Source organism: Asterias rubens, chromosome 15, assembly GCF_902459465.1.
Source record: "Asterias rubens chromosome 15, eAstRub1.3, whole genome shotgun sequence".
In the NCBI taxonomy this organism is placed as follows: domain Eukaryota; kingdom Metazoa; phylum Echinodermata; class Asteroidea; order Forcipulatida; family Asteriidae; genus Asterias; species Asterias rubens.
In genome coordinates this window covers 12,605,325-12,734,041 of record NC_047076.1, presented here as the reverse complement: position 1 = coordinate 12,734,041, position 128,717 = coordinate 12,605,325, and the positions used below count along the sequence as shown (strand labels likewise).

The 128,717-nt window shown below is 38.9% G+C and overlaps 4 protein-coding genes, 1 long non-coding RNA gene and 1 other non-coding gene across 7 annotated transcripts; 3 read left to right on the top strand and 3 right to left on the bottom strand.

Annotated features, from left to right (window-relative positions):
* Positions 1-45,442: 45,442 nt before the first annotated feature.
* Positions 45,443-45,515, bottom strand: Trnan-guu. Its single transcript has one exon. It is a non-coding gene; the product is annotated as a tRNA-Asn (tRNA).
* Positions 45,516-46,299: 784 nt separating this feature from the next.
* On the bottom strand, positions 46,300-60,785 carry LOC117300285. The gene is made up of 6 exons (XM_033784019.1): positions 60,671-60,785; positions 56,740-56,818; positions 54,482-55,431; positions 49,386-50,381; positions 48,847-48,982; positions 46,300-48,530 (listed from the first exon to the last, which is right to left on the bottom strand). The coding sequence occupies exons 3-6, from the start codon at positions 55,407-55,409 to the stop codon at positions 47,363-47,365; spliced, it is 3,228 nt and encodes a 1,075-aa protein (XP_033639910.1). The 5' UTR covers positions 55,410-55,431; positions 56,740-56,818; positions 60,671-60,785; the 3' UTR covers positions 46,300-47,362.
* A 2,542-nt stretch (positions 60,786-63,327) lies between these two features.
* Positions 63,328-72,105, top strand: LOC117300303 (stonustoxin subunit beta-like). Its single transcript, XM_033784041.1, has 4 exons — positions 63,328-63,501; positions 67,594-67,675; positions 69,231-69,299; positions 69,861-72,105. Coding segments are annotated over exons 3-4 (2,121 nt in total). The 5' UTR covers positions 63,328-63,501; positions 67,594-67,675; positions 69,231-69,297; the 3' UTR covers positions 71,980-72,105.
* Positions 72,106-81,594: 9,489 nt separating this feature from the next.
* LOC117300383 (squamous cell carcinoma antigen recognized by T-cells 3-like) lies at positions 81,595-88,860 on the top strand. The gene is made up of 9 exons (XM_033784163.1): positions 81,595-81,610; positions 81,960-82,072; positions 82,655-82,813; positions 83,554-83,692; positions 84,174-84,302; positions 85,490-85,608; positions 86,259-86,348; positions 86,879-86,962; positions 88,395-88,860. The coding sequence occupies exons 2-6, from the start codon at positions 81,992-81,994 to the stop codon at positions 85,525-85,527; spliced, it is 546 nt and encodes a 181-aa protein (XP_033640054.1). The 5' UTR covers positions 81,595-81,610; positions 81,960-81,991; the 3' UTR covers positions 85,528-85,608; positions 86,259-86,348; positions 86,879-86,962; positions 88,395-88,860.
* Positions 88,861-97,074: 8,214 nt separating this feature from the next.
* Positions 97,075-119,728, top strand: LOC117300161. 2 transcript variants are annotated; one of them, XR_004520147.1, is made up of 6 exons: positions 97,075-97,159; positions 99,932-100,058; positions 115,925-116,030; positions 118,477-118,603; positions 119,018-119,128; positions 119,499-119,728. It is a non-coding gene; the product is annotated as an uncharacterized LOC117300161 (long non-coding RNA). The 2 variants fall into 2 exon arrangements; XR_004520148.1 differs by lacking the exons at positions 97,075-97,159; positions 99,932-100,058 and adding an exon at positions 112,044-112,150.
* LOC117300160 (cholesterol 24-hydroxylase-like) lies at positions 100,075-101,690 on the bottom strand. The gene is made up of 3 exons (XM_033783881.1): positions 101,449-101,690; positions 100,735-100,801; positions 100,075-100,276 (listed from the first exon to the last, which is right to left on the bottom strand). The coding sequence occupies exons 1-3, from the start codon at positions 101,523-101,525 to the stop codon at positions 100,133-100,135; spliced, it is 288 nt and encodes a 95-aa protein (XP_033639772.1). The 5' UTR covers positions 101,526-101,690; the 3' UTR covers positions 100,075-100,132.
* Positions 119,729-128,717: the final 8,989 nt, after the last annotated feature.

Here is a 128,717-nt window from a genome sequence, read left to right as displayed (position 1 = left end):
GTCAACCAGTAACGGTATTGCGGTATTGAACGTGTAAACGTTATTAAAGCATTCCTTTACTTGCCATTTTTGTTTTACCCTTTACTAAACATTTTACAATTTTAACTATAATATGTTGACTGTTCTGAAAAAGTGGGGTCTAACGAAATCTCTATTTTGGATGACGTCATCCGAACATAAATGTAAAGATTAACCTGTTCGGAGTTGAAAATAAAATTGCGTTGCGTAAGAGCTCGCATGGTCCCCTAAATGCAACTGCGCTCGGTGTTGAGCTCGTTGATTCATCAAATGCTTCTGCATAACCAGGGTATGGGTACATGCAGTGTTCACACTGCACCATTAAACCGAGGAGCCTTGAGGCTCTAATGGGGCTGCACAGCTATGCTTCATCATCACCTGCTATCGAATCTCAACCGGAAACACATAATATTAAGCAATTATATTTTTTACCTTGCGGACAGGTATATTCCGAATGGTAAATTGAGCGGTTGCAAAGTTATTTGTACATATTTTGTTGGGGTTTGCTATTCGTGACTTGTTTTACTCATTTCTCAAACTACAGCACCTCAGCAAGCAATATTTTAAGGGAAGCTTTCTACCATCATTATCTTCAAACTGTGCGAGTTTAATGTAAATTTGTGGAAATTGTGCTATATGTCATCCCAAAAAGAATACCTCAGACCCTTCAAGATTGCGCGCTCTTTGCCGCAAAACCACAGCAAGCCGCAAAACTTCCACAATACCAAAATTATACGAAATTGCAGCCCTTGAAAAGACCCCCATTATAGCAACGCACCGTTTTCACCGATAATTAGTTCCTAGTTCAATCCGTTTTTAATCGGAGTGATCATACAGATTTCTCGGATGAAAATCTGTCTTCATAATAGCTTTCATCGCGGGGAATATCTCCCAAGATGAGTTTTTAATTAGGCCACCAACGAGTCCACGCTTTCCGATCCAATATTTTGGCTGAAGTTAATCGAAGGACCGCGCAGGAGATGCTACACGGGGGGTACAGCCCCACGGAGAATAATCGCTCTCTAATGTGAATGAACTCAAAAGTCTGAGTTTGCACTAGAAAATTATGTAAAAAATATATATATAAACATCGTTAGGCATCGAGTAAGGACCTTGGTCTATGATTGGGGTAGCTATCGAATACTGGTTGGATACCTCATCAGAAGTTTTCTTTTTGCGCCTATAGGAACAAAACTTATGATGTTAATGTGCGAGAAAACGTGTGACTGATTGAATGACCTTGCACGACAACACTTAATGCACGTTTTTCACAAGTTGTTCTTAAGACGTGTACACTTGCAAAAGCAGAACAACAACAACAACAACAACAACGACAAAGACAAAGACTAAGACAACGTCAACGACAACAAAAACAACAACACCAACAACACAAGAGTAACATCGGGAACAGCAGCAGCTACAACAACTGCTACTACTTTACTTCTACAAGACCAACATCACTACCACCGACAACATCAACAGATTTATTTCAATTGTAGGACTTTCTAGAGTTTGTTATGGGTCTAAACATGGAGGAACAAACAATGAACAAACAAACAAACAAACAAACAAACAAACAAACAAACAAACAAACAAACAAACAAACAAACAAACAAACAAACAAACAAACAAACAAACAAACAAACAAACAAACAAACAAACAAACAAACAAACAAACAAACAAACAAACAAACAAACAAACAAACAAACAAACAAACAAACAAACAAACAAACAAACAAACAAACAAACAAACAAACTAACAAACAAACAAACAAACTAACAAACAAACAAACTAAGACCAGCGAAGGAGCCCATATTCCCGTAACCAGCGTAACAAAGTTTTTAATACCGGCCAAGCACACATTTAGCAATTTTCTAAACTTAAAAATATTTTTCAAAACTAAAAGGTGGTTGTTTTGTTTTCAACATGTACATCTATCTTTAGTAAGTATAATGCGTGTTCAGGATTCTTATTAAAAATACAAGCTATTTAAAAATTGAGTATGCCAAAGATGTTAAATGAGTTGATGTATTTTGACACATGGCTTCATTTCACGCACCAAGTGCTACCACGAGGTTAGAGCTATACGCAGATGTCAACAGCCGGTTAGAGAAAAATTATTCCCTTCGTAAATTGCTGTCGGTCAGACCGTTTGATACAGCTATGAATTAATTATGATGCGGTGTGTCTGTATGCTAAGAAGGCCAAGGTTGGGTGTTGCCCTCAAGTATAAAAAATAACAACAAATAGAAGACAGCAAACACGGAAACACGCTAAACAAAGACGGCACTAATGATTTCAACACTCTTCAGTTCGTAAGTGTGGTATGGTGGCACGCTAACTTCACACATGCTGGCTCTTAAGGTTGCCACACAGCCCATTCGGGATGCGCTGTGATTTGTTCATGAGGATTGATATTGAGACAAAGTGTCAACATATTTAGAGTTACTTTACACATTTGTTTGGCAAAGTCTAATATCCCCAGTAAAGACACTTTTCTATAATGACTACTAGTGGCTGTGAACGATCGCTTCATGGTTGGATCGCACAAAGTGATAATATTTTATTTTAAACAAAAGTGCACGCGTGTACGCGCTGCGCTAAACTATCGGCCAATGATTGCCTTCCACGCGTGCACGTTTTTTTTCCAAAGATGGCGGCCAATGACGCCATGTGCAATCCAATTATTAGTTACCAGGAAAATGTTGTGCTTAGCTTTTTGAAAGACCTTTACGACTCTTTGGATTATGTGCCATCGGTTAGCATTTTCAAAGTGAACATATCGGATTCCATAGCTAACTGGTTAAACTACTAGAGGCAATGGATACACAGTCAAAAGAATAGTCTATGTTGTTATTTTAAGTATAAGTTTTCCCTAGAAGGTTTAATGGAGTTATATTTAAGTGCCGATCCATTCGCAGGATTTCGTCTTGATGCTGTGTAACTGTGTTCTCGCGGAATCAAAGTGACGACTAGTATTATCCCGTTAGATCCTGGTGTCGGTGACGGGTAAAACGAGTTAATGCGCGGGTAATCTCATCAAAGTTCGCACGTACAGCTTTTTAAAAGGGGGAAATTTATAACAAGATTTTTACGGGATTTCCGCCATTGCAATTCAACACTGTATCGTGTTTTTGTTTCGCGAACGAAGTGGAAGACTGCGTTTATGCACAGCAAAAACCAAATTTTGGTTTATGTCAATTTTATGGACAGTTTTAATACACTGATTAACAATTATCAGTGTCGCTGTGTCAATGATTATTAAGTGCGTGGAGTTTGTCGAATACAAGATCTCCGTTTATATAGGAGTAAAAGCAATCGAACGTTTCCAAAAATCAAAGGTATACTTTCACTTTAAAGGCACTGGACACTATTGGTATTTACTCAAAATAATTTTTAGCATTAAAACTTATACTTGGTAGGGAGCGATGGAAAACCTTTGATAGTATAAAACATTGTGAGAAATGGCTCCCTCTGAAGTAACGTAATTTTGAGAAGGACAATTTCTCACTAAAATATTTGAATTACAGGCAGCTAAAAACCCAAACTTGTCCGACAAAGGTGATTTTTTCTTCCATGATTTATCAACTTCGACGACCAATCGAGTTTAAAATATTCACAATGTTCACAGGTTTGTTATTTTGTGCATATGTTAGTATACCAAGTGAGTTGACAACTGCCAAAGGTATACTTTCCCTTTAAAGACAGTGTATGGACACTATTGGTAATTGTCAAAGCCTAGTCTTCACAGTTGGTGTATCTCAACATATGCATAAAATAACAAACCTGGGAAAATTTGAGCTCAATCGGTCGTCGAATTTGCGAGATAAAATGAAAGACAAAAAAAACACCCTTGTCACACGAAGTTGAGTGCTTTCTGATGCTTGATTTCGAGACCTCAAATTCTGAACTTGAGGTCTCGATATCAAATTCGTGGAAAATTACTTCTTTCTCGAAAGATACGTCACTTCAGAGGGAGCTGTTTTCTCACAATGTGTTATACCATCAACCTCTCCCCATTAATTGCAATAAAGACAGGTTTTATGATGATAATTATTTTAAGTAATTACCAATAGTGTCCACTGCCTTTAATACGATTGAAATCTTATGACCCAAGTCTATAGAGGATAAACTAATGACGTTATTGCCCACACAGCTGATGCCTGCTCTATATATCAGGGTGTAAATTGACCGTGACCAAGCGGTTGTGTTGTTTTGGCGGGAAGCTGTTACCAACCTGATGATGGCAATAATACGGGAGCAGATGCCGATATTGCCTTATTAATTATTCACGCCAGCATGAAAGGCTTTTTGCCGACCATTAAATTCACCGTGAATTCAAGCTAAATATATTTGTTTGAGAAAGTTTAGTTAATGGCCCGACGTTTCGACCCCATCAGAGTCTTTCTCGAAGGGCTTTCTCGACATTTTTTGAGGTACAGATGTGAAAAGAAAACTTTTCATTCTGGTTAAAACTTAGTATACAAAGACGCGAAATTGAATGCGATATATAAGGCGTATTAGCCTACATTGTGATCAAAACCCATTATGAGTTAGATAGGACCCAATTTTATAGAGCTGCTAAGCAGAATATTATTGCTTACAGTTGAAACTGTTAACTGTAAATAATAACTATAAATGACGGTTATCTGCTATTGTGGACGCAATATTTTGTTCCCCACACCTGGAATGCACTCACCAATGAGGGAATCTGACTCTCATATTATACGAACAATCAATAAGTGTTTCAAACATAATCTGTACCCAACCTAGCGTGCTGCGTTCTTGATGTAGTGGCGCTTAACAAATGCCTTATATGTATGTATGTAATAAAAGAAGAAGAAGACAAAATGGGAACTGACAAAATTATACAAGTGATGTACATATTGAGACATTGTTGCCCACCCCCCCCCCCTCCCTTTCTCTCTCCACCTCTCTGTAAATGTGTCTCCACTCAGAAAAATACATTTCCTGGACAATGTTTCCTGTTCAACAGCTTAATGACATTATAAGACCCAGTTTCAAGAGACCCAAGGACATTGATCAGAAACCGGGTTGTTTTATTTGACCCAAATTCTAGTCGTAGGAGTCTGACTTGGCGATTCAAAGTAATTGCTAAATTATTTCAGTCACGTTCTTTTTCTGATGATGGGGAGTACCGCAGGCAAAGCAATACAGCTTTATGATCAATGCAACTTCTCTCGCTGTGAATAGTGTATTTACTTTTTTGTGATTCGGCAAACGCATATATTGGTGTGTTAGTTAATATTACAATCGTTGCTATTTTTTCAAGAACAATAATCCATGCATTGGATGCATTCGTGCGTTCTGGCAGAATATAATGATAGGATGAAATCTTGATTGGTTCTATTTCATTGAAATAGAAATAAAAAGCAAGATTTTACCAAGGGAATTCTGTGTAGTGCACGAAAGAATATTGCATTTTTTTTTTTTTTTACACATCAAATTTATAATTTGATATTTTGTGATAGCTAGAGCATTTGTTATACATCAGCATTTGTTATAGCTATTAATCTTGGAGTACTTCACAGACATAATAATGCGGCTATTGGTTATGGTACAGAATTGTCCCGATATCTGATATAGTGTAGCTATATTTTGTTTGGTGTTATATAGAGTTTGTTATAGCGCATCTATTTTTATGGAATGTTTCTCATTGTTGCGCTATTTCTTATAGCAGAGCATTTGGTATATACGTGTAATGGAAGCGAATATATAGTTTTCACATCTTTCCAACGTATTTTTAATTACCAAACATACACACAAGTATTGTTTCTCTTTAGGAATCAATATTTTGAACGCCGAAGAGTATGTTGAATACGAGATTTAAAAAAACACACGTGATAATGGTCTATCAATTATGAAATAAGCAGTCCTTCACACGAGAGCATCAGATTAACGAGAACTCACGAGACTTCCACATCAAAACACTTGAACTCGGGGTAATTATCACTTACCCCTGATACCATCCTGCTAGTCTCCGTACGTGTCGTGAGTAAGAAAGATACCCTTCCGTGAATCAAATCAAACAATGGAGAGCCACTTCAAGGAAAATCCCCTTCAGACTCGACACGGAGACGACAGGCTGAAGTAGCCACTCATATGTGATGCGCCTGTTTCTATACATGACAAAAACGTAGATGGGCTGAGTAGAGTTGGGTGTTGTTCATTTTGAGAGAGCTTGCTCCATTATGGCGTGATTACCCTCTCTTATCCATCAAGTCGAGAATTCTTCCCCGAGATGGAGGGAGGACGCAACCACTAGACTTCCGCTCCCCGTGAACAAAATAAAACACTCAAACCCTGTTTTGTTCAATTACGTTAGCCACTCAACAGAAGTTTCTTCATTACACCAACCTCACTCGCCTACCAACATCACTTGCCTACCAAAACAACCCACAACAACAAACAAACAATGCGCGCTAGCTTTCTAAAGACAACGGCATGTATTGTTCTTCTCCGAGCATGAGCATTATACACAAACATCGTGTTGTGTTACGTCAACAAAAACAACAATACTGAAAATCGTCACAGTGGTATGGTGGTTACACTGCATGACCTGCAACCGTAGTGTTGTGGGTTTGAATTCTGCCGACTTATCTGCTGACTTTGTGTTCAAGCAATGTTTGCATGAGAGAGATTGGCTACTGCCAGATTGGTGTTAAAATCTCATTGAGTTCGCCCAAATAAACAAAGAAATAAACAAAAACCCAACACCCAACAAAACAACAAACAGCGAAGCAGAGCATCTCGTCGGCCAATTGAGTATGCCATCGTAAATTCAATACATAATTGATATTACTTATTATATACCAACCCAAACACCTTTTTTTGAGAAAGTATACCAATTTAAAAACACATGTTGTATAAAATACACAACGACACATTTACAGTTGTGAATCTTTGCCGTTATCTTACAAGGCGTGGGCCAGGTTTAGTCAATTTACTTGTTTACCCTATTAAACTGAAAAATCCCTAATAAATAGAAAAGTACCATCAACCAACCAAGATTGTACTTTGTCCTGGTGCAAACTGCAGGCGTTATTAAATTCAGATTCCATAATCAAATTTGAATTATCATAGCTTCTGTAGAATCCAGGTTATCATTCCTTTCAGTCGTAAATCAACAAAACATCGGATTTTATTGAGATAGTTTCTAGGTCACGACTGAAAGGCGCCTATTTGGAACTGGTTCATTGTACTACAATACAAGGACATTTAAAAATTGAATTTGACCAACAAAATTTCAAAAACCCCTCCGAACAGTGACACAAAATTACAAGTTTCAACTTATGTTGCTTTTCCTCCCACGTGCTCTAATAATTGCTTTCGACGGTTTTAAATTTAAATTTTTTGAGTTATTTTTTTGAAAGCCTTGACAAATTTGTGTGCGTGTTTCGTCTTGAAAGCAAAATCGTGCATGAATTCATCTAGATTTGCCAGCTTGGGATTAATGTACAGTACACGTTACACATGACGCCGTCACACGCAAAGTTATCGCGTGTTGTCTGAACTTGTCAGTTAAATAACCACACTGTGCTGGTCAATTAAGAACATGATTTCAGGCATGCCATGCTGTCAATTTAAACGGATAACTGTGACCGTGTCCTCCACAAAACATAAAAAGTTCATGTAATATGTGACGTTTATCAATGTACAACTTTACCCATACCTTTTCCATTATGCCAAACACTCACGTGCGATATGCACTTGTCGCCTTGGCAGCCATCTTTGATGAGGTATTATTGGCTGAGAGTCGTGCGCAGCGCGTGCACTTTTACATTGTTTTTCATCAAAGATGGCGGCAATGACGCCATGTGCAATCCGTATGTGGTAACTTAAACTCTTATCGTAGTGAAGACTATACATCGTTATAAAATTACAAGCACCTTTTACACAGATAGGCTAAAAAAAAAATTCTTCGACACTAGTGCTATAACATATCATCTCTTAAAAATGTCAATAATATCTAAAAGAATGCGTAGCAAGTAAACTCAAAACCTATTCAGCTGCCGTGCACTATCCTATTGAAACAAACGTTGAAAAATGTTTTCACGTTATATAGGGTTTCTCCAATATTAACTTTAACGGCAGAGGACAGTTCATGCAAGACATACGGTTTACAGCATGCACTAGTTACAATTATGTTTTTCCACCCAGTCAACGAGCATGCCTTGAAATTAACAATCTTGAATCCGTTTCAAGAGTTTAGTTTTTTAACTCAATCTTTCTCATCACATCCTCCGAGCATTGAATATTGTTCATGCTTTCTCAGTTAAATATATTGTGGACAGTTATTGCTAAACAAAACATCATTACAACGACACTAAAGACTGATGTGCAAGTCTTGCGAGTATTAGAACATTGGGGCCCGTTAAAGTGCCCGAGTTTGTTTCCATCACGCGTTAAAAAACAACTACGTGGGACCATTGTGTGGACCAAACAGACAAACGTAAAAAAAAAGTCACACAAAAATGTAAGTATTTAATCTTGAGGATCAAATGAAATGAGAAAGTATTACAACTGCCTGCCAGCTATGCAATCAACCAATGTTGCTGTACAATCCATTTGGGAAATCATTCCATTTTTGTCATACATCTATCACAGAGTATTTCCAGGTGCTACATTGTGAAGTATTGAACATCCATCACAATCGGCAACTACACTTATACCACAAGGAGTTTTCCTCGCAAAAACATAAAACCAGTACGGGCCCAACTTTAAGGGAATATTAGTTTAGGAAACAAACAAAAAACAAAAACATTAACAAATATACAAATAATGACGACAGATTCTACAGACGAAAACAATCAGTTTCCTTTATAGGTTTTATTTTAACTCATAATAAAACATTTGATCATATATCAGAAGTCTTTTATGCTGATTTTACTTTCTTTTCCTCTCTTTGTCCAAACACTACACTTGTACACGCACTGTATAATTGATCTAAAACACATATCTTGCGGGTATATTGGGACTTAATCGCTCGATATTCTGAGTTTGGTATATACTTTCAGCATAGTACAGTATATATGTATTAGTTCAAGCCATGATACTGTTTTTCTATAAAAACTAGGCTACTTTATTATTTATTTCGAGCCTTTTCTCCGAGAATATGGTTGGATAGGGCCATAATATTTGTGTTATATTTTCTCCGGCGCAGATTTAAAAAAAAGTGTGTTCTTTAAAGTTAATCAAAGAGCACAAGAAAAATCAGTTGAAAATAAATGAGTAAAATCAATATATCCATAAAAAGGGTCTAAATAATACAAAACTAATGCATGTTCAAAGGGAAAGGATCCGTTCTGAGAAATCAGTTCAATTTCAAAACGAAACATGTCTCTTTATACATCAAATTATCAATGTTCCATTCCATTAATAACAAAATTACAGATTTCATGAATAACGCGTGAAAAGAAGAGTCGCAAATAATGTATAGTGTAACGTGTGCAAGTGTAACATGAGAAATGGGTTCTATAACATTCACCGTGTGGACGTTCTTCCCAAATAGGACTTTAACTGCGGCAACAGAAGTGAACATCAGTTATTTGCCTTGGATTCAGAAATCAGAACAAATATACAGTGTTGCACGCAGCGATGTAAGGGTAAACCAAATAACATTGAAAATCACATATATACATGGAGAAAATTCTATAACGCGAGCCTGTATAATGAGGCCACCACGTAATGCCGGTTACTGAACATAATGTATATTATTGCATTGGGATCATAATTATCACCTTTATATTATAAATGGTATATTGCTCCTTCATTTCAATACATAATTAACACACGCTTGCATGCTTCGCTTACTTTTCTTGACAGCTCACAAGCTTACGGTCTTATTGAAATGAACTTCCTTAAAAACATACAATTTGTTTGATTTTGGAAGCAAGCCTTTTAGAGGTAGGGTGGACGTGATAGGAGTGTACTGTTTAATTTGGTTCTGAACACACAAATTTACCCAAACCTAATAGTGTTGTAGCATTGTGTCCGCCATATCTCAAGCAGACTTATGGCGGTTTTGTTTATCATACTCTAACGCGTGCACACGTGAATATTCTATGATTCTTGAAAATAATATTTTATCCTTCTAACTATACATAATTACTATCTTTCTCCAGAAGACGATCAGAGCATACTGATCGAAACGTCGAGTTGAAACCAATGGTTCTTTTCCGAACCACCCCAACTCATTAGAGATAGTCATTACACGGTTTTACCGCAAACATTTCCATAATATAATTATTTTCCTTTATAAGTTTGATTGTGAGGTTAGAGCAGTAACCACAGCATGTTACTAATATTGGCTCTTTGTGATATTTAAATAGTCTGTAAAGGCTTAATGGACACCATTAAGTTAATATATTAGATAGGGTTTTCCAGGGTTGAATGTGAAATTATAAAAACAATGCTTGCACAAAGACCCAGAATGCTGTGACATTCTTATACGTGGGTTGTGTTTATTGAACACCACAGGACGGGAAACTGTAAGATATTTATTCTTAAAAAAAAAATAATAATAATCCGTGAAGTTTAACTGTAACGTGAGTCATATGGGTTGGTTAACACATCAGAGCTGTATCGCACACAATGTAACTAATATTTCCGGCAAACCATCGGTAACGCCCACACGATAGATTCTCGCTCAATCATCATAAAATGACAAATTAATATCATTGTGGACAAAGGTATGCCTGAAACTCAACGTGACCTGTGGGCCTAGAACCGTAAACAAAAAATCGCTGGATTTCTTGATTAAACCATTATAATAATCAAAGACAAAACCAAATTAATAGGCGCGTTGGTTGATAGATAAAACAACGAAGGTTGTAGTAGCATTTGAAAATTAACTAATTATCAATAATAAAAAAATGCGTGGCTTTCACATCATCAAGTACTTCATCCTTTATAAAGCTATCGTTGTTGTTGTTACGAAAGCTCATGGAGTTTTTTTTTTAAACATAATTAATAGATGGTAAATTTGCATCGGGGATAAAGAACATTAATTTTGATAATACCCTTACAATGTAATAAGTAAGTCTTTTTGTGCAACACCTTCCTCGTTGTGACTAAAAAGTCAAACTATAGTTCTTCAACCGGTTTTCTTCCATATTTCTTGTATTTCACATTCGGTGCAATTGAATAGGCAGACGTGTGTATTTAAAAAAAACATGAATTATTACAATGGTATGTGTCCAGGGTTAGTGTTCACATAAAATATTCGGTGCATTCGAGAGGGGAATATACAGGTGGCCAATGCATTTATTCATGTACACGGATACATTTTGTCACTCTGGTAAATAGTTTATGTATTTGCCCACGGGTCCCTCGCGATCAATTTTGTAATAAAGCCGACAGGGAGATCACCATAAGGCTGCTGTCCGTCCACCCTCAAATAAAATCAAATATCAAATTATACAATCGCAGAAGCGCTCCAACCGAAAAACAATCAAATAAACAGCTTTTTATTTTATATCAAAATATAAAGATATATAACGATATATATATATTATATCCTAAGTGGGTGGTGTTTCAAGCCTTTGCACGGTGTGGAAAATAAGATAAGTATTTACTAATAAATAGTCAACTTGCGGGTACAGCAATGTATACAATTACTTTTGGAGGAGTGATGCTCTTAAAAGAACCCGTTTGGTAGCCACAGTGTTGTTTCACTACAACGCAATCAGTAATCATCAGCTGGAAATTGTTCCATGATTTATTTATTTGTTTATTATTTGTATGCCAAACTTTGTTAACGATTCTTAAGGAATTTGTTTTCTCTGAAGGAGTGCAAATTATTCATCAGCAGATCTTGCCTTACGGTACGATCTTAATTAGAGAGCTTAAAACAAACAAAAGGCAAGATGTGTTGAAGAAAGTTCATTATGTTTAATTCTTGTCAATCCAAAAATTAAAACCCAAATAAATAACTTATAGTGTCAAAGTTGGGCAGGTAAACATCACAACTTTTCTATTGTTCCTGTTCGATTCGAAAGCAAAGTTATTATTTAATGCAGGGTGTACTTTGGGTACTTTTTACTCTACAAGTTAATGACTATAAAGTAACGCCTCACTTGGTAAAACGCAATGGAGAGCTGTTTATATCCCCCCAAAACATCGTAAGAAGCGAACCCCTTTCATATTATGTAGAGAACTTTTGCCCACAACATTTTAAAGAACCTTCATAAATAGAGCCCATCCCATGCACCTGAAAGCACATATTTTTATGCAAAAAGAGTTGTTTCTTTTCCGTTTGTTTTTGTATAACTTTTGTTATTTTACTGACTGTGTTGGGGTTTTTTTCTTTCAATTTTTATGACCAATTAAGCTCAGATTTTCACATTGGTTTTGTGTACATGAATATTTTGGGATACACCAAGTGGGGATACTGTTCTTTGCATTTACCAAAAGTAAACCCTTTTCTGTTTTTATCAAGAAATGCACAGACGTATCTAAAATGGACGGCACCCATTAGTGCGGGTATCGTCCGCAAAATGACTACTCACACAACAACAATATTTACAAGTCCACAAATTCTTTAAGCTGCACAAAAATAGTTAGGGTTATTTATATAGTTTTATCTCGAAAGCCCTGGTTACTGCGATTGATCTTTAGACGAATTCTTGCAAATGATTTTCCCAACCACTCTACAACTCGTTAAGAGTAGGATCCCAAGCACAACGGCCAGCACGACCGCTTTAATCACTGCGAAAGAAGATAACGGGAAGGCATCGTTGCTTCGCACATGTCCATCCTCGTCCCCAGTAGTCATTGGAAAGCTCATCGTCGAAGCAGTTTCATTTGTGAGAGTGAAGTTCTCCGGATAGTCCGGGGTCGTGGTTGATGAAAGTATGTAGTCCAGAAGTCCGGATGATGGTGAGGACCGGACTGTAGGCTCAGGGTCCACCGGGAGATCGCGGCGGTGGAGCCGCGTCAATCTCCGTAAAAACCCGTCCATCGTTGATCTTCGTAACCTTGCTTTTAGTTTATTGCTGCTACTTCAAAATCCCTCCATGCAACTCCACTGTGACAATTGAAAAGCACTGGGATTCTTGCAGACTTCTTTCCTTAATCTGGACTCACTGTGGCGACAACTGTCTGGTTGTTCTGCAGAATATTATGATGGAGTTGAATATGTCAAGTGTTCTGTAATTACACTGAGCGAGGAAAGCCACTGACGTTTGCTGTGTGTAAACTGAAGCCGGATTTATTTTAGGCAGTCTTGCTCTCAGAATATATCAACTCATTACTGACAACGTTGCTTTAAGAAAAAATACACTTGAGAAAAGCCAAACTGCATGGTCAAAACAAAATGTATACATGAGAGAGCACACGTTACAATGCTTTCCTCTTTTTACAATCAGTGGAAATGTTTTCTCACGAAGTTGTTCCTCCTTGAAAAGTGTGTACAAACTGCACTGCAGTGCCAAATTAATGTATACATGAGAAAACACACGCTACAATAACACAATGCTGTCCTTTTTGACAGAACACAATTAGTCAAAATGTTTTCTCACGAAGTTGTTCCTCTGGCGGGCGAGAAATCTCTTGTGGCGTTAGTTTGTATTCATCATGTTATTTCTGCTGCCGAATTGAAAGCGCCGTTTGCCTAAGCAATTCTCACCTGAGACGTGAATGTCACTAACAAGATTGGCGTATCTACTTCAAACAAATTCGGGATCCGTTTGTGTGTAAGTTAATGCACCCGGTCAAGGTAAGTGAAAAGAACAGCGAGAAGCGTCCACTCGAACAAATTCGCCTTGAGAAAATTCCAATCAGTCAAGACTCGTACTCGTCGATGAGTTAAATCCGTCAACAAAACAAAAGCTCGGCCTCATCTGTTCCCTTAGTGAACAACGTACATTGATTAGAATTAGTCTAGCTGGGGGAACCCGCGTGGTATCCCTGGTTGAGCTGGTGATGTTTAGTGGGGTGGTTCGTGTCTATCTCTTTCTCCTACTTGGATGAAAAAAACATGCGTCAGGATTGTCGGCTACGGGTTGTCTAGAAAATGAGCATGAAAATTGGCTTGTTTACGGCTCGCTTATCCCGGGGACGAAGAGCAGAATAATTGGCAGGCCTGTCGTGGCATCAGTGTTGGCAGTCCTCCACTCGGCACAATGATGTGGATGTGTAGCATCAGTAGTCGTTGCTCAGTGTGTAGTATAGTTGTAGGTGTAGCATGTAGCAGCGTCTACGTCGGAGATTACAATACTTGTGGCCTAGCCTCAATGCAGTTCAGCACTGCGCAGCAATCGTACACACAACACTCGGGCAGGGCTCCGCAATTGAGCGAGATTATAGGTTGCCGTACAACGAAAGCAAAGCGCGGACAGCAGCTGTGTGCTATACCCGCAGGCCACTCAATTCAAAAGCCATGTAGACCTTCTCATACCTTTTGAACTAAAAGACATTTTTCAGATGTATTCTTGATTTTGCGTTTAATCACTGTGCCGCAGACACACAATAATATGCAGTTCGGGTGGACAAAATACCATCCGCTCTATATGCACAGCCTGTGTATTGCAAACACAAGCATATCAAGCATATACAACATAAAGGTCAGTCAGTTTTCTGAAAGTAAGTTAGGTCGACATCTCAGTGTGATGTGCAGTGCAACTGCAGGTGACGATGTCAGGAGAAATATCTCAGAGGTTGATCGCAGGCATTCAGACTTAGTTCGTACACACTGGACGCTCACCTGCTCGGGTACATGCGGTGTAGGTATCGGCAGCTGAAAGAAACACGGCTGACCGACTGCTGTGCTTAGATCAGACAACTAACCGTCTATATGTACTACTAGGTTTTCTAAAAACTGACGTTGCGTTCAGCGATTCCAGACGACGGATGACGAAAACGGCATGGTCGGGTGCTGCGATCGATACTATAAAAATACAGCCCCGTGATCAAAACTGCGTTGAAATATTGCCGCGCATACTTTTGCGGTGACCGGTACGGGGTGCAGCCAATCACAGCGGGCGTTATAAACCGCACGCGGTTGCATTAAAGTTGCGAAGTGTACTGGTCGGACTGGTACTGGTATCCACAACCAATGAATAATTGGATACGATTTGATTGGATAAACGTGGACAGGCGTAAGCTTACCAATCACAACACAGGTATGGAAAGCTTACTTTCTTCGCTCGTCTGCATGCACTGCCACATAATTATGTTCCGACATCTACATGTACTTGCATGCAATGAATGTTGGTGCAGAAGTTGCCTGCGTATCTCTAAAAGTAAAATGAATGTAGGTTAAAGGCGACTATGGACGGGGATCGACCTAGGCTAGAGTCCACTCTCTCTGGCGTTACTCACGAGCCTCGAAGTGTGATGTGACGTCAGATGTTCAGGCAACTCGGACTTGTGTGTTAATGTATCGGGAGAAATGCTGACGAGTTCAATTCGATATAGGCCTCTACCGCAAGGAGCTAGCCCATACATTGGCAAACGTCCGCAAGTGTTGCTTTAATGCAGTCACACATGCGGAGAGCATTTTGCACATCCTGTCCTCAGAACATGCCTGGCTGGCCATGGCGTCATACTAGCGTGCATGCAGTGACGGAAACATTATGTTATATCAATTGAGATGTGTGCATGATAGGCCCCCTATCTCTTGTTTTGGTGTCAGCAGTATAGAGTGACAGAAATTCAAATAGGAAGAAACTACAAAAATGAATAGTAAACTTGCAGGTACAACCATAAGTAAATCTCTAGTGTGGGAGGGCTGGCTCTAAAAAGAGTCAGTGTGGTCTCTTTCGAACTCGCATGTCAAACAATTGAAAAAAAGGCAGGATCTCTGGAAAGAGTTTCACCAAAAAAGATCACTCGTTCGTTGAAATAAAACTTGATTATTGTGCATAAGAATTGATCAACAAACAAGTTAACTTCAAGCATTCCCTCCTTTGAATCCATGTGTGGAGACATCTTTTGTTTTTCCATTGTCACTGTACTGAAGATATCCCCATAGACTTTGTACACACAATTCCTTGTGGGGAACCCCGGTCTTTAGAATTTCCCAATGAGGTCCTTTTATTTTCCCTTTTTGTTTTGACCTTGGTCTCCAGAAGGTACCGAACATGAGAGCAACAAAATTGAATTTGTTTGTAAAGATGTATTTAGAAATCAAACAGTAAATATTCTGTGTTTCATTCAGTGTGCTGTGTAGCAGCAAGTCCAGGCTATGTGGCTCTTTTGTAAACATATTTATAATGTCGCAGGTTACGTAGTCTGTGACAGCAAAATACATGTAATGCAATACGTTTACTTGCGGGAATGCACACATGAAGTGCTATTATCGCTTTTAAACTACTCGAGAACGTCGATGTCCGGGGTAAAGGGATGAATCTTAACAGCAGGAGTGCAGTTACTTTCTTGACACTTTTACGGGTGGGCTGTTTCCTTGAGACTGAAAAGCGTATCGGCTTACATTTAAAGATACATCATCATTAACTCAGGCAAAACTGTAAATTCTACAGTTATGCTGACTATATTTGATGCAGATAAGGCGGTAAAATCGTAAATGCTTGAAAAATTCAAGTTATGTCCCTTCAGAGAAATCATTCTTACTACACTTGTACACTTCTCTTGTTTATCAATATTATAATGTTATTGAAGATCAAACCAAAAAGATGGCTGATACCAACAGTAATTCGAACAGAGTTATTTAAAAAGATACAAGTGTAAAATTCTTAACAAACAAACATTAAGCCAACCTCGTTCTCTAAATAAAACAGGCAAGTCAACCTCGTTCAACGACTCACTGATTCTGTGCCACATACTACAAAATCAAACCAACCTATATCGCCAACAGGACCGACGGTTTAATTCGCACTTTAAGACAAACTCAGAATTGCTGAGAAAAAACGTGACTGAACCAAACCATTCGATTATTCGTGATGTCTTCTACTCTTCTAGCTCATGGGTTATTATATTCTGTATTGGCACCCTCGAGCATCATTCATAACTAAGATTTGGATGTGTGATGATGCCCAGTCATTCATGTAGACTGTAATTAGACTTCCCTCAAGCTGTTAACGACAATGTCCAAGAAGAGGAACAAAATATTAGGCTAACAGCCTCCACCGTTTAATCACGGTGGTTTGGTTTTCAGACGTCCGTGCCAAATCTTACCGAGCCAATATTTGCAGAGCTGCATAAAACTGATTGGGAAATGTTAAACTTTAGCTAGCCATTGAATCAAAGTATTCGTTGGTTTTATGTATACGGGAAAAGTCACGTACAATCCCAGAGAATGATGACTATTACGACAAAATGCCAACGGTACGTTTACATAATTCCTTTTCACTTTAAACTTTGACGTAACCTTATATTTAACCGCACCTCGAGTTGGTTTTGGGGAGATTTGTTATAAAACTCTCTTCTACTCGATAATAACTGCAAGGCAGAAATCATATAAATTTCCACAAATCTCGCTGCGTATCCAACCAGAAGTTCCAAGTAAAAGTAAAATTCTTCACAATGGAAATTACTGTTAGTTTCTTGGAAGTATCTGCATTTGCCAGCATCCATAATAGCATCCTTTAGCGTTGTTGTGCAATTTAAATATTATTAATACTGTGTTATTGTATCTTCTTACTTCTTTCGTATAGTTTTATTTTGAATACCGATATCTCAGTTGTATTTGTTAATGACCTGATTAAATATATCTCGATTCCTGTCCAAACCAAAAATTCAAGGTTATATATTTGTTTGGTAAGGAAAGCGGTATTCATTGGTTTTGACGTTAATATTTAGCATATTTCATATATCTGTAATTATATTCTCCCACTATACAAATCAATCTTTGACCTAGTGTTTATTTTTACAAAACTGCATGTCTAGTTATGAATGGTTCCGTTTCCCTGGGGATCAATCTTTAATTGTTCCAGATAAACTGCTCAGGGGATACTGTTGGTTCGAGCGAATACTGCAAAGGGCTCTTCAGTGGGTCGCCATAAGATACTCTTAGGCAACGTGACATGTATACAGGGACTATCGACCAGAATTCTGTGTTGCAAACAACGTAGCGGTCAAATACTCACATTTCATAAAGGGGGATCATTCTGCAATAAGTATTGGCAAAAATGCCCCAATTATAAGTGATTTTCTGTTCATAAGCTCAAGGAATAGAGTAAGACTCTAAGAGTCGTAAAAGACACTTTGGCAACGTGACATGTATACATGGACTACAGATTACTGTGTTGCAAACAAATACTCACATTTGATTAAAGGGGGAAATTATTCATCAGTATTGACAAAGACGCCCCAATTATATCAGCGTTGTTGTTCATCTACTTTTCTGTTAAATTTTTCACAGGTTTGTTATTTTATGCATAATGCTGGAACAAACCGAGTGAGGATACTGGTCCTGATCAAATACCAAATGTGTTCAGTGCCTTTAAGAAAAATTATTATGAATACTATTGCCGTAATCACTACGTGCATGTAGTCGCGGTAGGCATTCGCCTATGTAAGACGTTTCAGTGCAAGATGGTTCGGCAACGATCGACCGTTGATTTTCATTTTTTTGTTCTTCAGAACAGCAATGTCTTTAGGCAATAAGCAGATGGTTGTGACTATTAGGAAGCATATATTTGTGTCGCCAGTGGATAAAATTTTTACAGGGGCTTGATAGTAAACTTGTGTATACATAGAGTGTCAAAAATGTCATATTAGATATTTTGGTATATCATACTACTGTTACACAGATTGGAGTCTTATCGCACGTCCGCCAGTAACGTGCTCAAGGCGCTTGGACAAAAGAAAAACACTTTTTTTTGATAGAAGGTTTTGAAGTTTGTATGAATGGAACCGAATTATGTAGCACTTAATAAGGGTCTGAATGTTAAGAGGTTAATTTGTTATTGTGTTTTAATAGAAAAATGTAATTCATTATGAGGAATAGGTTACATATACACCGGGAAGTCAAATTAAATTTATGTTTTCAGAAACAAAGTGTTATGGTACTCTACAAATGCGGTTTGTTATTCGTTTCCCCAGGTATATCGTACATGACGACTATTCCAAGCTGATCGAGGCTTCTATAAATTATAGAAAGTAATTAATGCACATTCGAAGTGCAGTATTCAGTGTACTTCATGTCCCAATGTTTACATCAAACATGGAGATTGCATGGCAGATCATACTGACAAACATAAACACAACGACAAGTATCTATAAAGCTTCGTTAAATAAAGTACAGTAACTTTAGCCCTATATGGGGGGGGGGGGGTTTCTCGAAACGTACAGAACTATAACCAGGGATGTGTGTGTTGACGAACTAAACTAGCGTATACGTAAAAGAAAAACGGTTCACAATCGACCACGGTTCGGGGTCCAAGGGGGCCTGGACCTTTTTAAGATCAGGGCCGAAAAGTGATGGTTCAACTCAGATTTCGCGCCAACTCGACCCTCTCCTGGGCCAGTCTGACTTAGATTTCGGGTCATTCTGATCTGTAAAGGGGTCAGTTCAAGGGGAACCAGTTCCGGGTCAATATTCTGACCCGGAAGTTTTAAGAGTGTCTGATGGTCAGATTTTGTAAGTGAAAAATAATTTTAAAAAATGATTTTATTATTTTGTTAAATTGTTATTTTTACTTTCTTCAAAAAAGCTGTCGGGTGGGGTCTGCCTTGTCCCCGGCAGTGAGCTGAAGATGATTCATAAATCTACAAACAAGTTCTTTAGCTTCCACAATAAAATATTACTCCTCACACATGCGACGTCTTCGTGTGTATAAAGAATACGCACTCTGTCAAGGTTCATCGTTCATTTTCTGTAAAAGAACATAATCCTAAGAAATCTGAAGACCAAAGCTTTCAATCAACGCAAAGGTCACCGTTTATATTTTCAATTAAAACTAATCTTGCATTGAATGAACGTTCCTACTTAAATGACAATTTTAAGTGTAATGCCATCGAATCTGTCCACGTCGGCCGTATAAACACAATATCTTTGCTTGATAAAAATGATTTGGGCCGCCAGGGAGAACAGTTCATTGGCATTTGATGGGGCTACCCTTGGTACAAAAAAAGACAAAAATCGATAGGCAAATAAATAAAGTTTGAATGTTGATTTTGACCCTTCGAAAACTTGGGTGTCAAACTTGCACATTTAAATTTAAAATTAAAATCAAAAACTAAACCAAGGTCTGTTGAAATATTACCACATTATCTGCTATTAAATGTATCCAATGGTGTTTATTCTCTCCTGGGTATCTTATAGTATATTGCAACACCCATGGTTTCAAAATCAACCCCCAGTTTTTTGCAGTAACCAACGTTATAAAACATACGAATGTAGACCTATGAAAATTTACTCTGAGTCACAAGGGCTTAAAAATAAATACAAATACAAATAATTGTCACCATGTGTCACATGGTTCAGATCAATCCAAATGTTCACACCCAATTCCCACTATCTCGAGACGGTCATAGCAAGTCACCTAAACAACAGTCTTCAGTTATTATTACACCACCTTTAAAGCCAACCGCAATTTTTAGGTTTAATCCTCACTCGAATGGGAGAAGGGCTGACGTGTGTTGCACCCGGAACCCCCAGGTTAAGAAGTCTTTATGCATGGATGTGACACACTTAAAGTAAGAGCACTCTTATGTAGCATAATAACATTAATGCAAGCTAGAGAAAAAAAAGAACCTTTCCCTGTATGGTTTGTAAAGTGTCTAATTCATCAGTTTAAAGAAGTTTTATTTTCCTTTTTCCCTAGGACCCGAATCTGAAAATTAAACATAGCCTGCACTTCTATTAGACTTACTTTGCTATTATTGCATGTTTCTTGTTGTTTTGATGCGAGCTGAGAAAATAACATTTTCCTCTATACAACTTGTCATTTGTCTATTTCATTAAAAAACCAACTTTAATCACAATGTGTGTATATAATTGCCAAAAAGAGTTTGTTCTTAGAGAACTGTCTTTCTTAATTCTGCTACCGCGGAGCAGAATTGTTCGGGGGTTCGGGAGACTTCTCAGTTCTGAAAAGAACTGTCCTGCTTTTTTAACTATAACCCGGGCGGACGGTACATACATAGACTGGGACTAGTACTTTAGGTTATAGGACCGTGATAACTGCACTACCGCGGAGTCAGTTCTTAAATTCGTCTCAACGTTTCGACTAGCTTGCTACTCGTCATCGTCAGGAGCTTTAACAATGTTTCAACTTTCCCCCTTTCCCAGCACTCGAATTATTATGCGTACTCAAAACCCTTCGACAGGCTTATAACTGCACTTGTGGCAGCCGTCATAAAGCGTTTAATATTTCCATTGTAATCTGCAGATCAGGAATGCATTTCATCATTTATAATTAATGTTGTTATAGACATTAGCAGTTCGTTAAATAGGTGGTGTTAATAGACTGTCAAAACAACATTACATCTATGCAAGTCCCAATTGATTTTAAAGTCCTGATCCCGAAGCCTTTACAAATGATATTGCATCTTATAATATTTCATCTGGGACAACGTGATATGTCAACACGTGGTATTTAAGCGGTATCAAAGCAATATCAACCGCAATAGCAGTTAAAGGAACAGAGTGACACTAAACAAACATATATCTTCCAACCTGTATTCACCACAAAAGAGGAAATTACAAACTTTCAATGATTTGGTATAGTGTTTTTAAATGTTGAGTTAATATGAGAAGAAATCAGCTGAATAGGAGAAATCGTTAACATGTTAGCATCCAAAGAGAATCTGTTTATCAAAAAGACTGCTTAAGTGATGACCACAAACGAGCACAACAGAAAATTATCATCACCAAAGCATCTTCCTTGTCTTTAAACAACGTTGTGCAGCAGGGCATTATTATTGACTTTTTCAACATCTCCAGTAAAAACATTTCCCCATCACTGGCTCCAGCAAACATGTTTGATCTTTACTTGACATTATATTTCCTCCCAGGAGCAACATCAAATCCAGCTGTGTCTGAAATGGCCTCTCGAGGCTAAAGTTTCCAAAACCCACTTACGACAGCCAGCCCTCAGAGCACTCTGAAAATGATGAGTATCCCTTAACCCGAGACAATGATCGAGGGTATTGAAGCTATCTAAAGAGATCTCGAATTGGAACATCCCATTATCCTGTGACGAAGTAGCGATCAATCCATCCTTGTATGTTTCTCTCTCTCTAGAATACACCTGTCATAGGTTCCCGAGGTTCATTCAATAATACGGATATAAAGCGGACTTAACGAGTGGAGTACACCCAGCAGTTAAAATTAACAGCTTTTAGAAAAGTAGTCTTTCCTTGAGATGGAAGTCCTAGTTGATTTGCACTTCCGTTCAAGGAACACACATGTAGTGGAGGACTATTAATGGTTATCTTATACACAACTGAAGTTGTAAACAGACTTACCTTATGAGTTTTAGTTTATCGAGCGTTCATTAAAGGCAGTGGACACTATCGGTGTTGTCAAAGACTAGCCTTCACAGTTGGTGTATCTCAACATATGCATAAAATGTTAAACTGTGAAAATTTGAGCTCAATCGGTCATCGAACTTGCGAGATAATAATGAAAGAAAAAATACCCTTGTCACACGAAGTTGTGTGCGTTTCGATAGTTGATTTCAAGACCTCAAAATCTAATTCTGAGGTCTCGAAATCAAATTCGTGGAAATTACTTCTTTCTCGAAAACTACGGCACTTAAGAGGGAGCCATTTCTTACAATGTTTTATACCATCAACCTCTCCCCATTACTCGTAAACAAGAAAGGTTTTACGCCAATAATTATTTTGAGTAATTACCAATAGTGTCCACTGCCTTTAAAGGCTGTTCATCTTGAGCTGGACGTCCTTGCTAATTTGCCATTCCGGCCAAGGAAAATGGCTGTGGCGAAAAAAAACAATGACAGTAAAACTATTCATTGTTTATCTTATAAAAACAACATAAGTTGTACGGAATTTTACTCTGACAGAAATAGTAGAGAACTAATCATTGATGACCGCAGCACCTAATCACGGTACAGCTTAAGTTGTACAGGACCAGTGAAGCCGATGATTACCGTGTACCCCATCGAAGCATGAAGTTGAGTTTATTTCCATAACTTTTCATTTACACACATTAAACCAAAGCCAGACAGCTCAAGCAGACATTATTGTTCACATTCACAAGAAAGACAGGCGAACATTCACAAAACAGCGTGTGACTCATCAATTTAACGTTGTTTTTCCAATAGAGCGAATTTACATCAACGCGCTTAAACTTTTACAGATTATGTCTTTTTATCTTGCGCAAAAAAAAAAAGAAGTCTTCACTAGTCCTGTACATGCTTCTGAGTTTAAGATCGAAATTATTCTTAAACTTGTCATATTATTTTGGTTGACGTTTTATCTTGAGGGATCCGTTTATCCTTCAGTCACAAATCCTTCATGGTATTTGTTTCCATCACGACGAAATTAAGTCCACGTTATTTTGCTAAAAGAATGAGTTTATTACTTCGACGAAATTCTCGATGGATTTTGTTTTGTAAGTCGCATCTGTGTATGCTTCTGGTTTTATGACAAAATACTCGGAGACTTGTCATATTAAGTTGGTTTACGTTTCATCCAAAGGGAAGCATTGATCCATTTAAGTTGAAAATCCTTCATGTTTTGTGTTTTTATCACGGTGAAATGTATCAGCCCGTGTCATGGATTAGAAATAAAGATGTCAGATAAGCTGAAATTAATCTTTCAAGTTTACGGATGATACCGCTGTTTGAATAATCACTCTGATGTTTTGTAAGGCGATATTTATAAATATGGGGGAGGATTACAAATCTTGAGTCTGCTTCAAAGATGAAAGAAAGATGATCCATTCAACCGTTCATGCACGGAATAAGCCATTTTGTGTTATTTATAACGTTCCCATGCAGACTCTTGTTTTAACAACACGCCAAAATGTCCCCTTCTTATTTCCTTTCGAAGAAACTGCTTGCTGGGTCTAAAATAAATGTAACAGCTTTATGAAACAGTTTGTATCTTCTCACAAAGTATCATTGTCTTGTTGGTAATTGTCAAAGACCAGTCTTTTTACTTGGTGTATCTCAAATGATATGCATACAATACAAAAACTGTGAAATTTTAACTCAATATAGGTCGTCAAAGCAAGTTGCGAAATAACTATGGAAGAAAAACCCACCCTTTTCGCACAAGTTGTGCTTTCAGATGTTTGATTTCGAGACCTCATCCATTAAGCCTCGAAATCAATTCAAATGTTTTAGTGGAACATTACTTCTGTTACGAAAACTACTTTGCTTCAGAGGGAGCCGTTTCTCACAATGTTTTATACTATCAACAACTCTCCATTGATCGTCAACAAGTAGGTTGTTAGGCTAAAAGTTTTTTTGCTGAGTAACTACCAAAAGTGTCCAGTGTCTTTAAGAAGCATTCTTGTAAGCGGTATCAAGGACAGATCAGGACAGATCCGGGATCAGTGAAACGACGACCCAATTACTAAAAGGGATGTCAATTGAATTAAGGGTTAAGTCTTTACCCAAGAATTCGAATTAGCTCACAAGATGCCGTTAGGAACATCTAAGACTTATACATCATGTTGTGACTTTAATGGAATGGATTCAAAACCTATTTCTGGGTCAAATCGTATTCTGATGGATCTAATTTGAAGACGAGCCGACATGGATTATTACATTCAGTTTTTTCTCGGTTGAATATTTCGAAGGTAGAATATAAAATAAAAAAATCCGGCGGCGCAAGATTTTCTTGTAATTCAAATCTGAAGAAGGTAAAAGCTTTGATGGATGTCAGGAGACGGGTTCAACGATGCTTTCATAATAGTTGCTCAGAACCCAAATGAAAATTCCCGTGAGGATAAGGGTCCCCTATAATTAAAACCAATCCGCCCAAACCCTTCTAAAAGGTGTCCCCGTGAAATCCGTGAGCCAAACCCGGCCTCATTAGACCGTCTAGCGCCTCGTGGGATCGGCGGAGCCAAGACCTGGTTACATGGCAGGTGTCATCTTCAACACCGACCACGCACGAACAGGTCCGGGTTCGAGGCTAGGCAAAGGGAAATCGAACAGCATCGAGAAAAAATTGTTATTGACAAGCAAGCCAGGGATGAACATTTCCACCGCGGAAACCGCTTCAAAAAGTTAGCATTAGATCACCGGTTGTATTTCGCTGACACCCGGAGCGTGAAACCGGAACGCGGCTGCTCAAACAGCAATGAGTCCCGGTTTGATTAAGAAGGACCCGGTTGGCCTTTAGAAAAATTCATAATGTTGGATGAGCGGGGATTACAAAACCCACACGCGATGGAAAATTAATTGCGGAGGATCTTTTTTAGAAAATTGAAATTCTCATCCTCGTCTTGAAAAAAAGTATCTTCTCTCAAAGAAGATCCCGCGCGACCGTCTTAGTTTGGTTAGTCTAACTTTTCTTTTGATCATGCCACTTGTTGGGCCTTCGATGAGCCTTTTCGCTCGACAAAACTGTAAGCCTGTTTGCTGGACAAACGTTAAGCTAAAGATAAATGAGTGCAAAATGGGCACACTCACAGGTATATCGCGAATTATTAACTGGTTAGTTAATTTCAAATGACCCTTAAAATTTTGACTTGCATTTATCATTAGCAGTTTCTACCTTCACAGAGATTAACTGTTTGCTTTCTTTAAGCTATAACACCTTGAGGCCCGTTTCTTACTTCCTTTAAATGCGAATGCGAAGCAAATTTTAACGAATAATTCGTATCAGTTGAATTGTGCTCGACCGCTCATTCGCTGCGCAAAATTGCCATGTTACGTCCAAATTCGTTTAGAATTCGCATTCGCAGAAAACACGATCCTGCGTTGTTTTAACAATATCTCGAAACATTCAAACTATTTCGTGACAAGGAATCACTACGTTCACATAGAAGAAGACCATGTTTGTTTTCTTTAAGCACCTAGGTATAAGGGCGGGCAAGGACCAACAACCTTAAACCGTAATAACTTTAACAATTTGTACGATCACAGAGGTAAATTGTTTGCTTTCTTCAAGCATCCTAGTACAGGGCAAGGACAAACAACAAAACCGTAGCTTGAACACAATTACACTGTGCGGCAGTGCAAAACCTGCGTGTTATCTCTAACAATATCTCAATGAACTTGAACGAAGCTCCGAGATATGGCTGAAATTTTATCCGACTTCCCTAGCCGTGGGCTACCGGGAAAGCGATACTTGCAATTGATTCAGGGACGAAATCTGCATCTGACCGGGGTGCTTGATTTGACGAACATTGACGCACGGTGTTTTGCTGCGAACGCTTTTCAGAAAAAAAAAAAAAAAGTTCACAGATTTACAAATAACTTACAGGGTTTACAGAAGGCAATGGTGAAAGACTTCTCTTGCAATATTATTCCATGAAATGCTTTACTTTTTGAGAAAACAGCAAAACAATATAACGAGAATTACGGATTTATTTTAAACACATGTCACGACACGGCGAAACGCTCGGAAACAAGGGTGGGTTTTTCCGTTGTTTTCTCCCGACTCCGATGACCGATTAAGCCTAAATTTTCAAAGGTTTGTTATTTGATATAGAAGTTGTGGTACACAAAGTGTTGGCCTTGGACAACACTGTTTACCGAAAGGGGCCAATGGCTTTAAAGGGACATCGCATTTCAATTTTGCCGTGTGGATATTGCTTGCTGCATGAACACTATTCTTTACACGAAACATAAGCTCCCGCAGCCATGGGAAATTATTGACAATGAGTGCTTTTGCAATATTGTTAGATACATTTATAAATTCACCTATAGGTTAGATCTCATCTTCTGTTGTTTGCAAGAAAACAGTAGTGGTATCTTTTTTACTTAAAGGCAGTGGACACTATTGGTAATTGTCAAAGACTAGCCTTCACAGTTGGTGTATCTCAACATATGCATAAAATAACAAACCTGTGAAAATTTGAGCTCAATCGGTCTTTGAAGTTGCAAGATAACATTGAAAGAAGAAAAAAACTTGTCATTCGAAGCTGTGTGCGTTTAGATGGTTGATTTCGAGACCTCAAGTTCTAAATTCGAGGTCTCGAAATCAAATTTGTAGAAAATTACTTCTTTCTCAAAACTATGGCACTTCAGAGGGAGCCGTTTCTAACAATGATTTATACCATCAACCTCTCCCCATTACTCTTCACCAAGAAAGGTTTTATGCAAATAATCATTTTGAGTAATTACCAATAGTGTCCACTGCCTTCAATACAAGTTCTTCATATGGTTTCGTTTGTTACAATATTGCTGGTTTTGACTTGTTTTCAATTTTTATTTCATCTGCCCCACCCATAAGCTTTTGTTTTAATTCTACATACCAAGTGTGGCCCTAAGAACAAAAAAACTCCACAAAATGTAAGAGTTAAACACCATATTGACTACAACGCACGTGTACACAGTGTTATTTTCCTTTAATGTACGGAATGTCCACATAGTGCCTGCAACATCGAGCTGTCTGTGTGTAAAGGGTAGATGCCGTTGTTTACAAGCACAATTTTCTCGACTTGCTCAAGTTTTTCTCAGATGATTTGATCAATAATGTGAAAGATAGTGTGATAAGTTCATAATTTCACATATTATTGTTTGCGAGAACAAAAGATTGAAGTGGTATTTGCTCTGGGTTGTTTTTTTGTTCGGTTCGTTTTTTCAAACTGGCCACCCCCGCGCTTTGGGGGTTAAGGTTGTTTTAAGCTTGGATGCAAACACGCAATCGCTTTGATCGATTTGGTTCGATAACTGCCAAAACAGCACAAAGTCTTCAAGATGGGCACTCGTCTCCATGCTTCCATCGATGGGAATTCAAATCGTCTGGTGTACTTTCAAGTTATCGACTCAGGACAAAAACAATAATGCGCGAAGGGCAGACTTTTAGGCGCGTATACCTGTACTGCCTGATTCATAATGGAACGAGTACACCTACGGCAAAGTCAAATCTACATCTAAGCTTTCACAAACCAACCTCGAGTGTACACAACTGTCATTTCATCGTAAGACTCTTACTCTTGGGGGCGCCCTTTTTATAACCAAAAACATACCCCCCCCCCCCCCCCCCCAACACACACACAACCCATAATACAAACAAAAAATATGTTGTGGTTATTTTTAACCTGTTTGTTGTTGCATTCGATTGTATTGTCTCCTTTTTACGACTTGTTGTTTAGGAACCATTTTTAAATAGGATTTGAAACTTTACATTGTAAAAATGTAACTAAGAGAGGTTTGTGGTAACACCATGTGAACATCTCTTTTGACCAAGTGTTGGTTCTCATAATAACCGGTGGTTAACGACTCAACATTTCGATCAGTATGCTCGGGAGAAGACCATTTTGTTTTTTATCTAAACTATTTTCATTATACAAGAACACACTGCTGTGACTATCTTACTCTGGACTTTTTTCCTCACATACTATGATGTTAAAGATACCCAACGGCCACTACGGGAATATGTACACGGCAACATAACGAGACTATAATATCCCACGATTGATTCTGGCCGCTAGCAGGCGACATGATATTCTCTCTTTTGATATATCTTTGGTCCTCCAGTATGCTTTGCCTGGCGCCCTAAGGCTTCGCGGCTGCATTGATTATCGCTCGGTGTTTGGATATCAGCATGGAAAGGATTGTGACCACAGTGCGGCGGCAACATTTCTACCTCAATAATGAACATATCTCAATGAACAATACATACACTTAAGGTACAATGTGTTAATGAATGGCTAATACGTTGAAAGTTCCACAGTGGAGTAAACATTTGAAACGGCCCTTTTATTTGCAAGAAGTAAAGAGGTATTGTGTTTAAAAAAAAAATGTCACTTCATGGTATTTGGTCATACTTGTAACGTAGAAATAAAGGTTGCACGGATTAAGTGTCATTTTACGTCAATGAGATTTTTAAACTGCTGGCTTTACACTCATGAACTCATTCTTCTCATTTGAAATTGAATGGCCCACATTATCTTGCAGCTGCGAAATTTTGGTAATGCCAAACTGTCAAAAATGAATAACTCCTTTGACTGATGAATGGTTGCGCGATAGCCCATTTATTTTCAAAGGAAATTGAATGCGACATGAAGGTGTTAAAAGGATTGAGTTTTTGTTCAAATTGACAGGGTTATTATATTAGTTAGCATCAGATTTCGTGTTGATACACGGTAGACTTTGAAGGAAAATTACAGAACTTAGTTTTGGCCAGTCAACATATTTTGGGGGAGTTTAAGCACTTTATGTTATCCAACATCCATAATCTGACAAACCTGTAGAAGTTCGAGATAATGAAAAACCGATTATACAGTCATCTTGCATGACATCGGTTTGAAACTTTTTCTCTTTTAATAAAACGCTTACTGAGCGATAAACTCCAAGCGGGAAATGAGTCTTTTTATTTCTCATCAAATATGACATTTCAGAAAGAAATATTTCAAGGGAAATTTTCTACCGTCATTATCATTAAACCGTCTATAAGTTTTATGTAAATCTGTGGTCTTAGACGAGTTCTTTTTCTATTTTCTTTACCATTTCTGTAATGTTCCTTAAAACAACATATCAACTATAAAGATATGCCTTTCTGTGATGGCTGCGGCACTTTTATTGCAGGCTTACGATTCCTGATCGTATAGCCCCTAGGCCCACGCACAATACTCTAAGAGCGGTTGTGCTCGACGTTACCCAAACACTACATCCCTATTCACTTGCTTCTCATAGACTACTCCATGCATGCAGCGAGATAACAACTTCAAGCAATGCTTTTGTTCAAGACTCACCACTTAACCCGTAGGTGGTTGTGTTTTCCCCGAAGTTAACATTTTTAACATGCTATTTCGAATAACAGTCCCGTCTGACATCGGGAGCGAGAAGACAACTTTACGACTTTCAGTCAAGATGAAATCCTCACAAAATCGAGAATTCTTTTCAAAACTTCTTTATAATATTCAAAATAAAAACTACTCGATGTTAACTGCCTTGAAACCTTTGCAAAAGCAATGCCGAATCTTTTCTCAGAATAAATACTTTTGCATAAAAACATTATTTAAATGAGAGTTAAAAACAATCGCTATGACAGCAACTGTTTGGACATTTATTTCGCATAAACTATCATGATCCCCGTTCCCTTTAATATACTGGTACAAGATCATTCCTCTGGTATCACAAAAAAGTGGCATAAGGTAGCTCATGTAAAAAAAAAAAAAAAAAAACTGACTACAGGCTGGCGTCTTCGTTGTTTTCCACACTGACCTGTACGTGTAATTGCTATGTAGGTTCCAATCTCATAAATTTGATTACGATAATTGCACGATATATTAATTATTTCTTAGCAAAGCAAAGGTCAGCTGGTAAACAAAAATGGATAAGCCGTTATGTAGTGTTCCACTTTCCAATGAAGACAAGATCTGATTTCATGTTTCGAGGCCTAACGTTAATAGAAGTTTTCCCTTTGCAACCAAAATTTCCCTCTTTTCACCCACGGTTCTTTAGTCGGCTGGAATCTAATCTTTTAAATTGGCACGGCATAGTCGGCACTGCATCTGTAGGCAAGCATTACTCGGCTCCGCAATCATAAGTGGTATAGGGTAGAAGTCGAGCACGATCAAAGAATCAAGTATAGAGAACTGGGACAAGTAGGTTATTTATATGGGTAAAACTATAAGAGGTAAAGTTGAAGAGAAAGTATATGCTCTTAAATTCTGTGCGAAATACCAAGAAAAACAAAGAAGAGACTTTCATCATGGCACAGCCATCTTGTTGTTTTTTTTCCCATTCATCTCAATGTTATTAAACCGAGGGTGGGAAAAAATAGTCTGGTTCTTTTTTTTGTGCAATGAATATTTGCATCCATTGCTGATAACGGATACAGGGAACTTGACCACCATGGTGACAGCATGATAAAGGTATATATCCATGTTTTCCAGATGACGATCAAACAAGCACTAAGATTTATAAGCGTTGTTTATTTCTGTTAAAGGAACAAGTTGCCTTGGATCGGACGAGTTGGTCTTTTAAAAGCGTTTGAAACCGTTTTTTATGAAATACATATGGTTAGAAAGATGTTGTAAAAGTAGAAAATAATGATCCACACAAGTATCACTCGAAATTGCACGGTTTTCCTTTTACGTCGCGAACTATCACGGTCGGCCATTTATGGGAGTCAAAATTTTGACTCTCATAAATGGCCGACCGTGTTAGGCGACAGGGTAAAAAGAAAACCACGCAATTTCGAGGCATATTTGTGTAGATCATTGTATTCTACTTTTACAATATCTTTCTAACCATATACATTTTACAACAAACGATTACAGAACGCTTTTCAAAGACCAACTCGACCGATCCAAGGCAACGTGTTCATTTAACTGTTTCAAGCGTAGTTAGGATCTAGGAGCACATTTCAAAATGAGAAAATAGAACTAGCTATTAATGCAAACTGCCTATAACAACCATAAGGACCTATGGTCTACAAATATCGAAGATCGACAATGACCTGACGTGTCGACACTCCAGTTGAGCCTTTCTTTGTCATTAACAACTACAACTACAAGTTATTACATGTTCGCCATAAAGACGGAAGACGGGTAGAGTATGTTCAAATCGTCGAGACCAAACCGGCTCTTTTCAGAGCCAGCACTCACTCAGAAGATAATTACATGGTTATTCGCAAGTTTACTATTAGTTTATTATCATCGTCCGCACCTTGCAACGACTTCTACGCCTTGCACACCGGGTTGATATGTGAGCATTACAAGTCTTTATTATTACTCAATAAAACTTCAAACATCACTTACCTAGTTGTAAACAATATTGTTGTTGTTTCAAGTAAACTCTACGATATTGTATTTTGATAATCATTTATGTTGATCTTATTTTGACATTAAATGGTGCGGCTGATGGTTCTTTGACTACTGAGATTGTGCTCGCATAATTGCTAGAACTACCGTACATCAAGCATTCGCTAAACGCATTATTCCATCAAGATTGTTTTTAAAATCAAATTACTTTTCCTTGGGCACGTTTTTGTTATCTTGAACCTGCAAACGAACTTTCCTTCACGATTTGATTGAAGTAAGCATTAAACTATCTTGTCTTGAAAAGTAAAACAAATTGAAGTATATTGCTAGAATCAACCAATGAATCTTATTTTACCGTGGGGCTCTTTTTCTGTTATCAGATGATGTTCCATGCTGCTTTGATCCTTCCAATACATGAATGGACAATTATGGATCTTTGGGTGTATATCTACGAAATCAATCGACACAGACTCGCTGATTCTCATTTCCCGTTGGCACCTTTTTCGATATCATCTTACTGTTTAAACCATGCCGAATAATATCTGAATCTGAATTATATAGTCGGCAAACCATCCTAGTGGAAACATCACATAAACTTCGATAACTTAGTTTGGTTTACACGTCACCATAAAGTAAATGTTACTCAAAAGCTTACATTATACAGATAGTGCTCCAGCCACCAAGGGGACTTTACTTTCATATTATTATAGGCCTATTAGCTTTCGATCCAACCGGACCTTCTTCTGAGGCATAAACAAGTACAAACAAATACAAATCCATTTATAGCAAAAAGAGTCGCAAAGGATTTAGGGAAGGTATCAAGAAGAAAAAAACGTGAAAATTTAGCCATCAATGTTACCAATTTATAAACAATTAGAATTATATCCATGCCTTTAAATAACTGAACATAAAGCCGAGGAGAATTGTTTTTACAACAGAGATATCCGAAATTGTTTTAAAGGAATCTTTCACGTTGAGAATCAACTGCCGGTATTGGAAGTGATCACGTGTGCTTTCACATTCACAGTTTCCCTTTATCAAGATTATCCTGAAGTCTAATATTGACCAAGTTTTTGAATATGTTAGTTATTCCCAAATTGGCATCCCGTACTGCTTTAATACAGTGCATGCCTCCGTCTCACAGTACACAGGCCAAGTTATTCTTCTCAAGTTGCACTGATACAATGATTTGCGTCTCTTCGCCCCCTGGGCACAATTTTCCACTCAAGTTAAGAGAGGGTTCCCATCCGAGAAGTTGGCTGTCTTTTAATATTAAGTTTACTTTATTTACATGCCCGCTATTGGTTTTCTCATTACGCAGCCAAAATTCCAATCCATGTCTTTTTCCCAAAAGTACTTTCGACGGCGTGTGTGGCATAAATAAATTGAGAACGAGTCGCCATGCATACGTGATAAACGAACCGAAACAAACAAAAAAGAGCGAGTGCCGAACTGAACGGGTTTATGGATTAAAGCGTCTGGGTGGAGAGTGTGGAGCTTTGTGATTGCAACCTGGGAACGATCTCATCAGAGCTGGGGATGGTTCTTAAAAGAACCAAGGTGGTGGACCTTTTGGTAATATTTGGGAGAAATTGGGTAATGCTAGGTGCCCGTTTACCAAATAATGATCGACAAGCTTGGAATACTCACCAACGTAAATCTAATCTTTAAAACACGTTTAAACAAGTATTTGATTGATGCAAAGATTAGAAACCATATCTTTGTTTCTGCCCTTCATTCAAACAAAAATTAAATAAACCTTTTTTTCAAATACTGTTTTTTAGACAGCTTATGTCTGAAGACCAAGAAATCTCCTCAACCTAGTTCTTGGTTCCATCCTTGGTTATTCATCAAGTTTTCAAAATTCGCCAATAAAAAGTGTGTGATGCAGACTTATCCGAGTGTGTGCTAATTCACATAAGCCAAGCCTCGTTTGCACCCGGCCAAATATTAAATGAGTTATGAAACCACCCGAGCGTACCATCACCCATCCCTTAATGGCCATAATGGGTCACCAACGCACAAACCGAAATGATGCAGAAGTTTTTTCCAGTACTTAATGAAGACTAGAGATTATTATTTTATGTGGTGGTAGGGGTGTGTGTAGGCTTGATCGAGTGTGAGTCTAGGCGCCGCCACGTGCCGAGCCGAAACGCCGTGGGGCAATCGTTGGGGGGTTACCAACCGAAGTCCAAATCGGTCTTCACCAAGAGGCGAGAGTCGTCATGGTTTGAGAGAAGGAAAGATGATGATGAAATGTTATTAGACGGTGATGTCTTGGAGGCATGTTGGAACATGCAGAGAGATTGAATCATGATTGCCGCCTCACCAACCCCTAGGCAGGCAGATTGGCGGGGCCGTGGGTAAACTCATTATACACAGACCCCCTTCCCCAACACCATCACGAATTCGCCATAGACATTAAGGCACAGCCGTCGATTTCACCAAACTCTTCATAACTTTGGATTAATCTTAGGATTTACAACGAGTTAAGGTCCGTATCCATAGACGTTATAAGACGCATTGAACACATCCTAGGACGAGTTACTCGTCCTAACTCATGTCGAGATAGAGTTTCGTGAAATCGACTGCAGGATTTGTTACCTGCGAACCAACGAAGGTAATCTAAAACAAAATGTATGTCAACAACACTTCAATGAGAATTTTTGGGAATGTTGTTTTGCCAAAAGCATTTCAAAAGAATCTTTTCAGTACAAAGATAATTAATCTCAGAAAAAGATAGTATAACGGCCAATCCACTTGTGGCTAATGCAGCTTGTATCTGCAAGAGTACATACACTGGATATATCTTGGGAAACAAAGTCTAAACCATTACGTCTTTCCGTTCCGAATCAATCTTGGGAAACAAAGCCTAAACCATTACGTCTTTCTGTTCCGAATCAATCTTGGGAACCAAAGCATAAACCATTTCGTCTGTCCGTTCCGTTCCGTTCCGTTCCGAATCAATCTTGGGAACAAAAGCCTAAACCATTACGTCTTTCCGTTCCGAATCAGTCTTGGGAACCAAAGCCTAAACCATTTCGTCTGTCCGTTCCGGTCCGGTCCGAATCAATCTTGGGAACCAAAGCCTAAACCATTTCGTCTTTCCGTTCCGAATTAGGCTTGGAAACCAAAGCCTAAACCATTTTATGTCTTTCCGTTCCGAATCAATCTTGGGAACCAAAGCATAAACCATTACGTTTTCCCGTTCCGAATCAATCCCGGGAACCTAAAACGATTAGGCCGACGTCGTTTCGTTCAAACCTCGTCTAAATTACCGGAATGGTTGCATGATACGTGCTGCCCTCAGCTAACATTATTTGAAGAAGGGATAAGGGCCTCAACAAATTACATCACTTAAAAACTTTATGGCTAACCTTGTCTAACAATTTTATGTTTCAATCAATTGAACATGGAAGCGGAGGTATAGCGACTTACTGAATGTGTAACCGGTACTGCATTCGTCCATGTACCATTACTTCACTATTTGTATAAACATTCATCTCCAATCATGCTCAATTCAAATTCAAATTCAAATCAGCTTACAAAAAAAAGTACTTTACTTTCAAAACCGATATAACCTCATCACTTCAGTACTGAGCTACCTCAGCGGTCTTATTTGACAATACATCCTTCTCCAATCCAAATGTAAGTGTTTATACGACAATATAACCTTTAAATCAAATTGTGGGGACGAGGTTAATCAGTAATATTTTGTCTTGCAGCTAGCAATCAGTTATCACAGACTGTTGATCGGTAGTTGGTTTGTGTCCGTCTGTACAACAATCTATTTTGATTTGAGCTTCACTGGGACTTGGCACGAATTCAGACTTTATTACTTAAAGGTGTTATATACCGGATTGGTGAGGACAAAAACATCGTTGTTTAGATTTATTGTTTCGGGTACCTCTGCATCGAAGTCATAAGTTGCATGATTTTGCTTGGTTAAGCCCGATGATACTGTAAAAACAGTGGTTTCAAACAAGTTTCATTCGTTTGAAGTGTCAAAAGGGTCCTCAACTCTCATAAGACAACGAGAACTTAAAATGTCATCCGAACATTTTTCAAATAGCAAAACCGTAACTTCCAACACATTATTTGCCACTAATGTGTTCTAACACCATTTACAACATTTATTGGCTTCCGATTTGCCGGCCAAGCCTTTCGGTGAATTTAACTATACAACTTTAAACCTTGATATTACACAAAGTGAATGCACCTTTACGTAACTCTAAAGTTTCCCCCAACTGTTCTTTGATTGTTTGTTCTTCTTCACGTCCACCTATAGACAGGTTTTCATCACGCACAGTGCATTTGTGACAGGCTTGACGTTCATCAGTGGTTTATATTAACGCCAGTCCGAATTGTCAATATCCACACTCCTTGCCACGTCAGTTTGTGTTAAGTGTTATAAATATGTTGCGAATGAAAACACTATAAACCTGTTCTGCCACGTCTCAAACGAAGGGAATTTTGGTGCCATGGCGAGTGCAAAATTTCACGCGAGAAGAGGCTCTCTGATATCCCTTCAGTGATATGACAGTAGGTTGATGACTTTGATAAGTTAAAGGCACTGGACACGATGGTTGTCAAAGACCAGTCTTCTCACTCGGTGTATCCCAACATAGGCATAAAATAAAAAATCTGTGAAAATTTTGACTCAATTGGTCATTGCATTTGCAAGATCTTAATGAGAGAAAAAACACCCTTTTGCATTACTTTGTGTGCTTACAGCAGATGTACAACAAAAGGCTCCAGCTGGAATATTTTATTGTTCGAGTGAGAAATTGTAACTCTTTCTCAAAAACTACTTTTCTTCAAGGGTAGCCGTTTCTAGCAATGTCTTATACTCTCAATAGTTTTCCACTGCTCGTTACAAAGAAAGTCTTCTTTTTTAAGTAAATACCAAGACTGTCCAGTGCCTTTAACCAGAGAAATAAATATGAATTTTGATAAGGCTTACCTTTTTTTCAGAAGCTGTCTTTCCGTTTGTAAAGCTTTCATGTTCCAGAATCTTTCTTCTGAATGGGATATGTTTTGCCTGTGGGTAAAATGAAATAACAAAACCTGTGTAAATGATTTCTTAAAAACTTGCACAATGATCATAAGATGTCTCTGAGGGTACATTTTGCATGAGCCTCTTTTATGATTTGCATGAACCTCTCAATCAGAGAAAGACAAAAATAGTGTCTTCACACACTATCAGAAAATAGCAATAAGGTGAAACTGGGATTCGGTTAGGCCGGTAGTCGAATACAGCTAGCACTTTATTGCAGGGAAATAAATAATGTCCGTACAGACTCTCTAGATTAATAGACAGGTCCGTTGTTTTTTGCTTCTTGCATCATAGTACACCCACATCCGAGCGATGGAAGGTACCAGTGGTCTCTCCACATCTCTCACTTTTTATTTGTATAACGAAGGATGGCTGCGAGCGAGCGGCATCACACGGGCATAATATCAATTACTTCCTGTGCACTCGAGGACATTTGGAGCAAATTGAGGCGCAGAACCTTGTCTATATTGTACTAAAATAGCGCGACTTATTGTGTTTGTTCAAGAGCAACCAGCAAACAGTGCAGCATATTCGGTTGTCATTCTGTCCCCGTCACTGTCTGTCTTCCTTGTACGTCTTAAAGGCACTGAACACTATTACTCAAAATAACTGTTAGCATAAAAACCTCCTTGATATTAACGAGCTGAAGTAACGGGGTAGTTTTTGAGGGGAGGTATTTTCTCACTTAAATGTTAAAACAAACTTCAGTGAAGCCATTTATTATAGGCATCTGAAAGTACACCGATTTGTGCAACACGGTTGTTTCTTCCACTATTTTCTTGCAACTTGATGACCAATTGAGTCACACTTTGTACAGGTTTTTATGTTTATAGTCATGAACATTTACCAAAGGTATCACTGCCTTTAACCTGTGTCTACGGTTACTATATTTGTGTGTGTACTCTGTCTGTGTCATCGGCGCATTGTGACGAGGGAATGGTAAATTAATTTAAAAATGTCGGCGAAGGAGTAAATCAAAATGATTACAAAGGGCATAGGAAATTTGTGAAAAGCGAACATTTAAAAGCCAACACTGAGTCAAGGATTTGAGATAGCTGTGTTGTTCACCCCCATACTAGGTATAAAGATTCATACATTTATTTTTTAGATTCACGTACACGCCCTACTAACAAACATTTTTCACGAGACGAACACTGGCCATACGTTTGTCTGGTTCGAGTCCCGGTCGTGACACGGGTGTCCTTTAAGTCAAAACACTTATCCACTATTATTACTGCGTCCTTCGGATTGGACGTAAAGACGTTGGTCCCGTATGTTGTTGTTATTCACGTAAAAGGAACCCAGGTCACTCCCGTAAAAAGAAGGAGATCGCCCGGTCTTCCTGGTCTGATCGACAGCATATTGCGCCACAGCACCTTATAAACCATTGGGCATGTCTCATACTTCAAAACGTACCACCACATAAGCTACCTTGAGGAAAAAACACTGAGCATTTTAATACGCCCCAAGGGGTGTGATTAGGCGTAATACACGAACCCAGCATCATTAGTACGCCTCAATTCGAATTTTCAACTCTGATTGTTTGTATGTACGTACGCCTACCAATCGACTTTAACAAACTAGAAAGCTCCAGTTCCAGGCGTCTTCGTACGACCTTATAAACAAGTCTGCAGTATAGCCCTAATAATGGGTTTTTAACGGTGAACCGGCGCTGGTAAAAACCTTGCCACTGGAGTAATTTAAATCATGTAAGCCTATTGATAAGGTATTCGCCAACCGGAAGGTGGAAACGCGCCCGTTCACAATTTACACAAACGAATACGGACTTAATTGCAGTAATTGTCCATTGGAGTGCAACTCTTACATGAAATATACATGGTAAGAGCGTAAGTGTGCGTGTGGGCTGCACAGCTGATACCAATATAGGACCTAGATCAATGTTTGAAGGCTCGATTCGGAGTAAATAGGTTTCCAAAGTATCGTCAACATTCAACTGAAAATACAGGGGTGTTCTTGAATTGATTAGTACAAGTAAATATATTACAAAAAGAAGATATCAAAGTATAACCAGGATATAGTGCAAAATGTCATCACATAATCACCATAATTTTAACCGGCTGCACAGCCCCCCCCCCCCCCTCACACAAAAACCACAGCCTAGGAATAGCACTCGCTGGGCCTAGGATGCACTCTGTGCGCACTCAATCGGAAAATCATCCACCGTCGACGAGAACGATCCACGACCCACGAGGGACGGTAGCTGAACCCTGTCCTAGCGTCGTGCCCCGAGGGCTCTCGCGACCCGATTCTCGGCTGGTATTACATTATTTTGTTCCTGGACGGCGACGTATTGAATGATACCATGGTTCTGATCATCGTTAATTTGTTGCTCTCTTGATTAATCACAATGTTTTCACGGTCCAGCGAGCGAGCAGCCCGGAGAAGAAAATATTTTTGACTTTGATTTTATTTCTGGCGCTTCTCATTTTAGGCATATTATGTTTTATGTTAATGAATATTTTTTTGCAGAATGAATTAACTCTAACTAATGAAAATTATGTAATATCATTTTGCCACTGCATGAATTCATGGAAAATTTACTTACATTGACAACTCTGTATACATTGAACATTGAGTATTTATTTTTTTATGATTTTTTTTAAATACAAACCTTTATTTATTGATTATAGACAGACAACTTCCGTTGATATGTGTTTTGTTTTATTGTTTGTTTGTAGTTGTTGTTAAGGCGATGTTAGATCGTTTTATGTCAGAGATCGTAGTTTTATAGATGCCAAATCGAGCAACTCAAAACTGCCGATTACATCTTATTTTTAGTCTTCCATCAGGTAGCGTTTATATAATCACAATCTCCACATCTAAAAAACATCCTTTGCCTTTTAACCTCGTGTATCAACAATAATATACAAGCGGGTGGGAAAATCTCCCCAGGATTTATTAATATCGAATAATGACATGACCCAGAACAGCAAAATTGCTACTAGCGGTCACTCCACGCGTCCGAGAAAAAAATCACGTCCACGATCTTCGCTTGACCAAAATCTGGACCAAATGCCCGCAATCGCAAGCCCGGAATCAATGAACATCACCACTGAACAGTGCGAGTTCTTAAAGGCACTGGACACGTTTGGTAATTGTCAAAGACCAGGGCCCAATTTCATAGAGCTGCTAAGCACAAAAATTTGCTTAGCATGAAATTTCTTCCTTGATGAAAACAGGATTACCAACCACTTTTCCATGTGATTTTCAGGATAAACAAAGAACAGCTGAATAGCAGGAACAAGCAATATGCAACAAATGAAAGTTTGGTTGGTGATCCTGTTTTTAACAAGGAAGAAATTTCATGCTAAGCAAATGTGTGTGCTCAGCAGCTCTATGAAATTGGGCCCAGGGCACAATGTCGTTGAGCTGCTAAGCACGAAAATTTGCTTAGCATGACATTTCTTCCTTCATAATATAAGATTACCAACCAAATTCTCAAATGTTGCGTATTGCTTGTGACTGGTAATCAGCTATTATTTGCATATCCTGAAAGAATCATGGAAATTTGGTTGGTAATCCCGTTTTCATGGAAGAAATTTCATGCTGAGCAGATTTTCGTGCTTATCAGCTCTATGAAATAGGGCCCAGTACTCTGACTTGATGAATCCCGACATAATGCATAAAAATAACAATTCTGTAAACATTTGGGGTATAATAATTATTGAGGCTTCAGATGCATAAATAAAAGACTTCAACTGAAGTATTTTATAACTTGTTTGAGTGAACTTCTTTCTCGAAAACTATACGTTACTTCAGAGGGAGCCTTTCTCAATGTGTTTACTTTGTAATGCTAACAATTGTGTTTTATGCTGACCAATAGTGTCCAGTGCACTGGCTGTACCAGATCACCAGTGAGCAATCACTATTCTCAGCACCATGAAGATGTCGCCCCAGGAGAATGTTCAGCCAAAGCCCAGATCGGTCTCAGTGGTTCCGTCTTCCCCCGGGTAGGACTTTTTCCCTCTAAACTTTAAAGTTACAATCCACACAAATTTCCAGATTTCTTTTTAAGGATTCCCTTTATTGGATCGATTCAAGGAAACAAAACACCATTTAAAATCAATAACACAGCAGTGCCGATTTTGATGGGCAGAAAAATACATTGCCTCCTTTTTTTACTTTCAATCATACCATGATGACAGCATCAGCTTGCACGGTGGATTTTGCTCTGATCATCGTGCCGGCTAGATGACCATTGATAATTGATTGGACATACCCTTCTTGAATAATTATAGGCACTTTGTTTTTGCGGGCGGCAAACACTCTTCAGCAAGTCACCCCCACCCTCTTTTCAAGTTCACTCAAAATTACCTTCACCCGAATACCGAAAAGTGAGAGATGCATTTACCTAGTTAATTTTGTTATGAATCTATAAAGACAAGTTTCACAATGGACACTTGGTTTTAAAATGACTAAAAGTTTTAAAAGTTCGTGTCAAAACAAAAGTGTTTAAAGACGAAAGGGTGTTTTAAGTGCAGAGAAAGACTGATTCAGAAGACTATGCTACACATACACGGTTTTTGGCACTGCCTTGTATTATATCAATCGCTGTGACACTTTTCTACTGCGCGAAAAATGGCTGAGTGGTCTCAGTGCCGACTGTAGAGGGCGCCGTACGATCATGATCAGTGTGCAACTAGATGCCAACAAGGAATAGGACACATCTCAGCTGAAGTTCCCGCCAGTCTTAAATACAATATTCTTTGATCTCCGTCTTGCACATGAATATGAGGCTGTCTATGTTTCTCGTTGCAGTTCTTGATGACAAAGTTTCTTTTGTCGAATCACTGGGAGCAACTTCTATTTATATTACAGACACCTGTCTCTTTCTTGCAAAAATATTGCCAAGAAGCAAAACCAAATTAGTTTTACTTGATTGGCTGCCCTGAAAACAAGTTTGCTGTAACATATCGCTCCCACGTCCTGAGGGGGCCATCTGGGAACGAGTCAGTGTATTTTGGATCGAATGAAATTTCTCCATCTTTTGTTTCGCTCTATCTCACATAGATCATGTGCACCCTCTACGGCAGTTTTTTGGTAATTCGTCAACTTCCCTGTGTTGTAGGTAACTACACAATCAGGCCTTGGGGGCGCTATTACAAACAATCTACATGTATTCTCATCACCCTTTGGGCACGCTAAACCGATCGTACGATTTATAATGAGTCACAAATGCATGGAGGGCGCTATCACGCTAGTGTTACCCGATTTCCGCTTTTTAAAGCCAATACGTCCTACCCTAAACACCATTCCATCCTTTTTTTATTTTATTTACTATAATATATAGTCCCCATGAATGATTGGGCTATCAAATTTACAAACATTTGCCCAAACGTGAGAAGTTGGAGGATTCAAAAGAGGGCCCTTTGTTCAAGGTCCGTCATAAATGGAGGTTGGGGCTGTATTGGGGGGGGGGGGGGGGGGGGGGGGTAGGGGAGGGGGTGTAAATAGGGGGACACACATTTTCCGAGGGGGGGGGGGGGGGGAGGAGAGACCAGATTTACAGTCTCAAGACCATACAGTGCTTTGTAAAAACACCCCTTTTCACAGGAAGCGTGTAAAACCAGTCATCTGCATGTAGTGACTTATAGTAATACTGTATTGTTTCCTCAAGAAAATGGGCTTGCTATTGCCCCCCCCCCCCCTCTCAACCCAATCCCCAGTGGTAAAAAACAAAGGACCTGATTGACCCTCTGGTTCAGTAACAGCACTGTTGATCTTTGTTACCGGTGAGCCCTGTTAAAGACACTGGACACGTTTGGTCATTACTCAAATTAGTTACCAAACTTATTTTTAAAAGAGGTAATTTCTCCCACTCAAATATTAAGACTACTGGCCAGAATCCTTATATTCCTATCTGAAAGCACACTATTTTGTACGAGGGTGTTTCTCTTTCAACATGTTCTTGCAACTACAATGACCAAATCAGTCCAAACTTTCACAGGTTTGTTATTTTAAGCATTTGTTGGGATACACCAAGTGAGAATACTTGTCTTTGACAATTACCAGTGTTCAGTGCCTTTAAAGAAGTATGTTGATCAGTTTAGCATATTTCAAGTTTCAGGCATGCAACTGTAACTTCACAAAAGAAGAAACTACAAAATTTAAATATTTTTGTATAGTATTACATGTACTTTTCAATTTTGAATGGTAAAACTGACGCTTAAAAAGAGGGAAAGCTGCATGCCTGAAGTTTATGTGGACATTAATCAGACACAATGACAAAGCCTGTATCTTCATGAACTTGTTGAGCACACAATCTACAATCTATACAGGAATGGTCTTAAATCTCGTCAACGTATTTTAAGCCGGTTATAATAATTAAGCACGAAAGTGGCTTAGCAAAGACACATTGTTGCTAAGCAGAAACAAGTTACCAGCCAAAACTCCTCGTTATGTACACTGTTCGACTTGGTTCCCTGCCGATTATGCTTAGCAGAGAAACTTGCTAGACACAATTTCATATTGGGCCCTGCTATAAAGAATGTGTGCTTAACAACATCATGATCGGTGCTTAGTTAAATACAAATAGAACAAATTTTTATTAACAATGAAAATAACAAATTTATTTAACAATAATTGAAACGTCTTGTACGGCGTCGTTCAAACCGTTACAACAACAGACAATGAACTTCAACAATACATCCCTCGTTGGGAAAAACAATCCACTTTATCGCTTAGAATTAAGCCTACCTTGATTCATCAAACTTGCTTGACATTTTGGTGCATTTGGCAAGCCGCCAATTTAGTTCGTGGTTAGATAACCAATGACAGTGGTGACAAATCTGTTGATATAGAGAAATGATACACTATTTCGATTAAATAACATGAAATCCTTTGGTCATGGGCAAATTGATTTTCAAAAGAGACAAGAAAGTTTAATACTAAATATCAGTAGGCCTCCATATAAGTCAACAGTAACCTATCAAATGCAATGTGTCAATATGCAATTTAGTTCATGTAATGATTCCTACACAACAGTGGGCTACATATTAAGAGCATGGAATGCACAAAATGATGTGATCTCTGGACACCATTTTAGTAAGCAACTCTTTTGATGCAACATTCGACCAGTAAATAACTGTGTATGTAGCTGCATTATATGCATATAGGCCAATACAAGCATGTACTCAAATGCAGTTTTCATTCATCCCAATGCTCAACAAATAACTAAACTGGTGAAGGTGCAATTTTGCCACAATTCCATATTTCATAACTAAATTGTAACTAACTTTTTGCACACAGATACAAAATACAAATAACGAAAATGCCTTTAACTTTTTTGCCATTCCAGGAATTGGGAAAAGATTTGCGAAAGGCAGTGTTAATCGTTACTAGTAACAATAGACCATTATCATGCTGCCATCTTGGTCACATTCCCCGTATTGAATAACAATAATGAATGCTAATTATCATTATGCAAATAGGAACCAGACTACTTTGTTCTTCCAGCCTCTTCCAGATGTCTGCACCATGATAAAGGTCTTCAGTGGCCACTTATCCAAAAAAGGTGAATAGCAGTGCGGCCCTGTTTCTTTTACACATTAGTTTTACATGCTATTTTATGTTATTACATGTCATTACAGAGGGCTTTTGAATATGGAACAATTACAAGTAAATTTTCATTAGAATGTTCGCACAGGCTTTTTTAAAATCCACTTTTGTATAATGTAATCGCCATTGTTTTAACAGTTAATAGTTCGCACCAATGGATCTTAAGAGCAGTGGGGCTATTATCATCATCGATCATGTGATTATGATTTGCAGATGAAAAAAAATGCAGATAAAACATTAATTTGGGTTTTCTAATAAAAGCGTTATGTACAATGCAATAGTCGGTTTTTATTTTGATTCTACTTTTTTGTGACTGATACACTTAATAGAATCTGAAGCCGATTTTTTTACTTATTTTAGTTTACTCAGTTAACGTTTTTCACCACATATAAATTGTGAAAAAAAAATGCCGATAATTTGTTACCGAGCCCAACAAACAATGAGCCTGTAATTGGCCTTTGTATCTAACAACTATAAACTTATCAAAATATCTCTACCGTATTCTACTAAAAAATGAATTTAACAAAAATGCTTACGTGGTAGCAGGGCCTGACTATTTTTTCAAACATGTACATGTATACAGTTGTCACAAGGATAATGACTTTCATTGAGAATTCGATTAATATTCAGTGATACAAATAAAACTTCTTCTTTTTTTAATTTTGAAAAGAACTTCCAAAAGTGTCATATGCATGTGCAGTTTATGCGAAAGATCTTAAACAACAATTAAGGTCGCTTGTGATATTTGTTTGCAATTTACACGCTTATATGAATTAAGTCTCAAACTGTTAAGTTCACATGCATATCATGTATTACATTTGCATGTGCCATAGACTTATGGTCGAGTTACATTTATTTGTACCATTCATTGTTGGACTGCCTTTCAGTAAATTCTGAGTTTGATGTCTGAAGGTTTTGTAATGTAAGTTTATCAATATAAACCACAAGGGAAACTGACTGGGTAAATTTGTAAATGATTTTTGGGGTTGAACAAAGAATTGACTAGAGTGGGATTCGAACCAACGACCTCTGGATTAACGTGCCAGCGCTCTACCAACTGAGCTATCTAGCCCTATATTGGCGGTGTCCCTATTTTGTCAATATCTTTTGTTCGGGGGTACCAGTCAGAAGCCATACAACCGTTAACTGCCGTGTAGCCAGGGATCACACCCAAATTACAATACAACCTGGGAAGCGGCAGCTAGGGGATCACCTTAAGGGGATGCGACTTTTTGTTTCAGATATCAATAAAAATACAAGTTTATAACAAAGATTAATGTAAGTTTATAACAAAGATTAGGTCCACAAAATTTACATGTGATAATACAAAAGAACATGTCACCTCAAGCAAAGTTCATAAAACTGAAAGTCAAACATAAACGCAACTTTTAATGTAGCGACATAATGCAGAATACATGTGTTCACAAAAAAATCTTCAGTAAAACGAAAAGTTACAAATGAAGGGTGATTCGTCACTGAAAGGTTTTCTCCACTTTATTTTCCACACGTCACATGAAAGTAAGATAATCTTTTGTCTGAATTGATAAACAATGTTATATTTTAAAATGATTCTGTTGCCTGTGTTTTGAGTGAGCCGGATTTTTGTCCTTTAGGAACACGTTGCCTTGGATCGATCTTGGTGGTCTTTGAAAAGCGTTTGTAACTGTTTTTAATAAAATGCATATGAGTAGAAAGAGATTGTAAAAGTAGAAAACAATGATCCACACAAACGCCTCGAAATTGCTCGGTTTTCCTTTTACCTCAGCGTATAAGACAATCAGCCATTTATGGGAGCGAGTCAAATTTTTGACTCCCATAAATGGCCGACCATGCTAGTTCCCTAAGTGAAAGGAAAACCAAGCAATTTCGAGGTATTCTACATGTACTTCTAAAACATCTTTCCCACCATATGCATTTTGTAACGATCGGTTATAAACGGTTTTTATCTCGTCCTATCCAAGGCAACGTGTTCCTTTATTAAGCAGACATTTTTAACAGGAATTTTGTGAAATACACAGTTAAGTGGAATATGGTCAACTCCTTTCTATGGTACATATTAAAAACAAATTACAACAAATCTGAGTAAATACAAAGCTACCAAATACAACTAATTAATTAATATTGAATGAACAAAAAATATACAAATACATGTACTGAAAAAGTTAATGGCTCAATCATTCTTCCAAGAACGTTGTCACTCATTTGCTGTTTTTGTTTGTTGGTGTGTTTTTTGAGAAGTATTGAAAACAATTGAAGCATTTTTTTTTTTTACAAAATGCGCTTAGGACCAAATGAGTTCAGATGGCAACACAAACTATTCAAAATGGCACAGTTGTGAATAGGGCCTAAAACAAACCATTACAAGTTAACTGGTGTTTTCCCAAGTGCAGAAACCGAAAGATCAACAAAAACTTAATAAGAACATGTATTTGGGTTAGTAAAAAAAACTTTTTAAGACTAAACTAGTTTTTGTATGGAATGCAGATATAGCCAAGTAGCGTCAAAGAGTGAACAGCAACGGTGATCACAGTGATAAAATCCACAAATATCCTTCTCAAAGCATTAAAGGGACACGTTGCCTTGAATTGGTCGCGTTGGTCCATGAATAGCGTTTGAAACTGGTTTTTCAAAGTAATGTTTCATAAGTAGAATATATCAATCCACAAAAATTTGCCTCAAAATTGCGTGGTTTTCCTTTTACTTTGAGAACTAACATTGTCAGCCAATTTTTTGAGTAAAAAACTCCACAAACAAGTAATGGCGTGCCATACATGTATATGGAAAATCATGCAATTACAAGCCATTTTTGAGTGGATCGTTATATTCTACTTTCAAAACATCTTTCTGACCATATGCATAGACCAACTTGCCCGATGCAAGGCAACGTGTCCCTATAATGATAGCATTTTGCTCAACAGCTTAACGACCCAACCCAGTGTGGATGTTATGTGACACAATTGGATAGGTCAGTATAGAGGTTGGCAGGGGCAGGGATGGCTGGGTGGTCATAACAGAGGATATGGACACCGGCTGAAACTCCTGCTGCAGAGACACAGACACTGGTATGGTCTGCATATCAGGGGCAATCAAAGTAGCCTGAGACCTGTCGCCAAGTCCACCCTCCTGCTGACCAATAAGATTGATTGCTGTGACACCTGAAGCACCTTGTGAACCGGCATTCTTCTGGATAACAGCAACACTTCCCTGTGAGAGAAGGGGTACACCTGTCGCAGTAGAGCGAACCAGGTGTGTCTCAGCTTGCAGAATAGCATTGGTTGTATTTTCAACCTTTGATGCCCGCAAGCGTGCATTCTGCTCAAGCAAGACCTCATTCGCTGCGGTCAGATCAGAGATTTGCTTGCGCATTGCCTCAACCTTGCGCAGCAAGACCTGATTTTCATCCTCCAAATCTCTGGTGTCACGACTTGCGCTTCGCATCCTCTCACGGATTGCGCTCCTCGCTCCGTAGTGATCATCAGCAGAACGCCCGGTCTCGAAATCAAGATAGCCAAAACGACTTTCAAACGGAGGCCTGCGACGTATGCGGTCAAACTCAAAATCGCCATAAGGGTCATAGAAAGCACGCATGCGTCGACGATCCTCATAGTCAACATCCCCACGGCTCATGTGGCGGAACTTACACTTGCTTCCTCTGTTACACTCGCCTTTTTGGTAATCTCTGCAAACGGGAACATCATCATTTCCGCTCCGCAGCTCCTCACCACCTACCCCGTAACCGCGAGACACCTTTTCTTCAAGATGGGGTGGAAGCTTCCCTGTTTCTTTGTAATAGTCTTCCTCAGCACGGGAGCAGTGCAGGAAACGACAATTACCTCGGACACATTCCCTATTCTGGAAATCATGGCAAAAAGCATACCTCTGATGGCTATTGCCTCCGCCTCTTGATTCACTTCCCTCGGCATCCTCTGGATGCTTAAACTTGCAACTTTTCCCACGATTACAAACATTACGCAAGAAATCACGACACACATCATCACCATAATCTTTTCCTTCAGAAGACATCTTGAATGGTTTTAAAAATACCCACACACAAAAAAAGCCTGCAGGAAACCTGTTAAGTAAATGTTAATAGTTCAAGAAATACCAGCAATAGCGTCAACCTAATGCACAGCAATGTTTTTTTTTTGTCAATTGTTTATAGGCAGCTTGAGCAGTGCTATCTTAATGTACTGTTACATAACCTTGTGGGTTGGGAGTCCGCAAGGGTAGTGCTTCCGCAAGAGAAGTGCTTCGGCAAGGATGTGCTGAACCCGCAGCAGTGGCAGCTGCACCTTTAAAAGCTGCTTGCAACTTCCTGCTGCTGCTTGCACAGCTGGCATCAACTGTCTAGTGGCTAGGGTAAAAGCTGGCGCCTACACTGCAGTGTGCCGACTGCTGATTACTGCCCGGCTGCTGATGTTGCTGGCCCACGACCGGCGCTCAGTGCATGCGTATGTCTACCGGCAGCCTCTATGCAAAAGTTGTTACTGCAAAGTTGTTGCTGCGGAGTGGTTGCTGCGGAGTGGCCTGTCCAAAAATCTGTTTCAATTGAAAAAAAATGAAGGAAATCCTGTTAGAGCTTTTTGCCTAGCACATGATACAGCTTAACATTGTTAACAAGTCTAGCATGTTTGACTCCTTAGCATAGAATCTGTACAGCACATAAATGCTTGTGATGAACATGTACATGTAAATCGTTCAAATTTACAGCCATGGATGTTAAGATACAAACATAGCCTATGCAACAGTCTTCACTTTATCCAACAACAAATAACAAAAGGAATCTTAACAGTGACAATTAAGTTTCATACACCTGTCCAAATCATCATCTGTTTCCATGTCAAATTCTAAATGTCAAAGTTGGGTTAACTACATGCGATCTACTTTTCCACTAGCGTCAACATTTTCCCCTTTTGACTCCATTAACAAAACTAGTTCCAGCTTGACTGCTGGGGATAGGAAGAGGAGTTAAGTGAAGATCTAAATTGGTCTGCGAGGGGTTGTTGAACTGGTGGTGGCTGGCTGTGTGTGATTGTCGGTGGCCGGGACTGGGCTTCCTGCAGTAGTCTTCTTAAACGCTGGTTCTCTTCAACAACTACTTTGTTGTCACCAAACAGGTCAGTCATTTGAGTGGTCAATTGGGATTTCATGCCACTCAATGCGTTAACTTCTTCCTCAAGTTTATCTCTTGATTTCATGAGGTCTGTGATCAGTTCTTGGTCTCTTTGGTGAAACTCCTTGTGATCGTCAAGCTGCCTCTGTAAGAGCTTATTGTCTTTCCACAAGTCGTTTAACTCGTTGCGGAGATCTTTAGCCACCTTTCTCAACTTCTTTATGCGCCTCTCATGGTCTGCAGCAACTGGAGATTCTTCTCTGCGACTTTGACCACTTGTTGAATGGAGTGGACTCCTGCTCCGTTCACGCTGATTGCGAGACCTCTCATTTCTATCCTGAGGTCTTGAATCGGTTCTCAAGTTGTCATCACTTCTCTTCGTGTCACCATCAAAGTTCTCATCATCACTGCTGTACTGAACCAAACCACTGTCATCTTTACGAGGTCTTTTGTGCTGCACCCAACGGTGGTCTCTATACCTCTCAGGGATTATTTTATCCCGAACGTAGGCTCTATGCTCTGTTTTAGTGAAATGAAACAATTGACATTGACTATCATCGCATATACCCCCCTCTTTGATTCCGCGGTAGTTACAACAGATTCTCGCCAGCAGAGACAACCCTTTAACTCTTTCTGGGTGGTCAAACCTACATTTGTCTTTGTATATGCACTTGTTTCCAAGGAATGGAAGACAAACCCACAAAATCTTCTTGTCCATCAAGTCTCTGCGGTGCTCAAACTTGCATCTGCTTCCACTGAAACACTCGCTCGTCAAGAAGAAACGACAAATGCCTTGATCAATGTAATCATCATCAGTCAGGTAGGCTGCCATTTTGAATCAGTTTTAATTGTTTCAACGAGTACGACTTTATGTTTTGCTTCTGCTGTCTTTTTAAATCACGTCGTCAGTTCTGTAGGAAGTTTTTTTTTGCGGCATATTTCCCTTCAAGTGTTTATAGTGCGAACAGAGTTAAACTACATGAACTTGTTCACATAACAGGAAACACTAGATACAGTTTAGGAAAACTGAAGTGCATTAATGAAGTGTTGCTAGAAGAAAAATTGAGCAACCTTATGCTTAGGAGAACGGGATTCCTTGGGACTTCTGCTGTTCCAGAAACAGCTACCAGGAACAACTTGATCAGCTTAGCGTCAGTCAACACCAGCCAGTCCAGACACTTTTCTGCTGATTCACAACTTTTAATTTTCAACCACGACCTGAATTAAAAACAAATAACAAAGAAAAAATTATCAAAACATCACAGGAAGGCGGTTTGCAATTGTTTAGCTTTCATCTTAGATGAAAAAACTGAAAATGTAAACGCCGGTCACATTTGACATTTTTCTGCGACAGAAATGCAACACAACTGGCTAAAAATTATTACATTTTACAACTTTATGTATTGATGTAAGAAAAACAGGGCAAACACGATTTGCAAGTTGCCAAAAATACATTTTAAGCAATTCTTTGTGAATTAGACTTAAAATTACAAAGTAGTGTGAAAGTTATTTCATTATTGAGAATGATCATTCAAAATGCAAGAAATGGGGATTATAAAAACATGTTAATTACATTCTTACCAAGAGACGTTTCATGAGACGTTTCTACACTTTTTTCTTGTTTACTTTTTAACTCTTTTTTTTGCTTGTTTCTTTATTTCTTTTTCTGCTTCTTTTACGTCAAGACTTCCTGGAAAGACACTTTAGGGGTCTTCAATTCTTGATGTTTAACTTTTTAACATCACTTCTTTTCCATTTTGACTTGCTTCTTTCTTTTCATTCTGGATTTCTATCTTTTAGCTTGCTTTCTTCTATTGCTTCTCGGTGCTTATAAAGAACTTGAAAACTCTTCTAAATTTAAACACTTAAAATGGTCATCCCCTTGTGACAATCATAAAAATTGTTTGGGGTTACACTGCATACATGTATGTAGCACTCTTCCAGTACACTAAGACAGCCCCGGGGAACAAATATCATCCCTTTTCACACTTATTTGGCTTTTCCCTTGATCTACCCCCAAAAGTAGCCACCCCCTGCTCATGAGTAGGGGTCAACCTATAACCCTGGGGCATTCTTGACACATGCAATGGGGAACATGTGAAAGAGCACAACAGTAACCCCCAGGACCTCCCCAAGGTTGTATTCCAAGGGAGTAAGAGATACAATCGTGTGAAAAGGGCGTACTACAATGCATGTATATTTTGTATATACATGTAGCTGCATTTTATGATGAGTCCTGCATTTATTCACATCAAAACAGATTTCATCGTGTACAGGGGTGTTTAAATGTCAAATGGTGAAAGCAAACATGGAAAACAAACATAGCTTCCTTCAAAACCTTGGCGGTGATTACAGAATGTACACACACAAATCGTATTCATGTACTGCTTGTACTATTCATTTTTCACCATCAAAAGATTTATAACACCAAATTTACTTTTGTTAAAACTTCGAACTGAAAAATTTATTTCAAAGGGCAATAGAAGGAAACCATTGACCGCTTTGTACCAGTCTTTATTTTGGGAACCCCTTCAACAACACGAACACTAACACCCAGAGAATACAGGTACAGATACATACATGTATAGTTACATGCGTGTACTGTACAGTGTTCATGCACAGTGTTGTTACTAAATGCTTCAGGTAGACAAAAAATGCAAAAAACACAATTTTGTTTTCTTTCTATTAAGAACAAATCTTTAATACAATAAGCAACCACTTGCAGTCAAATAACAACAACATTAACCACTCAGTTCATGGAACAACCTAATAAATTGATAAAAGGTTAAATAATCTCAGCTGAACTTACAACTTTAAATCAAATCGCTGCAATGTACAACCCACAGGTCATGTACAGGTGATGTAAATCTGAATAAAAAGCAAAATGCTTTAAGGAAAATTGAAGTTTGATGCATCCTAAAATGAAGTCCGACAAAACATGCTCAGAATTCATGTTTCAACTTTCACAAACTGACTTTCAATGCATAATTGGATGATCCGCTGTAATTTATTTGATAATTAGTACTTAGTTTTAGACCGAACTGTTTGTACTCAACTCATGTACATGTATATGTTCATTATGCAAGTGCATGCTCACAGCTGTAAAAAATTCACTGAAAAAAAAACACACAGAGTATTATACTGTACATGTACATTGACTTTATTGATTAAGAAGCGTGTTCAAAATTTAATATTTAAGTTCATTGTGCTCTAATTCTAGCATTAAAGGAACACATTGCCTTGGATCGGTCGAAATGGTCTTTAAAAAGCGTTTGAAACCGTTTGTTACGAATTACAAATGATTAGATAGATAATTTAAAAGTAGAATATAACGATCCACACAAACATGCCTCGAAATTGCACAGTTTTCCTTATACGCCGCAAAGAAATACGTTCGGCCATTTATGGGAGTCAACATTTTGACTCCCATAAATGGCAGATCGTGTTAGTGCGCGACGTAAAAGGAAAACCGTGCAATTTCGAGTGATACTTGTGTGGATTATTATATTCTTCTTTAAAAATATCTTTCTAACCATATGTATTTCATAACAAACGGTTTCAACTGCTTTTAAAAGACCAACTCGTCCGATCCAAGGCAACGTGTTCCTTTAAAGCAGCGCTTGCAATCAGCAACTATAACTCAAAATAGTCAGTCACAACTACATGTACATGAAACTTGTTTGGGATGAATACTATTAAGTTTAGTGTTAATCTGTAGCCCAAAGGATAATTTCTTGAAAATATTCCGTCCCGAACTCCACAAGATCTACGGAAACTCAACTATGTACATTAACTTGTTTTAACACTTTTATAAAGTCAACACATTTTTACAAAATTCTACACTGACAGACTATTTGCTTCACACACACAATGGAGGCTTACATTATAGTTTCAGCTTTTACAGACAAAAACAAAAAAACAAAAGCATATGTAAGTTGTCAATTATGAACACAAAAATCTTCAAAAAGTCTTGCGTGGGATCTTTGTTCGGATGTTTTGTGGTGTTTGATTTTATGAATTTTTTTAAGGCGGGTGTAATTTTTCCCCCGTTTCGTTTTGTTCCTGTGATTGTTTTGTTCCGTGTGACTAGGGCGTTTTCTTCTTTCATTATTATCTCGCAACTTTGATGACCGACAAAGCTAAAATTTTCACAGGTTAGTTATTTTATGCATATGTTGAGGTACACCAACTGTGAAGGCTAGTCTTTGACAATTACCAATAGTGTCCACTGCCTATAAGTCTTTCTCAACTGAAGAAAAAGAAAAATGATTCACTTGGCCTTTTGGCTCACAATTTTTTGTGTACGGCTACAAATGTTTCTATGGGACATACCATACACCATTACCAAAGCATGATTTAGATTACAATGGCATCAAGCTGTAGCCAAAGTTGTACCGGTAGCTATAAATTTGGACTAGGCTTATCATACTACACAGGATTGTCTAACAAGCCCCCGGTGTGCATAATAGTACTGACTTTGAAGTGATCAATGCCTTTGTAGGATAATTCTTGTCCGCTTCATACAGCAGTTCAGAGTGAAGTGATGGATTAAAAAAAATCAAATATAAGTATGAAAAGTAAGTTGTTTAATGGAAAAATTTACTGTTATAAAAAGCTTTGACAAAAATGTTTTGTACTTGTTTCATGTACTGCACTCGTTATTGAGGTTGCTGTTACTTTTGACTTAATGGTTTAGAATTTGTACCAAGTTTGTTTGTCTTTCTAATAGATGCACCTAACGGAACGAGTCTGAACAAACAACAAGCAACATCGACTTAGACATTAAAACAAACACATAACCCAGTTAAAGGGAATATGAGTATCAGAAAGCGCTTTCCTCTGCACATGCCATTTTAAAACTTAATAAGCCAGTCCCAAGTTCTGAAAAAAGTGTACATAAACTCGGAAGTTCTTGAGGTTCTCTTAGTAGTCGTATCGATCGGAGGCACGACCCTCATATGGTGTTGGATGTTCTGGATTATAAGCAGCCAGGCGGTCGGCGTCGTAACCAGGAGCCCTAGGTCTTGGTGGGGGGCCCTCAGCCAGTGCAGCAGCAGCAGCTCGTGAAGGTACAGCACCTGGGGGTCGGTCTCTAAGGTAGCTGTCGAGTGATGGGACGTCTGCAGCTGCTTCAGGGCGACGTGGAGGAGCTCTCAGAGCATCAGGGTTTTGAGCTCGCAGACGTCTGTTCTCGTCAAGAAGGACTTTGTTGTCATCGGTAAGATCCAGAACCTGGCGATGAATACGGCTGAGTTTATGCCGCAGGACGACGTTTTCATCTTCGAGATCGTGGACCATGCTCACCAGACTGCGCATCCTCTCCCGCTCCTCTCGAGGTGGGGGGTGGAACTCATCACGGCTATCCCAGGACGGCATCGGCCGCTTCCGAGGGGGCCCTCCTCCAAGACGGTCTGCGTCCGTGTGGAGAAACTTACACTTTGGGCGGAAGCATTTCCCATTCAGGAAATCTTTGCAGACTTTATTGCCGCTGGTGTTCCTGACCATGTCTTCAAGGCCAGGAGGGAGCTTTCCCGTTTCCTTGTAATATTCTTCTTCTTCAGAGGAGCAGTGGAGGTAGGAGCAATCTTGACTTCTGCACCTACCGTTCTGGAAATTGTGGCAGAACTTGACTGCCTTGGAGGTTCCCTTTTGTCCAGCAGGATGCTCGTAGATGCATCGGGAGCCTCGATCGCACTCATTTCTCAAGAAGTCACGACAGACCCCACTTTTCATATCACCGGCAGCACCACCCTCACCCTCTTTAGGGCTCACATGGCTAAACTTGCATGAGCTGCCACGATTGCATTCTCCCCTCAGGAACTCCCGACAAACTCCTCCTCCATTTCTTTCCATGACAGACACTTGGGACAGAAACCTGAAAAGAGGATACAAACGAAATTATATAAACACAATGTCAGTGAATCATTTCCCTTGTTTAGCATATATTATGAAACTGATACACAATATTTATCAGTTGCTAATTAAAAATCATCATTTGCTACTCAATATTGAAGGGACACTTTGCCTTTGATCGGTCGAGTTGGTCCCTGAAAAGCATTTGAAACCGTTTGTGATGAAATGCATGGTTAGAAAGATGTTTTAAAAGTAGATTAAAATGGTCCACACAAACATTCTTTTAAATTGCCTGGTTTTTCGTTTACTTTGTGAACTAACATTGTCTCCACAAAATGGCTTGCCTTGTTAGTTCACGATGTACAGGGAAACCATGGAACTTCGTGGAATATTTGAGGGGATTGTTTTATTCTACCTTGTAAACATCTTTCTAACCATGTGCATTTCAAAACAAAAAATTATCAACGCTTTTCATGGCCCAACGCCAATCCCAAGGCACTGGTCCCTTTAAGATTCAGTGTGTAAAAGAAACATTCAGTCCATAATGTGAGGACATTAGACACCTTACTAATTCAGTGTATTTGAAATACATGTACATTTTGTGGGCCTGCTGTGTATTCTTTAATAACACTTTGCTGCAATAAATCGTGATGTGTAAGTTGCTGTGTGTCCATCAGGGCCAAATTTTATGGCTCTGCTTACTGTAAGCAATGAATCAACAAACAGGGAATTCAAGCAGGAATCTTTTGCTTGAGAGCGTGCATACTCCAAGTTACTAGGCATTCTTCGCTTACACAGCTGCTGCAGAAACTTGGTGCATGTTCGTAATCACAGATTTTGGCGATAAACAGAGCCCTGAAATTTAGCCCTGATCATGATTTGGCATTGCGTACATGTTCATGTAAAGTTGTACACCACGGCTCAATAAATATAAATTGGTTAAAGAATGCAATGTCATCATGGACAGAGCACTCAAGCATGCGACTGTACATGGCATTATAAACTGTCACCCAGTTAGTGAATTTGTGCACACTTCCTGAAAATTAAATCTATGGTGAGCGAGGGCGCTTATCATAATTTCAAGTACAGCCACAGGAGTTTATTTCTCATAAAACTTAAGCTGAGTTCGTACATCTCTCGACTGCAAATGTGATATGAACTGTTTTCGCTGCGAATGTACCGCCGGAGTTGAGCACAAGTCAACTGATGGATTCGCAGGAAATATGAACCAGGCTTTACCGACAAGGTACATGATGGCACACACTGAATATGTGCAACTACATTTAACAATTTACCACATACATGTAGATGTTCAAAATAAGAAACTCACTTTGCTTTTAGGTTTTTGCCACCTCTCTTCTCTTCAGGACCTGGCTTGCGTCTTCTTTAACCCAACAAAATTTGAAGACCTGTTTATCAAAAGATAAAAAAATTGTATTACTAAAATGACATTCTGCTTGCATTGTTTATTTGCATCATTACAAAAAATTAGATGCATCTCTAAAAAATAATAATAACAAAAACCAGGCAAGACATTTGACCCCCGAGAAGGAAAAGTAAACGTCTTTGGGGGGTAAAAGGGCCGACTTTATAATAAAGGGCTGTAACGACATTTCAGTACATTTTACAGACAGAAATTAAAGGGAGAATATCAAGCCTGATCAACCCTACATGTACATGCAAAAAAACAAAAAATATCCAAGTAGGACACTAACTGCAGCACCTTTAAGAGCACCTGCAAAAATTTTTTTTATCACTACTCTGCTTCAAAGTGACTAATAAACCCCCTGGAAATATAGAATTTAATGAAAAACATCCCTCAACTTGATAATTGAATCTTGGGTTCCAAAATCAACTTTACATTTGTTCATCAAACCCATACTTTATTCACAAAATGTGAACAGTTGTTGTGGCTCTTACCTCTAATCTATCAGATGTTGCCAACTACCAATCAACTTAGAGCAGTCTCCAGAACTCATGACTTTGCCACAGAAACCAGCGAGCAGTAAGCGCATTTGCGACGTTGCAGGACGAAGCGCAAGCAAACTCGCAAAACTACTCCGCTTGAATGGTGCGTTATAATGCTAAAGCCAGCGACCAGTAAGAACATTTTGCAATGTTGCAGGGCGAAGTGCAAGCAAGTTCACAAAATTACCCTGCTTGAATGGTGCATCGTAATCCTGCAATTGTACAGCACGCTAAAAGATCAAGATAACAGGCGGCTACAGATGTTTGCTGTTCATTGCACATGTCAGAAATGTTACTCGCTTGTACTGAATAAAAATGTCACATCGGAAATTCACACAGGCATGACTTTCTATCACGTTTTACCCTAGGTATTTCATTTTACCGCAGTTTTTATATTTTGTTACTATTCATTTTTTAATTTTTTTTATATGCGTTTTTTGTTTAAATCAACGCCTATGGTAACAGCTCGCTCTGCTTCAAAGCATGTCATGCTAAGCTTACCCACTCATAAGGGAAAAGACATATCCCATACCATTTGAATCTTGTCGCCAAGCAAACATTTACGGGCACTTCCCTGAAACGGAAAACCATTGGTCCTAGATTTAAAGGGGCAGGAGTAATTTCACTCGTGATGGGGAAAATGATCTTAATTTGGGGCAAATATAACTTATCGCCAAAATAGAGTGTCAACCAAGCATCAGGGTTTCAATGGTTGCGCCGCACTACACTGCTTGCCGCCGCAACCAGCTTTAAACATGGTGTGTCAACTGCACTCGCGCTTTCCCGGCCCACTGCTGCGACATACTGCTGCAAATTATCTGCCGCAAGCAATTAGTTTCTCGCTGTAATCATGGTTTCATGAAAACTGGGACAGCACATATTGTTAACTTACTTGTATACACTCTAGTACAACAGGAAAAATTTTGGTTTAACTACAAGCCAGCCAACTTCTTGACAACAATTTATCGCTTAATTTCAGGCCTAATACTTCACGAAAGCAACCAAGGCGAATGCCCCCATGCCCATTGGTGGACAATAGCCTTTGTGCCCTTTTAAACTTTTAAACTTTCTTGATGACCTTACCAAGGAGAAAATGCCTTGGTACCCATTCCCTCTAAAAACAAAGGAAAAGGCTTGTCACTGAGTTTTAAAACTCATCAAAAAGGCTTTAAAACAATTCCATTGCTTGTTGTAGTGTCAATTTATCAATTGCCATTTATAACATTTAAGGAAGCTTCAATACAGCTGCATCAATAAACCGCTTTCAAACACATTCTACTGTAAAGATCCATTGCATTGATGCACACGGCACATCCTGAGTCGCTATTTCACCCGAGTCGCTATTTCACCTGAGTCGCTATATAATATATTATATTTTGACACTGACTCATCGTCAGAAGAGAGACTTGGTGCATCCATCCCTCCAAACCCCCCCCCCCCCCCCCCCCCCTGGCCTGGAAAAATAATCAATATAACTTGAAAAAGTAAATTGGAATGGATGGTGATAAGGAAAACCTAAAATTAAATATCCGCAAAATCATGTTCATTATCAGTTCGGCCAATCAAACTTTTGATTAGAATAAAAAAAAGGGCAACATTTATTTGTAAATCATAGGGGATGTTTATAAAAATAAATCACTGAAACAAAGAATGTTTTAATGACTTCACTGTATTATCAATTATTATAAACAAATATGTGTGTTTTTACTTGCTTAACACCTTTTTTTTTTATTTAACAATAGACCTTATGCACATGACGTCATTTCAGTACGGCGCCCCCGCATTGAGGTCAAAAGGAGGTTGTTCATTGGTCAATCTATGTGCGTTTCAATTGTTTCGTCACCGTTTGACCTCAAAGATGGCGGCTGGATGACGTCAATGCATAAGGTCTATTTCAAGTTTTATTTAGGGCCTACCGTACCACCGTTCACATATTCACAAACAACTTGCAGGGTTTACAGAAGGTAATGGTAAAAGACTTCTCTTGAAATATTATTCCATGAAATACTTTACTTTTTGAGAAAACATTTAAACAATTATCAATTCTCGACAATGAGAATTACAGATTCATAGTAAACACTAGCCCCACTTGTGTGGCCAAGGATAGCTGAATCCTTAGCCACACGTCCACCCCATTTCCTCATGCAGCTAAGGAATACAAAAATTCTCGCGAGCGCTATCTACGAGCCACACGGCATTATAAACCGGCTGAATGTGTTCACCTAACTCTTAGCTCGCTTTGTGTTTATTGAAAAGTGAAACAAATAAAATTTTGCGCGCTCGTGCTATGTAGTTCACAAAAAATACCCAACCTTAATTCACATAAAACAGCTGTTGATTTGTATTCACGCCCTCACGGGCCCACAGCACGGCAGGCCGATGACGTCATGCTGATTTGCATATTCCAAGATGGCGGCGCCGTGCACGATTCGATGAAATTAGAGTCGGCAAAAGGTAGCAAAGTTATCATTAAAAATTTCTTTTTAAAATTTTGTTTGTATCACTTTTCAATACACACAAAGCAAGCTAAGACTAAGAGTTATGTGAACACATTCAGCCGATTTATAATGCCGGGTGGCTCATAGATAAGGCTTCAGAATTGTTGTATTCCTTAGCTGCATGAGGAAATGGGGTGGACGTGTGGCTAAGGATTCAGCTATCCTTGGCCACACAAGTGGGGCTAAGTAAACACCTGCCTGACACGCCGAAACGTGCAGAAACAAAGGTGGGTTTTTCCCGTTATTTTCTCCCGACTCCGATGACCGATTGAGCCTAAATTTTCACAGGTTTGTTATTTTATATACAGTCAACCCCAAACATCATATATAAGTTTTGATACACGAACGAAGTTTGGGTCTTTGTTTTTTGAATAATACTGTTTACCGAAAGTGGCCAATTCCAATGGCTTTTTTAATGGTACAATGTGCTGCTGCCTGTTTATTATTATTAATTCCATTCGTTTAGCTGTTTAAAAAGTCGGATGCTTTAATTCTGATAATCGTACGACCATGGTAAACTCATGTAAAGTGGTGCTGGAAATACAAATAGACCGAGCCAAGATTTCCACATGAACTGGCTTGCGGGCGAGTTGACTTTTAAACCGCCTTGCCCTTTGTACTGCATGCTGCATAACAATACACACGAGCAATGCGGCCGACTCCCATGCGACTCGGGGTTTTTTTCCCAAGAAAGAAAGATAATTCTGAATAACAATTTCAAACAAATGTTTACGTTTTCTCACACCAGTTTATGCTATAATGTTACAAGGATACACAAATAGGTAAAATGCAAACCTTTCTCCTCTATTTACGCACTTTTGCAGTCTTTTTCTCGCTCAGGAATCCGCAACGTAACCCCACGCCGTTGAGAAAAATGGCGTCGGATAGCTAAAAATGCTGCTAACGGTGCCCTGACTTCTTGCCCTGTCAGGGCGTTTAATACGGCAGTGGGCCCAGACTATATCCCATTCTAATGCACAACCGGGGGACGCACTCCCGTAAGAAAACGTGTCACGAATCAAAACCTGTATTGGGCAGATGGGCAGCCTTCGATTGCTGCTAACAAAAAAAGTTTCTATTATTTTTTTATTACGCCTCTTGAAAAACCGTCATCTTGTAAACTATCTTTCCGGTTACTTGAAACATAACAACTGTGCCCTTCTCGCCATTGTCCATTAATTATAGACCTGATCGCACCCCCTTTGGACGTGTTAAAAAAAAACTCACCCTAGTCCCGGGTTTTCATTTTGATTCAATGTTTTATTATAACGTATACAAATTAGGTGCATGCTAATTGTCATTTTGGAGAAATTTGTATTATATTATAGTTTTCAATGAATATGTTTTGTCTTCTTATAAATGAAGAAGTCATATGTCTTACTTGAGTTGTTTTCGTCTGTCGCGCGGTTACACGCATGACAAAGAACGCTCACGAGCGATGACTCCAAGGAAACTAGTCAATATTATTACTATCTATACGGGCAGAAATATGGATGTTTTCTAGCCATCTGTACACACATCGGAATAGTCCTTTGATAATATAAGGCTAATCGGCATCTTACTTACGAGACAAACTGCAGCAGAAATTGGTTTGAGCCAGTAGAGTGCTTATCATGAGAACATTAATTCTACATGGATAAACATGTCAGCCGGATCTGTCAATCGGACATATTATTACTTAAGAACTGTAAATACCATTCGAAAAACCTTTATCACATATGAACTGCTGCTACTATAACAAAATCTAAACAACATGATCACATTATTGCAGGAACTTCACTGGCTTCCCATTCGACAACGAATTCAATTCAAAATTCTACTTATTGCATTTAAAACTCAGATCGGCTGAACTCGGTCTTATATTGCAAATCGTCTTGTACCTTACGTCCCCTCTCGCACTCTTCGTTCTTCGCTAAGTCCCCTTTAACTATTTGGAGAACTTCCTCATCGTTTATGGCGATCGTGCCTTTTCCGCTTGGTGCTCCTAAACTTTGGAACGCCTTATTCCTAATAACATCAGATGCTGTAGTTCTCTTCCATTGTTTAAAAACTTGCTGAAAACTCATTTATTTAAATCCTCATACACTTAGTTCGTTACATGACTTGACAGTAGATTATTCATTGTGATTTTTTTTTATTATATTCTATTATTATTTCTTTTTTGTTGCACCCTCATTCCACAGGCTGTTTCCCACGTGGGGGACAGGATCTCGCCGGTAGACAGATTTGAACACCGGTAAGTCTCATCTCCCTGAGCCTCAAGTTGGGTAAATCGCACCGTATGATGGCGCGCTGTGACAACTAGTCTAGGAACCTAGACTATGTGACAACCTGTATGGGCACCCACCCACAGCCACAGACACAACGTTCCACAGCGCTCCAAAAACAGATGTTCAATCTCTACCCTCCTCCCGGCCCAGGCACCCGTGGTATGGGTGAAGGAAGCAAATAAGAGTTAATTAGTGTTTTGCTGCAAGATAAGGCACAATTAAGAGTCGCGACCGGGACTCGAACAAACTTTGAATCAAGTCATAATCTCTGTCCTTACTCTATGATTATACATACCATCCGCCAAGGAGTGATAGGACAGTCTCCAAGAGTGTACCTGGGGAGCACAATGCGCAAAGAAAGGAGTTTTATAGATTTGATATTGGGTGGGTTATAACTACCCGTGATAGACCCCGATATGTCCCTGTCGTCCGCTTTGACGTCATTCCAGGGGTTCACCTGGGCTGGGTCAGCCCAAAGTTAGTGCCCTGCTTGTGGAACGAGTCACCGTTTGGGGCTGGCCCGAGGTGCATAACGTCACCACGCGAGGGCCATCATTATATCGTTCGATTAGCTCTTGTCAAGGGCTCACCCAAATGAGCACCTCGGGGTCGACCATACGGGTCGACAAAGGGAAGCTAATCGAACCCACCCCTTGTCAGGGGCTCACCCGAATGAGCACTGCAGGGTCGCACGGAAGCTAATCGAACCCAGCCAAAGTGTTTCGGGGTGGGGGAAAGATTACCTTAGTCCGGGGGTACGTCCATGACAAACTTTGTTCAATTTACTACCCTGCGCGTCCGGGCTTCCGCGAATGCAGAGAAAGCAATTTCCATGGTGTATGGTCGTGTACAAATACTAGAAGCAAACCACTACCTCTTTAAATAGAATACAACAACTGGAATGCGGATGTATAGTGTTAACAAATAAGTTATTGATAGAAACCTAACTACATCAGCCTAAAACTCTATTAGTAATAATAATGAATAGTTATTCAATAGTCTCAAAGTGCTTTTGGAAAGTGAAAGTGAAAGGGGGAAAAACAGAACAGTTGCATACAAAATTTACAGACAATACATAAAAGAACTGCAAAAATGCATACGATGAAAAATACACGTTATTTGACAGAAACATTATCACGACCCATACAAAATTTGGCGAAAGGCCATTCATGTTTGTAAGTTTGTATAAAAATAAGACTTCAACCAATCAGCTCATCAGCATATACGGTCCGTCAGGTGGTGACAAAATGAAATAAAACCCCAGAAAAACGAAGTGACGAGATTAGTTTGCGGGGAGTACTTCTAGTCATGTACCCAACACTTGGAGTTCTAAGGTTGTTTTCTCTAATCAGAAAGGTACGTGACATGGTGACTAATTATTTTGTTAACAAAACTCAGAGCACACTGTTCGAAACGTAGAATTGAAACAAACGGATTCTGTTCATAACCACCACAACTCATTAATTTGTACTAAAAACAATTGTTAGCATCGAAACTTTCTTGGAAACGAGAAATGGAAGGCTGTTGATAGTATAAAACATTGTGAGAAACAGTTCTCGTGGAAGTGATTCAGAAAGGGAAGTTCTTTATAAAAAAAAAAAAAAAAAAAAAAAAAAAAAAAAAAAAAAAAAAAAAAAAGGATTCAGGCCTGAAGTCTATTAATATTTTGTAAAAAGGCATCCGAAAGCATACATTTTGTGCAACAAGTGTGTTTTATTTTTTTATCGCAACTTTGAATTAAAATAAAAACATCACTATCTCGTATAGGACTAGTCCAAGGTTAGGACTGTAGTCCCAACTCTCTGGTGAAATTAACCAAAGTGCATCCTTTTTTTGACTGAGCGCCTGACAGCAGCCACTCAAATCAGCTCTGTGTTTGTTTGCTAATTTCTTAGTATATTGCTCAATTTGTGTTTTTATTCTTATACAACTGGATTTGTTACTACACCTGGAATCTACAGGACTTTTTCTGTGTATCCTGGAGTCATCTGAATTGTGAAAATAGTGTTTTTCTGTTGGAAATTTTCACTGTCTCAGCTGAGAATTCTGGTGTATAAAGCTTACACACACTTAGGTGGCTGCATCCTGTGCAGTCATCCACCTAGTCCATGGACATTGTTCGCCCATCTGGGGACAATGGAGGTAAGTATCCTTTTCATTCTTTCTCTGCTTGCTAGACCATTGTACTGTACTGACTCATCTGTGGTCAGCTTTGTTCCATCAGCATCAATTGTGTCTGGTGCTTGCATCCTGCCAAAGACACATCTAGGCCTCATCCACCATCGAAGATATCTGAAATGCCCTGTTTCTTACTATGACAACTCCCCAGCCACTTTTCATTTGGAAATTGTGATTTTTGGTGACATTGCTGTAAATCCCGGCCCTGAAGGTGTAAATAACTCAAACTCAGCAGAAGCTAGTCCAAACTCTGCAAATTCCTACTCGCGGAACAAGCTTCTAAGTCTCCGCTATGCCCCATCCACACGTGCTACAACTCTGCTGCCTTCCTGTATATTGTCATTACAGAACCTTGGCCTTTTTGTAAATCCCAGCACTGTTTACCGACCTACACATCGTGGTAAAAAAGCTGGTCGCCGTAGAACTGTTCATAAACCCTCTGTACCCGAAGTTACACTCCCTTCTGTTCCAGTACCAGTGACTACAGCCAAATCTCAACTCAGCCTTTGTGTTCTAAACACACAGTCCATCTGTAACAAGTATGACGATTTTACTGATTTTGTTCTGCAAAAAGATCTGGACCTTGTTGCCGTTTCAGAAACATGGCTGAGACCAGACGACAACTTAACATGTCGTCAATGTACGCCTGCTGGCTACTACTTTCATCACATCCCAAGACCTCAAAAGACTGGTGGAGGAGTTGCAATACTGTACAGATCTACTTTATCTGTCTCTGTGAAAAGTAATGACGTCCAGTACACAACTTTTGAATCTCTTCATGCTGAAGTTTCCGGAAACTCTAAATCTGTTCGACTTGTCATTGTATACAGACCTGAAAGGGATTCAAACGGCCAACATGTGACTTTCTCAAGTTTTCTAAGGGAGTTTGAGAATTTGATTTTGGAATATCTGCTTCATCCATCGGAAATCATTATCACCGGCGACTTTAACATTCATGTTGATGACGTCCACAACACAAATGCAAACCAGTTTAAGCATCTACTTCAAGCTTTTGGTCTTACCCAGCATATCAAGGAGCCAACTCATCGTCTCGGTCATTGCTTGGATCTTGTCATAACTCGTGAAATCTCCCCACCAATTGCCTCAAACTTTATTATTCTACCTGGATTATCTGACCATTATGCAGTCATGTGTAACTTGAGTCTGTGCAAGCCCAAAGTCCCAACCGTCACTATAAAGAGCCGACAATGGAAACATGTGAATTCTCCCGAAGTGTTCCACGACATAGGCACTCATTTAGCAAATCTAGAAGTTGATCATGACTGCTTGGATTCCTATGTCAGCCAATATGAGAGTACAGTCAGTGACATCTTGGATAAATACGCACCTTGGAAAACGAGATCAGTCAAGGTCCGAACTGAAGTCTCCTGGTTCAATGATGATATTCGTACAGCGAGAAAGATCTGTCGTCAACTGGAGCGGAAGTGGCGGAAAAATGGCAAATTGGCAACACAACGACAAGAATATCGCAACCAATGTAAAGTAGTTAGGAATTTGATCAACCAGGCAAAGATCATCCATTATTCATCTCAAGTACAAGAATCCTCAGGAGATCAAAAGAAGCTCTTCAAGATAATTGGTAAGTTGTTGCTCAAACCCAAAACCCCTGTCCTTCCATCCACCTACAATAACCAGGACTTAGCAAACGAGTTCCAGAAATTCTTTGTCACCAAGATTTCAGACATCCGCTCATCATTTTCATCAGTCCCTTACAACGTGCCGCAGACATTGCCACATCTTCAACCAGAGTGTAGACTATCTGTGTTTGAGCCTGCCACTGTTGCTGAGATTCAAAGGGTTATTATGAAATCTCCTTCAAAATCCTGTGAGCTGGATCCAGTATCAACATCCATGATAAAGCAAAACATTGATATATTTGTACCCTACATCACTAAGCTTGTAAACGAATCTCTCAGTTCCGGTTGTTTCCCAGATAGCCTCAAAGTTTCCTACATCAGGCCGCTCATTAAGAAACCAAACCTGGACAAGGAGATATTTAAAAACTACAGACCGGTTGCAAACTTAAAATATCTTGGAAAAGTCATCGAACGAGTAGTGTCATCACGTATTTCTGATCACATTCATACTTTCAACCTGTCCGACGTGTTCCAGTCAGCATACAAGCCTTTCCATGGGACCGAGGCTGCACTAGTCCGTGTGAGCAACGATATTCTCTCTTCTATGGACAATGGTAACCTTACAGCACTAGTCCTGCTAGACTTGAGTGCTGCTTTTGACACTGTTGATCATAACATCCTTCTCTCTCGGCTCCAGAATCACCTTGGCATAGAGGACACAGCCCTAGCATGGTGCAAATCGTATCTCCACAATAGAACTCAGCATGTATGTATTGGCACTGCGATATCCGACCCTGTTGTTTTGAACTACTCTGTGCCACAGGGGTCGGTACTCGGCCCGCAGTGGTTTACACTGTACACTTTACCGATTCGTGACATCATCCTCAAATTTAATCTGAATTACCATGTGTACGCAGACGACACTCAGCTATACATCACGTTTAAATCTTCTCAAGAAAACGCCAATGCATCTATTGCAAGACTTGAGAAATGCATCCAAGAGATTCGACGTTGGACACAACAAAACTTCCTGAAGTTAAATGATGATAAGACAGAGTTCCTTTTATTTGGGTCACGTCAACAGTTAACCAAGATTTCCCGACTTCAACGGCTCCAAAATACTGCTGCCCGCATTGTGACACTGTCTAGAAAATCCTGTTCTATCACCCCCATTCTGAAACAACTACACTGGCTCCCTATCTCTCAACGAATCATCTTCAAGCTGATGCTCATTGTCCACAAAGCTCTAAATGGCAAGGCTCCCCACTATATTTCTGAACTGCTTCAAGTTTACACTCCATCAAGGAATCTTCGATCAAGTTCCATGCTTCTCCTCATTGAACCCAAGTCTCGACACTCATGGGGTGACAGGTCTTTTTCTTCAGCCGCGCCACGCATCTGGAACTCTCTACCACTTAATCTTCGATCTTGTGTTTGTACCGCAAAATTCAAGTCTCTTCTCAAAACTTATCTTATGTCACAGGTTTTCAATGACTAATTTTGTTGTGTCTGTTTTTCTTTGTGTTTTGTTTTTGTTTTTTTTGTTTTTGGTTTTACTGCGCCTTGAACACCCAGCAGGGTGGATATGTGCGCATTACAAGTCTTATTATTATTATTATTAAAGTTTGCTCAGCTTCAAATTCAAAGTGTTTCGATTTTAATTCCGTTTCAGCTTGACTTGGAAAATTTGCTGATCGGCTATCAACGTGTGGAGACACTTAAAACATTTTCTGGACAAACCATCTTGGTCAAACGTAAGTATAGCCTACATAACTCAAAAGCATTTGCTTATCTTTTTTCCTACATAATGTCACATTATTATTTATTATTGTGAACTAAACTGGATCAAGTTTTCACTTGTACAAGTTACTATACGTAGGTTCTCTAGGCAACATCATCACATTATGTATATTGATTGATGTTGACATGAAATAATGTAACTGAAATGATGAATGCTCGTCTTAATAAAGCTTTGGTAAACTCTCTAGCTGCATTTTAATGTGCTTTTCTGTGCAGTGTAGGTTTAAGTATCAACAGTACCTTTGGTATTTTAGTAGAATTTCTGTTTGGTCACTTACAAACAAATAACGACAGACAATGTTATTTTAATAGGGATATTAATTAACCTGTCTCTAGCTATCGGGCACTCTCGGTGGTCTAGTTGGTGACACTGCTGTAATTGCAAGGGTCGTAGGTTCGAATCCAACCCGAGTAATACCTGTGTCTTTGTTGACAGAACTCGCGAACTCACGTCGGTGTATATGGGTAAAAACCGAAATAAATGTTCTTTATCGTTTAAACTACCTTTTTATTGTATTTACTGCCAAATTGTACATTTAAAGGCAGTGGACACTATTGGTAATTGTCAAAGACAAGCCTTCACAGTTGGTGTATCTCAACATATGCATAAAATAACAAACCTGTGAAAATTTGAGCTCAATCGGTCATTAAAGTTGCAAGATAATAATGAAAGAAGAAAACACCCTTGTCACACGAAGTTGTGTACGTTTAGATGGTTGATTTCGAGACCTCAAGTTCTAAACTTGAGGTCTCGAAATCAAATTCGTTGAAAATTACTTCTTTCTCCAAAACTATGGCACTTCAGAGGGAGCTGTTTCTCACAATGTTTTATACCACCAACCTCTCCCCATTACTTGTCAACAAGAAAGGTTTATATGCGAATAATTATTTTGAGTAATTACCAATAGTGTCCACTGCCTTTAATACCACAATTCAGTGTTTATAAGAGTAACTATAAATATACAATATTAATAGTAAACTCGCGGGTACAACCATGGGTAAAAACTCTTTTGTTTACTATACTATTAATATTTTTATTTATAGCTGCTCTTATTCTCCACACCATGCAAATCTTCAAACACAATTCAGTGTTTATAGTTTCTTTTAGTCAATATTGCTCAATTTAATCAATATTAATGAAATAAATAAACCATTACTAATCCTGGATATTAACATTTACAACAGTAATATTTTTTGAGTCGAATTGCCCTTGACGGTTAGAAACGTTACGTTACACAAGTCCGAACTGCGCGTTGGATCGTAACTGGTGAATAGTAACGTAATGGTACCAACCCTGGATTGGCCAAGTTGAATCACATATTTTATGGTGGATAGTAACATTATGTTACACTAGTTTCATTTGCGTTTGATGGTATAACATAGGCCTTTACACGCTTTGTTGACTGCAGATTTACATAATAATAATTGTTAAATTGCATGTCAGTTCAAGGGCACTGTTGGTGTTTTTATGCGAAGAGTTTTTATTTTGGTCTTTTTATTTTGTTTTAGGTTGAATTTGTTCGAAGGCAAAGGCTTCCATGCGCAATCGAGACAGTGACATCAGCATTGCAGAACAATGTAATTATTAAAACCATTTATCAAACTATTCTTTAGGTCTTTCTTTCTTTCAAACGACAATGCGTTCGAAACAAAAATTGAAAAGTTATGGCTCCATTTTTCATCATTTATTCGGAGAAACGGAAGCGTGATCGAAATAATTGTGAAGCCAGCAACTCCTATAGGCTGATTTGAAGAAAACAACTTAGTCCTTCGATTGGTTAATCACTGACCACGTGGTCTGCTTGTATTCTTCTTAAAATGTCTTTATAATCTTTGATGCGAGTCTTCGAGACAGGGTGAACAGCTCACATGGTATTTTGAAACTTATGTGTGTTTTTGTGGAGTTTTTTTTTTTTGCTATCTTTTAAAAGATGTATACAGGTCCAAAAGTGCCTTAGTAAATAATAAAACTAGCTCTTCGCCAGAGATTTGTTTAATTTTTTTATATAAGGTTTGGGTACTTTTTGTTGGACACAAAACACAATCTCCACAGATTTACATTAAACTACACACTTTTAAGATAATATAGTAGAAAGCTTCCCTTAAAACATCCCTTTCTGAATTATTTATTCTGAATAGGTTCACAGACAAGATGTGGTCGTACATCTCAGGATCAAAAACGGAAGACAGTGACAAAGAGATTTCCATGTCTACACTTGGACGGAACATGGAAGTCGGCATGCTGTACGATTGCTGCACGGACCGTCCAATATTAGGGGAGTTTCCCTGGAGTAGAGAGGAGCTGAAAGTAGCCGAATTAAGTGAACCCTCAACAAGCTTAGTCTTTATCATGGAGGACGAAGCAAATGATACTAAAAAGGTGAATTATTTTGAAGCAGATGCTTCCCTTCAGGCTAGCATTTTATCAGGACTTGTTACTTTGGGCGGCGCAGCTAAATACTTAAATGACAGCACCAAAATGTCAAATTTGCGCAGGCGTGTTGTGACGTTGCACTACGAGATAACCACCAAACAAACAAAAATATCAATCACAGATTTAACGTCACCTAATGTGCGCAACCCCAATGCAACACACGTAGTAACAAGTGTTACTTATGGTGTCACTGTGTTCCTTGTCTTTTATGAGGAATCTGCAATCACGAAAGACAGCCATAAAAACAATCTCAGTTTGAAGGCAAATTTGAAAGTTGCAATCGCTGAGGGAATTGGAAACGAGGCGTCTGTAGAGAGTGCCAAAAATGAGAGAGCAAATTTAGCCGATAGGCAGTTCGGCTGTACGCTGTACGGGGATTTCACTTCAGAACTTCATCCATCAAATTATAAGCAGGCTTTAAAGTTCTGTCGCGAGCTGCCTAAACTATGCGAAACAAATCCAGTTTCAGTTCGGGTAACTGTCACTCCCCTATCTTTTTTCCAGGGCAAACACACTTCAGTCTTCAAAGAAATTGATCATAACTTGTTGTCAGAATTCGTTAACAACATGAGTGAGCTTGAACGGATGAGTGAAAAATGCCAAACCCTTATGCAGCACACGGCATGCGAACAATTCCCGAGTTACAGCAAGCTCATTCATAAGTACTATCAGCAGATCGTTTGGTTCACAGAAACATTCAAAAAAAGCGTGGCGCGAATCCTTCCTGAAATCAGACGCAGCGGTGATGACAAAACACTGCAAGATGTAGTTACGAGCAAGTCTCCGTTTACGTATGATTTATTGAATTGTTGGATAAACTGCAGAGAGAAAGAGTTACGGGATTTGGAAGGTTTGCTGGAAAACCTACCAGGAATAAAGGTCATTGAAACACTGGAGGAGTTTAAGTATGCAATAAATGACCCCGAGAAAGAAAACGTAGTATGCTTTGCACTCCCTCCTATCCTTTCTACAGCAGAAACATACCTCAATACACTCAAGAGTTACAGGAAAAACCCTTGTCATGTCGATCACAACTCGCAAGACAATACTGATCATGTCGATCACAACTTAATTGACAATACTGATCATGTCGATCACTTGCAAGACAATAATGATCAAGTCGATAACGAATCGCTAGATAGTACTGATCATGTCGATCACAACTTGCAAGACAATAATGATCAAGTCGATAACGAATCGCTAGATAGTACTGATCAGGTCTATTACGACTCAAATGACAATACTGATCATGATGTCGATTCACTTTTGCAAGGTAATACTGATCAAGTCGACAACAACTTCCAAGACAAAGGTTTTGGTTGGTTCGCATTGGATTTCAAAAGAAACGCTTTCGGGTTTTATAATGAAAACCGCGGAGTACAAAATAATAAAACATCTTTCGTGGTCACAAGCTTCAAACACAAGGACGTTGAGACACACAAGAATGGATCTGTCTTATTGTTTAGCGGTGGGAAATGCAAGACAGAGCACTTTACACCACCAGGGGGACCAGTGATTTTAAACTATGGGGCTAAGGGGGAGTACTTCAAATTCTCTCTGTCTTGGGAAAACGCTGAACCATCAGAATACAAAATAAAAGGATACAAAGTAACATACACAAGTACATCCTCCAATGAAGGTGAGACCAAAGAAGAACAATATGGGGAAGAATTCACAACAAAGACAAGACACACCATTTATGGTTTATCAAGAAACACAACCTATGAGTTCCAAGTGTTCACCGTTTATCCAGCTTGGACTAGCATGGGGAGTGAAAAACTCTTGTACTCAACAAAGAGCAATTTGGTGTGCACTGTGATGTAATTAAGGGGCCCAATCGGAACAATCAAACAACCCTTCTCAACTGAGATGAAAAACACACTTAAAGGCAGTGGACACTATTGGTAATTGTCAAAGACTAGCCTTCACATTTTGGTGTATCTCAACATATGCATACAATAACAAACCTGTGAAAATTTGAGCTCAATCGCTCGTCGAAGTTGGGAGATAATAATGAAAGAAAAATTATCCTTGTCACACTAGGTTGTGTGCGTTTAGATGGTTGATTTCGAGACCTCAAGTTCTAAATCTGAGGTCTCGAAATCAAATTCGTGGAAAATTAATTCTTTCTCGAAAACTATGGCACTTCAGAGGGAGCCGTTTCTCACAATGCTTTATACCATCAACCTCTCCCCATTACTTGTTACCAAGAAAGGTTTTCTGCCAATAATTATTTTGAGTAATTACCAATAGTGTCCACTGCCTTTGATAAAAATCTATGGCAGGTTCAGGGCTCAATAATATAACAAAAAGGGTAATGATTTAAAGAACAAATTGATTCAATGGATTAAGCCAGAAATTTCTCAGATCGCACCACATAGCATCGAGAATCAAAACAAATCCGGGGACCTTGGGCGGGCCTGGACCCCAATGCCGTTAGGGGAACGCGCTGCACGTGCTCGCCCATCAGTCTTTGACAAAACCAGCTACTTACAGTTATTATGTATTATGTAAAGATTTATACAGTGTCATTATGTGTATAATGGGTAGTGCGTTATAGGTTTGCTTTATTTGCGATAGAAAATCATTTGTAGTGTAAACACTCATTGGTGCAACTGATTGGTGTATGTGTATAATAGAGTATAATGTTTGTACATTGTATAATATTGTAAATAAGTCTTCTTATGTCATCATTGAAATGGCCCACATGGTTATGGGGAAATGTGGGCAACCCCAAATGGGAAAAATATGCAGTGTCCCATTAATTGTGCATTGTGTGGGAAAATTGTGGGGTTCCCAAAATGGACAGAATATGCAATTTCCTATTTCCTACAGTTGCCACATGATGTTTTGTTCATGTATCATGGAATTTGAATTTGATCAAAGACAGTGAACACATATTGGTAATTACTCAAAACATCATTAGCATAAAACCTTACTTGGTAACAAGTAATGGGGAGGGGTTGTGTAAAACGTTGTGAGAAACGGCTCCCTCTGAAGTGGAGTACTTTTCGAGAAAGGAGTAATTTTCCGCGAATTTTGAGGTCTCGAATTCAAGCATTTGAAGGCACACAACTTAGTGTGACAAGGGTGTTTTTTTCTTTCATTATTATCTCGCAACTTCGATGACCGAAGTTATTTAATGCATTTATGTTGAGATACACCACGTGAGAAGACTGGCCTTTGACAATTACCAATAGGGTCCGGTGTCTTTAAATGAGTTTAAATAACTGTAAGTGTTGTCAGGAAAGTAGATTGCCAATAATAAATTATGGGGAAACCTTATGTTTTTTCATGTGACATAGAATGTTTGTAAATTGTGTTGAAATAATGTACAATTTGAAGTATTGTAATGGAATGAAAGTTTAGATTGCCTCTATGGCTATGGGAACAACATTATGTACAATGGAATTTGAGTCAAATCGTTAATATTGTAAGTCTTGTAAAAGCGCATGACAGAAGATTGCCTATGGGTAAGGACAACATTACGTTTTTTAGTGTTTCATGGAATTTGTGTTTTAAATAATTGTCAAGTCTTGTGGCGAATGAAAGTATTGTGAACAAAACTGGTTTTCCCCTTATGAATTCCCCTTGCCTGGCCCAATGTGGGTAATGAAAGATATAGAAACCCTTTAGTGTGTGCAATGATGCGTACTTTATTCATGAACAATATTTTGTCAATTTTTTTGTATTTTTTCGCAGTAGACCCTATACCTACATGACTTTCATGCTGTGTGAACATGCCTTTATAACAACGTCCGCATTCTTAAGCGTTTTATGAATAACCCGGACCTTTATTGTGTGGAATATTTTAGGGAATTTTTTATAGGGAAAAAGTTGTTTACATTTCACCATTATTATTCATGTGAAATATCTTAATCTCGCCGGAACAACATTCAGCACCTTTATAATGATTCTTCGTGAACCATTTTGAGGTTCGATTTTAGTAAACCGACTCGTATAATAAATCTATATATTTTTACAAAAGTATTTTAAGATTCCGTGTTGCATACTGTGGAGTCTGTGTACATCTTTGTTCTGTAAAAACCATCCCCTAATAATCATGTAAACAACACAGTGTAAAGTTGTGTCGAGGAAATAATCAATAATAATAATAACAATTCTTATATCGCGCATTTCACAATAACCGTATCAATGCGCTTTACATTAGTGCCCAGGTCATAGGGCCAATAACATGTCTTTTATTGTTACTCAGCTCCCTTAGAAAGAAAAAAGAACAAAAAGTGTTTAAAAGTCCCAACTTTATGTGGGCTTCTTTTGATATCCCCGCACCATTGAAGTGGAAATAGTCAATATTAATGCGCAAAGCCCAAGCAATGTCAGATTTGATACAGTATTTCGTAAGAGTGGAGGGGGGGGGGGGGGGGGTAGATTGCTGATTCAATAAAGCCGGTGTGGCAGGAAATTCTGCCCGGAGATTCGGTCCCCCATTGTACAAACTTCCTCTGATAGCGCCCTCTTTTGAACCATCCTCCTCGCTCAATCCCATGGTATGTGCGTTCGTTTAGCTGCCCTGGGTCTACCCTGGTGTGTGGCGTTTTTTTTTTCCAGAACGAACGTGGGTAATTATCTGCACACGTTTGTCCTGGAAAGACAAAACGCCACACGACGGGGTCGACCCAGGGAAGCTAAACGAACGCACCCATAGTTTCCCATTATAGGAGACAGAATCTCCGGTGGACAGAATTCCCTGGGACACCGGTGATAGGAGACTCGCCGGAGATTATACACTGGTCTCTATCAGCCCCCATATGGCGAATTATGTATAAACTTCTTCTGGATAGCGCCCTCTTTTGAATCGTATCCCTTCAGCCAGGCCTACATAATCTCTGGCGGACAAATTCTCCAGGGACCCCGGTGTGGCAGGAGATCAGTTCTAATAGCGCCCTCTTTTGAATCATCTTACATCCTACATCAGCACATGGGGAAAGAATTTCCTAAGGGCCTTGTTCAATTGGACATTATTGCATATGTAATAATGTCCACTTGACAGTTTTGCATATGTAATCGTGTCCGCCTGGACGCTACTGCATCTGCAATTGTGACCCAAAATCATTGCTCAATCTAAACAAGTTAAGCACCATTGGATGGACAATTTCAAGGGCTTTCCTCTCGTACAAAAATTTGGGACATTTAATGAATGATACACACGGCATGTGGTGATTATTGGAGAAAACAAATATATGCGTTGAAAAAAAAAGCCCGGACTTATAAAAACTTTCAGCTATGCTTTTGAATCATTCTGGAACTAAAAACGATAGAGAGACGCAGTTTGTACCTGCGCATCCTGGCATGTCCCTAAATTCAAATGTCAAAGTTTTAGAGCGGCTTCCAGACTTCTTGATACCGAAAATTAAAAGTATGCGGCTGTGCTCCGAAACGAACTCAACAAGCCTCCCTACGGGATTTTTGTGCACAGAGAATATCAAAAGTACAACGGGTCAATTTCACCCAAAATCATTGCCCAATCTAAACAAGTTTAGCACCAATGGATGGACAATTTCAAGGGCTTTCCTCTCGTACAAAAATTAGGGCTATGGGGATTTTCAAAGCGACGCTAGAGGCCAGGGAGTAGACCCGACACACCCCATAAATTTGGGACATTTAATGCATGAAACACACGGCATGTGGTGATTATTGGAGAAAACAAATATATGCCTTGAAACAAAAAGCCCGGAATGATAAAAAACTTTCAGCTATGCTTTTGAATCATTCTGGAACTAAAAACGATAGAGAGACGCAGTTTGTACTTGCGTCATCCTGGCATGTCCCTGAATTCAAATTTCAAAGTTTTAGAGCGCCTTCCAGACTTCTTGATACCGAAAATTAAAAGTAGGCGGCTGTGCTCCGAAACGAACTCAACAAGCCTCCCTACGGGATTTTTGTGCACAGAGAATATCAAAAGTACAACGGGTCAATTTCACCCAAAATCATTGCCCAATCTAAACAAGTTTAGCACCAATGGACGGACAATTTCAAGGGCTTTCCTCTCGTACAAAAATTAGGGCTATGGGGATTTTCAAAGCGACGCTAGAGGCCAGGGAGTAGACCCGACACACCCAATAAATTTGGGACATTTAATGCATGAAACACACGGCATGTGGTGATTATTAGAGAAAACAAATAATATAGGCCTATGCCTTGAAAAAAAAGCCCGGACTTATAAAAACTTTCAGCTATGCTTTTGAATCATTCTGGAACTAAAAACGATAGAGAGACGCAGTTTGTACTTGCGTCATCCTGGCATGTCCCTGAATTCAAATTTCAAAGTTTTAGAGCGGCTTCCAGACTTCTTGATACTGAAAATTAAAAATAGGCGGCTGGGCTCCGAAACGAACTCAACAAGCCTCCCTACGGGATTTTTTTGCACAGAGAAAATCAAAAGTACAACGGGTCAATTTCACCCAAAATCATTGCCAAATCTAAACAAGTTTAGCACCAATGGATGGACAATTTCAAGGGCTTTCCTCTCGTACAAAAATTAGGGCTATGGGGATTTTCAAAGCGACGCTAGAGGCCAGGGAGTAGACCCGACACACCCCATAAATTTGGGACATTTAATGCATGAAACACACGGCATGTGGTGATTATTGGAGAAAACAAATATAGGCCTATGCCTTGAAAAAAAAGCCCGGACTTATAAAAACTTTCAGCTATGCTTTTGAATCATTCTGGAACTAAAAACGATAGATAGACGCAGTTTGTACTTGCGTCATCCTGGCATGTCCCTGAATTCAAATTTCAAAGTTTTAGAGCGGCTTCCAGACTTCTTGATACTGAAAATTAAAAGTAGGCGGCTGGGCTCCGAAACGAACTCAACAAGCCTCCCTACGGGATTTTTTTGCACAGAGAAAATCAAAAGTACAACGGGTCAATTTCACCCAAAATCATTGCCAAATCTAAACAAGTTTAGCACCAATGGATGGACAATTTCAAGGGCTTTCCTCTCGTACAAAAATCAGGGCTATGGGGATTTTCAAAGCGACGCTAGAGGCCAGGGAGTAGACCCGACACACCCCATAAATTTGGGACATTTAATGCATGAAACACGCGGCATGTGGTGATTATTGGAGAAAACAAATAATATATGCCTTGAAAAAAAAGCCCGGACTTATAAAAACTTTCAGCTATGCTTTTGAATCATTCTGGAACTAAAAACGATAGAGAGACGCAGTTTGTTCTTGCGTCATCCTGGCATGTCCCTGAATTCAGATTTCAAAGTTTTAGGGCGGCTTCCAGAATTCTTGATGCCGAAAATGACAAGTAGGCAGCTGTTCTCCGAAACGAACTCAACAAGCCTCACTACGGGATTTTTGTGCACAAAGAAAATCAAAAGTTCGACGGATACATTTGACCCCAAATCATTGCTCAATGTAAACAAGTTTAGCACCATTAGAAGGACATTTTCAAGGGCTTTCCTCTCGTACTAAACTTAGTGCTTTGGTGATTTTCAAAGCGAGGCTAGAGGTCAGGGAGTGGAACCGACACACCCCAAGATTTAGGCAATTTAATGCATGATACACACGGCACGTGGTGAACATTGGAGAACAAATATATATTCATTGGAAAAAAAGCCCGGACTTATAAAAACCTTCAGCTATACTCTCGATTCATTCTGGAACTATAAAATGCTAGAGAAACAGTATTTGTACCTGAATCATCCTGGCATGTCCCTGCATACAAATTTCAAAATTTAGGGCGGCTTCCAGAGTTCTTAATACCGAAAATGACAAGTAGGGAGCTGCGCTCCGAAACAAACTCAACAAGCCTCACTACGGGATTTTTGTGCACACAGAAAATCAAAGGTTCGACGGATAAATTTGACCCCAAATCATTGCTCAATCTAAACAAGTTTAGCACCATTAGAAGGACATTTTCAATGGCTTTCCTCTCGTACAAAACTTAGTGCTCTGGTGATTTTCAAAGCGAGGCTAGAGGCTAGGGAGGGGAATCGACACCCCCCCCCCAAAAAAAAAAAAAAAATTGTGGTCATTTAATGCATGATACATACGGCACGTGGCGAACAATAATATGGAGAAAAATTATTATATTATTCGTTGAAAAAAAAGCCAGGACGTATTAAATCTTCAGCTATACTCTTGATTCATTCTGAAACTAAAAATTTTAGAGAGACAGAGTTTGTACCTGAATCATCCTGGCATGTCCCTGCATCTGAAGTTCAAAGTTTTAGGGCTGCTACCAGACTTCTTGATACCGAAAAATGACGGCTGTGCTCCGAAACGAACTCAACAAGCCTCCCTGTGCACAGAGTTGTCGGAAAGAAAATCAAAAGTTACAACAGGTCAAATCAACCCCACATCATTGCTCAATCTAAACAAGCTTAGCACCATTGGATGGATATTTTCAAGGGCTTTCCTCTGTATAAAACTTAGTGCTACGAGAGTTTTCAAGGCGAAGCCAGCGGCCATGGAGTGCACCCGACACCCCCAACCCCGCCCCCCCCCAAAAAAAAGGGCCATTATGCAACTTACATGGGTCCAACACTAGGCGCATGGTGATAAATGGAAACAAATATATTTTCACATAAACAAAAACCCGGACTTTTCACCGACCTCTTAACGCTTAATCTTAACAAGTTATGCGCGGTCGGATTGCCACTTTCAACGGCTTTCTTCTCGAATAAAACTAGTAATGTTATGACTAGGCCAGGAAGCGTAACTGCTACCCCCAGCCCCAGCCCCGAATTAATCTTTCAGCCAAACTCTTAAATGGAACTAAACATGATTGAGAGACGCAGTTTGTACCCGAGTCATCCTTGCATGTCCCTACATCTCTGAATTCTCAAAGTTTTGGGGCTTCTTGATAGCGCAAACAACAACGCAGGTATGCTCAGAAACGATCTCAACAAGCCTCCCTTGTTGGAATGTTGTGCACAGAGCTGTCGGACAGGGAAACACAATTTTAAACGGGTTAATTCGTTTCCAGTTTAATGCTCAATCTAAACAATTTTACCACCATCGATTGCCATTTTCAATGGCTTTTCAGGGCGGGGCCAGCGCCCAGGAAGTGGACCTGCTACCCCTCCAAAATGTGTGTATTGTGTATAGGGGCCACACACACCTCGCGTGAAAATAAACAAAAGCCGAACTCGTCAATAACTCGTGGACCTAAACATGCTACAGAGACGCAGTTTGTATTCCGGGCATAATATCGCTCTGCGTCCCAATTTTTAGGGCGGCTAAAGCATTTTCATACCGGAATGGGTAGGTGGGAACGCTCAAAACAATGCGCAACAGCATCCGGGGAGGCCCCAACGCAATTTTTTTCCGCACAAAGCTGTTTTTGTGCACAAAGCTGTCGAAGAAGATAAGATTACAGAATTATTATGACCAATCTAAACAACTCTAGTGTTAAAGAGTGAAAAAACACTCTGTCACGGAGCCATATATGAAGGACAACTCTTTTTCAACACTTTTTGTTTTTAATCAATCTGGAAGATTGCGTCAACTCAAATCCAACACTAATCGTCATCGTCTCTCCTTCTTACCCAGTGCAATTTCTTTCCAAGTCATCCTTAGTTTACTTTCTGTTTTTATGTCTACTTTAATTCCGATGTATTTCAAAAACAATTTATTTTGTGCAATGTGATATTTTTATTCTATTGTTGCTGTTTGAATGTCTACGGTTAATGTATTTGTGTGCTATTTTTAACAACTGTATTTTAATGTGCAAATCGAGAAAGTGATTTTCATGCTGGGCATGACGAATACAAATCTAATCTAATCTAATCTAATCTAATCTAAAAGAGTGACATAACCACCACTCTTTTTGAAGAGCCATATGAGGGACAGCTCGAAATGTAAAGAGACCATGGTGTTTTTCACTCTTTTACATTAAAAGAGAAGATCTTGGGATCTTCAAAGGCCTTTTTCGCGTACAAAATAATAATAAAAATTCTCGGCGGGGCCGGCCAGCGGCCAGGAGGTGGACCTAAAACTACTACCCTAAAATTGATGCACTGGATATAGGCATGGGGCCACACAAAGCGCATGGACATTAAACAAACCAACGAAAATTTGCTTTCAAAATAACTGCACCGAACTCTTCAATAACTGTGGAACGAAAAATGTAGGGCGGCTTCGGCACTTCTTCATACCGAAAATGACTTTTGGTTTATAGTCGTCTTTGATACCCAATACAATGATTTGCTGAAACAGCGCCCATAGTGTCACAAACTTCCGTCATTATAGCATACGATTGCTAGTTAGAGGGTGTAATAGCAAACTTTTTTATATGTAAGGGGGAATTGTGCGTGGCTGATGCAAAGAAAATAACCGTAGTCAAATCAAATCTAGTCTAGTCTCGGGAGGCCGAAGTGGTATTAACGGTGTTATGAAAGGGCGCCCTCCACATTTGAGAATCAGCCAATTGGTTACAAGTAACAATGGCGGCGGAAAGCGGCAGCAGTTTGTTCGGATTCATCCGACTGGTCTAGTGGCAGCAGTGATGATGAAGCGGATAGTAGGCTTTCCCAACTGGTCAATGAGAAGGGCAAAGAGAGTGAGGATAGTGATTCCACGTCTCTTGATCACACAGAGCTGGACATTTTTGCCGATGGTTTTGAGGTAAATTGGTTAGACTTTAGATAGAGTTCAAGTTCAACTGTTCAAGTTCAACAACACCCACCGTACCTGCCCACCATTCCCATTGTCATGTTATTATTTGTTGATGGTCAAACCATGAGTTGATGGACATGATGGAGGAAGAAATAGAAACTTACTTCTAGAAACTATGATGAGTCTTAAAAGAGCCTGGTTGGCACTGGACTTAATTCCCTTATTAATTTGGGCAGACTAACCGCGCCATAGCCCAATATGGGTAACTTACCCTTTTCAAAGTCCAGTGCAAACACTAAAACAGCACGGGTAACCTGCCTGACCAGCTGACAGTGACAGGCTGACCATGGCTTAACCACGCCGCGCGATCAGTTTAATCGAGCCAAAGGTGCCCAGGAAGATTATTGACCGAGCGAGTGCCATGGAAGATTGACCGAGTCAGTTTAACCGAGCCAGAAAGTCCAGTGCGGACGTGACAACTCATTTAAATCTCCAACCATCCGTCCGTGACCCTAAGAAGCTCACATGCTTTGTCATGGAAGAATAAAATGTTCATTATTATCAAACTATTTGATGTAGCAAAAATAAGGAATGCAAGTATTCAGCTGAAAAACATGGTTTCCCATCTACACAGGTTTAGGCCCCTATACTACGTTTGACTCATTCGGAAGTTGCGATCAAAAGTTTTAATATGACGGCGATTTGTACAGCAGTAAAAGGCAAATGCAGTCAATAAACCTAGCCGAGTATTGGTCCCTTTTTGTCTGGTTCCGGCACCACTTTGTTTGGATTTAATCGAACCCCATATCACTACACTACAGATGGGATCAACAGAGTTTAATGCTTGAATGATAAGAGTAATAACAGTAACTTTAAAAGTCAAATACTATTTTATAAAGGCTACAAAATAGTAGTTGCAATGACCCTAGTTAGTACTATAAATCAATCATAAAAGGTGTAATATTTATCAATGATTTATTGATTTGTTTTGTAGATAAGTAAAGATGTCAACGATTATGATGCCCATATTCTGCAGACTTTTCCTACTGCACAACTGTTGCCGAGAAAAAACAAGTTACCAACAAAAGGGTCATTGGTTGAGACTGTTTCTTGGTACTTTTAGATTTTAAGACCTTATCATTTAAAATCACCCATTAATCTTGTGCTTTGTCTTGAACTATGTTGGAATGGATCGTTTTCTTTCAGACATAAGGGATACATGGAGTGAGTACGAGTCCATGTTGGGAAAACCTCCAACACAGATTTCTAAAGGAATCTTAGCTCAACTTGATAAGTACAGACCGTATGAGCAGAAACTGGTAAGTCCTATTGATGATAAGGCAGCCCCTATCTAGTTTTGTTTCCTGTACCCATATGCAAGTAGACCGTTTTGCCAAACTAGCCTCCATTTGGTTACATTGATTTCAGTGGGACAAGGGAAGCAGGGTGTACAGTTGCAGGACACTAGTTGGAGAACAGCAAAGAAATACTTTGGCTGATTTTGCATTGAGCAACCTTGACATTTTGTTTAGTTCTGCATTGAACTTGGTGCTCTTTGAAGTGTAACATTTGCCTTTAGGGAGGAAGGGAAACATTGAGCCACATAACTTCTACAATTCGTTACGGAGACTGGCTTTCGCCAAAACTGCTCCTCCTTTGTGGAATAAGCTCCCTGTCTCACTTTGCAAAACAACATCACTCAACAACTTCAAGAGGGAACTAAAAACACACTTGTTCAATTAGACTACATTGGGTTTTAATTAAGTACTATTATGTTTATTCTTAAATTTCAATTATATATTGTTTTCTTATTGTGTAGGCGCCTTTATCGGATGTGAGCATTATCAATCCATATTATTCTTAAATGTATACAATAACCTGATATTTGATTATGTGATTAGTTGAAGACAACTCCTCCAAGTTCTGAAGACTACAGAGCCTACCTAGATTACGAGAAGGCATCTAAGGGTCACCCTGCCCGTGTACAATGCTTGTATGAGAGAGCCGTACTAGATCACTGTCTGCAAGAACAACTTTGGCTAGACTACACTGACTATGTTGTAAGTCAATATATATAAACTGGGTTTTGTACAAAGAAACATTTACTAGAGCAGTACTTGGGGGTGTAAACCTGTGACCTCTGGACTAACAGGTCCACACTCTCAACACCAACTAGCCAAATCTTGACAGTCTGTAGGTGTGACACTGCAGGTTTTTTTGATATATGCAAGTTGCCAGACACACAAGGCCTGAAAGTCACGTCAAGGTGTAGGCTACAAATCAACTACTTTTCTAGAAGTCATTGCCACCTACTCCCGGGGCACCCCCTTTACAGTCAATACGGATGTAGGCTAAGGTATCATTTATCAGAAGCCCGGATGGTAGAGCAGAAAGCACTACCTCCCTTACTTTCTGAAGCAACCATGGTTAAATGTCTTGCTTAAGGACACAAGTGTCAGACCAGGACTGGAACCCACACTCTGCTGATCAGAAACACCAGAGCTTGAATCCGGTGCTCTTAACTGCTAGGCCATGACACGCCACAAGTGCATTGCATTACGGGGGAGTGGGGTATACATGTAGATGGATCTAAATATGATAATAATAGTACTAAATAGTTTCATATACAGTGCTTTCAAAGCCAAAGGAACTCTCAATATGCTGTGTATAAGTTACAACGTAGAGGCATTTTGCTAAGTCCTAATTCTAAATGTGTTTAGTGAACTCCCAAAACAATTCTACATGTTTAATCATACTGAGTATGATCAGAGATTTGACTGACTGGTGTTTTTGTTCATAGGAGACTAAGCTGAAGATTAAGGACATAGTGCTATCAGTGTATGACAGATCAGTCAGGAACTGCCCTTGGTCTGGACGACTATGGTGTAACTATTTGATTGCCAAGGAAAAGTTCAGAGAGTCACTCAATGTCATTAAAGGTGAGAAATACAATACATTTTATTTCCAATCAAATGGTTTGTTGTTTAATTTGTTTAGATTATTAGTGTGTCAACTAAGCTAATATGCAGGACTTGATAGAAGCATAGATATGTGCCCCTAATCTGCCTAGTAATTTTGTTTTGATTTTGTTGGAGCAGTTCTCATACATTGACATTGTATGAATATTCGGTTAGCACTTGTGTGTTTGTACTTGCCAGGTTTGTTCTTTAGAGAACTGTCTTTCTATGTTCTACTAACGCGGTGTTGATTTATCGGATGTTCGGGAGACTTCTCAGTTCTAAAAAGAACTTTAACTACTATGTGGGCGGAAGGTATAGACAATTGGCTGGGACTACTACTTTAGCGAAGTCAGTTCTTGAATCGGTCTCAACGTTTCAACTAGCTTGCTCTAGTCATCGTCAGGAGATATTGTATGAGTTTTGTACTGAGAATTTGGTAATCAATTTTGTTTATTTTTAGGCAAGTATGAGGAGATACTATCGTCTGGTGTCCTACCTACAGCTGCAGTTTATCTTGCTATATGGCAGTCATACATTGATTACATGAGGAGACACATACCAGAGCTTGATCCTAGAACATTGATTTCAGGTAATTATATTAAATTTAACTCAATTCAATAGAAATCTTTGAAAACTTCCTTAATGTAAAACAACAGTATTTATAACGGGTCTTTTTCAAAAGGATATAATGTATTTTGTATTGCAAGGAGTGGGATTTAGTTTGAATTATGAGACTTAATCCTTAGCACCATGTAGTGGTTTACAAGGTGCTGTGGTGCAGTATGTTTATGGTGTTACTTGAAATTTCTAAGATGCTAGACTAAGCCAATTTTTTGTTAATTACAATATTGGTAAAATATATTAGGCTGTTCCCTCATTGAAGAAGGGCTTTGTTGAAATTGTCTATGGGTGTCATTGGCTGATTAATTTCTACATAGTTTATAACCACCCTGGCTGTCCAATGTAAAGTTGTCAAGTTGTCAAGTTGCTGACATCTTTGGCAAGCCTTGAGGTGATAGGAATGATTGTACATTCAGTCATAGATCACACTGTGTAACATGTAGGTCTTATTTAACTCTTCTAGTTAATGGTCTGAGAGCATATCAAATTTGATATTGCACCCCTATCAGCCCATTCTTATTTTAGTTCATAAAAATTCAAGTTATTGATGCGTCCATTGCAGAAACAATACAACAACCTGTGAGTCTGTGAGTCCCCAAACTGTATACATGAAAGAGGAAAAGCACTATTCACTTTTATTTGTCACCTTGCAGATGAAAAATTAGAGTAGAGAGAAACTGTGTTTAGAGCAGTGCAGTTTATCACTTCTGGTAAGTTCTATTCATTAGTTTTGTTTTATCTATTTTTTGAACTTTATCTTTTAACTTTGATTTAGCTTTACCTTCCGATTTTTATGTAGCCGGACAAATGTCTTGTTTAAAATTATTTGATCATGAAGATCTAATGTTTGTATGTGAAAAAGAGTAAACTTTTATTTATTTTACGTGTAATAACAAGAGAAATCCCTCCCTTACACAGGTACCACCCATACGTTCTATTGTAATCAAAGCTAGTGGCTATAGACCAACAGTCAAATAAATCAAAGCAAATAAATGCTGCAGGTGGAGATAGCTCATTTTCTGCTGTAAATGACATTGTAAACAAAAGGTTAACAATTCACTATTTACACTTCTTGGACAAACTTTTAAAAAGTAAATTGTTTTAGTCCACTCTCTAGATGACCGATTTAATTTAATCTTATTTGTCATCCTACAGTCATCAGCAGAGAAGGCCTTAGAAATGGACAATTGTAAACTTAAAGGCAGACCAATGTATGTTGATTGGTCGGAGGATAGGACCAAAACTACTACCATGACTACTAGCGCCAATTCAAGGTATATATAGATCAGTCATTACTATAAAACTATTAAGGGAGTGGGATGGATTGATAATTATCCAGACATTAATGACAATTTTTTAAATTGAAAGCTAGTATGAATTTCATACCAGCACATATCATCCAGAGAAGTATGTGCATCTGAAATATTCAGATAGTTTAGATAGAACTAGCATTTAAAGATACTGCAAGTCTCTGTTGAATATATTTATGCTGTAATTGTACAAGAGGGTAAACAAAATCCCCTGGTTAATTACCTACATGTAATTTGATGACTAAGCACACGTTGTTGGTACATGTATTGTACTACATGTTAAAAGTAACTTGAGAATGGACATTTTTATGCATTCAGACCTGATACTTAATGGAGGTAACGAAGGTGATTGCCTCCATGCCCTTTACCAAAGAGAAAATGCCTTGGTGCACCTTCCCTTTCAAAAACTAAGCATACATGCCTGTGCATAAACTCTTCAAAAATCATTGGTGCATCGTTAAGTTTCTTGCAATCACTTTTAGGTTTGGTGTATTTTTGATTGTCAATTGATTCAGCATTTCTTTTTCTTAAAGATTAAGAGAAGTATTTTCATAGCTTCAAGTCGTTGATGGGTTCCATTGTATCTCTTTACCAATTGCTCTTTACTGTTTTAGTATGATACAAAGTTGGAGAAAAGTAAGCTATTTGTGTCGGGGTTGCCACGATCTGCTACCAATGAGACGTTATTAGAAATCTTCAAAAAGGTAAACAATTTCTCTTTGTTTGTTGGTTTATTGGTTGTTTTTGGTGTTTTTTACATTTTAAGATGCCTATTGCCAAGTTGGAAAGATGCATTAAAAAAATAATAATAATAGCAATATAAATTACAATACAATATTTATTGTACACAAAAGCTCAGTTAAAACCGTGCAGTGTTCCACAAGTGGTTTGTATGTGTTTACTGCAAAATGATTGATGGGATTGATGGGAATTAATTTTAATCTCTACCCACCCCCAGAAAAGCAACAACAAATAAAGCCAAACAAATAAACAGAGTGATTGAAGCATTTTCTTCATACTTGAAGTGGCCATGAATGTACAGCTACATGTATCATAGTTAAAATAGATGGGATATCATCATAGATCTTACAAGCTGTGAACTTTAACACACTCAACGCTTGTAACTATACTTTATACAGGAAATACTTTGGACTTTTGCATTTATGTGCATGAAACTGAATGAAAGAATTTTCAAAAAGATGATGTAATCTGCACATTTATTTTTCTTGTACAGTATGGACAAGTGAAGGAAGTCAGGGTTGTAACCCATCGAAGCAGCATCTCTAAAGGTCTTGCATTTGTGCAATTTGAAAAAGAGGTATGAAAGTGCAGTGAGCCATAGTACCTTAGCATACAATGTATGTACTTTAAGCAGCGGCTATAGAATGCTTAGAAATATATAGTTGTTACATTTTTGTCAAAGATGCAGTCCACGGGAAACAGAAAAAACATATAACGAGTCTTGTACTCCTGTAAAAACATGATAAAAATGGTTTTCCCCGAAACACTCCAAGTCAAAATTCTGACAAATGTGAAAACAAACAAACCCGCGCGACAAAAGAATCGTGGTTTCATTGGTGGCTATTAGCGCCCTCAGTGTGCCAAAGCTGGAAAACTGTGTTCCAATTAAGGGAAAATCGTCACTGGCCAAGGTGTCATTTTGACTTGAATTATTGAAAATTATTGAAATTTTAAGCATAAAATGGTTATAAATCTATATCTACGATGTCTGTTTGGCCAAAAAAGGGTAATAGTTAAAATATTGAGATTATCCTGTAGCCGCTGTTTAAAACAGCATACTATAAAGCATTGGGTGCACTCTTGATACCCTTCGTACATATGGTGTACCATGATACCTTGCCAATAGAACGTTGTGGCATTCCCAACTCTTCAGTCTTGTCACCCAAAGGGAATGCTTGATGGCAGCACCAAACACCATTATTACTTGAGGGTGCCACACTTACACATGCTCTTTGCATTTGGAACTTACTATAAAGGGCACACCAGCAAAATCAAGCTCATTCATTATGGTTTGCCTTCATGTTGAAATCAGGGCTCGAAATTAACAAGGACCACAGGCACACGGCAAGTAGCATCGGAGCAGTAAACTTACAGCCGTACAAGTCCGGCAGTCTAGCGTTTTTAAAGAATCAACCCTTACTGCATTTTTAATTTGAAGTGATAAATACATTTCCTTCAATTGAAGTATTTAATCTTTTCTTTAGTGCTTGTTCCAAAAACAGCTCAACTGTTGTAATAAATGTTCACCTTTCTCCTCCGAGTGACCTTCACATATGGCCCACAGTATAGACTGATCACTTTACACACCCCTGATTATTGTTTCGCCAGGTGCAACAATTGAATAATATGATAAATTTAGTAAGACCAATGACTTGGTTTTAAGTAAACCCACTATATTATGATTACAGAATAAATGATTACACAATTTAACAGTAAACTACAGTATTGATAAGGTTTAGATGGAGTACGTACAATAATAAGACACGCACTACTTTAAGTAATGTACTTTCCATCATATGGATAGTAAACAAACCCCTACAACTACAGTAAACTACAGTATTGATAAGGTTTAGATGGAGTACATACAATAATAAGACACGCACTACTTAAGTAATTTACTTTCCATCATATGGATAGTAAACAAACCCCTGCAACTATTATAGGGTACCATAATTTCTGAGTCCCCACAGTACTGATGTTTTTTAATTTTGTTGTTTGTTTGTTTAAAGAATGATGCATCATGAGCTGTCTTTGGTGAGGATAACACCATTCTAGATGGGCATACCATCAATGTTGCAATCAGTAATCCACCCAAGAGAAGCCCAAAGAAGGAATTGCTAACCAATCCATCACAAAGCAAGACAGGTCATACTGAGTCGATGCAAGACAATAAAAAGGCTGTCCAAGATAAACTGCAAAAGGAGTCATTGAATCCTGAACTAACACAAAATGAGACTTCTGACAAAATGCAAGATAAGACATCCATTCCTAAAGCAACGGAAGACAAAGCATGCACAACCTGCTGGATCAACTCAAGATATTGATCCGAGTAGAACCCTGGAGACAAAGAAGATTTATCCCAAATCCTGTATGACACCTTTTTGGTTGTGGAGTTTACAATCTTTTTCTGAAATTTGTAAACAAATAAGGGAATCAATGTGTGGTGAAAAGGTTTTCAACTAGTGGTTTAATCCAAACGAGGTTCTTGATAATTTTATCGAGACGAGTTCGTGGTAAGTTATCAAGAACCAGGCCTTGGCGGGTTTAAACCACTAGTTGAAAACCGATTCAACACACTTTGATTCCCATTTATAAATACCTTTTCGGTAAAAAAACCATCAAGACTTTTGGTCAAAAAGTAAGATAAATGCAAAAATTATAATTGTTCAATGATTTCTATCAACACAGCACCCCTCCAGCTATAAAATGGTAAGGCCATCCGCCGCCCTCGGGTAAACCACTCCTTATAAGGGAATGCTGAGCGCGTCGCGCGTATCGCGTGATGTGGCACAACTGTCACGGCCGTTGCTCTCGACCAATAGGAATGAGGAAACTGTCTTCAAAGCACAGGTGCAAGCTCGCATGTCACGCCCATGTTTCAACACTTTTTACCGTTCATAAACAAAGGTTTATACACACCCACGTTACGCGCTCTCCATCAATAGGAATGGCGAAACTGTCCGAGGTATTTATGAATCCTTTTTAATATTTATATTTTGTAAATTCTTGTAGTTTAATAATCTTTTAAACTTAATGCAGCCCTTGGGTTGCGATGTTAGAATTTTTAATAAACCAATAATAACATTATTAATAGTATAATTGCTTGACTGTTCTTCGGTTTGACCGTCTCCATTCCATAACTGAATACTCTGAAGACAACAATCAAGTAATTTTTCAATGGTTTCAAGACCTGTTGAACATATTTCTTTTGCCAATCCCAGAGCCAATAGTCATTCTGATAATAAATACACTCTCAAGAGTTCTTTAGTTCCACTGAGATATATTTTGTACAAAAATTCCACAGGCCAACTTTTTACAATCGGCTAACTAAAATGAAACTAGAACGTACAGCTGCCATGGCGAGCTGCCAACCCCCAGATAGAACCAATGACTGACAGAAACACCAATCATTTAAACAACTGATGGTCAAAGGGGTGGAGACATTGACAAGTATGAAGTGATGAACATTTAACTGGAATCAATGATAACTCTTTGAGTTTAATCTTTTCATTTTATCTACATGCAAGCAGCAATATTTGATTGCAATAATCATTGCAGTAAGGAGTGATGCCCATTTGGGCCATTCTCACACTACATGTGAGACTAATAAAAATAGAAATTCTCAACTTAAACATCTGTCCTCTTTCTTTAAAATGATACCTGTTATTTGTTCATAAATAACATTAATTTACTGACCCTAGCTTAAATACGAATACAACATTGTTTTGCGCTTTCATTTTGGGGCAGAGGTCAAATAAAGGTCGTTAACGTGTGTGACGTCAGACTAAAGCAGGTTTTTGTACCAAAAGTTTCTTTCTCAAAACTCTGTGAGTCTGATATTGCTGAAAGACTCATACTTAAATTTAAATCCACTTCTGGATCACGTCCCTCCCCCTTAGACCAAAAAATGTTGGCTAGGTCTTTGTTGGATAGGTCTTTGTTGGCTAGGTCTTTGTTGGCTAGGTCTTTGTTGGCTAGGTCTCTGTTGGCTAAGTCTCTGTTGGCTAGGTCTTTGTTGGCTAGGTCTTTGTTGGCTAGGTCTTTGTTGGCTAGGTCTTTGTTGGCTAGGTCTCTGTTGGCTAGGTCTGTGTTGGCTAGGTCTGTGTTGGCTAGGTCTCTGTTGGCTAGGTCTTTGTTGGCTAGGTCTTTGTTGTACCTGTCACAAAAAATGTTGGCTATGTCTTTGTTGTACCCCTCTCACAAGTGTAGGTCAAAAATGTGGCCCAAAGTGACACATGGCTTATTCACCTGGGTTGCATCACAGTGTGGCCCAAAGTGACACATGGCTTATTCACCTGGGTTGTATCACAGTGCATACCTTGTGTATTGAAGGGCATGCATGTTGGCATGCTGTCATTAATTTAAAAGGCCGTTAATTAATAGTGTGAGAACTTATTGTGCATTTTGTTTTGTATTCAGTTAGGCCTGGCAAAACTAGCTGTTGACATAAAGTTTGAACATTAATAAAGCAGTGCTTAATTTGTTGTACAAACTTCATCAATTTGTTACGTGTGTGACATGGAAAGTCGCTAATTTCTTTGCTAATTACTGACTACTTCTAAGAAAAAAATATATCACATTTGGATTAAAAATTTCAAGCCAAAGGCACTCAGCAAACCAGATAAACCTTTATTTGATAAAAGTGAATGCTAATAATTCCCCAGTCAGTTTAGGGATAAAAAAACAATTTAATGTTAATTTATGCAAAATTAATTTATGCAAATTAGGGATGGCTGCTTGCTAAAAAAAAAATAGGGGGAAAACAAATCTTCGCACATTTAAGGTTTCCATTGTTTTAGCTCATTCAACTGGACAAAGTGATACAACTCTTTAAATTGTATCGTTTTGTATTAAGCTACATGTAGCTTACTTCTTGCATGTATGCAAGAAGTATTTGATTGAAGTTTTTTAAGCCCATTCAACTGGAACCCGTGATCAATTCTTTGAGTTTTATTATTCATTCGAGTTTACCTTATTGTTATGCCAGTACAACATTGCAATACGGACACAGTTGGTAATTACTCAAAATAATTATTAGCATTAAACTTTTCTTGCTGACGAGTAATGGGGAGAGGTTGATGGTATAAAACATAGTGAGAAAAGGCTCCCTCTGAAGAGCCATAGTTTTCGAGAAAGAAGTAATTTTCCACGAATTTGATTTCGAGACCTCAGATTTAGACTTGAGGCCTCGAAATCAACCATCTAAACGCACACAACTTCGTGTGACAAGAGTGTTTTTTCTTTCATTATTACTTCGCAACTTCGACGACCAATTGAGTTCAAAATTTCACAGGTTTCTTATTTTATGCATGTTGAGAGTAAGTGTGTACTGTCTTTTAAGACCATTGAGGTTTTTATTGTTTCAGCTCATTCAACTGGGCCAGTGATGCACTCTTTGAGTTTTATCTTTTAATATGTATGTAAGAATTTGATTTAACTTAAAGTTTCAAGTGAGTAAACGGACCTGCCCTTATTCGTATCCCAGAAATAGGGACAAATCTGGACTGTTTTTTTTTTCACGGGAGGTGAACATCGGAAACTGTATACTTTACTATTTTGGGGGTCGAACTGTGGGTCGCCTGCAACTTGTATTCTTGACTAGCCAACTTGTAACATTAATGCAAATGATTTTCAAAACTTTAAACAAAAATAGTAATAATAATTTTTGGACCGCTAATTTCTGCCCTTGACAATATTTTTTCTTTCGTCAAAAACCTTTTTATGGGTTCATAATTTGAGGATTAGTTAATAGTTGTATACAAAACTGCAATAAAAATGTTTGTGGTCAGCAACGCACATCCCAACACTACTCACCGCCAACTCGCCGTCAACTCGCTTGGTGCTGTCAACTCGCCGTCAACTCCTCCAATATACATTTAAAATCCACAAAAGAGGCATAACGTATCTAGCGTAAAAGAGAATTTTAAATAGTTCGGATTACATTTCGGTTGAAAAATCCCCGTGAAAAAACTATCAGTAGTAAAACTATAAAGCCGTCAGTTGCCATCTTGCATTTTTCAACAGGGCTTTGGTCTTTAAATTTACCGCAAGGATAACGACAGGTCACTGCTACTCAGATCCAGTGATTCCATTGGATACAATTTATCATTGGATAAGTGCAGTGACTAAAAGCTACCGTAGCTGGGTTTGCTTTGATTGGTCTGAGGTCACCTCGGTGACCAATCAAAACACAGATACGGAAAGCTTACTTTTGGTCGTCATCGTGGATGTGTTCGTGTGGTATGTATACAGTACATGCAGGTGTATATATAATGTACATGCAGGTGGATACAGCCTGTATAGGTAATGTTGGAGTAGAATTCTTGCGTATATATCTCTATCAATCAATCAATCAATCAGTTTATTTCCACAGTATCAAAATCACAATCAATATCAAATCAAAGGCAATGTAAGTTGGAAATGAAGAAATAAATAGTGAAATGAATGTAGGTCAAAGGCGAATATACCCGCCGGTTTTGGGGCAGGTCTGTTGTTTAGTTGACGGCTCAAGCGAGTAGACGACGATTTGACGGCAACGTTGATATTCACGCGCAATAATATAGCGCAAATCAACAATAATAATAATACTATTTGTCTTGTCAAACCATTTTACCACCGCACTCCTCATTTATTGTGACAAGGAACCACGTTTTTTTTACTCTAAGATACAACTTGACTTGTTATCAGTAGTCATCTGTTATTTTTTAACTTTTTAAAATTAAAATCGGGAAAGTTAGGAAATGGGGAGCATCCCGATTTTAGGGTATTTTCTGTCCCAGGAAAATCGGGACTGTTGACAGGGTGATTGCGTCATTAAAATGAGGAGTTAAGACCAAAGGTTTTCATGTGAGTTTACAAGTACGAAGCAATATTTGATTCAAGTTTTCGAGTCGGTTCGTCCTTGCAATAAGGAGTTAAGACCATTAAAATTTAAGGTTGTCATTGTTTTAGCTCATTCAACTGTCAGAACCGGTGGCAGAGATTGATTTTTGTATCAATAAAGTATTTCAAAACTTTAAGATTTAAGTTTTAGGTTGGTACTTTGAAATCCAGATGTCAATGTTTGAGTCTGAAAACAAACTTTAAATTAATGCTTACTCCCAAAACTTTAATAAAACAAATATCCCCAAAACTTCAAAATTATTGAAACATAGTTGAAAATTACTTGCAAGTATATAATATAACAACTCAACTCAAAACAACTCAACTCAACTCAAAGACTGAAAAAACCTTAACATTTCCACTGAACACACGGACAGAAATTGGCATTACATAGGCTCGCACTGCTATGCAGCTCGATAAAAAGATATTGTCTGTCACTATTTGGGTTCAACGCCCCTCAATTTATAAGTGTGCGACTTCTTTTTTTAGTGGGTTCGACACCCCTCTTCTAACAAGTACCGATACAGACTACTGATTCCAACACCCTTCCACCCAACCAGGCGACACTGTTTAAAACATAATCCTAATGTACATACCAAGCAACATGCTAAGAGTGCAGTTCCGTACATCATCAAACTTCGTAATGAAAATTTTGCAAATTTTAAAATGTTTTTGCAGTAATATTTTTCTAGTCATCTCGCTGTAATTTTAATGTTTAACTGTAATTTTGTAAAATTCAATGTAATTTTGCCAATGGCAACTTATTTAAATGTTTTTAATAAACCATAAATAAATATAGGAGTTGTCTCACTCCAATATACAAATATATCAGAAATAAATTATAGAGATTCCCAAAACAATATAGTTTTGTGCTCAAACGTACACACTAGTATCACAAAATAATGATTACTTAAGTCAATGCATCTGAATATATTATGATAGCCCTAAAATGGGTTTTAAGTCAAGAGTGCATAAAGATTTCATCAACATGCTCTCAGGACCAAATATTTATGCCAAATTAGATTTATAAAATTGATTTTTAATCTCTAAACATCTTGTTGGATGACAAATAGAACTAAATTCATAGTGGTTCTGGTGAAAATTGTATAATAAAATTAATGAACTCACATGTTTGCCTTGCCTTGGTTCACTGGTAAAAAGTCACATAGGGTAGCCTCAATGCTCGTAAACTTTGCTCAATCTCCCGTCTTCCTTGCAGTGTTAGAGACCATTATAAGTGTCCATTGTAACTCATGCAGGCAGCAAGTGGTCAAAATACTTCCACTCCCCCTTCCACTCACATTCATACAAAAGGCCACATACCGCATTTCCATACATCTCTTTGTGTAAAGTAATATATTCACAAATTGTGCTGTTGGATATTTCATGATGTAACAAACTAATGAATATTCAAACTCCTATATGAATATTCATGCAAACCGAACCAGAGGAGGATACACAACTTGAATATAAAAACAGGCAGTTTGGCTAACGTGTGGCCTTAATCATCCAATATCCTTTACTCTATGTCACTCTACATCAAACTGTTTGGACTTTTAGATAAGATTGGGTCCTAGCTCTATGGTATAACCATGGTATAACTGCCCATGTGTTGTACTAAGCAACTGTTACACAGTCCTTACTCATATTGGATACATAAAAGGAACTGGGACTGTAAGAAACAATGGTTTTTAGTCCATTTAGTTAAATCTTAAAACATTAGAAAATTACTTGACAGTGATCCTGTATTGCAATCTGTTATTTGTCACATAAGTTTATTCAATGTAATACAAGTTTAATATTGATAGGGGTTTTAAGTTGTGTTTTTTAGAGGTGTCGATGGACCCAGAGGTAAAGGCCGCATGCAACTGTCATTTACCGAGAGCACTGAATCGGAAATCTTCAAAATAGGCAAACAAACAAAGACATTCTTCTATTCTATCCACTGTGACTTTGTTAACAAAATGTACATGTACTAAATGTATTATCCTTTATATAGATCCATATAGTTTGTATACCATGACTACCATAGAAGTATCTGTTTTTATATGCTTACTGTGTTTGTTTACTTTGTAACAACTGGTTTTCATTCTGGATTTTTGTGTCAGTATTGACTGACTTGCATGAGGCCTATATACATTATTTTTTTTAACTTTTACCCCAACGCTTCCAACTTCTAAGTTGAATTTCCAATGGTTATTAGTATACACGAGCTACATTTCCAAGTATCGAAAATACATGTAAATTTTAAACGATAATTAAAGTTTGAGCTTTGTATACCGTATCTTACACAATATTGTACTCGCTTGTCATAATTATATTCTATCTTTAGATTGCTTAGAGAGCCATTTTGTCATTCGTGGCTCTCGGGATGGATGTTTGAGCTGTAAATTATTTATCTTTTTGCAAATGTTGCGAAGGGTGTGGTAGTTTGGGTACGTAGTTGAAGTCATGGTGGGAAAGTACAGGAAATCGGACGTGAAATAAACGTTTTAAAATAATTATTCACTTTATGCAAATCTTAACATTTGCATTTAGTGAATATCTATTCTAAAACGTTTACTTCACGTCCAATTTCTCAAATTACTTGGGCACCATGACTTCAACTACGTACCCAAAATACCCCGTTCAAATTTTCGAGATAAGGTTAAATAGTAATAATATAACAAAAAAACAGATTAGACTGAAAACTTCTCAGATGCATCCATCCCCGGGGGCCTTGAAGCATCAAGTGGCTCCCTAAAGAAGCTAAAAGTAGATTGAAGAAACTCTTACAAAGTGACAGGCGAAATAATAACCGTATTTCACTGCGCTTAGAAATTGATACCCGCATTCTAAAACAGAAGGAATGCAAAAGAGAAAATACTTAAAATAGACTACCCAAATAAACTGGCTTGGAGGGGCTTTCTCTAACTACCAAATTTTACCCTTTTTTTTCTTCTTAGTACTACGCATTTTTTCAATTACTCCGCAGATTCATTATACGCATGAGAAACAATAGCCTAGGCTTAGCATGGGGCAGTTTTGCTATTTGAAGCTGTCATGGAAGATTTTATCAGTGAATTTGGGGAATTGTAATACAATCTTTGAAGTGTCTGAAAGAGTTGGGAATACTTATTTGGGGTCCATTTGTGTACAATAGTGCTGCCTCGTCTTGGTGCAAGGCGTTTCTCAGTTTCAATTCACATCACGGCTCGGCCAACTCGTATAGCGCCCGCCACGACTGCCCGTATGGCCTACAAACCCGACTTTGCCCATGGGGGCGGGGGGGGGGGGGGGCACGCGGAAGTTCATTCGGCTCTTGCAACAACAAAATACCAAGTTAAAATCACAAACACATTCTCTTTTGCTTATGAAATAACATTGATCCATTGGCTCTGAATGCAAGTGAGCTATCATAATTGATATTCACCTTCATGATTTGCAGAGGCGCGAGTGAACCAGAAGGAACGGCACACGATTTACATCTAATGATCTGAAAACCAAATTAAACAAACCCTTTACCCTTTACCTGTTTTTTTTTTTCCGTCAAAAAAGGTAAAAAGGAAAATACAAACCCTTTACCCTTTACCCTTTTTTAATCTTCAAAAAAGAAAAAGGAAAAACAAACCATTGAATATGGGAATCGGTTCGTTTTGGTTTCCTTACAAAGGTTTGGGAGGGGGTTAAGGGGGCAAGGTTTGTTTTCCTTGTTCTTTTTACATTTTAAAATGCAAAGGGGGCCGCTCCGCCTTCGAAGCTTCTTAGAGGCAACCCCACCGTTGAGAGTGTACACAGCGCCATCACGCGTCGTGCTGGAAGTGTGAAGTAGAATTAGTTTTTGCTGGTGACCAGAAAATGTACAAATCGACAAACATCCTAGTTTGTGTAAGACTAAGAGCAATTAAATGAGGTAAGATTATCTAAGAATTGTAACACTATGTTCCAATTATGTAATTGTTTCTAGATAGTGTTTGTTTTTACCTGGAGTGGTGGTAAGTAAAAAGTATGCAACACAGGGCCCAGGTTTTCATTTCCGAGCTCCCTCTACTCTAACCATGGAGGTAGAATTCTACCTCCATGCTTTAACTAAAGTCTAACTAAACATAGAGCAAGTAATGCTACTCTCACATGTCACTGGGGAGAATATGCTAGCGAATGGGCTTACGAACAGAAATATTTAACAATCGCTCAAACTTTGCAACATTCGCCACAAATTCACCATGTTAACAAGTCATTCTCCACCTCCTTGCGAAGATCGGTCACTTTATGCTGCTCTCACACGGCGAATATGCTAGCGAATATGCTTTGCTATTAATGGAAAGGACATATTTGACAATCGCTCAAACCTCGCAGCAGTCGCCTTGTCTTCGTAAGCGTTGGTGACAAATTCGAAACGTTCACAAATTATTCCCCACCTTACGAAGATCGCTCAATTTACAAACCCGTTTGTTAATTTCAGCGAATGTTGCGAAGACGGTCATTCGGCGTGATTTTCGTTAGCATTGATTGGTAATGTTGGTAAAGCGTGCGTAAGCATTTGCAACGTAAAAGGCATTGGCAAGCGTTGCGCATCCGTAATATATTTGTAAGCTGTTGGTAAGGAGAGGGCCGACAGAAGACGATCGAGGGGTGAGACCGAGATGAAAATAGTCACATATCCAACTGCTATTTTGGACGAATTCTTCGTGCAGTTCAAATATTCATGTTCGCAAGAACATTCACCACTCTGCAAGAGGGGTAATACGAAGCGCTTCCGTACATTCAGCGAATGTTGTGAAGATGGTAATTCGCCATCGATTTGTGTAAGCATTTGGTAAGCCATTGGTACTGTTGGTAAAGCGTACGTTTTATGCGTAAGATATTGGTATTAAAGGAGAGGTTTAAGGACGACATAGGACATTCAGTATTAAATCGTAACATTTGGGCGAATTCATCGCGAATTTCAAACATTCGTATTTGCAAGATATTCGCCCAAGTGTGAGAGTAGCATAAATAAAGTTACTCACTCAGATCATGGAGGTAGCTAATTCTACCTCCATGCTCAGATGCTGTCATGGAGCTGCTTACTACTACCACGTGGGATAACTTTCCGTATGGCGACACCACTTTTTCACTCATTTTTACGAAAAGGGATGGAAAACTGCTGTAGGCCTATCACTTATGGTGCCACCACTTTTTCACTCATTTTTACAAAATAAATTTTATGCAAACGTCTCTCTCTCTAGTTTAGAGTACGGGGGCATCGTGTCGTGCAATGTGGTTACTAACATTTTACGCACAGTGTATGACGGGTAGGTTTTTATACAGCGGCGGTCTTTTTTCGGAGTAAATAATTCGACTGCCTTGAGCAAGGCTACATCCAGCAGGCCATACACATAATTATAAACATGTAATTTTTATATGGCCTGGCCTGGCTGGAGAGAGACAGATGATGATAGGCGTAATTTGCGTAATTTGGTAAAGGAAAGCTGTAGAGTGTAGGTAGTTACCGGGTAGGTCATATAGCTACTTTATCCATGTTTTATCATACGTACATAGGCTAGCCATGGGCTAGCCTACACTACTACGCGTCGTCTACATTCCTGCCCTGTAACTATGAGGTTCGTTCCACTATTGTAATCGTTTCAACAAACCTCGAGGTTCATATCCTCAACACCAAATAAAAGGTTTACCCTTCAGCTTGGAACGTGTGGAATGGCTTTTCCAAAATTAGTATAGATCCAGTTACTGAGCACTGTACTTCTTTTTGCCTCTTTTTTCGCAATTTGTCATTATCGGCGGTTTGGGAAATAAGACTACAGTGCCCTAAACCTTAGCCCCATGTATTCGTCCAGTTCACTTTGTATCCGTGCTGGCCCTAGCACCATTGCTGTCAATTAAATTGCTTTTTTGGGAGACAAAAAATCGTACTGCAACAATCTGCATCATAAAACTTACCTATCTAGGCATAATGCTTCTCGAGGATTTGTTCAAAAGACATCACATGTTGTGGGTAAAAACCAAATGAATTTTCGCAGCGACCTTGATAACTGGTTGTTTTCGACCCGCGCCCACGTTCTCATGGGTCCGTTTCCTTCAATTTTTACCAATTGATCGTACCATTATTTATAAATGGTTTAAAAGGGAACCCAAAAACAAAAAAAGAAATAAGTTGATATTGTGCGGGGGGATACACATGGATTGAACCATATTATGGGGCTAGTATGTATGTGAGTGCTTTGAATTCTCATTGAATGAGCCTGTAATGGGTCCAGAAAATCCACTCCGCAAACTCATTGTTAAAAAGTTACAAATTCTTAGCATAATTCAGCTGACAAGCTCTAGTGTTGTCAGCTACATGTAGCAGCAGAGTGTAGGTTTGAATTCTGGTCATGACACTTGTTTCCTTTGAGCAAGGCACTTTACCATCATTGCTTCATAAAGCAATTCTGCATTCTGCTTTAACTAGCCTGGCCCCTAGTGGAGGATTTCCATGTTTCAGCCCCAGGAGTAGGTGGTAACAATTGGCAGTTGGTTTGGGTAGATGGTTTTGTTTTGTTGAAAATGAAGTGAATTTGATTGAAATTAAACAATTATAATAGTAATAATAATAATTACACAGCATTAAAGGAATCTGATGTTATAACACCATTCAAAGGTGCCGATATAACATGTATTTCTTCACTCTGATTTGTATTTCTAGAGAAGAGGTATTGGATTGCAGATTTCTTTCACAATGCGTCTGACGTTCAACGATATCTCATTGAGTAAGGAGATTGGATGCCACGGTGGTGGGTGCTTTTCTTAATGCTGAGATGGATGTCTATCAGGTATACCTCAAATCATCATATCATTCATTTGTTGCTTGGTCCCACTGAGCTATTGCCTAGATCGGGTGATCTATCTAGTGACTGAAGGTGATATACTGTCTACAACGTCCTTTTGGTTTGATAATAATCTCTTGTATTACATCATCACGCTCTTGTCCTGGCACCAGTTGAAAATCAAATGTCTGTAAGAGTCTGCTCATCACCAGTCTGGACTCAAGCTACACACATTGAATGGATAAAGAAACAGGAGTTTAGTTAAAAATGATAAATAAATGCACAATTTAGCCTAAATCTTCAGTTAATTGAGCTTTTTGTACAAATCCATTGATATTTGGATACAGCTTACATTTCTAAATATTGGTTTGGAATGTTAGAAAGTAACTTCCTGAAACCTACATTTTTAATGTTTGGTTAAAGGCAGTGACATAGTTTTCTAAAAAGAGGTAATTTTGCACTAAAATAATAATGGACTTAAAAGCTGAAGCCATTTGTTATGCATCTGAAAACACACAAAGTAATGCAACAAGGGTGTGTTTTCTTTCATCATTCTCATGCAATGATGACCAATTGAGCCCAAATTTTTAACAGGTTTGTTATTTTAATGCACGTTGGGATACACCAAGTGAGAGTCTTTGACATTTACCAAACGTGTCCAGTGGCTTTAATGACAACTTACCAGTGCAAATTGTTGACCAATGCAAGATCGGACACCCATCGAGAAAGGAAAATGAGTAAAATAGTGCCTGTAAATAATCAATTGTCACAAAATTGTCACAACATAATGTACATAATAGTCACATTTATAGAATTCAATGTATTATCAGGGGAAGTCTTTAATTTGAGAACAGAGACTGACACTCAGTGGTTTTGAAGTCCTTTGAATACTACCATGTTATAGTTTATCTACAATCATTGTCATTATGCATCTGCTGCAGAGATGTTTTTATGCGTACATGAAACATGCCCAAGGAAGGGTCCCAACCAAAAGGACTACAGACTAGACAGTTTGCACACTGAAATTTTGCAACTTCAATAAGAATGCCTGACCCTAATTAGAATGCCTGGCCCTGATAAAAACGCTTGACCCTGATTGTTGCTTGTTCCTGATTGTTTGCCTGACCCTGATTGTTTGCCTGACCCTGATTGTTTGCCTGACCCTGATTGTTTGCCTGACCCTGATTGTTTGCCTGACCCTGATTGTTTGCCTGACCCTGATTGTTTGCCTGGCCCTGATTTTTTGCCTGAGCTTGATGGTTGCTTGACCCTGATTGTTTGCCTGACCCTGTTTGTTGGCATGACCCTGATTGTTTGCCTGACCCTGTTTGTTGGCATGACCCTGATTTGTTGGCTGACCCTGAAAATGTTAAAGTTATTGAAGTATGAACTTTACCTGTCATGTTTGGATTTGAGATGACGATCTGGATCAAATACAAGGGGGTCCTTAAAGTATTGCTTGTTTCTTCCCATAGCATATGTATTCAGCTGTGAAAAGACAAGAATTCAAAGTTGAGAATCTATGATTGTCTGTTGGTGTAGGCAAAAGGTATGGCGTTGAAGTTAGCTGAGGAAAACTTGAGACTGCATTTATTGATTGGAATCATAAAAGGTATGGCGTTGAAGTTAGCTGAGGAAAACTTGTTTACTCTCAGTTGTCTTCTTTCCTACAGGCCTACCACACAAATAAAGGTTATTTGGAAAGAATACTCACTGGTATTTGTGGTTTATATGTAACACACATGTAGGTGCATGCATTCTTTGCGACAAAGTGGTTGTAAGAAAACAATAAAAAACTAAAACATTACCTGAATCCAGGGTTTGTAGAAACAAATCTCCACTCCGGCCAAAGACATGCTGATTGCTCTGCTGAAGCCTCGGTCATGTAACAGATCTAGGCAAAAAGCAGTCTGGTAAAGCACAGAATGGATGGGGCTGAAATTTATTGCAATTTGATACCTGATAATGTAAGTGTTCAAATGGGGTCAACATGTAGGCGTGGGTGACTAGTGAAATTTACTACTTGCTCATTGTGGCAATGTTTGTCACAGGCGTAATATAGTAGAATTCAAGCTGAAAGGATTGAAGGATTGTGTCACTGATGTCTGATTGTGTTTTGTAAGTATAAACTTTGTTGTCATGAAAAGTCATGAGCGACATAATTCATCGAATAGTTAAAAACCAATAGTCAAGACCCGACTAAGCAATCAATAGTCACGTCTACACTAGTTGCACTAGGTCAGGCCTAGGTATGATGTTAAGGTTCAATTATGTGATGAGTTTCAAGTAGCGTTTTCACAAAGGTTCATTTCAATTGTGAGTTTCAAGGTTCAGTTCAGTTTAATTTCAATGTAATGAGTTTGTGAATATTTTTGAGGAGTGTGTTTTAGTTTAAAATAGGACAACCATTGGTGAGCAGGGGGCAGCATAAGCTTATGTAATGGTCACAACCATTGGTGAGCAGGGGGCAGCATAAGCTTATTTTAGTTATGTAATGGTCACAACCATTGGTGAGCAGGGGGCAGCATAAGCTTATGCAATGGCCACAAGCATTGGTGAGCAGGGGCCAGCATAAGCTTATGTTATGGTCACAAGCATTGGTGAGCAGGGGGCAGCATAAGCTTATGTAATGGTCACAAGCATTGGTGAGCAGGGGGCAGCATAAGCTTATGTTATGGTCACAAGCATTGGTGAGTAGGGGGCAGCATAAGCTTATGTATGGTCACAAGCATTGGTGAGTAGGGGGCAGCATAAGCTTATGTAATGGTCACAACCATTGGTGAGCAGGGGGCAGCATACGCTTATGTAATGGTCACAACCATTGGTGAGCAGGGGGCAGCATAAGCTTATGTTATGGTCACAAGCATTGGTGAGCAGGGGGCAGCATAAGCTTATGTAATGGTCACAACCATTGGTGAGCAGGGGGCAGCATAAGCTTATTGGTCACAAGCATTGGTGAGCAGGGGCCAGCATAAGCTTATGTAATGGTCACAACCATTGGTGAGCAGGGGGCAGCATAAGCTTATTGGTCACAAGCATTGGTGAGCAGGGGCCAGCATAAGCTTATGTAATGGTCACAACCATTGGTGAGCAGGGGGCAGCATAAGCTTATGTAATGGTCACAACCATTGGTGAGTAGGGGGCAGCATAAGCTTATGTAATGGTCACAACCATTGGTGAGTAGGGGCCAGCATAAGCTTATGTAATGGTCACAAGCATTGGTGAGCAGGGGGCAGCATAAGCTTATGTAATGGTCACAACCATTGGTGAGCAGGGGGCAGCATAAGCTTATGTAATGGTCACAAGCATTGGTGAGCAGGGGGCAGCATAAGCTTTTGTAATGGTCACAATCATTGGTGAGCAGGGGGCAGCATAAGCTTATGTAATGGTCACAACCATTGGTGAGCAGGGGGCAGCATAAGCTTATGTAATGGTCACAACCATTGGTGAGCAGGGGGCAGCATAAGCTTATGTAATGGTCACAACCATTGGTGAGCAGGGGGCAGCATAAGCTTATGTAATGGTCACAACCATTGGTGAGTAGGGGGCAGCATAAGCTTATGTAATGGTCACAAGCATTGGTGAGCAGGGGGCAGCATAAGCTTATGTAATGGTCATTCATGTTGGAGTATTTACCAGTCTTTGTCAAAGGCATTGGACACCTTTGGCGATTGGAAAAGACCAGTATTTTCACTTAGTGTATCCCAACTTATTCATAAAAAAAATAACAAACCTGAGAAAACTTTGACTCAGTTGGTCATCGAGTTGCAAGATGAAAGAAAAAAACACGAATGTGTGTGCCGCCAGATGCCTAATTGAGGCTCAAGTCTTTAATATTAATTGAGTGAGAAAATACCGCTTTCTTAAAAACAAGGTTACTTCAGAGGGAGCAGTTTCTCACAATATTTTATACTATCAACAGCTCTCCATAACTAAATACCAAGTAGGTTTTTAAGCTAACAATGATTTTGAGTTATTACCAACAGTGTCCAGTGCCTTTAAACACATGAACCTTATCTAGCAAGGGTCACCACAGGTCATCCATACATTGTTGTTGTTGACCAACCTATAAACATGTATACATCTTGGGTTGGATAAGTCTTAAGTCTTACCTTGGCGATAGCATCTAGAGTCATTTTATTCAGCTCATCAAGCATAAACACTTCTGTCTTGCCATCAGCTTTAAGAGTTAATCGCTCAATCATCTTGGAGACCCCCCTCATTGAAAGTGGACATCAATGTCTTCAAGTACCTACAAAATAAGTCAATCTTCTAATTTATACTTTGTTTGCAAGTTTATTTGAAAAGGGTTGTCATTTTTGCTTTGATTCATTTTGTTTGAAAAGCGTTTATTTTCAAAGTTTAATGACCATAAACTCACCAGTCATCAGATCAAAAACATTTAAATTTAAAATTTAAAAGATCAAAACAATTTTAGTATTTCAAACTTTTGAAAGAACATGTATATGTGCTTTTTCTTTTGAAGACTTGTTATTGTTTTAAAATTGAACACTGAATGGTAACTGTGAGACTGAAACCACTAAAAGTGGAATTTGCAATAAAAATAATCAATGTCTTCAGGTACAAGCTGTGATTTTGGAGTCAATGAAACCTCCAATTGTAAAATGTTATATACCAGTGTGTTGGTGTTCATAATTGCCAATATTAAATTAAAAACAAATACTCAGAATTATCTGACTTTGTATGAAAGGTTGGCTCAAAGAGGGCTCTTCGTTTCAAATGTTATGGGACATCGCACTCTGTCACAAGACCATGATGCAAAAACCGCTTTCCATAAACTCTCCAAAAGTACTGGACCTCTGCTGGTGTCTTCATGTGTGTTGTGGAATACAGAAGTTTCTGGAATTGTAGACAGAGCAAAACTTCAGTTTCAGTTAGATACACATTTTTGTAAGAATCAATGTTTTCATACAGTATGTAGATTTATAGGATTCGAACTGCCTCTAGCTAACGGGCAACCTCGCTAGTCTAGTTGGTAAGACACTGCTCTAGAATTCCAAGGGTCGTGGGTTCAAATCACACCCGAGTAACATGCCTGTGATATTTTTTCACTGAGTACTGAGTATACAATACTAACACACATCAGTTTATGGGTCAAAAAAATAATTAATATTCTTTACCCAATGCAAATTTAACATCTCTTATATTCTGAAAGAGTGTTATGACAGGAAAATGTACATAATTTGTATTTGTAAGAGTAAATCAATTTTGCGTGTGGCAATCAAAGTAATTAATCTTGGTTTGGGGTGTCTTCAAACACTAACTAAATTTTAAAGACAAATTTGAAACTACTTTTATAGGTGATTGGGACTGGAATAATTGTTTTAATTAATTAGCTTTATTTCCTAATCACAATCTTGTACTCTGTCGTTAAAATTACCTTTACAAAGCTTGGTTCAAGGCAAACCACCACTGGTTTTTGAAACATGAATAGTGAAAAGACTGCTCCCTAAAGTTCCATCCTATAAAATTAGCAATAGAGAAATAACTGAAAAGTCAATTAATTGATAAAAATGTGTTTAATTGTTTTAAAATGAACTTGCATCAAATGCATTGCATACATTAAGTAGACATTTAACAAAATTTGAAAAATTATTAAAACATTTGTGCACATTTTATACAATTAAACCCCTGTACAACCCCATTCCTTTTATATCCAATTATCAAAGTGAAGGACTAGGGCTCAGCATAGGGTCAGTATACTAATTTGATCTGTTCAATGTAAGTCCAAACAATCTGTTGTGGAGTGACATTTAGGGAAATAGATGTGGAGTAATCGGGTAACACAACCAAACACCATATAGGTTGTATGGGTTCTTAAATGCAATTTTGCAGACAATATCTGTTGCTGTTTTGAGGGGGTTCAAGAGTGTGAGTAAATGAGCTTTCACTGACGTATACATGTTGTACATAGGCAAACCTTGATCATGATACACCAAAGTTAAGTGATTCATAGCACCTTTTATATACCTCTTATGTACAGAATCCTCTAATCTGATTGGTTAAAAATGGAGTCATGGAAATAGCTATGCCCCCTTTCTCTACCAAGATGACGTCATAGTGACTATGCCCAGGGCATAGTCAATTGACTATGCCTGCTCTGACAATAACGCAACTATGATATGTTTAATGTACGACTAGCGTTCCGTGGCACGGCGCGACCTTTCTTTCGCAGACGACCTTTCACCGTAGAGTCAGAGTGTTGTTGATGAGAAGAATCTTTATTTGGTATATAAAAGAAATATTGACTGCTTAATAATCGGGGCACAGTTAAAATTCTAGGCCCTCGGTGATGTCAAAACCCACGGCTATGCCCTTAGCTTCACTTCGGGCATAGTCATGGTTTTAGCATCACCTTAGACCTATAATTTTAACTGTGCCCCTTATAGCAGTCAATAGTTTTCCATATTATAAACCACATTTTGGTTTGGGGCTTCTCTTACGCTCAGTAAGTTATTTTGAAAACTTTCTGGAGGCTTGGACGAAGCCTGAGCCTAAGCACAAGCCAGGATTAATAGGAGGACCTTAGTTTGTACTTACTGATCAACCAAATAATCTGAGAGTGTCGAGCCTCTGTTGATTGCTGCCATAATAAGTCTGACATGTCCAGTTAAGAAGCTGAAATAAATGACTATTGAGTTACTTCAAATCATTACAGTTACTGAATGGACAGATAATGAGCTATGTGGATAATAAGAAAGAAATAGTCTTGATGTATCAAGAACACAAGATGCAGGGCCCAAGGAAGATTCATACTGGACCAGATAATGAGCCAAGTGGATGATAAGAAAGAAATAGTCTTGATGTATCAAGAACACAAGATGCAGGGCCCAAGGAAGAATCATACTGGACCAGATAATGAGCCATGTGGATGATAAGAAAGAAATAGTCTTGATGTATCAAGAACACAAGATGCAGGGCCCAAGGAAGATTCATACTGGACCAGATAATGAGCCATGTGGATGATAAGAAAGAAATAGTCTTGATGTATCAAGAACACAAGATGCAGGGCCCAAGGAAGATTCATACTGGACCAGATAATGAGCCATGTGGATGATAAGAAAGAAATAGTCTTGATGTATCAAGAAAACAAGATGCAGGACCCAAGGAAGATTCATACTGGACCAGATAATGAGCCATGTGGATGATAAGAAAGAAATAGTCTTGATGTATCAAGAACACAAGATGCAGGACCCAAGGAAGATTCATACTGGACCAGATAATGAGCCATGTGGATGATAAGAAAGAAATAGTCTTGATGTATCAAGAACACAAGATGCAGGACCCAAGGAAGATTCATACTGGACCAGATAATGAGCCATGTGGATGATAAGAAAGAAATAGTCTTGATGTATCAAGAACACAAGATGCAGGACCCAAGGAAGATTCATACTGGACCGCAGTTACTGAATGGACAGATAATGATCCATGTGGATGATAAGAAAGAAATAGTCTTGATGTATCAAGAACACAAGATGCAGGACCCAAGGAAGATTCATACTGGACCAGATAATGAGCCATGTGGATGATAAGAAAGAAATAGTCTTGATGTATCAAGAACACAAGATGCAGGGCCCAAGGAAGAATCATACTGGACCAGATAATGAGCCATGTGGATGATAAGAAAGAAATAGTCTTGATGTATCAAGAACACAAGATGCAGGACCCAAGGAAGATTCATACTGGACCAGATAATGAGCCATGTGGATGATAAGAAAGAAATAGTCTTGATGTATCAAGAACACAAGATGCAGGACCCAAGGAAGATTCATACTGGACCAGATAATGAGCCATGTGGATGATAAGAAAGAAATAGTCTTGATGTATCAAGAACACAAGATGCAGGACCCAAGGAAGATTCATACTGGACCAGATAATGAGCCATGTGGATGATAAGAAAGAAATAGTCTTGATGTATCAAGAACACAAGATGCAGGACCCAAGGAAGATTCATACTGGACCAGATAATGAGCCATGTGGATGATAAGAAAGAAATAGTCTTGATGTATCAAGAACACAAGATGCAGGACCCAAGGAAGATTCATACTGGACCAGATAATGAGCCATGTGGATGATAAGAAAGAAATAGTCTTGATGTATCAAGAACACAAGATGCAGGACCCAAGGAAGATTCATACTGGACCAGATAATGAGCCATGTGGATGATAAGAAAGAAATAGTCTTGATGTATCAAGAAAACAAGATGCAGGACCCAAGGAAGATTCATACTGGACCAGATAATGAGCCATGTGGATGATAAGAAAGAAATAGTCTTGATGTATCAAGAACACAAGATGCAGGACCCAAGGAAGATTCATACTGGACCGTATGCTCGAGGCCAGTGATTTTCATTGTGGGCCAGTTAACATGGTAAACTTTCAACCAAACAAGCCTATTGGCTGTGTGTTTTTTAATTTGAATAGCAACACCTCATTGTATTTTCAGTGCAAACCACCTATTAAATGCTATAAAAGAAAACATTTATTTTGTTTTATTGATTGTTTCCAAAGCAGCTTCAATGTGAAACTGTGTAGATCAGTATTCTTCTCATTTTGATTCCGGTATTGTAACAATTCTCTGGTCCAGTAAAAGTGTTGAGCTTTGAGCCCTACAGTCTTGTGATTTATTTCCAGAAACCCAAGCCCCGAAATGGCTCCTCTATTTGCTGTAGATGTACTTGTAGATATTAAAAGAACAATTTACACAAGATACTGATATTTCATACAAATTTCCCTTTTGCTGGGATTATTGTGTTATCCCAATACCAGACCTTCATTCTTTTATTGGAGACAAGGATTATTATGAAAGAGTTTCCACTACTGTTATTGACATTGCCAATTGTCGACCAAGGCTTCCATGTACAGCCTAGGTTTGGCCGACTCACAGCGACTCCCAAATCTGTTCAGAAGACGATCAGAGCATACTGATCGAAACGTCGAGTTAAACCAACGGTTCTTTTCAGAACCACCCCAACTCATCTAGAGATAGCTATTACATGGTGTTACCGCAAACTCTTCTATATCAAATCTGTTTAATTTTGTATGACTTTTCTTGTCTCCCTGTCATTGTCTCATTGTGACAATGACATTCAAAAAAAGTGTTGAAAAATAATCCATTGAGTGAGCTTAGACAATTTGTTGAATTCCGAGCATTATTCTGATATAGTACTTGTGCTTCTGGGTATGCAGTTAACTTTGCTCACAAGGCTGATACAATATAAAATGAAAACATAAGACCCTGCTTCTGGTGAAAAGACAGTTTATTTCTAAAGTTACACTGTTTGTTCTTTGGTAGAAACTCATAAAAAAACTTCATGGGCTACCCCTCTCAATCAAAATGGAAGAGGAACTCATAGGAATTTACTCTTTTCTTGGCGGTCCTGGAATATGAGAAAATCTGTTGTGCTGATAAGCGATGTACAGAACTAGAATCACAAAAGCACTAACAGATATCACCACCATTGTCAATGCAACTGTCATTAGAATGTCCCACAACAGATGCCAAGCCATTGTGACTACTTAGTGGGGAGATATTCAAATACGTCCTTTCTGGTCAAAATAAAAACTGCCGTTTGGTGTTATTTAAAAAGTAACAGAGTTGTTTTGTATATGAATGTCTTTTTTATCTTGATCCAGAACAAAAACAATTTATTCCAAAGTTTGACCAGAATCCAGATTGCTTGAGATTAGGGTGCCCACCTTTGATCACCAAACTTATGTAAACATTTGTTTTGGTAATTTGTTGATAAAATGCCATTTGCTGTAATTGCCAGACAGTGAGCCTTTTTCATTGTAGCCTCTTTAAACTTTGTCACTTGTTCATGTTCAAGTGGTTGCACATTATTCAGACATTACAAAAGGGGTTTCTAAAAAGTTGTTGTCAAACACCTTTGTCCAACAGCTTTAATTGTTTGTTGAGCAGATTTGTTAACAGCAACATTTACCATTTAAGCAGCTCCATTTGGTCATGGTTGGTTGCAAGTTAACACTCTATTATATTCCCACAATGCCAACAACCTGCTGAAAACTTGTTCTAAAGTACTATTTTTAACACACAGACTGTTATTTTTGTGCAGTTTCTTCAAGTCATATTATAACTACCGGTAGTCCTTAAAGCACATTTTACAATAAGTGTATCAATAGACCTTTTTGCAAATGCCATTGCGCAACGCAGACTGTTGAATGAGGTGCATTGTGGGATAGATATGGATCAACTTTGATCAGCAGCTAGACCACAATGCACCAAATCCAAGCTTTACGCGCGCGCCCCAGGGTTTGCGAAAAGGTCTATGCACTTATTAGTGCCCTCAGGAAAGGTCTATGCACTTATTAGTGCCCTCGGGAAAGGTCTATGCACTTATTAGTGCCCTCAGGAAAGGTCTATGCACTTATTAGTGCCCTCGGGAAAGGTCTATGCACTAGTGCCCTCAGGTCATTGGGCCAGAAACATTCCTTTAATAATGTTTCTCTCCTTAACATTTCCAGTGTCTATGTGTTTTTATCTCTCCAGATTTATCCAACATTTATTAGTCATTCCTACAACGATAACATTTACTTTAAAAGCATGTTGCTTGTCAGCACCCAATGTTAACCCATATTTATGTCCAGAAGCTTCAACACACACACTCTCCTCTTGAAAAAGTTTGTATGAATTGATTTTTTCTTTGAAATATTGTATTTTCAAATTGTTTTTTTTTTCCAACGCAGGGTAACATTTAAAATCATCTTTCCTCTCCTTAACATTTTCAGTGTCTTTGTGTTTTTATCTGTCCAGATTTATCCCCCATTTTTGAGTCATCTCAGTCATACCTACCCCAACTATTGGTGTACCCCAACCCGGGGGATCCCCTGAATGGAGATGCTGCATTGGTGTACCCCAACCCGGGGGATCCCCTGAATGGAGATGCTGCATTGGTGTACCCCAACCCAGGGGATCCCCTGAATGGAGATGCTGCATTGGTGTACCCCAACCCAGGGGATCCCCTGAATGGAGATGCTGCATTAGTGTACCCCAACCCGGGGGATCCCCTGAATGGAGATGCTGCATTGTTGTACCCCAACTAGGGGGATCCCCTGAATGGACATGCTGCATTGGTGTACCCCAACCCAGGGGATCCCCTGAATGGAGATGCTGCATTGGTGTACCCCAACCCAAATCCCCTGAATGGACATGCTGCATTGTTGTACCCCAACTAGGGGGATCCCCTGAATGGAGATGCTGCATTGTTGTACCCCAACCCGGGGGATCCCCTGAATGGAGATGCTGCATTGGTGTACCCCAACCCGGGGGATCCCCTGAATGGAGATGCTGCATTGTTGTACCCCAACCCGGGGGATCCCCTGAATGGAGATGCTGCATTGGTGTACCCCAACCCGGGGGATCCCCTGAATGGAGATGCTGCATTGGTGTACCCCAACCCGGGGGATCCCCTGAATGGAGATGCTGCATTGGTGTACCCCAACCCGGGGGATCCCCTGAATGGAGATGCTGCATTGGTGTACCCCAACCCGGGGGATCCCCTGAATGGAGATGCTGCATTGGTGTACCCCAACCCGGGGGATCCCCTGAATGGAGATGCTGCATTGGTGTACCCCAACCCGGGGGATCCCCTGAATTGAGATGCTGCATTAGTGTACCCCAACCTGGGGGATCCCCTGAATGGAGATGCTGCATTGGTGTACCCCAACCCGGGGGATCCCCTGAATGGAGATGCTGCATTAGTGTACCCCAACCCGGGGGATCCCCTGAATAGAGATGCTGCATTGGTGTACCCCAACCCAGGGGATCCCCTGAATGGAGATGCTGCATTGGTGTACCCCAACCCAGGGGATCCCCTGAATGGAGATGCTGCATTGGGGTACCCCAACCCAGGGGATCCCCTGAATGGAGATGCTGCATTAGTGTACCCCAACCCGGGGGATCCCCTGAATGGAGATGCTGCATTGTTGTACCCCAACTAGGGGGATCCCCTGAATGGAGATGCTGCATTGTTGTACCCCAACTAGGGGGATCCCCTGAATGGAGATGCTGCAGCGGAGAATCTGCATCAAACAGAACAATACAACAAAAACAATCGGGTAAGTTTTGTTTCTGTTGTTTTTGAATGTCCTTCTTTATTGTTATTTGCTGTAACACCTTGTACACAAATCATAACTCTCTTGAATATGTTTTGGTGAATCTGTATAGAACCAGTGGTGTAACAACTCAACATTTCAGCAGTGTGGGCTGGTTGCCTTCCAGCTTCCTCCTAAAGACCAGAGCATACTGATCAAAACAAGGTCGCCCCTGACAAAGTCACCCTTTACAAAGTCGCCCCCTGACAAAGTCACCCATTACAAAGTTGCCCCCTGACAAAGTCACCCCTTACAAAGTCACCCCTTGACAAGTCACCCCCTTACAAAGTTGCCCCTGACAAAGTCACCCCTTGACAAGTCACCCATTACAAAGTTTCCCCCCTGACAAAGTCACCCCCGACAAAGTCACCCCTGACAAAGTCGCCCCCTTACAAAGTCACCCTTTACAAAGTCGCCCCCTGACTTAGTCACCCCTTACAAAGTCACCCCTGATAAAGTCACCACCTTACAAAGTTGCCCCTGACAAAGTCACCTCTTGACAAAGTCACCCATTACAAAGTTGCTCCCTGACAAAGTCACCCCTTACAAAGTCAACCCTGACAACATCAACCCCTTACAAAGTCGCCCCTGACAAAGTCATCCCTGACGAAGTTGCCCCCTGACAAAGTCATCCCCTTAAAAAGTTGCCTCCTAACAAAGTCGCCCCCTGACAAAGTCATCCCCTTAAAAAGTTGCCCCCTAACCAAGTCACCCCCTTACAGAGTCACCACGTATTAAGTAACCTCCTTATAAAGTCACCCCTGAAAAAGTTATCCCCTTACAAAGTCACCCCCTGACAAAGTCACCCCTTACAAAGTGGCCCCTGACAACATCACCCCCTTACAAAGTCGCCCCTGACAAAGTCACCCCTGACAAAGTCGCCCCCTTACAAAGTTACCCTTTACAAAGTCACCCCCTGACTTAGTCACCCCTTACAAAGTCACCCCTTATAAAGTCACCCCCTTACAAAGTTGCCCCTGACAAAGTCACCTTTTGACAAAGTCACCCTTTGACAAAGTCACCCCTGACAACATCACCCCCTTACAAAGTCGCCCCTGACAAAGTCACCCCTGACAAAGTTGCCCCCTTACAAAGTCACCCTTTACAAAGTCGCCCCCTGACGTAGTCCCCCCTTATAAAGTCACCCCTTATAAAGCCACCCCTTACAAAGTTGCCCCTGACAAAGTCACCTCTTGACAAAGTCACCCCCTGACAAAGTCACCCCCTGACAAAGTCACCACTTACAAAGTAACCCCCTTACAGAGTCAACTCTTACGAAGTCAAACCCCATTACAAAGTAACCCCCTTACAGAGTCAACTCTTACGAAGTCAAACCCCATTACAAAGTCACCCCCTTACAAAGTCACCCTTTACAAAGTCGCCCCCTGACTTAGTCACCCCTGACAACATCACCCCCTTACAAAGTCGCCCCTGACAAAGTCATCCCTGACGAAGTCGCCCCCTGACAAAGTCATCCCCTTAAAAAGTTGCCCCCTAACAAAGTCACCCCTTACAGAGTCACCACGTATTAAGTCACCCCCTTATAAAGTCGCCCCTGAAAAAGTTATCCCCTTACAAAGTCACCCCTGACAAAGTCACCCCCTTACAAAGTCACCCCCTTACAAAGTCACCCCCTGACAAAGTTATCCCCTGACAAAGTTATCCCCTGACAAAGTCACCCCCTTACAAAGTCACCCCCTACAAAGTCACCACCTTACAAAGTTACCCTCTTACAAAGTCACCCCTGACAAAGTCACCCCTGACAAAGTCACCCCTGACAAAGTCACCCCCTTACAAAGTCACCCCTGACAAAGTCACCCCTGACAAAGTCACCCCCTTACAAAGTCACCCCCTAACAAAATAATGCTTTCTATTTATTCTTTACATTTTTTTGCAGGTTTTTTTCAAGTTTGTAAATAACTGATTCATTTTTGTTTCTCTTTACAGGTTTGTAAATAATTAATTAATTTTTGTTTCTCTTTACAGGTTTGTAAATAATTAATAAATTGTTGTTTATCTTTACAGGTTTATTGTAACTATTTAATTTGTTTGCAGGTTTTTTTCTCTTTACAGGTTTGTAAATATCTAATAAATTTGTGTATCTCTTTGCAGGTTTGTAAATAACTAATTATTTTTTCTTTCTGTTTACAGGTTTGTAAACAACCAATTAATTTGTGTTTCTCTTTACAGGTTTGTAAGTAACTAACTAATTTTTGTTTCTCTTTACAGGTTTGTAAATAACTAATTAATTTCTGTTTCTCTTTACATGTTTGTAAATAACTTTTAAATCTTTTTGCAGGTTTTTTTTCTCTTTGCAGGTTTTAAATAACTAACTAATTGTTGCTTCTCTTTACAGGTTTGTAAATAATTAATAAATATTGTTATTTATCTTTACAGGTTTGTAAATAACTATTCAATTTTTAGGCAGTTTTGTTTCTCTTTACAGGTTTGTAAATAACTAATTAATTTTTGTTTCTCTGTACAGGTTTGTAAATAACTAATTAATTTGTTGTTTCTCTTTACAGGTTTGTAAATAACTAATAAATTTTTGTTTCTCTTTACAGGTTTGTAAATAACTAATTAATTTTTGTTTCTCTTTACAGGTTTGTAAATAACTAATTAATTTTTGTTTCTCTTTACAGGTTTGTAAATAACTATTTAATTTTTTTTCCAGTTTTTTTTTCTCTTTACAGGTTTGTAAATAACTAATGAATTTGTGTTTCTCTTTATAGGTATGTAAACAACTAATTAATTTTTGTTTCGCTTTACAGATTTGTAAATAACTATTTAATTTTTTGGCAGGTTTTTTTCTCTTTACAGGTTTGTAAATAACTATTACATTTGTTTGCAGGTTTGTTTCTCTGTACAGATTTGTAAATAACTAATTAATTTGTGTTTCTCTCTACATGTTTGTAAATAACTATTTAATTTTTTTGCAGTTTTTTTTCTCAAGGTTTGTGTCAAGGATACCTATGTCCGCTCAAGAAGAACCCGATCCCATCAGTTGAAAGGAAGCTCACTGCCATGCTCCTCTCCCTAAACTGTAGCACTGCCACACCCACTCCATTGTACAGACATCTCAGGCCTTCGGCCTCGAAGTGCCCGAGATTCTTTGGTCAGCCAAAGATTCACAAACCAGATAAACCGCTCCGCCCTATTGTCTCCTCTCGAGGTTCCCCTACCTACAACCTTGCCCCACACTTGACTAAGTTTTTACACCCACTTGTGGGCAAAACACCTCACCATGTACCCAATTCAGCAGGGTTTATCGATATTATCAAGGGAATTGAATTACAGTCATCCGATATATTAGTGAGTTTTGATGTCAAATCTCTTTTCACGACTCTGTGTTCAAAAGGGTCGAGGCTGACTGTCATAAAGTCACCCTTACATACCTTCCTGCATCCAATCATCCATCCTACTCCTAGAAGTTCCACTATCGTCTCCAGACAATAGCGGAATGAACCTCATAGTTCTAGGAGAATGATCATCCCAACTTGGCTATCTAAGGCTGAAAAGATGACAAACTTTATCTTTTAAAAGCTTTAATAGACTGTAGTATTTTTCAATGGAAGTGCCATTTACAAAATAAAATGAAAATTGCCTTGCCCCTTTAAGCAGTAAGCAGTAATATTAAAGTTTCACTTTTCAACTTTGGCTTTCTTTTTGACCACCCCTCCTCCCCCTGCCCTAACCGTAAGGGTGTTTTATTTTCTTTGCTTCCTTTTTTTACTCTAGATGGATCAAATTGCTCTGGATTGTTCAACTCATGATTACCAAGTTCAAGGACTAGCAGTCTCACCAATCATCAGTTTTGAACCACAATCTACCGTTTGCAATAATGGTGAGTTCTCGAAACCTATTTTGTCTGTTTTTTCATTGTGCTCTCATTACACCAGACGTGTGTATTTTAGAAATCAACCATCTATTTTGTCAACCAGCCCCTAACCCACACATGCCCTGACCCCTCTACTCTGCCAATCTTAAGCCACTCCCCAATTATGTCTACCTCTTCTAGTAAACTCCAAATCTGTACTTATTTCCAAAGCATGCACCAATCTGGATGCACCCACCTTTCTATCTTTCTGGACCCATCCCCAATTCATTATCCTTCTACTAGTGTACAGTCGACACCCCTCTTTTATGCCTTTCGAATCCGCACCCAACATAGTACCCCTTGTACTTCAATGTGTATCTTAGGCCTGCATATTTGAAAAAAATAGTTTCTCCTTTTAGCTTTTTACAAGACAGAAGGAGGCCACTTTTTAAATCCATGATAGCATTTTCAAACCCAACTGGCATCTATGTCAACTCCCTATGTCTATTTATTTTATAGATAGTTCTTATCGTGAAAATTTATGTTTAAAAACTTTAAAACAATATTGGAAGCAGCAGTAAAAAAAAAAAGCTATTTAGTTTGGCGATCTACTAAAGTATCAATCAGAAAAATGCACCCCACTGTTCTGCCTTTTAGGTTCCGCCCCCAACATGTTACCCCTTCTACTTCATATTAGGCCTACACACTTAAAAAGAAAAGTTTCTCATTTTGGCTTTTTACAAGAAAGAAGGGAGTCACTTTTTAAATCCATGGTAGCATTTTTCTAACCCAACCGGCATCTAGGTCAACTCCGCATGTTGATTTATTTTGTAGATGTTTTCTGATGGAAATCTATTTTAAAAACAATTTAAAACAATATTGGAAGTAGCAGTGAAAATAAAGCGATTTAGTTTTTTAGGTGCTCTACTAAAGTATAAATCAGAAATGCACCCCACTGTTCTGTCTTTTAAGATCCACCCCCAACATGTTACCCCTTCTACTTCAAATCTGTATCTTAGGCCTACATATTTAAAATAAAAAAATAGTTTCCGTTGTCTTGGCTTTTTACAAGAAAGAAGGAGAGGGCCCTTTTTTAAATCCAAGATATCTGGTGAAAAAACTTTTCAACAATATTGAAGCAGTGTCAGTGAAAAATAAGTGGTTATGTTTTTTAGGCAACATCAAAGTATGAAATAAGCACCCCTTCTGCCATTTTCAGGACCCACCCCCACCACCTTCTTCACTTCAAAACTGTATCCACCCAAAAATCCACCCAATTTGTCTGCCATTCAGGACCAACCCCTAAAATGTTACCCCCTTCTTCACTTCAAATCAGCACCCCTTTTCTGTCATTCATGACCCACCCCCGATATGTTAAAGGAACACGTTGCCTTGGATCGGACGAGTTGGTCTATTAAAAGCGTTTGAAACCGTTTGTTATGAAATGCATATGGTTAGAAAGATGTTTTAAAAGTAGAATATAATGATCCACACAAGTATCACTTGAAACTGCATGGTTTTCCTTTTACGTCGCAAACTATCACGGTCGGCCATTTATGGGAGTCAAAATAATTGGACTCCCATAAATGGCCGAACAGGTTAGTCGACAGGGTAAAAAGAAAACCACGCAATTTCGAGGCATATTTGTGTAGATCATTGTATTCTACTTTTACAATATCTTTCTAACCATATACATTTTACAACAAACTGTTACAGAACGATTTTCAAAGACCAACTCGACCGATCCAAGGCAACGTGTTCCTTTAACCCTTCTACTTCAAATTTGTATCACCCCAAAACATGCACCCCTTAATTTTGTCTGCCATTCAGGACCAACCCCCAAAATAATACCCCCTTCTTCACTTCAAATCTGTATAAACCCAAATATGCCCCCCTTTTCTGACACACGGGACCCACCCCCAACATAAGACCCCCTTCTTTACTTCAAATTAACCCAAAACACGCACCCCTTGTCTGCCATTCAGGACCAACCCCCCAAATTATACCCCCTAATTCACTCCACATCTGTATCAACCCTAAACACGCACCCCTTGTCTGCCATTCAGGACCAACCCCCCAAATTATACCCCCTTCTTCACTTCACATCTGTATCAACCCTTAGCTTAATGCTTATACAACACTAACTCTTAGATTAGGTACCAGACTAATCTCTTCGCATATCTTGCAACAATTGTCACAAACTCTGTAGCACGCAACAAACATGCACATAAGTCCAGGTACCAGACTGGGCGTATATTTATATCTGGCTGGGAAAACCCGTAAAATAAGGGGCTGCACATTCAAAATAATACGGGTAAGTTTGTGAAAATATCAACGAATATTTTGGCTCTGTTTGTACAATTCAAAAAGATAGTTTGGTGATTTAGAAAGTATTTCAATAATAGTACTACTATTAGTAGTGCCACCCCATTGCGTCACCTTTAAATAAACTTCCATTTTATTGTTATTTCAGAAAGCATTGCGAAAGTTCCGTTGGTTATTGCCGTGATGCGTGTGTGTACGTCGTGTAGCTAGGACGGTGGTTAACAAAAACACAACCACTAGAACTTGCATTTTTCAAGCATTTTCAATATTTAAAGGTAAGTTTGGAGCATGTTTTTTAGATCATTTTTGGAGGGGGAACATGGAGGTTTTTGATGGATGTTTTAGGTCCGTTTTCCTTCTTTCTGAAGCAATCCGATGGGGATTTTTTTGCTCTCTCCGTCGGTAGTCTACGCAAATTAAAAGAGACCACCTTTTTGGTCGCGGTTTCATGTGGTTGTTGTTGTTTGTTATCATCCACGTTTTGGGGATCAAGCCAGACATGCGACTTCCGGTCGAATGCTAAAATGGGAATGAAGACACTGACAGTTTGTTGTTGTTTTTTTTGTTTTGTTTATGTTCTTGTCTTGTGTGTTAGGTTGGTAACTGTCAGATAAAAAGGATGTTCCCATTAGCCATTTTCATGACGCTTTCCCATAATTTTCTCAAATATCTTATCTTGCTTTCTTCAGACCTGAAGTCCCATCCACTATTCCACGCAATCGACTGGAAGCGAATCAGGGAGACAGAAGCCCCTTTCATCCCAGCCCCAGATGACAGAACGGACACCACTTATTATGACGGTAAACAATATTCACAGTATTTTGTTTTCACCATACACATAAAATTTGATTTGAAGAAATGCAGACTTTAAAGGCAGTGGACACTATTGGTAATTACTCAAAATAATTATTAGCAGAAAACCTCACTTGGTAACGAGTATTCGGGAGAGGTTGATAGTATAAAACTATGAGTAACTGCTCCCTCTGAAGTGCAAAGTTTTCGAGAAAGAAGCAATTTTCAATGAACTTGATTTCAAAACCTCAGGTGTAGAATTTGAGGTCTCGCAATCAACCATTTGAAAGCACACAACTTTGTGTGACAAGGGTGTTTTTTCCAAGTTTCATTATTATCTCGCAACTCCGATGACCAATCAAGCTAAAACTTTTGCAGGTTCATTACTTTATGCATAGTTGAGATACACCAACCGGAAGACTTGTCTTTGACAGTCACCCAAAGGTGTCCAAACAGAAGAAATGCAACCTTCAAAGGGCAAGTAAACCTTTAGTTTTTGGAACAGTTTGACTGTTTAATCCTTTAAAATGTAGGTGTGCACAATAAGACTGACATTTTCAAGGGTGGTCAGGTTTTTGTGATATCGCTGAAAATCCAGAAAAAATATGTCAACGCATGAAGGAAATTCCCTGATGGGAATACACATACTGAGAAGCGTCACTGCTTGGCTTAAAAAAAAAACCACGTCTTTCGAATCGAAAGTGCAATGTAATAATATATAATTAATGGTTTAGTTATTCAACAATATTTAAAAAAGACACTGGCAGTAAAAGAAACCTGAATTGCGGTCTTAAATTCACAATTGGTCAGTTAATACAATAATAAGATAGTTTCATGTAATACGATTAAAAAACATAAAAAATTAAAATGCACAAATGACAATAGACCACAAAAGTAACAGGGCAAAAGACACAGAATTGCACAAAAAACATAACAATCACAGAACAATCCCTAACCAGATCTGGAAAGCATCGCATATGAACAACAGTTATAAAAATTAAACAAAAATAAACAAACAGTTGAATGAAGATATGATTAAGCCGACATTCACAGTGGCCGACTTCCTGACAAGAGGAATAAACAAGCTATTGGTTGTTGATGAGGTTAACTAGTTTCCATAGTGCTTTATGTATCCCAATCCACTGTAGGCTTCTGACCAAAGGTTGTTATTGCCACTAATTTTAAGAGTGATTACCAAACATATCCCTTTCCTTTAACCTGATCATTTAACAGCTCTGTAAAGGCAGTGGACACTATTGGTAATTACTCAAAATAATTATTGGCATAAAACTTTTCTTGATGACGAGTAATGGGGAGAGGCTGATAGTATAAAACATTGTGAGAAACGGCTCCCGCTGAAGTGATGTAGTTTTCAAGAAAGAAGTAATTTTCCACGAATTTGATTTCGAGACCGCAGATTTAGAACTTGAGGTCTCAAAATCAACCATCTAAACGCACACAACTTCATGTGACAAGGGTGTTTTTTTCTTTTGTTAACATGAGATACACCAACTGTGAAGGCTTTGACAATTACCAATAGTGTCCACTGCCTTTAACAGGTTACTTGTCCGTCTCCCTTTTTTTGTTTAGCTCGGAACAACATGCAGCATCTTCAGATGTCTTCTTTTGCACTTTGACCTCTTGAATGATAGTGCAATCTACAACTCATCAACAGAAGTAATGAAACTATTCCAGGATGATGGTCAACTTGGTCCAGTGGTTAGACTGCAGGACTTGCAATCACAAGGTTGTAGGTTTAAATCCTACTAAGCTAACTGTGGTCTAGTGGTTAGACTGCAGGACTTGCAGTTACAAGGTTGTTGGTTTGAATCCTACTAAGCTAACTGTGGTTCAGTGGTTAGACTGCAGGACTTGCAATCACAAGATTAAAGGTTTGAATCCTACCAAGCTAACTGTGTTTCAGTGGTTAGACTGCAGGACTTACAATCACAAGGTTGTATGTTCGAATCCTACCAAGCTAACTGTGGTCCAGTGGTTCGACTGCAGGACTTGCAGTTACAAGGTTGTTGGTTTGAATCCTACCAAGCTCACTGTGTTTCAGTGGTTAGACTGCAGGACTTGCAATCACAAGGTTGTAGGTTCGAATCCTACCAAGCTAACTGTGGTCCAGTGGTTCGACTGCAGGACTTGCAGTTACAAGGTTGTTGGTTTGAATCCTACCAAGCTAACTGTGGTTCAGTGGTTAGACTGCAGGACTTGCAATCACAAGGTTGTAGGTTCGAATCCTACCAAGCTAACTGTGGTCCAGTGGTTCGACTGCAGGACTTGCAGTTACAAGGTTGTTGGTTTGAATCCTACCAAGCTAACTGTGGTTCAGTGGTTAGACTGCAGGACTTGCAATCACAAGGTTGTGGGTTTGAATCCTACCTAGCTAACCACCAATTTTATAATGACTAAAATAAATATTGTCCGCTATTGTTACTGAATCACTATTTGCCAATTGGTTAGACTGTATGACTTGCACTCGAAAGGTTGTAGGTTCAAATCCTACCAAGCTAATGGTGGTCAGTGGTTAGACTGCAGGACTTACAATCACAAAGTTGTGGGTTTGAATCCTACCAAGCCAACTGTCTTTCAGTGGTTAGACTCTAGACTTGCAATCAAAATGTTGTTGGTTCGAATCATACCAAGCTAACCGTCAAGACTTGCAATCACAAGGTTGTGGGTTCGAATCCTACCAAGCTAACCGTCAGGACTTGCAATCACAAGGTTGTGGGTTTGAATCCTACCAAGCTAACTGTGGTCCAGTGGTTAGGCTGCAGGACTTACAATCACAAGGTTGTAGGTTTGAATCCTACCAAGCTAAATGTGGTCCAGTGGTTCGACTGCAGGACTTGCAGTTACAAGGTTGTTGGTTTGAATCCTACCAAGCTCACTGTGGTCCAGTGGTTAGACTGCAGGACTTACAATCACAAGGTTGTAGGTTCGAATCCTACCAAGCTAACTGTGGTCCAGTGGTTCGACTGCAGGACTTGCAGTTACAAGGTTGTTGGTTTGAATCCTACCAAGCTCACTGTGGTCCAGTGGTTAGACTGCAGGACTTACAATCACAATGTTGTAGGTTCGAATCCTACCAAGCTAACTGTGGTCCAGTGGTTCGACTGCAGGACTTGCAGTTACAAGGTTGTTGGTTTGAATCCTACCAAGCTAACTGTGGTTCAGTGGTTAGACTGCAAGACTTGCAATCACAAGGTTGTGGGTTCGAATCCTACCTAGCTAACCACCAATTTTATAATGACTAAAATAAATATTGTCCGCTATTGTTACTGAATATATTTGCCCATTGGTTAGACTGCAGGACTTGCCCTCGAAAGGTTGAAGGTTCAAATACTACCAAGCTAATGGTGGTCAGTGGTTAGACTGCAGGACTTACAATCACAAAGTTGTAGGTTTGAATCCTACCAAGCCAACTGTGTTTCAGTGGTTAGACTCTAGACTTGCAATCAAAATGTTGTGGGTTCGAATCATACCAAGCTAACCGTCAAGACTTGCAATCACAAGGTTGTGGGTTCGAATCCTACCAAGCTAACCGTCAGGACTTGCAATCACAAGGTTGTGGGTTTGTATCCTACCAAGCTAACTGTGGTTCAGTGGTTGGACTGCAGGACTTGCAATGACATATATGTTGGTTCGAATACTACCAAGCTAACTGCTGGTTTAACAATGACTATTATAAGTATTGTTCCCTAGTTACTGAATCACAATTTTGTGATGGTTTAGTGGTTCGACTGCTGGACTTGCAGTTAAAAGGTTGTTGGTTCGAATCCTACCAAGCTTACTGTGGTTCAGTGGTTAGACTGCAGGACTTGCAATCAAAAGGTTGTGGGTTCGAAACCTACCCAGCTAACTGTGGTCCAGTGGTTGGACTGCAGGACTTGCAATCACAAGGTTCTGGGTTTGAATCCTACCAATCAAACTGTGATCATGGAGATCACTGGGCCGACTACCCATGTCATATTAACTGCTCGTCCATTAATTTTTATGAGCCAAGTAATTCAAAGGCCACACTTGGAAATTCTTTTAAAGAGCTTTCCTAATGTGCAATACAAATTATGCAAAACGTAAAAGACTATTTTACTTAAAACTTCAAAATGGGCAACAGTGTCAAAGCAAATTTAATGTCAAAATTCCAACACAAAAACAACACAGAATCCTGGGTCATTATTCCTTGAATATAAAACCTTATACAATTGCAATATAACTGTATATACAATTACGATATTACCTTTATACGATTGCGATATAACCTTTTATATTTGCGATATAACCTTATATGATTGTGATATAATCTTGAACTATTGCAATATTTCCCTGATACAATTGATATATAAATTTATACAATTTGCGATATAACCTTATAGAACCGTGGTTCAGCATTATACAATTCCTTTGAAGGCACGGGACACAATTGGTAATTACTCAAAACAATTGTTATCATTAAAAACTTACTTGGTAACAAGCAATGGAGAGCTGGAGATAGAATAAAACTGGAGAGCTGGAGATAGTATAAAACATTATGAGGAACAGCTCCCTGTGAAGTAACATAGTTTTTAAGACAGAAGCAATTTCTCACTAAAAAATTTGAATTTCGAGACCTCGGAATTAGAATTTGAGGTCTCGAAATCAAGCATCTGAAAGCACACAACTTGTGCAACAAGGGCGTTTTTGCTTTCATTGTTCTCTAATTGCAAATTTGACGACCAACTGAGCTCAAATTTTTACAGGTTTGTTATGTTATGCATATTTTGAGATACATCAAGAGTGAATACTGGTCTTTGACAATTACCAAACGTGTCCAGTGTCTTTAAATCAACATACAATTGCAGGTTTAATGGCAGAGGAAACTATTGGTAATTGTCAAGGACTAGCCTTCACAGTTGGTGTATCTCAACATATGCATAAAATAACTAACCTGTGAAAATTTGAGCTCAAACGGTCATCGAAGTTGCGAGATAATAATGAAGAAAAAAAACACCCCTGCACACGAAGTTGTGTGCGTTCAGATGGTTGATTTCGAGACCTCAAGTTCTAAATCTGAGGTCTCGAAATCAAATTTGTGGAAAATTACTTCTTTCTCGAAAACTATGGCACTTCAGAGGGAGTCGTTTCTCACAATGTTTTATACTATCAACTTCTCCCCATTACTCGTCACCAAGAAAGGTTTTATGCTAATAGCTATTTTGAGTAATTACCAATAGTGTCCACTGCGTTTAACTATTGTGATTTAACCTTATACATTTCTGATCAAGCCAAATATGTTATATTGTACTATTCCAATAAACAAATTTACAAAACATTGATAACAAATGCTTGACTTATGCCTTGTGATTTTATTTATTTGTATTATTTGACCACATTTTTGAAGTTCGATTTGTATGCATTAAAATGAAGCTGGTTTCTTCAGTGATGGCATCATGTACCTTTCATTTTCTTCTAAGATTGAGATTTGATGTTGACCAATCTATATCTAAAACCATTCCTCAAGATGAAAATATTATTTTTAAAAGTTATTCCTCAAGTTAAAAACACATCAGAGTCAGAGGTACCTATCGCATTATTTTAGAGAATAAAAACAACTCTTTGTGTTTTCTTAAATTTATGGCCCAAAATTTGATAAACTGTAGGACATCTACCCCTTGTTTTGTTTGTATTTTTTTATATTTTTTTTTATTGATGTATTTATTTTGAGGCACAAGGCTCATCTCTTTAAACTTTTTCAGTAAACAAAAACGGTTTACCCTTCAAAAAATGGATGTTCAAAGCCTTGCATTTTTTGTTACAAAAATTCAAATGGTAAGCCTTGCGTTTTAGTAAAATCCTTGCAATTTTCTAACACAACAACATGCATAAGATGGCCACATCTTGTTTTATTATTATTATTATTATTTTTTTTTTTTTGGGGGGGGGGGTGGTTGAAGTGTACCGAAGGCTTTAAAGGTTAGATTATTTGGTGGCGCAAATTTGAGTGAGATATTTTCAACAACGAAATAAGGTCACTCTTTAATAAACTACGGTAACTACAAGTTATTTATTCCTACATTAATAATAAGCTGAGAAAAGAACAAAAAATATACCTCATATATTACCTTTAGTTCATTCAACTTTGCGCTAAATCATTTCAAGTTAAACAAACGTAAGGCTACTTGGTTTAATTATCACAATTAGTTACAGTGTAAGCGTTTATTCATCACTTTTAATATGATTCAAGCCTTCGATTCTCGCATTTCGAATCATTCCGCGAGATCTTGCGGGAGCCAGTTTGCCCCTTTGATCTTGGACAGGCACCGGTGATTGGAACCAGCTAAAGCAACCGACAGGTACCCGATTTCCACGCTACGCGAAATAAACATCAACAGAGTAGTAGAGGTCTGGGTACTCGACGGCTTGATGCCGTGACGCCATATTCAAAATGGCCACCAGCCATGCTTGTGAAGTTGTCAACACCATGGATATACTTGGGATGATTTTATGTGATTTAATGTCTATATGGGTAAGCTTTATCGTGTAGTTTTTTCAAGTTCATAATGTAGAATAGGATGAAGGCCTCGTGGAAGGCGTGTAACCACCTAGTTTGTCATAAAACGGGCAATTCTTGTCGCAATTTTATTCCACCTTCATGCTCAACATAAACAACGGCAATCCGGAAGTAGCTGTAACGTTAGAGCATAGGTCATTGCATTGTCATTGCCAATTTGCCGTCAATCAGATACTGGATGAAGAATTCCTCCATGATCGGATGAAACAATCGACTTTTCTGTGTAGTTCTTATAGATTATCTACTTCAATTCGTGTCGGCCACTCCTACGTGTTTCTATGTCAGTTTTTGTTTACTTATGTAACACTGCGCTGTCGTAAACTGTTTACCAACCAAAATGACCGGTGCTCTGACATTCGGAGTCGTAGGCCTACCATCCAAAAGAATTGTTACATCATGTTTAAGCCTTTGCAGATTGCCTTTCTCATACCAAGTTGTAAATCTAAAACTGGTTTGCTACCTATACGGCCAAATGATAATGTAAATTTTTAAAGTCTGAACATGGTCTGAATAAAACTGGCGGGTTTTTTATTTTTATTTTTTTAATCGTCTGAAATTTCATCCAGATGTGTAATGAAGGACGAGGTGCACAGAAAAACCTTGGTCTGAGTCGTAGGCAACTTTTTGAGATATTGTCTAGTTTTCGATGCCCCAAAATCAAGATTAAAATTATTATTAATTTGAGGCCCTTCCAATTGTTCCAGCAATCTGTAATCCGTAGAGCGTCTTTTGCACATAAAGAACTTTCTTTGGTTAAATTTTGAGGCAAATCTGAGAGAATTTATTTTTGAGGGTGAAAAAAAGGTCAAGTTATACCCCATGCCGTTTTCTCAAAAATTTGCCGAAAAAAATTGTGTTTTTCAAAATCGCCTGAAAACTTGGGTTTAGTCGTCTACCTTAGTAACTTTTTGATGTAATTGTTTTTATTGCCTGATTTTCGATATAACAATGTCTCAAATAATTATTGTATAAAACTCAATAAAACCAATTGTACCATCACGGCGAGTACCCACCAAGAACACTGGTGGAAATTCAAAGAAGTTATATTCCCGCCGTCATGTTGATCCCAGCTAGCCTACTAAAGACTCAGCCACCCAACCCCAGTGTACCCCGCTACCCTTTCCACAGCGACCGACAATCCCCAATTCCCATCGAAATGCCAGACCAACTTCCCCTGTGAACTAATTTTCTATACCTACATCGTGTGCCTTCGACTCAAATAATTATTTTGTAAGTCCCCTATTATGCCTATGTTTCCTTGTAAACCAATGCGCCATACTTACAGCGTGTGCCTTCCATCCACTCACCAATTTTTTAAATCACAACCAAAGAGTCCCCTGTCTACCCGTCAGTACAGCGTATGCCTTCCACTCTCAAATTATTTACCTAGTCCAAAGCAAGGATTTCCCTATGCCATTGTACCATGCGTACCATTTCCCCATTAATTAAACTAATTGTCTATCTTTATGCCTACAGCGTGTGCCTTCAGCTCGTCGAATACTTTTTAAGTCCGAACACAAGAGTCCCCTATCTACTACCAATACCCGTCAGTAAAAGCGTATTATGCCTTCCACTCGCAAATTATTTACCAAGTCCAAAGCAAGGATTTCCCTATGCCATAGTACCATGCGTACCCCTTTTCCCATTTTAAACTATACAGTGTGTAGATTTTAACTCAAATATGTTTTAAGTCCGAACCAATGAGTTTCCCATGCCCATGTAACCAGCCCACAACTTGTGCATTTCACTCGAAATTACTAAGTATAAAGCACTGATTTTACTATGCCATAGCATCATGTGGAAAGTGTTCCCCTCGCAAATTATATACCAAGTATAAAGTATAATATACTAAGTATAAAGCATTGATATTCCCATACCATAGTATCCTATGAAAAGTATTCAATTATATACTAAGTATAAAGCACTGAAATCCCATGCCATAGCTTTCTGTGTAAAGTATGAACCGAAGGTTTATCAGGTCTAAAATGCGAATGATTTTGGGGGGGACCCAAGTGGGTGTCGTAGGTGGGTGTCGGCTTCCGCAGCGAAGGGTCCCCGGTTCGAACCCCGGTGGTGGCAGCGCGGTTGCCGTCCGAGAAGTCCCGACCCACCAGACAGTGGCACACACCGCGCAGTGGCACTCACCGCTAGCACTCGCTTAGAAAAGAAACTTAAAACTTAAAACTTAAAACGAACCTATGCTCTTTTTTATATAAGTTTAAAAAAAATAATAAAAAAAACATTTTTAAAACGTCTCCAACTTTTCTGAAGCTGGATTCGATCCCGGGACCCTCCGGTCCAGAGACCAGAGCCCTTCCACTGGGCCACTGCTCCTTCTTACTAATATGCGTTCGAGTTTTATTTTAAACCTTCGTATGACAAACTTTTAATTAAAACGTAGTAAAAGAACACCCGGGAATCGAACTCCGCACCATTGGGTGTAGAGTCCGGAGCCCTTCCATTGAGCCACGTCTCCTCTTACTTTTATGGCGTTCGAGTTTAATGTTATACCCTAGAATGAACAACTTTAAATCAAAACGTAGTAAAAGAACACCCGGGAATCGAACTCCGTACCATTGGGTGTAGAGCCCGGAGCCCTTCCATTGGGCCACTACTACTCTTACTTCATTTACGTTCGAGTTTAATGTTATACCCTAGAATGAACAACTTTAAATCAAAACGTAGTAAAAGAATACACGGGAATCGAACCCCGTACCTTTGGGTGTAGAGCCCGGAGCCCTTCCATTGGGCCACTACTACTCTTACTTCATTTGCGTTCGAGTTTAATGTTATACCCTAGAATGAACAATTTTAAATCAAAACGTAATATAGCTTATGCCTTCCACTAGCAAATTATTTTTTAAGTGTAAAGCAAGGATTTCCCTATGCCATAGGGTACCGCGCAAACCAATGTTCTCAAGCATACTAAAAGAACACAGATCGGGAATCGAACCCCGTACCATCGGGTGTAGAGCCCGGAGCCCTTCCATTAGGCCACTACTACTCTTACTTCATTTGCGTTCGAGTTTAATGTTATACCC

What these genes read in the sequence shown, in the direction of transcription:
- LOC117300285 (XM_033784019.1), bottom strand. Translation starts at nt 55,409, where the DNA reads ATGGAAAGAAATGGAGGAGGAGTTTGTCGGGAGTTCCTGAGGGGAGAA. An exon ending in TTCCTATCCCCAGCAGTCAA is followed by an intron (nt 48,983 to 49,385) that starts GCTGGAACTAGT and finishes CAATTGAAACAG; the next exon opens with ATTTTTGGACAGGCCACTCC. An exon ending in GCAACATCAGCAGCCGGGCA is followed by an intron (nt 48,531 to 48,846) that starts GTAATCAGCAGT and finishes CTTGAACTATTA; the next exon opens with ACATTTACTTAACAGGTTTC.
- LOC117300383 (XM_033784163.1), top strand. Translation starts at nt 81,992, where the DNA reads ATGTTGGGAAAACCTCCAACACAGATTTCTAAAGGAATCTTAGCTCAA. An exon ending in GTCACTCAATGTCATTAAAG is followed by an intron (nt 83,693 to 84,173) that starts GTGAGAAATACA and finishes GTTTATTTTTAG; the next exon opens with GCAAGTATGAGGAGATACTA. An exon ending in TCCTAGAACATTGATTTCAG is followed by an intron (nt 84,303 to 85,489) that starts GTAATTATATTA and finishes GTCATCCTACAG; the next exon opens with TCATCAGCAGAGAAGGCCTT.
- LOC117300160 (XM_033783881.1), bottom strand. Translation starts at nt 101,525, where the DNA reads ATGGGAAGAAACAAGCAATACTTTAAGGACCCCCTTGTATTTGATCCA. An exon ending in CTCAAATCCAAACATGACAG is followed by an intron (nt 100,802 to 101,448) that starts GTAAAGTTCATA and finishes GATTATTTACAG; the next exon opens with GCACTATTTTACTCATTTTC. An exon ending in TTGGTCAACAATTTGCACTG is followed by an intron (nt 100,277 to 100,734) that starts GTAAGTTGTCAT and finishes CAATGTGTGTAG; the next exon opens with CTTGAGTCCAGACTGGTGAT.